Consider the following 105,262-nt stretch of genomic DNA (forward strand, 5'->3'; position numbering starts at 1 on the left):
GATACGGGGTTGGCTTGGATGATCTCTAAAGGTCCCTTGACTTGTTATTGTAAGAGACAGTTGCTGAGTTCAAAAAGTCAAACCGCAGACTTAGCTAACTTTCTCCTTCCATGTCAAAATGGGGAACTAAAAACCACATGGATCAGCATGAATCAACCTTTCTGCCCAGCAACAAGGGGCCTAGACATTAGGACTGATTTCACATATTTCCGTGTTTTGCTGCTTTAGGAGACTATAAGAATGTGTGTCTTAAACAGAACTTTGTTCAGATGTTAGATGATTATATTTCTGTCTGAACCTTTTGGCCAAAATAAAGCTTCTCTTGATTTCGAAATCCGAGTCCTTTGATTTTCTGCAACAAGGGGAAGGAAGAAGAAAGGAGGAAGAGGGAAGGAAAAAGATGAAGGAAGGGAGGAAGGAAGGAAGTCCTGTCTTAGCACTTGGCCACCAGCAGACGGCAAGGCTCCTTGGAGGACAAGGGTTTGGCATTCTCCCTGGTCTTGCCTTCCTCTGCTGGAGACAATGGATCTCCCCAGACCAGCCCGGGCCATCACAGGTGCCCCCAACACAAGTGATGTTGAGTTGGCCACTCCCACCTGGCCATGCCCGCTGCAGTCAAACATAATGTGGCTCTCATGTGACCCTCAATGAAATCAAATTTGATATCCCGGCTTAGTGAATGACCAGGCAAGGTTTTCACCAAGTTCAACAGCTGTTTTGTGTAGCCAGGACAAATGGACATTAAACCTAGCCTCCCTATTTCTTAAACACTTTATTTAACTTATTAATTTTTAAGTCAAAGAGAGTCTTCCCTCAATTATGGAACTATACAATAGTTTGGTGACTTTCAATATTTCAGAGTCATTTTGGATTAAAAAAAATTGATCTGGGACTTGAATTTAGCTTATAGAACAAGACGACAAAATTTTGAATTGTAAAACTCTTTTTTGGGGGGGGGCTAAACTGCTTTTTAAAAAAGGATTAAAACTTAGATTTGAAGAATCTGTACTTGTGATATTTGAAGCTGCATTCTTTTCCTTTCTGATATTAGAATTTTCACTTAGCTCATTGCTGATTGGTTTGGATCTATCAATGAATGTAAATTGTATCTGTCCCCTCCCCTTTTCTCTGAGAAATCATAATCTGCAATTATTCTCTTGGACACTTGAGTGTGCTATTTAATATGATGGGGAAAAAAGAAACCACACCAAATTCTTAGAGATGTTAGTTCTTAGAAGCTATGTTTGAGTGAACTCAAAAATTACTGGATAATAAATTATATGATTCTTGTGGAACATGAACAAATAAAAGATAAAATAGAAATTAAAATTAAGGAAAGACACCTTATAAATACATTTTAAGCAATTGTTGTCTACAGAAAGAAAAAAATGCAGGAACAAGTTTCTTATGATCATTTTCATTTGATTTAAGATTAAAAGCTGGAAACTTAAATATAACTATTTTGAAAGAAACTGCTACATGGAGTTTGAGAAAAAGAGGGGAGGAAACATTTTATTTTACTTGATGTATACCAAACAGACTGTATTTCATAGATCAAATGGGAACTATATTTTGTCCAAGGGTTATTGATTTTCATACTAGAAATATACTATATTTTGATGAGAATTTAACAGAAACAGAAGGAAATGCATGTTCAACAAGAGTCTGGAGATTATAGATAAGGGATTGGAGAAAATAGGAGGTATATGAAAGGGAAAATATGTTACATATAGATTATAAGGGTTTTTTTTGGTCATATTATAATGAAGGTTGATTACAGATTTGTAACAAGATGGCCTACAATTTTTATTGATTATGCTGAGTAAATTATTTTTATTTGAAATTTTAAGTTAATAAAAGAACTATAAAAGGAAAATAAGGATGTGCATATATATATTTGATAGAGTTTATATGAGAAAATAGGTATTAGCAGAGAGCTGTGTATTAATGATGGCTATTTTATACTCACGGTATATTTTTTGTTAGTTAAGATTAAACTTCTAAAACTGGGGTATAATATTAATTTTGATTGTTGATGGGTATGTGAATTTAAGATATGAAGTTTATGGTGAAGTTGTTCTTTATATAAGAATGTAAAGATGGATGTGTGAGATTAGGAACTTTTGTTATGATGAATAGAATGGAGGAACTATGGGAATTTTTAAAGGATTATATTAGGTAACAGAATGCAGAGAGATGAAACAAAGGTAAAAATTGGTAATAAAAAAGTGGATTTGTAAAAATGAATTGAGGAGCGCTGCTAAAATTGAATATTTTGTTTATTTTAAGATTTTGTTTTGGTTTATTTTTAAACTAGAAGTTATATTTAAAATCTTATTTGATAATGATGAATAAGCATTTTTGAATTAGTGATTAGATAATTGGATTGATTGTAGATTGTACATGTTATTAAACTTAGATATTGGCTATGCTATGTTTAATTTATAATAAGAGATTATCTAGTTATATATTTGTATCTGTACTGAAGAAAACTAGAAGTCTTTTTAAATATATATTGCTTATCCCTCCACCCTCTCTTCCCTCCACTTAACTTTCCCCCTTTTGAATCCCTTCTCCCATTTTTTGTTATCTTGTATTTTATTTTCTCTTGAAATGTAATAAAGTTGTTTAAAAAAAAACCCCAAACCACTAGGGTGCTGGTTGTCTCTCACACATACATGTATGCGAACATAATTCTGCTTTGGATGATTTAAAAAATCTCCACATATTACTATTGCCACCCCTACGTTTCAAAGACAGTAATGGTCTTTGTCAAAATATCTTTTTAGTTTAGAAAATATGGGAAATGATAGAGGTATAAAATTGCACACACTTTATATAAAACAAGAAGAGACATTTTTTCTCTCCCTCATTCCAGAAGAAACCAGGATCCTGCAACTGAATGAGAGGAGATTTAAAATCAAAGATCTATGTCTCCCTATCTCTATTTAGGATCTTAATCTGGCTTTGAACTTTTGACATCTTTTTGTTGCTGTTTGGTAGTTTCATTTAATCAGAAAGTTTTTGCAAACAAACAAGAAAGGAATCTGCATTTCTTAAACTATGCATAACAATATTATTAATCTTTGGATAATCAAGGGCATCTTCACATCATTACAATTTTTACTCCTTGATTCTTCAAAAGCAGTTTAAAGTTAACTAATGGACTTCACTGCCACCAACTTCAAAAAATAGACTAGCACAAGCCACTCAGGTCTTCCATCCAGCTGTTCTACAGGAGGGCATGAAAAACAGTGCAGAGTTAGTGGTCCCGAATCCATATTTTCAGTTCCTGGTAGTTGCTCAGGGCTTACAGAACAGCCATTGCTGTGAGCAGATGCAAAGTTTCCAAGGCACCAGCTGTCAATTGTTTTAAGAACATTTGCTGAAATGATACCACCACTCTACAGCAGCTGAATCTCTGCAAAGGGGAAATGGGAGAAGCTGGCTTAAATTTAGAAGGGAGAGGAAAGCCAGTTCCCCAGTAATAGGCTACTTGTTTATGGAAACTGCAAAAGAACATAATTTTCAGTGGTTCTCAAGTGCACAGTTAAAAGAAAGGTTTAATATGGATAAAAAGAGTATCTGAACTGAAAAGCAAAAAACAATTTCAAATGGAATTATGTAAAATGGTGAACATGTAATAACAAAAATGTATAAACTTTTATTAAGATTTGAAACAGAAGAACAGATTAAAGACTGCAGGACAAAATGGACTATTAGCTTTGGATATAACTGAGATTAACACTTGGGAGAAACGGTGGGTAATTTATTACATTGTATAATTTAAGAGATTTTTTTAATAAAATGAAGTATTGCTGGTATATGACACCAGATAAATTTTTTAAAATGTATAAAGACATTTCAAACCAGTGCTGGAAATGTAAAACGTATGAGGGAACATTTTATCATGGTGGACTTGTGAAAAAGCTAAGAAATTTTGGATACAAATTCACACCTGATACAAAAGATTTAAAGACTAACATTGCAAAGAAACTATACTTTTTATTGAGACTTGAGGACAATGAATGAGAAAAGATTCACGATAAACTGATTTTGTATTTCTTTTTCATTTCTTGTACTTTTTTCTTTCTGTTCCTTTGTTTCCTTTTTTCCCTTTTTGATTAGCCTTTTATTCTATGTAAAAATTTGATATAAACAAATGATTAAATCATTCTTCCCACCTGCATATTTGGTCGGTATTCAGGGTTGCAAGTGGGAAAGTTTGTTTGTGTCATTTAAGATACACTGCAGTCAGAAATAAATCAGCTCAGCTGTTGAACACAAACAATTGTGCACTTTACATGGAATGCAGAATGGTTCCCATATGGAAATTCTTAGTTCACAGATTATGCTAAGTAGTCACCGATTAACTTTACCAGACACACAAAGTTTTGTTTTGAATAAATAAAAGCCACTAGAGTAACATGTTTAACATTAATTTTATTAGCAGCTTGCCATGTACCTTTAAAGTTACAAAGCCTATTTCTCCAGCAAAAGCTAATTTGAAGATCTCTTCCACAATTCTGCCTTTGTCTGTCAGCTCTCAACATCAGAAAGATCAGTGGCTTCTCCAGGGACAGATCTAAGGCACAGGTCAAAAAACCATAATGATAAAAACTACTATTTTTACCAAGAATCCCCAAATATATTCAGTTTCTCTTAAATATCAATAAAACAGCATTTTCCTTATAAGCTCTCTAGGGTTACTTTGCCATAATACTGAGTTACTAGTTAGATCCAGATTGGAGGCACAGTACAATAGTATGGCTTTTAAGTATGTGACATATGAAAAGAATTTGGTCATCTCTTTCAAATGCACATTTATTTCTCTACTTATGATAGGGAATGTGAGCTGTAAAATTTTTTTTCTTTCCTGAAAACAAAACTATTTGAAGCAACTCAACTTGAAGGTGGGAATTGGAGACTACTACAGTAGTTGATAAATTTCTCACATTTTTCATATTTTAAAGTGCTAATTTTACATTATTTACCTAAAAGCATTTTTTAATATAACACACCCATGTTTATAGTGCGCAAATCCAAGGGTCCTCCCAAATATTACAGCTCCTCACTGTACAAATAATCTGTGTAACAGCCTTGCAAGAACCCACTGAAAACGTTTGTGATTAATTATCTCCTGTAAGGGTCTATAATTTTCTCCATATGCAAAAAATAAAAATGCAATCTAAAATATTACTACTACATAATTTTAGAGCAATGTGCACTGATACTGCAATGGCAATTTTCCTTAAATATATCAGGCATTTCCATTCAATTAATATCGAAGAACAGAATCTTTGGGAAGGGAGGTATTGACCTTTATTCCTGAGGTTTTATTGCTCCTAACTAGACATTTCTAACCGTAATAGGTATGTAATAGTCCCTCTTGGATAAAGGAAGACATGCCAACTAGGAACAGAAGTAAGACACAATATTAATTCTCTCCTTAAAAATAATGTTTCAGAACTCTCTTCCCAAACCCAGTCTAAAGGCATAACTTCCATTGTTCCCAGCCAGGGGTGGGCTGTTGGGGGTTTGGGAGAACCTCTAGCTAAGATTCTGTGCAGTTCGGAGAACCCCCAAATTCCTGGCCAGGCTCCTCTCAGAAGTCCCCATCTGGCCTGTTTTGGATGCAGGTAAGTGCAGGGCATGCATGGAGGCTCGGGGAGGGCGAAAAATGGGCCTACTGGAAGTTCAGGAAGGCCAGAAGCAGGCCCGTTTCCGGCCTTCAGAGGGCCTCCAGAGCCTGAGGAGGCCGTTTTCGCCCTCCCGGAGGCTCAAGAAAAGCCTCCGGAGCCAGGGGAGGGCAACCCCCCCCCCCATGGTGCAGGAGGCCAACTAGGCGACACCTACCATGGCCATGCCCACCCAGCAACCGGGCAGAGAACCCCTTGCTAAAATTTTTGAAGCCCACCCCTGTTCCCAGCCAACAAAGACCGTGGTCATACTGGTGGGAGATGAAGGAAACTTACACCAACACCTATCTGGGCAGATGGCAGGGTGTCCCTGAAGTACACATAGCAAATACTGACAGATGATGTAGAAGGAGAGCAGGGTTACCGAAGCAGTAATTGGGAAAGGAAATAATGTAGGAAAGCTTAAGCATCAAAATAGTTCCTGTTGCCCACATTGGAAGACCCTCTCTAAACAGCACTTAAAAAAACAAAGTGCTGCATGTGTTTAATTAGTACTGGTTGCTATGCCCTTAATTTGCTGCATTTAATTTATTATATTACCAACTCAGGGAAAATTCTATCAATACACTGCCCAGTCAACTCAGCACATTTTGTTACAGCTTATGAGCTTTAATTTTTTTAAAATTATTGCAAGGGAACACTTTTGGAATAAAAGAAACATGTCAACACCATAAAAGAACAGAAATCTAAAGAGCTTTGGCCAAAATAACCCTTCTGGGTTTCCTTTTAATTATAAATTAACTGGTCTTTCCCAAAGTACTCTCTTACACCTTACTCTCACAGCAAAGAAATCCTGACTGAGGCAAATGCATTTCGTCTATTTAAGATAGCTGCCAGTAAAATCTGTATTAAAAGACTGGAGACTCTCCAGTCACAATCATATGCCTAGCCAAATAATAAAGTTGAGTTCACTCATACTTGCTAGAAGGAGGAAAGTGGGCTGCCCTCAAAACCTGACAGCGAGATGACTTATTTTTTTTTTCCAGAAAGAGAAAATCTATTGTGCAGATAAAATCCTTAACTCTGCGGCCTCTATCTCCTCAACTGCCCTCTCCCTCCGCTTCCCCATTGCATTGTTACAAAGCGTAGCTACAGCGAAACTTGGAAGGATAGTCCTATGTCATAACCACCAAAGCGAAGCAGGGCCTTTCATGAGTCATGTTTCCGAAGTGCTCAGCTCCTGCCAGTCTGTTTCGCTTTCACACTTGTCCCGGCTTTTGAAAAATGTCTTGATCAGCCTCTGCGCTTCTTCTTTCACTGCAAACAGAAAGAGTGGCACCTGAGATAGTGACATTCTCAGTCACAGTTTATTTATCACACCTCTCATTAATTACCAAATGCAAATTGTGCCTATTGGCTCAAACAGGATTTGCAAAATATGGTTAACAGAACATGGTAGGACATGGAATGTGGTGAGAATAAGATTAAGCATAGAATTCTTTATTGGCCAAGTGTGATTGGACACATAAGGGATTTGTCTTCAGTGCATAAGCTCACAGTGTACATACAGGCAATAACTAAGCATGATTATAGTCATCATAAAAATACATTCATCATAAATCATAAGATACAACATTTACTGATAGTCATAGGATACTAAATAAGCAAACAACATAAATCATACTAGGACACTAAAACAATATAAATCGTAAAGATACAAGCAACTAAGTTATAGTCATAAGTAGAAAAGGAGATAGGTAATAGGAAAGATGAGAAGAATAATAGTAATACAGCCTTACTAATTAGTTTGACAGTGTTGTAGGAATTAGTTGTTTAGCAGAGTGATGGCATGGGGGGAAAACTGTCCTTGTATCTAGTTGTTCTGGTGTGCAATGCCCTAGCGTTGTTTTAGTCTTGTTGTCCAGGATGTGAGGGGCTAATGAATGAATGAACGAATGAATAAAAGTGAGCTAATGGTGAGAAAGAAAAATGTGCAGAAAACAATCTCCAATTACTGAAAGTCATATACATGTCTAATACCTATACCTTATCGACAACAGATTTTCAAACATTTCCATCATATCATAAATACTAATCAAGCTTAACTATACCCTATCCCCCCCAAAAAAGAATTGAAAATTAGAGATCTCTACAGGTCAACAATTTTGCAAAATAAGAGGGACAAAGCACAAGATATTCCTTCATCCTGTCCTTTATTTGGCAACTCACCTGTTTTGCGGAAACTACTTTTGTCTGCAGCCAACAAATGTGAGAGGTGTCGAGCAAATCCCTTGAACAAATCCTGCCAGGTATGAGATAAGAAAGCAGAATAAGCGTAGTGGAATGCAATTCCCTCATTAACATCTAACTCTTGTGCTTCTATGACAGACAAAGTAATTGATGCCCAGCTGGGCAGACTCATAATTAGGTGCTCTGCTTATCATACAATAGGGAACACGCTATCTGTGATTCAAATAGAAGGTGCGTGTGCAAACAATTAGACATTACAAGGCAGTCAAGGTTGTGAAACTAAAATCAAATCCAAGTTCTGTTAGATCAGGGATGGGCAATTAATTTTAAGGGCCCACATGAGAAACTGGAACTGTGGTGAAGAGCCGAACTGATTTGATGTCCTCTAACTCCATCACCTCAACGCCTCAGATTCCTTCATTTAAGGGGCGAGTGCTATGCAGGAGTAGAAAAATGCTATCTCTCTCCCCACCCCCATCCTCCCCCCCCTGTAGTTGCTAACTGACTGAAGGAGCGCACTGTGACTGCACAGAGCTGGACCTGACTTGACTTTGTCTCCTGCTCCTCTGCGGCACACTTATTTACATTTGATTTCTAAGTTCAAACTGACCTCATGCGGGCTGGACAGGGACAGCCAAAAGCTGAATGTGGTCAGGGGCCATAAAATGCCCAGGCCTGAATTAGGTGCTTATATTATAATTATCAATATATGGGTATAATAGTATTGGATCCAGGGATCTACAACGAATTTGGATTTTTTAATTTTGAGAATCTATCTTACATAATGACTCCCCTTAATGAGGTAGCCAGAAGACACATTGGGAAGTTGCTCCCTGCCAACCACTCAAAACTTTCAGTGTTTTCTACCACTTGATTTATCTTTGCCTTTTTTTCTTGAGGAGTCAGATAGGCATATCTACAAAGCACAGGGTTAAGTCACCTGCCATTTTTTATTTTATAAGAATTATACTAGACCCCAAAAGCATTACTGGAAATAAAACAGATGCTTGATGTTGGTGCTTTGCTTTGATCCATGCTAGATAAGAGTCTGGTATGTGCTAAGGGAGGTATCACTGGATACATCAGCATTTTGCACATTTTAAATGAATAAGCAAGCAATAAATAGATTGCTAAATAAATAAATAAATCCAATAGATTGTGCTAAAGTAATCTGGGACAACTTCAACTCATAGAGGCCTTTACTGGGCATACTGCAGCTCTTTATCCTTGTGGTAGAGTAGCAAGTTTAGAATTCAACATTTTTGTCCTGGTAAGAAAGCAAAGTAGTTCTAGTGAAGTTACCATTCTGATTAAATTCACAATCACCCGTAAGTGGGATCAGAAGAACAGCTGAACTGAATGTAACAGAGGCTCATGCAGACATCAATGTCTTGAAGAGGAATAAACTGCTGACTTACATGCATGTTTCTCAAGGAATGAAAATTACAACCGAGAAGGCGCTTCCAGGCAGTGGGCTTCTAAGTGATGATGCGCAAAACATTATCTGGTGAAAGACTCTGGCCTTGAAGTGCGCTGTTCAACCATGGAATGGGAGTGTTCTGACGTTGCAACAAGGACACTCAATAGGGTTCCAATTTGTTAAACTGCTTGTGGAGTATTTGGAGAAGCCCATTTTGAGGTCAGATCAGTTCTGGATCACATGAAATGTTTTGTTCGAGGGTGGAACATTTTGTGTGATGTCACAATTCGCACGTCCCTACTTACTACTGTACTACTTACCTGCCCTGAAACACTGCTGCTATTTTACATTATTCCCCTTGAATGGGTTTTGTTAAAGTTGGGGAAAGACAGAAAAATTACAAATGGAGGACAGTTCTGTCTGCTCATAAATAAAGCAAGTTAAATACACACAATTATTGTTTGAAAGTACTGTGCTTATTTCACTGGAATACAATGGCAGGGGGGAAAAAAACCCAAGCTTAGCTCTGTCCAGCACTGTCCCATCCCCACCGTAAGAAGGACTAAGATGACACGACAGTGGAACATTTTATTCCCCACGCATTTCCTTAGATATCTTCTGCAACAGCATTTAATTTCATACCTAACTTTTGTGTCACCATGGAGGCTTTAACTGATAGGGACACATAAATCAAACGGAGGTGGAGGTGGAAAAGGAAGAGGAGGGAATTAAATAGTTCAGAACCCACCTTAGATGCAAATTTCCCACTTTTGTAGAAAGGAGTCAAATATTTTACAACAATATCTGCTGTTTCCTTAAGCGACAATGTTTTTGAACGTGGCTGGATGGCTCCTGTGGTCCCTTCTTTATCATCCTGTGATAAATTTGGGTCAAAAGTGACTTTCTTTTTTGCCAGCCTACCAGCTTTCCCCTCTGACTCTGACAAAATGGAGGACTTGTTCATCATCCGTAGCCTCTTTTCAGCAGGGCTCTCCAGGTCCTGGAAAGGCAGAAACAGAAACCTTTAAAGCAACTTTACATGGCTAAACCTAAGCAACCTTCCTGAAATACAAGAAACACCTATTTTTTGTTGGGATGATTTACAATTTAAACTCTCAACACTGCATGTGTCAAGAGATGATACCGTGTTTCCCCGAAAATAAGACCCTGTCTTAAATTTTTTTTGAACCCTGAAATAAGCGCTTGGCCTTATTTTTTGGGGGTCTTATTATTTTGGGGCGCGTGGAGCAAGACAGGGCTCCTCTTGCCGTCTTAACTGATTTCCACCTCTGTCTCCCTAACCTGAGGAAATGGCGGGGACCGGCTGCTCATGGTGCTTAAATATTTTCAGGGAGGGCTTATTTTCGGGGAGGGTTTATTTTAGTGCATGTGCTCAAAAGCCCAATTGAGCTTATTATCCAGGAGGTCTTATTTTCGGGGAAACAGGGTAATGTGATCTGGTTTCTTAATTCAAGAAGCAGAAGGAAAAAGCACCTTATTCCATTTTTGTATCTTTATTAAAGTTTAAAAGAAAAAAAGATGGAAAATAGCAAGAACTAATTCAGTATTTAAAATAAAGAGAGGGGGAAAAAGATGTGAAAAAGACAAAACCAAAAGTGCAAAAAAAAAAAAAAGAGTTATAAAAATGTTAAGTAATGCCATAATCACAGAGTAAAAGCTAAATTTTCATTTGTACTTATCACAGTCGTAAAAGAAAATAGGAAGTCACTTCTTCTCAAACAACTTATTCCCACATGAAACAAGGTGTCTCTCCATAACAATTCGCAACTCTAGCATTTAATAAGTATCTTTTTGTGTGCTTGTATATATGGATGTGCAACAGCTTTTTTTAGTTCTAGTTTCTTTTGGGAATAACTCAGTAATATCTTGTTAAATAACTTTTATAAATCAAAGGTACAATGGAAACCTCTCCGAGATAGTGAACACTTCTGGAGATAGAAATTTGGCAGGCCCAGCAAAACACTGTAAAAGAATATTCCTTTGTTATCTAGATTTTTCAATGAAGATGCATCAGCATCTCAAAGATATACACTCATCAAAGGAAATTATCATGACTTTTCTGAAGCCTGGTTCTATCATTAATAGACTGAAGCAAAGGATCAAACAGATATCCAGGAACACAAATTAACAAGCACAAAATCTTCAGTGCTCTTCATACCTCTTCCTCTACTCTTTTTGATCCTTCGCATTAATTTGAGCCAAACAAAAGCAACAAGACTAACAAAGACTTTTTTGTTTACATATCTTCTAAGGCAAGGTATGTCATATTAGTCATTGCCCACTTTCTGCTATTTGCATGATCAAAAGAGGATAGTCTTTGTTCGAGAAAAATAAATGAACAGTAATTACTCATTAAAAAAAGAAACAGTCAAAAATAACCAAAAGCATGTCAATTCCCAAGTGTGATGTTAACACTGATTTTTGCATCACTAAAATGCAATGCAATGAAACCAATATACTCTAGAAGCAACCCATTCAAGATCCTGTTTGTGTTGATGGCTACTTTTATTACTTTTCTGGCTGCTGTGTTTTATTTTCTGTATACATATATGCAGTCTCTCTTCTCTCTTTCCCCGCTCACAGTTATGTACTTCAGATGCATGGCCAATTAATTTAATTAGTTAAGCCAGCCAGCCTTAATTAGTGTCACTGTCATTTGGTGGTTAGCACTAGAGACAAATTCTATAAAGAAGAAACTGACTTCTCTTGGATGAAGCATCAATTTATTAAATTGCCACCTGAATCTTAGTTGGCCTCGCTGCAAATGTCATGTGGGAATTAGTTCAGGCAAACAGAAATAATCTCACTTGCTACTTTCTATTCCTTCACTCCTATATTCCTGTCATCAAATCTCAGGCCCATCTGTGGCACGAAAGCAACACAGGCAGAGAACAGGTCCAACTCCCCTCTATTGATCCAACTTTGCCCCCAAACATCCCCATGTTTACTACAAGTCCTGGCTGCGAGTAGTCCAGTAAGCAAGGTTAGCCAAACAGTAACCAGGGCCAGCAATCCAATAAGCCAGTTTTTAGCCAAAGAGTAATCTCCAGGTGTCGGCAAGTGCACACAAGGCGCCACAGATTCAACGCTTGTTCCCGCCAAATGCCCCTCCCACCAGCACCTCCTTAAATCTCAGTCCCCATCAGGGGCCTTGTGAAGGGAGGTGGGGCACTCTTCTCCCTCTTAGCCAGCTCAGTCTGCGTTGTTCTCGCCTTCTCTCTTCTCTGCGTACTCTAGGGTCAGGAGGGGGTGGTCCTTGCTCTTCCCCTGAGCTCTGTCTCTCCTGCTCCTCCCTGTCTGCAAGCCTTTCTAATCCTGAAAAGCCTTGCCCGGACTGACTCTGCCCTTCCCCAGTTTCTTCCTCCAAGGCCAACGGAGCCACCCTCTCGCTATTGTCAGTTCTTGTTCCAGCTCATCTTCTCCCACAGATTCAGACTCTGACGGGGGCATGACACCCATCCCTCCATATGCCCCCCCTCTCTGTGAGTGTGTATGGAGGGATGGACAGACAGTCAATTTTAATAAAATATAACTCACCTCAGCTGATCCTAGTCTTTTTCCGTTATGATTTTCACAATCATTGGTTATATCTTCTTTAACCAAAGATTCAGCCCTTCAAGAAAAAAAGTATAACAAATACATCTTGTAAGAATAATGTTAACATCTTTGTGGAGACAGAGGAAATACCTGAAATTAGCCTACACTTAGATCTCCAAATCTACATACTGAGCTATTCTTCTGCTCAATTTCAGTCCAAATACTAGGCTAAGGTTTAGCTTTTTCACCTTCAGTTGTACTCTTACAACCTGTGTCAACTCTCAGGATGAGCAACATGCTTAAATTCAATTGCTTCATCCAACCGAATATACTACAATCTCAAATTTGACTTGAGAAACTATAGTTGAATCATAGCTTCTATTCAAATGCCCATTGTCTATCCTAACTTCAAAACAGGTAATAACTGAGAGGCAAAGAAAAACATATCTCACTTTAGCTTTTCAAAACTTGATCCAGAGTACGAGTACTCTCTCCCTAATCTTTGACTGCTCAAAGGCATATCTTCTACACTCTTGAATTCCTGCTCTTTTTGGGGGGATGAACTTGTTAGTTCTTCTTTAAAGACAGTATCAGTTTCCTGAGGTTCAGCTTTCTCTTCACATGCTCTTCGGGAGAGAAACTGAGGCAGTTCATTGAGACAGTTGATTTTCTTTTCTGCCAAATCAATTTCTGAAGCCTTGGCTTTACAACCTGCTTTGGGGATGGAGAAGAATTTGGAGATATTCTGAGATTCTTTCCTAGCTGCTTCTGCCAACAGCAACTGCTTCTTAGTAGGTTTTCTCTTTTCATGACTAACTGCCAAGGAGGTGACAGCCTCAGCAGTGTCATGCTGTCCTTTTTTTTCAGAGGATTCAACATCGTTTTTGCATATTTTGTTGGTTGTTTCCTCCTTATCCTCAAGAATGTCACCCATATCCAAAGGCTTGGGACCACGGCTGCTGTCTTCCTTCCAGTTTGAGCCAATTTCCTCTTTTACAACATTAATGTCATCTCCTTCCTTAGCAGATAGAACCTCTGAAGCAGACTGGAACATGTCAGACATCCTTTGAAATCCAATCCCCATTCTCTTGGGTTTGAACTTGGGGAAAGAGATAAAAAATAGTTACATTTCTAAAACATTTGAATTTGCCTATGAAATTTTGAAATCAAGAACACAATCATTTGAGATATTTTTTATTTCTAATGTATGCAGAGCTTCTAACACACTGCCTTCACAGGAAACATTTTTAAAAATTCAGGGAAATATTCAGAGATGACTCTGCCTTGAAAATAGCCATGTTAAACTGTAAAGCCCAGTCAAATATCAGGACCACAGGAAATGTTTTATATTTTGTATTAGGCCATTAAACGTTTTAGAAAATGTGCCAAATTTCAATTTCAGGGGAGTCATGGGTTTTGGATTTTGGATGCATTCTGTAAGTTATCCCATTTGGGGTACTTTGGTTCAAAAATGGTTCCATATGATGCACAATTTTGGCCAGTTAACGTTACACACAGACAAAACAGGAGAATTTTAATATTAATATACTGGACAACATGTGATACCCTTGTGTCATCCTTGCAAAGTTATTTCCTTATTAGATTTCTCTAATAACGACAGAACTAATGTATTGCCTTTACTGGAAAAGTTGGGATACATTCAGAAATATGTATCTGCCTTGAAAATAGCCCATGTTGAAGTGTAGAGCACAGTCAAACAGGAAGCCCTGGAAACGGACGTTGTCTTGTCTGAACGTCCATTTTCTGAGCGCTGCGACCACAATCCATAGATGGGTTCCATTCCACTTGTCCTGACAGATACAGAGTGAAAAAAAAAAATTCTTTCTTCGTGCTGTGGCCACGCCCATCACTCCCATGGACCTTCAGTCTTTTTGTCACGAAGACACGGCCACCTGATAAGAAACTAGAACAATACAAACCAACGGTATAACGAGGAAACTACCCCCAACATTGAGCAGGAAGCCCAGGAAATCCAAGGGGGGGAATGGATTGTGGTCGCAGCGTTCAGACAAGACAACGTCCGTTTTCCAGATGCGCTGCTCCCACAATCCATAGATGGGATATACCCAAGCTCAATCTCACTGGGTGGGAGGCTGACTGCTCCCCTCTCCTGGATCCGCCACAACTCTTTGTAACACCCTCCTGCCAAACGAAGCCTCAGCCGAGGCATATGTATCAATTTTATAATGTCTGATAAAGGGTGAAACTGAAGTCCAAGTGGCAGCTCTGCATATATCTAGGACTGATGCTTGGGAAGCCCACGCCGCCGTCGTTGCAGCACTACGCGTGGAGTGTGGCAGAATCTTCCCGGGCAAAGGTTTGGCCTTTAGCTCATATGCAAGAGAAATACAGGCCTTAATCCAACGGCCCACAGTGGGTGCAGAAATTTTCAAACCCATGTAGGTCGGATGAAAAGACACCAACAAGGCCTCCGACCTACGAAAGGAGGCAGTCCGTCCGATGTAATGCTTCAAAGCCCTCCTGACATCTAGTCTATGCCAACGACGTTCGTGGTGGTTTCGAGGAGACGGACAGAAGTCTGGTATAACCAGTTCCTGAGTCCGATGGAACTGAGAATTCACCTTAGGGGTGAAAGCTGGGTCTAGTCTCAATACCACAGTGTTACTGTGGAAAATGCAAAGGTCCTTCCTAACGGATAAGGCCGATAATTCCGACACCCTCCTCGCAGATGTAACGGCGAGGAGGAAGGCCACCTTAAAAGATAGATGCTTGAGAGAGATAGAGCTCAAAGGTTCAAATGGAGGTTCCACTAGTGCTTGTAAAACAAAGGGGAGATCCCATGTGGGATAACGATGCACTGTCGGTGGACTCAAATTAGTTGCACCATGCAGGAAACCCCTAACCCGAGGATGATGCGATAGAGACGGATAGGGAGCGCAGGAGATGACAGTAGATAACGCGGCGACCTGTCTGCGCAGCGTGGAGGGTGCCAAACCTTTTCGTAGCCCTGCTCCAAGGAATTCTAGGACTGAAGGAACATCAGCTGAAGTCGGGTCAAGATGATGCTCACCACACCACTCACAGAACGCCTTCCAAGATGCCTCATAAATCCTGGATGTTGACGGTCGACGGGAAGCTTGAATGACTCCTATTACGTCGTCCGACAGGCGATCCCTCCTCATGATGGCCCTCTCAAGTGCCAGACGGTCAACCGGAGCCACTGGGGGTCCGGATGAGAGATTGCGCCCTGGCACAGGGAGAGCCGCTGAGGAGGAATCACCCATGGGCTGGAGACTGACAGAGCCACCAGATCTGCGTACCATTGCCTCCGTGGCCAGTTGGGAGCCACCAGAAGGAGTTCTGCGTTTTCGACCAAGAGTTTTCGTACTACTTTGGCGATGAGAGGAATCGGTGGAAACGCATATAGTAGGCCCTCCGGCCACGGGCATCTGAGGGCATCGCAACTCTCCGCTCTCGGGTGTGGATACCTCGATATGAACCGTGGAAGTTGCGAGTTCCGGTGGGTCGCAAACAAGTCTATCACCGGATTTCCAAATCGAGAGACCAGTTCCAGAAATAGGGCGGGGTGCAGTTGCCACTCTGCATGATCTATTTGCTCCCTGCTGAGCCAATCCGCTTGTACATTGGCCACCCCCGAGATGTGGTCCGCTTTGATGGACAATAGATGACGTTCTGCCCACTGGAACAACCTCTCCGACTCGACCATTAGCGCCTTTGACTTTGTTCCGCCTTGCCTGTTGACATGCGCCTTGGCAGAAACGTTGTCCGTTAAGACCAACACGTGGGCTCCCTCGAGGGTGGACTGGAAGTGCAGTAGAGCCAACCGAATCGCCCGCAACTCCAGGAGATTGATGTTCTTTTGCTTCTCCTCCGGTGACCAGCGACCCTGAGTCACAAGGTGCAAGAGGTGGGCGCCCCAACCCAGGAGGCTGGCGTCCGTCGTCAGGACCAGCCGGTCCGGTTCCAGGAAACAGCGGCCGCGAACGATCGCCGGTGAGGTCCACCACCGAAGTGAGAGTCGAATCTGCGGCGGCAAATAAACTCTGCGGATTGACGTGCTGTGTCCCGACCTCTGAAATGGAAGAAGGTGCCACTGAAGAGGTCGGTAGTGACTGCGGGCCCATGGAACAATGTCGAAGGCTGACACCATTTTCCCCAAAATCTGTGACAATAGGAGTAGAGGAACGTGATGACGACTTAAAACCTGGTTGATGGAGTCCCGGATACCTTGAATTCTGTCGGGGGACAGGAAGACCTGCCCCCGTGCAGAGTCGATCACCGCCCCCAGGTGTAAAATTCGCGTGGAAGGGACCAATTGACTCTTTGGTACGTTTATCGTGAAGCCATGTTGTTGGAACGATTCGATCACACAGGAAATGTCTCTGCGGGCTAACGTCGGTGTAGTGGACAGTACCAGGATATCGTCCAGGTAGCATAGGACGCGAACGGGGACAGTTCGTAGAGAGGCAGCCACCACTGCCACTAACTTTGTGAACGTCCTGGGGGCTGAAGATAGCCCGAAGGGCATTGCACAATACTGATAGTGGAATCCCGCATATTCGAACCGGAGGAAGCGTCGATGGGCCGGGTGGACCGGGACATGGAGGTACGCTTCTCTGAGGTCTACTGACTGCAACAGGTCCCCCTTTCTGACACAGTCCAGAATAGAACGAAGCGAATGCATCTTGAATCTGCGGTAACGTACCGACAGATTCAAGGTCTTTAGGTTGAGTATGCCCCTCCAACCCCCCGAGTTTTTGGGGACCAAAAAGAGGACCGAATAGAAACCGTGTCCCTGATGTTCCAATGGGACCGGTTCTATGGCCTTGATGGACAACAAGTGCCGAATTTCGTCGTCCATCAGAGTTCTCTTGTCCAGTGAGGATGGAATAGGGCAGCGTAGAAAGCGATGCGGTGGTTGTCCGTCGAATTCGATCAGTAGACCGTGAGCAATGGTCCGAAGCACCCAAGAGTCTGAAGTTGACACCTCCCACTGACGGGCAAAGTGTCGAAGCCGACCGCCGATGGGAGCGGGCGGTTGGGCGTCACTTGCCTCGGCGGAAAGGCCTGAACCCGGATCCCCGGGCAGGCTTTCTAGCAGACGGTTGGTATCTTCCGCGATCCCTGAATTGTTGTCGTTCCTGGAAGCGGTCGGCACCAAAGTTGGATGCACGTTGAGAAGCGGGCCCCCCTGGGCCGGAGTAGGCCCGAAAGGGCTGTCGTTGAGCGTAAGGGAGGTAACGACGCTCAGATCGCCTGAACGAGGAGGGGAGGACTTTCCTTTTGTCTTTATCCTCTATTAATAAAGGATCCAGAACCGTCCCGAACAGCTTCGAACTTTCATATGGAGCCGCCGCCAACTTCCACTTAGTCTTGGTCTCCGCCTTCCAATTGCGGAGCCAAAACATCGGTCGAGACGTAACTGTAGAAGCTAGCATACGGGATGCAAATTTCGCCGAGGACAAAGAAGCGTCCGCCGAATACTCGGTTGCAGCAACGATTTTGTTGATGTCTTGGTGCCATCTGGTTTCCTCTGGAGGAAGACGCTCTTGGAGCTGCCTCAGCCATATCAATGTCGCCCTGTTAAAAAATGATGTCGCCGTGGCTGTCTTGATCGCCCAGGCGGCCGCCTGGTGCGCTTTTCTGAAAGATAACTCCGACTTACGGTCTTCCGACTTGAGACCGTCTAAGGGGTCTGTAGATATGGCAGAAGATGTCGAGAGGCTAGCCACAGGTGTGTCCACGGTTGGTAAGGCGAGAATGTTCTCAAGCTCGGGAGCTGTGCAAAATAGCTTTTTGTCCAGGTTACTCGGGGCCGTGAGGGAACCAGGTTGAGTCCAAGGAGACCGAACCACTTCAGAAAATAATTGAGGGCAAGGGATAAAGTCCTTGTCCGGGGCCGCCAGACGGAACAAAGAGTCATGTGGGCCCGTCTTAGTCTGCGTCTCAGTGGTAGTGGTACCTGATCTCTCAAAATTAGTGGCCAAATGGGCCTTGTGTAGTAATGATTTAAACATCGATGGTTTAAACAGCCCTGTAAAGGCCGGGGTCTCCGGAGGCAGATCCTCGTCCTCGGACAGTTCCACGTCCTCCGGAAACTCCTCCTCCTTGTCAGACTCAACCGGAGACACGCTCTCAGTGCGAGGAGTGAGGTGGGTCTTCGCAGGTGGTTGGATTGGAGTTGACAGTGGGACGGGAAGCTGTTGTTGGCCAGGAATCATCGCCTGCTGCATACTCGCCGCCATCCAAGATGATAGGGCCGAAGAGAAGAATGCCTGAAAATCGATCTGGCCCCCCGCCAGGCTCCCATCCGCTGTACGAAGGCCAGCCGCCGTGGGCGTAAAGGTTGCCTCGGGCTGACGGCAAGGTGTGGCTGTAGCCGCAGACGCCCCCACCGAAGACACGTCTGGAAGGGACAGGGATAGGCCCTTGGACAAACCCCACGGCGTGCCCGCCCCGATCTGCTCGCCGCAAGGCTGGGGCTGGGATGTTGCAGTGTTAGGAGCATCTTGGTTATGTGGGGCCAGGTAAGGCGATTGATGACGGGGAGATTGGACCTCCCTAACTAGAGAAGCCTGGGCTGCCCTCATTGCCATATCACATCTTTTTTCCAATGCCCTATGGCGCCGCAAAGCGTCTTTTTCCTGGGCAGATGAGGGCTTCGATGAAGAGTGGCCAGCTGATGATGCCCGCTTGCCAGTCTGCCTCTTATGGGGTTAAGGAGGTCTGGGCTGGCTAACCTCGTCGTCTGAATCAGATGATAAAAGTGCGTCTGCCATCCTTATTGACTTTATTAGGTAAAGGGGCTTCAGGCCAAAACACTAGATGGCGCTGTGTCTGCAATACGCACCACGCAGGAATACCCAGCCACCCCACGCTGCAAGAGTCAATCTTAAAGGGGGGGGGGGCCGCCACAGTTCCGACCAGGAAAAAGACCCCACTTAGCTGAGGGACGATCTTGAGTCCCGCTGTGCAGGGATCTGTGCTCCGCTATCCAATCGCCGCCCTCCCAGATGAGGAGATGTCACTGGCGGTAAACTCACGCTCGGCGCCGATGACAAATGGCGCTCGCCGCGGATTCAAAATGGCGACCGCAACTGCTGGGCGGGGAAAAACGGCGGTCGCAAAGTCTTCGGCTAATGGCAATTAGCGGCCCACAGCTGAGGCGCCTCACTCCGAAGCTGTTCAAGAGACTAGCGGAGGTGGAAACGTCGGAGCCTGCACGATCCCATGCAGCAGCTCCGAAACCGCCCGCTAAATGAGAGCAATACAAATGAGGTGCGGGAAAGCAAGCCGGCTCACCAGCCGCTTTCCCTCGACACCGGCGGCTAAATGGGCCTCTCGGGTCCGCCCCGTGGGGTCAGAACACCGAACGCTGCAACCAGGATTGTATGAGGGAAGCGAGGGGCGGTTTGGAGCCCCAAAACCGCCACGCACGCCCGGCAGCGGCCCGAATCCTTCTGCTCTCTACCGATGAGAAAAAATTACTCAAAAATAAATAAAATGTCTAAATAGCAACTAAACGATATCAATAAAAACCAGCACGAAGAAACACTGAAGTCTTGTCAGGGACAGAGTGAAAAAAAGACTGGGGGTCCATGGGAGTGATGGGCGTGGCCACAGCACGAAGAAAGAATTTTTTTTTTTCACTCTGTATCTGTCAGGACAAGTGGAATGGAACCCATCTATGGATTGTGGGAGCAGCGCATCTGGAAAATGTTTTATGACATTTTGTATTATTTCATACACAGTTTGATGTTAATTTTTATGTCATAAAATGTTGTATAAAATTTGCCAAATTTCAGTTCTATGGAAATCATGGATCCCATATTTTGGAGGCATTCTAAAAGTTAGCCCATTTGAGGTATCTTGTTTCAAAAAGTTTTGCCCTATGGTGTACCATTTTGGCCAGTTCAAGGTTACAAGAAAGAGAATTGTAGTAGTATATGGATAGATATTTTTCCTATATGGCAAATGTCTACGGAGATTTTCAGTCATCCAGGTCCTGGTTGTCTCAAAGGTGCTTTTTTAAGAGGCAACTGGACTTTCTTGTTTTTCTTTGAAGAAGTTTTGCTTCTCATCTAAGAAGCTTCAAAAGAGCTGAAGAATTTTCTTGGATGAGAAACGATACGTCTTCAAACAAAAACCAGAAAGTCCAGTTGCCTCTTGAAAAAGCACCTTTGGGACTAAATGGCAAATATGAAAGAGATTTCTGAAAGCTCAAAAAAATTATGCATGGCAAAATCTGTTGCAAAACCACCTACCGAATAATGAATTATAAACAAAAGGTTCATAGCACTTACAGTATTCACTTTGGATGCTTGACAGAAGACGTCATCATGTGTAGCAGTTGGTTCACCTTTCATCTTGGGGTAGTCACTGATTCCCAAGTCCGGGATGGCATACAATTCCCCATTTTTGGAAGCTTTGTTAATTTCTGTGACCTTTATTGAAAAAAGAGATAGAGTAAAGAGGGCTATTCAGAGGATTCTCTGTCTCTGGTACTGTACCGTGTTTGTTTCACTATACTAGTCCTCATTTAGTATAAATAGTAACCAGCATTGGAATTTCCACTGCTAACTGACAATCATAAAATGCAATGTCATGTCACTGCAACGCTTTGGGACAGAAGGTTTGGCACTTCTGATTGCCATTATTAAGCAAATCACTGTGGGTGTTAAGCAAGGACTTCACGTGGTCACTACATGTGACCTCTTGCTGGCTTCCCCATTGACTTTGCTTGTAGGAAGCCAGGAAAGAATGGCACATGGTGATCCTGTTATTGTGGGATACTGCGGCTTACCTGAGTACAAGCATCAGTCATAACTATCACTTGTTCAGCACTGTCATAAATTCAAATGGTTGCTGAATGAGTGGATATTAAGCAAGGATTATCTGTAGTTGCAACAAGCAGGAAATCCATGCAAGGAAATGTTAAGGAATTAGGCTTTTCTTATACAAAGCAATTAATGTAGCATTACCATCATTCCTGAGCAGGTTCTTAACAATCTAAAATGGATTAACCTTCAACTATTCCTCCCTTGTCTGAATTCTCATTCAAATGTCTTGAGCACAGATAACATGGATTGGACTCCCCCCCCTCCCCATTTTGTCAAAAAATAAAGTTCTTACTTTACTATGATTCATTCAAAGTAGGTGCACCCCACTTTTAAATGCATATCCTGTCCAAAGCTTAAATATAGGAATGTGAGAAATTAACAAATAAAATAACAAAATCTTAAAAACAATAGTGATCAGTGAATAATGGGATAAATTTAAGTTTAAGTTGTACTTAAGATTCCACTGTAGTGCCAAACAATCAATGCAAGAAAGGGCAATCCACAATTGGGACAGCATCACCCTCTGAGAGTGGGGTAATTTCAAGAAGGCAGCAGACCTTTAGGTGCCTGTCTTTCAAGCCACTTATTTATACTTATCCGAAATGAAGCGAGACTCTGGAAATTACAGAGGAGCACTAGAAGTTGAGTGCACAATTGTTACTAATTTTTGTTCAAGGGTGTTTCTGCTCTACCTCTGAAAGGAAGATTTTGCCACTGAAACTGACACTTATTTACACATCAGATTCTTATAAAGCTACCCAGAGGGAGAGTCGTGCAAGTCTCCATTTCAATGTTAGAGAATAGCTTCCAAAGCATACAAAAGTGAGCAACACCTTCAGCTGCTGGAGCGATGCATTTTTCTAGATATCCCAAGCCACTTGTCTACTTTCATTTGACTAGAAGGCTCTGCCAACATTTATAGAAGAAGTATGTTTTTTTCCCCTTTAATCCTTTGTGAAGTTTTATTATGTTGCTGCAACCATATAGTTTTAAAGAAGGGTTGTTCAGAAATGAATGAGAGACAGCTGTACTGCTAACACAGACATTGCAGATTATTTTAAAGCATACATTCTTGAGAAGATATTCAACTGTGATGCAATAATTGATCTAAAAACTGCTACAAATCTGATTATTACTGAATCTGCATTCTGTTGAAGATCTACATATTGATAGGAATGATAACAGCATTTTCCAGTAAGTCAAAAATACATACACCACCTTTTTTCTTTATGACTACATGTTTCAAGAAATCCAACTATCAGAGAGAACACTGGCCCACAATGTTAATTTCCACAACTGTTTATTACCTTCTTTAGAACTGATGCCTTGTATAGGTTTGCCATCTTACTGGTCCGGAAAGCTTCATATTCCATCTCTACAGCACTTGCTAAAAGACCTGAACTAAAACAGACCCATAGTTTGAGCAGCAGTGGCCGAAGGCATTTCTCCAAATACAAAGGAAATGCTCCATGTTTTCTTAGGTGTCATTGTAGAATCCACATTGCGACAGTTGGCAGTTCCAAATTATTGCCTGAGTGCAAAAATACTGGTGGCAATTGACTATTCTTCCCCAAATAAGGAGACAAAAAACAGTAACCCAAAGTTATACTTTTCCTTTCAATATTTCTAGTTTATTGCACAAGTACTTTTAACCTGCCTGTTTCTTTTTGCAGTATGATGTATTTTTATAGTACATTGCTATCCTCTGGTGGAAACAAAGGAAATTGCACTATTTAGATCACAGAAGAAAAGATGCAAATATACTTGGGTCATTCAGATAATCACATTCGTGTAAGAAAAAAGTTTACCCAGTAATATAAGAATGACCTCGTAACTGCATACTTTGATTCCAACACTGACATTTGCTGGAGAACCAATATAGTCATCCCTGTGAATGTGCATATTTAGAGCTTTAACTTGAAGCATGATGACATTTTGTGTGATTTGTGCAAATACTCTTAAATTTTTCCATGGTCCAAAATATGGCAGTGGTATTCAAGTTTACTCATTTATAGACTGTCTTTCAAGAAGAAAAAACAAATCCCAGGGCAACTTTAGAACAAAAATAGCAATAGAAATAGAACAAAAAAAAACCCATCTAAAATCCCCACAGAAGTTACCGTATTTTTTGCACTATAAGATGCACCAGACCATAAGACGCACATTAGCTTTATAGGAGGAAAACAAGGGGAAAGAAAAACCTGCCTCTGTCTCCCAGCATCCATCCAGTATTCATCTGGCTAGCGTCCTTGCAGCAAACAGCCTGGTCAGCTTCAGCACGTTATCACAGCCCCAGCAAGTGATTCATCAGGGCTCCGCTCCAATGTGGCCACCACTGGTTGACTGAGCTGAGCTGTTGCTGCCACTGGGGAACGCTGGAGCATTCGCTGCCGAGCAGCTGATTGGCGGTTGGATCAGCCTCCTGGAATACTGCCGATCAGCTGTTCTAGGTGGTGGGGATCGCTGCTGCTGCCTATCACTGCTGCCTATCGCTGCTGCCTATTGAGGCCGTTCACTGCCGCCACTCACCACCACCGACAATCGACAGAGATCAACGGCAGCAATCCCTGCCACCTAGAACAGTTGATCGACGGTATTCCGGAAGGCCGATCCAACCACCAATCAGCTGCTCAGCAGTGAAGGCTCCAGCATTCCCCTGTGATGGCAAGCGGTGGCGGCGGTGACAGATGGCGGCAAACCAATCCCCCTCCCCCCGCAATATTCGCTCTATAAGACGCACAGACATTTCCACCCACTTTCTTGGGGGGGGTAGTGTGTTTGTGTGTGTGTGTGTGTGTGTGTGTGTGTGTATAAAACAGCAAAATAAGAATTTTAGAATAAATCAAAACATTTTGCCAATGGATCATATTTAAATATCAGTTAGATTCAATTCCATCTAATCCAGTACCAGTGCAGGACATACGTAGGTGAAAGCTCAATTTGGTCTGCATCTTTGCCCTTAATTTGTCTGAGTCGGGCAGGGAGGAAAAGGATCCAAAGGGAGTTCTGGGACTCTTCCACCAAATTGGATTAGATCTACCTATCTGTAACTGCTGCTGCTTGCCGGTTGGTGACCAATGCTTCTTCCAGCATCCTAAGGCAGTGTTCTCGAGCCTAAAATAAAAAGAGGACATATGGAAGTGTGTTCCTTGTCAAATGCGTAACTTGATGTATGTGCAGCAGGATAATTTCCAGGATAATATCCTTCCTTCTACCCTAATAATTGTTCCAGGAGTTGGGGTTACAGCATTACAACCCAGATCTACTTTTTTGCTTATTAAGCTTTTTCTTTAAAAATATTAACCCAGGCCTAAAATGAAGTAAGAAAGAGCCCAATACAATTGTTTGATGTATTCATCGAAATCAGGCTACTAATGACAAATTGCAATATCATTACTAACTGGTTTTTTAAAACATGTTTTAGGGCATAAATAAAAAGGTTTCACAGAGTTGGGATGATAAGGGCTGGAGAAGTCTATTCCATGATCTAAACAGCTGAGACAAGTTTTTTAAAAAATCAGAAAAAGAAATACAAATTTATTAAAGGAACTCTGAAGATACATTTAAAGCACTCCCTGGACATTTTTTTTTTGGGGGGGGGGAATTACAGAATGGTTTCTAGATCATTCATAAAATTCAAATAAAGCACAGGTACTAATTAAAAATAACAGTGAAGACATTTTAAAGCTATAAATCAATACCTGTATGCGAATGTTACATCATATTGTAGACAAGTAGTTCAGAATGAATTAAACTGCATATGAAAGCTGGGGCTAAGAGTTACTATGGTTCTTTAGGTCTGGATGTGGAAGAAGCAGTGAAAGAAAGGTGAAAGAGTTGCACTGAAGGGGTGGCTCCACCTAAATTTTGATTGATCTTGACTTTACCTAGGAAACATATCTGTGCTATATTTTTCTTCAGTTAGTCTTCAATTTGAGTATCACAATTTAACCAGTTGACAATGAATAATAAGTAGACTGTATTAAAAATTAAAATAACCTGTCTTGAAAAAAAATCCACTTACCTTTACTGTAATTCTGGCAATTTTCCTACTGGCTGCATCCTTCAAGGGACAATCACTATCTACCAAAAGGAGCAAATACACAAGCTAAGTTAACACATTCTAATATGTTGCCAAACTTTTCACAGATGAGAAGTATAACTGTACCAGACTGCAGAACAGAACTCTTTCTGTATATGTGTTTTGTTACTTCACCAACCATATCTAGATTTTTAAAATTTCCTTTCCCAGCATATACTATCCTTACACTGGAAGAATTCATGTGACTCTCTATGGCTCTGGGTGTTTCTTGCTTACATCCTGTTGGTTGATGCATGTGATGAGGATCCATCTTATTAGCGATCTGGAAATCTGCCAGTTATTTCATCTTTGGGGTACATCATAATGAAAGTGTATCATTTTACTGACATTTACCCACTATTTATTATGCTTCATTTTGCTTACATGCTTTTGATTATCTCTGAATTTTTCAATAGGTAGCATAAAAGCCAAAAGCTGAGGTCAATTAAGGAGAGGCAGGGTTTATTTTTTTCCTCCATGTCATTAAGTGCCACCTAAGTTACACAATCAATGATCTTGTCTTGTACTTCATCTTACTCATAATAAAACATCTGTATTTATCACAAATTTCCAGAATGGTATTTGGCACTGAACAAAGCAAAGTTCTAGTGAAAGTCTGATTTAGCTATTTTTGCCAGTGTAGGGCTTAAATCCAAATGTTTTAGCAAGGAGCTCTTCATAGGCAATTATACTATTTGTAGTTCAGTCCAACATGGAATCCTGGGGTCAGTAATGTCATATACAAAGAGCAAACAGCATACTAATATCCATTAAACAATCTTCTGGTGGTAGATATTAAATCTATAAATGTTGCAGGCCTACAATAAATGGAAAAACTAGGAAGAATTCCAGCAACTACTATGAATAAAATGCAAGCTCCGTTTATAATGAAATCAAAGTTCACATTTTTACACCTTTTTCTTTTATCTGTGTGATAAAGAGGCTGGAAGCATCTCTTTTGAGCAGGATGAACAGTTCCCACCTGTTCTTCGTTAATGTAAACTACCATCTAGTTTCAGGTTATTTGTTTCTAATTCTATCAAACTAGCCCTCATACTAGGGTTTATGCAGGCTAAAGCATTGATTGACTTATTATGTATCTCCATAGACAGATTTTCTCCTGGACACACTAACCCCGCCTGATCCTTCAGATCTTCCAATATAGCACCCATTGCTGCAGTAATTGAATCCCTCTATCTTACAGGCTAAACTATATATAGGCTGTAATTACTGTCAACTCCTCAAAAACACCCATGCAAACTTTATCCAAAACTGATATGTGAAATAATATTTACCCGGAAGAACAAAGTTATCATTTTCAGGTTCTCTGCCCTAAAGATATAAAAAAGATGGAAATTAAAGAGATTAAACAGAAACAACATATTTCAAATGACCATAGGAAATGTTTTTTAAAATGTTGAATGCTAAAACTTAACTAAGAAGCTGAAATTTGAACTCAAAAAATCAATGTATTTAAATAGTTTTAAAAATATTTTAAACCAAATTTGGTTACTTAGGTTAATTAACAGGATTAGGGTTAATAACAATAGTCCCCCAATGTAGGTGGCAATTACGATAATTTATCTTTAGCTGGTTAAAGTAGAGATCTGTTAAACTTATCATATACAGTATCTTCATCCTATATTTTCTGACCCGTACAAGTAAATTTTGGATTAATATTACTAGATAATATTCTAGTCATATAGAAAACACACAAGAAAGTGCTTAGAAGAAGAAATAATTTAAAATTGCAGTCTCACGTGTGAAGAAACTCTACTCTTCCTATCCTTGAGTTGAGATCTGTATTGGACCTATGGGTTAAGGTACCAGGCTAGAAATCAGGAGACTGTGAGTTTTAGTCCCCCATTAGGCACGAAAACCAGCTGAGTGGCTTTGGGCCAGTTACTTTCTCAGCTCAACCCACTTCACAGGTGTGTTGTTATGAGAAAAATAGGAGGAGGAAGGAGTATTATGTATGTTCACTGCTTTGAGTTATTCATAAAAATAAGAAAGGCAGGATATAAATGAATAAATAAAATTAAACAATTCTCACTATGCTGTCCAAATTCAGTGGCAAGGTTTCCCACTATTTTAAAATAGGAAATGCATGAAAATGTAGTTCAAGGCTAGCAATCTAAGAATGGTGGCTCCCCTAATAGGCTCTTAATTATATATTTACCAAAATTTAATTGATTTAACTTATCTTTAATCTATAGATACAGTACATTAGAAAAAAGTAAATAAAATAAATAAAAATAAATGAAGTATTTTCAAAGTGGGCAAATTCTTGTGAAATGGTCAGTCACAAAATCTCTGTGGTTGTATGTAATATTGTCCTAAATCTTGCCCACTTTAATGACTGATTTTTAAATAGAAACTACTGTCTTTGATGCCTGCTGTTTGTACTCTTAAAAGCCATGAAACAATTCTCAGCAATTTCAATTTAAAAACAAAACAAAATAAAGACAAAATCCCACTTTTGCTCAAGTACAGTACATGGTTTTACCAATTTTGAACACATCTTCACCAACACACTATGCAGCCTCCGGTCACCCAAAGGATGCATATATCTGTGATGAAGCACTAAAGGTGATTCTCCAAAATGTGATTCTCTTAGCCACAGAGGAAAGCCAGAATTATATCCAGTTTTTAAAGCAACTGAATGTCTTTCTTCCTATTAGTATTGTTACAAGGTTTAATCTTAATATTTAGCTCAATTCTGAAGTCTTACAGGTAGTCCTTGACTTACAACTGTTCATTTAGTGACCGTTCAAAGTTACAATGGCACTGAAAAAAGTGACTTATGACAGTTTTTCAGTTACAACCTTTGCAACATCCCCATGATCATGTGATAAAAATTCAGATGCTTGGCAACTGGTTCATACTTATGACTGTAGCAACATCCCAGGGTCATGGAATCACTTTTTGCAACCTTCTGACAAGCAACTCAATGAGGAAGCCAGATTCCCTTAATAACAAGGTTACTAACTTATTAACTGCAGTGATTCACTTCACAATTGTGGCAAGGAATGTCGTAAAATGGGGCAAAGTTTACTTAACAAATTCTGACTTAACAACATAAATTTTGGGCTCAATTGTATTTTTGTGGGAGTAAGTTCAGTTTAACTCAGTGTGACTTACTTCTTAGGAAACATATCAGGATTGCATGACATACTCAATCCAAATGTTTAATGTACAGGTAATCCTTGATTTATGACAGTTCATTTAGCGACTGTTCAAAGTTACAACATAACACCCCCCCCAAGTACTTACGACACAGTCCCAAAATTATGAATGTTGCGTCACCACAGCAGTCGTTCACACTTACAAATGATCGCAGAGCGTCTGCAACATTCACCTTGCCTATTCGCTGCCCCCACCCCCACATAAGCCGGGTCTCCACAGGCACTAGGCCTGTGGATACTCGCCTTACAAAGATCTAGCGAGCCTTCGGTTTCTTGGCCTGCTTCGGTGCTTTAGGCCTTCAGTGCGTTTGCAGAGAATGGTGGCCTAAAGTTCCACAAGATCACGTGATATCAGTAACACAAGATCTCATACTACTGATCTCGCATGATCTTCCAGTACATTAGGCTTCTGTTCTCTGCAAATGGAGGCCTGGATGAGATCTGCAGTAAAAGGCTTTGCAAATGGAGGGAAGGCCTGAAGCACCTAAGCCTTCCCTCCGTTTGCAAAGCCTTTTGCCGGCTTTGCAAAAAGCCTTTGCCGTCGAGAATGGAGGCCGGGAGGAGTGCGTGTATCCCTCCGGGCCTCCGTTCTTGTCAGCAAAAGCCTTTTCCTCAAGTCCTTTGCCGACAAGAATGGAGGCCTGGAGGAACATGAGCCTTTCCCAGGCTCTTGTTCTCATTGGCAAAGGCTTTTTGCAAAAATGACCTGAGCCTATAGGAACACAATCTTTCAACCTTAGGTCTCGCCAAGCCTTTGCTCACGAAAATGTATTAGAGAGGCTGGAGAGGAGATAGCTCCATTGATCATGAGATCTATGTAAGGTAAATGACCCGGTTGGGCAGGATGGAGGCGGGGGGGGGGGGGAGCATGAGATATCTCAGTGGGTCGAGGAAAGCATTAGGCCCCTCGTGGTCTTCTGCTCCCTGAAATACCTCATGCACTTAACGACCCGCACATTCCATTAGCGAATGTGTGGACAAAAGCAAGGTTATGATCACGTTCAAATTACATGATTCACTCATACAAATCCTCGGGTTACGAATGTAATTGGCAGGCTCCATTACATTCATAACTTGAAGATTACCTATATAGGTGAGCCTCTATCTTCTATAGAAAGCTCTTCCACTTACCCTGCGCAACTTCATCTGTTTGTTATAGAAACTGTTCCATTCCTTTTTCTGGCTGTCCTCATTAACTTCACCCACACTCCTGGTATCTTCATCATATCTGAATAATAACTCAGAAAGAGTTGAAAGTTGAACAGGAGAGTCATGTAAAATTATATCAAATCTTAAATTAGCATCAAAGGCCAATATTCTAGGCATTAGGATTAAGCACAGGATTATGGACCCTTGTATAAATAAGATTGTAGTTTTACTACAGAATAAAATGCCTTTTGTTCATGTAACTCAAAGTTACTAACTGCATTTGATGAATAAACTATGGAACCATGATGGGCAATGTGTTTCAAATTCAAATTCAAATTCAAATTCAAATTTCAAGCCCACTCAGAAGTTCACTAACTTAGCTTGCATGATAGCTGACGAAGGTTGAACAATAACATCTAGAAGATCACATACTACCTGCTCCAGCACAAATACAATGTAAACAATTTTGTATAACTATGTAATGTAAGAAAATGCCCATCTAGTATGCTGCAAAGATTAAAAATAAATATTAGAATAAGCTGTTAAAATAAACACTTGGATCTTATTCTCACTCACAGGAAGAAAGTGATGCCGAATGTATGCTTAATTTTCCAACAGAAATTATGAAAAAATCTTTTTACCAACAATAGTTGGCAGATTGTTCTAAGAAAACTGTCATTTTTTTCTGAACATTTTTAAGGGTTAACCCTAACCCTAACTCTAACTTAAAAGTCAATTTGGGAAGCAAGTGCAGGAGAGTATTATCCTACCACAGACATGTTGCATCTCCCTATTTGTTTTTAAGGCCTGCAGCCTTCCCTTAAGCAAGAAAACAGAAATAAGGCAGAAAAACTGTGCAGCCCCACAAGGGAGAACAGCAGCTTTTATTTGCAACAGGTTTACACAACTCAATGCATTCTGAGATCCAGTTTTACATTTGTATTAAGAGAATTGCATAACTACATTTAAACATGTAAAAGCATTTCTGTAACAATTTAAACCCACATATACTTCTTATCCTCCTTATTCTTGATGCTTTTGACTTCCAAACTGAGCTACAAATAGTAATTGTGCAATCTATTGTGGTGGCAGATTCATGAAGAAGCTGTGGTTTTTGAGATCATCACTTCAGTTCACTTACGCAGAAAAAATTCTCAACTTTTGTCCTCCTTAGTCAGGAGAATCATCAAAATCACCCCCCCCCAAAAAAAGGGGGTGGGGGGTGGGCGGGGAAGAAGAGCAGTTCTTATTTGGCCAAAAAAAAATGCCTCTTCCGAATTAGTTAATGCAGACCTACCTTTCAAAGCCACCACAGCCTCGCTTTCCTCCTCCATAAAGCTCAGGGTCACAGGCATTCCAAGATGAAGCAGAAGGTCCAATATAGGTTCTACTCCAACTTTTGGTGCTATGCTGTAATGCTTCTACTTGCTTCTTCACTGCTGCTGGATTCTTACAGTAATCACAGCTTTTGTTACATTGGGGAACATCATCTCCAAAGTAGTTGGCTATGGCAGCATGGCGACAACTAACAGCCAAAAAAGAAGCAATGTTAGATGGGGGAAAAGGAAAGAAAACAGAGAAAACACTTTTCTTATAGTGGTTTGGAAAGTTCAGAGACCGTCTGAAGGTGGCCAAATTAAAAATACTCACAGGATAAGGACACGGGGACACAAAGAGCATTATTTGCTTACCATGCTTTCTAGACTACTGAAAAGTGCTAGCCTTCTATTTTGAGATAATTTGAGTATACAGCTTGGTAACCTTAATGATCTGTTGACAACCTTTCCTACTAATCTCTAACCAGAAGTTATAAAGGCAGTTATAACACATCAAAACCACAGGCATTTAAAATTACAATGAGGTCTTGTTTTAGGGTTGATTCATATTAACCTTTCCCTTCATACATGTTTTTATGAATGTTATTGGGCAGAGTATCAAATGGAAAAATATGCTGTATGCTGTTCATGTTAGAGCAACTACCTAACTGGCTGGATGAATGGAACTCTGTGTACAGACCATAAAAGGTCAATAAAAAGCAGTCCTTGTTGACTGGGCTAAAAGATACCTTTGGGAGAAGGATAATCTATTTCTGTTGACAACATTAAAAAAAAATAGAATGAATGCCAATGAACCAACATTCTCCTTTCCATCCTTGCCATTTAGCACAGGCTCTTCATGAGATGGAATTACTATTTAATAGAGACTTTCAAAAACTTATTTTTTCCTACTGTATTAATCTCCAAGCATGCCACAATTGCAGTTATAAATATATAAACTGAATATATATTTTGTCTCATTCCGCATTACCAAAGGAATGTAGGCTTCAGTTTATTTCCAATGATAGGTACAATATCCTAAGGAGTTCATTTTTCCTTATTCCAAATAATACGAAAACCAAAACATCTTCCATTTGAAAGCAGGCTTATGCTGGAAAGATATGAACCACAGGTAGCAGAGTATTTTTATGGCATTTTAAAAAATGCCTTTTGAGGCATTTCCCCATTAAATTCTAGGAGGAAGGAGTAAAACTTTGCAAGAGTCAGGACTATTTCAGCAAATGTACAGATAAAACAATCACCTGTTTGTGCTAACACTAGTACCCATCCGGTTGAGAAAGCTGAATCTGTGTCAGATACTCAGCTGGTGGCTTAAAATCTCTGAATACAAAAAGTTAGGATGGAGAAGAGAAAAAAAAATGCTACAAAGCTACCCTTATCAGTTCTGCAAAGTGACACTGACTCACACTGCTCTTGGGCTAAAAGAAAGCCTCTTTTCACAACCAATGAAAGATTATCCGGTTGAATTTTTTTTCTTCATGCCCTTCTAGCAATTGCTAGCATTACCCAGCTGGAAATGCCAAGGGTCTTTGGCAGTCCCATTTTTTTTTTCTCTCCAGAAAAGGAAAAGAACAAAATATAATTTGGTTACGCCAGGAAGGAGACTTTGTTTTTTAATTATTAGCACTCCCGCAGGGCTTCCAAGGTAACAGAAAAGAACTCAGTATGTACAACTAAAGCCGTATTCTCATCTTTAAAATGATACTAGTAATAAAAATGCAGGCAATGTTTTTAATTAGTGGTTGAGGCAATGGAGTTACAGGTTCAAGTCAAAAGGTCAATCTCTGGCAGAGTTACAAGAACTGGCCAAGTTGCCAGTTGGTTTCTTGGCTGGAAGGGGCTGATGGTCTTTCTTAGAATAGTCAGAGCAGCTTTCTTTGGAATACTTTATTCATGACCTTAGAGCAGCCAACTCTCTGCAAAGTGCTAAATTGAGGCAGAGGATGTGGGGGAAGGGAGGAGGAGGAGGAAGAAAAAGAAGAAAAATGGAAATCAGAGAAGCTGCTCTCTTTCTTGCAAGGAATAGCATGGAATCAGAATATCTAACTATCTATCCATCCATCCATCCATCCATGTCTGTCTGTCCATCCATCCATCCATCTTCCTCCCTACCCTACCCTACCCTACCCTACCCTACCCTACCCTGCCCTGCCCTGCCCTGGGAGTGCACATGCTTCCACTTGTATCTTCCATGTATTAACAGTTCTTCTCAAAACCTCTCTTCCCATGGGGGGGAGGGGGGCACAGCCATTGTATAAACTGGGTCTTTTGATTCTTTTTCATGGAGTATTTCAAAGGAGAAAAATAAGCCTGCAAAGATCTTCTGGTATCTGTTGAGGAAGAGCCTTTCGGTTATCTCTTCCATTCTGTTGATTTTGCTAAGAGCAAACTATTCTTTTTCTAACACCCATCACGAAATTAGCAGTCTCCAGTGATGTGGAAAAGAACTCAAGAGTTGCCCAGACAGTGTGAGAAAAGAGCTGAAGAAATTTCTCAGATGCAATCAATAGTTGCACAAAAAGTTGTAACAACTCTTGATTGCCTTGTGGCAATAGTGAGACTTCAGTTGTGTTTTTTTCCCTTCTTGGTGAGTATGTAATATGAAACTTTACATCTCCAGGATACTAACAACAAAAAGAAAGAGTGCCAGCACGCATGTACGCACGCACACGCAGGCAGGCAGAGAAAGCAGCTGGCTGTCAGTAACAAGGATAAGAGAAACAGAGGAGGGAGATATGCGTTGAGAATCAAAAATGCAACGGGAGCTGACATGAAAGGGCAGTGACAGAAAAATACAAAGGACAGAGAAAACAAAGTTCTTCAACGCCACTGGAGAAAAGCTCTTCTCAAACAGAAGCACAGAGGAAGACTGATTTGTTCAACTTACAGTTCAACGTAAGTGTTTGTAAATGGAGAGGAAAGTGTGTAAAAAGGACACACCGGGGCAGGGGAGTGCAGGGTGTGGAGATAAAGGCTTTTTGCTGGGCTGGCAAAGTTGCACTGCAGGAAAAGTGTGTTAACAGATCTGTTTCTGCATGTTCCCTTGTATTCTTATTTCTTAGAAACTCAGCACCGAGAACTTAAATTGGTAACAGGAAAAATACTTGAGCACCCATAGTTATTGATGCAAGATAAAGTAACATAGATTCCTTGCTAGTTTGAAAGGTATGCATTATCCTACACAAATTAAATGCTATTATGAACAAGAATTTAAGAATATTTTCAGGAGTTTCCCAGTCTTGATCTGTAAGGCATTTTCTGACAATCAACTATAGATGTTGAAGGAATACTTTGGAACTTGCTAATCGTTATTACTGTAGCACTTTTTTCTGAGAGGGGGAAATTTTTGTCTTCAGGAAGAGGGCTCTATTGCTGTTGCACAATCGCTGAAATTTGACTCACAGAATTGGTCATTATACCAAGTAGTGGAAAAAATATCAAAATTTGTATGCTTTCACTTCACTCTCCAGCAGTGTCTGGAGGAAACAGCTGCATAAATACCTTTTAACAAAGTCAGTTATCAAGGCATTCTATGTGAATTTATGTTGATGTGTAATTTATTATTGTTATTGTGTTGACAATGTAAAGGGAAAAGTTTCAACTGCTCTAAGAGTTGCATTAAATTTAGTAATATTCTTTAAAACAGTGACATCTTTATCTTAGGTTTGGACTGCTCGAGAGGCTGTGCTTGTTTGAGGACGGAACACTTCTTTCAAATATCTTTTGAAGCATGAATAGCCTAAGCAGAGTATAATTTCAAAATAGATTGGTATTTTATGGAAATCTGAGCTTATTTATTAAGAAGCAATGACTAGATTAGTGTGGTGTTTGAATAATGCAGGTATTTTTTAAAAAAGCAACCGGATCAATTAGTGACATGGTCACAATGAGCTACATAAGGGAGTTACAATAAGGAACAAATTCAGTTCCAAAATGAACAGTAATATTAATGTTTTGCCTATCTGCATATTCAAAAGCATGACATATCTGCTGATACTCATCTGCCAATATGCCAATACTCCTGCCTCTAACTTGTCTGGATTGGCAAATTTCTGTGTAAGAAAAAAATGAAACTTGTAGGATGACATTCCAAACATTGTAGATAATTTGTAAGATTCCTCCAAAACTCTTCAAAAGACCAGCGTAAAGCTCTGTTAAATTCCACAGTAAATTTGACCTAAAGAAATCTTGGCACAGACCACTGTACAATAAAAAGTATGGTTGTTCTCTCATTTACTTTGTGCTAATAAATGAACATGGGTACTCACCTCACATTAACTAAATGTTCATTTTACTGTTCACGAAAGATCTGTATTTGGAAGCGGCCAAACATGCATTGATTGGCTTGATCTAATATTATAAATTAATTTTTTTCTTTATCCTATTTTTAGGATTATACATATTTATACTACATTTCTTTTTTTTTTTTTATTTATACTACATTTCTTAATGTAAAATATTTTTGAAGCTGATTTCATATTTTGTTTGTAACAAGTTTTGTTAGTATATGTTACTACTGCATCCTGTAAATTGGCCAAAGACATCAATCTAGTTGGCAGCATATACATTTTCTAAATATATACATATAGAGACCTCCAACCTACAAACGCATATGTTGCAATACATTTGTTACCCTTCAAGATACAATAACATACACAATTATTTTAACTGTAACAGGCTATCATCCTTAAAAGATTTAAAGAGAGCTTTAAATCTGAAGAGTTTTTGTCCAAGAAAACAAATTGTGAGAAAATTGGGGTGACTTGTGGAAAGGAAAAATGTTTTTATAAAGGAACATTGAAGTACAATTTGATATTTTCTTTCCGTTTCTATGCAAGCCTGACTTCACCAGCACATTATATTATCAGCTTCCAGCTAATACCAACAACTAGTACATGTTTCACCTTTCAACTATAGATTTTAAGCACCTACACAGAAGTTATTGTCTAAAAATTTAATAATCAGTTGTGGCAGAGGGCTAACTGTATATAATCTGAATCCTAGTTTGAGGACTTCCAAAACTGATTTTCAAAATGTAAAAACTAATTGAGAGATAGTAATTTTCTCCAAGATCTAAAGAGTTATAGGGAGATTAATTTTAAAAAATGAGAGGCCCAAGCAGCTAAACTGCAGAAATTAAAAAACAACAGGCCTTCTTAGGAATTTGGCATCAGATGCGGCTTCAAGACAATTTGTAACAGCAGTCCCAAACAAAACAAACAGATCCAGAAGTCTATAAAAACAGAGGCAACAGTTGCCACACTACATTTAGTTAGGAAGGGGCACTTCATATCAAATACACAACAGAACAAAGCAGTTCTTTATGTTATTTCTATTATATCTCATAATATATGAGATTTTTATGTTATTTATATTATATCTCATCCTTCCATTTAAAGATGTTAATGATAAATATAATAAAAGCAAAGCTAAAACTAACACATTATAATTGGAACAAGTGAAAACTTAAATATCTGAGCAGCTTATTAGGCCTACAAAACCAGGGTTTTTTTTCTCCATCAATACAAAACATTTCAGTGGCAAGCTCTCATATGAAGAAAAGACCGTATTTGTAGTTAATATTCCTTTCACTTCCAAAGGGATAGAGATCAATGGAAAACTCTTTGAGGAATATCTTAATCTTTAAACAGATTTGTGTGAGTAAAATTTGTCCTTAGAAATCCTTTTCTGTCAGCTAAATGTTCAATGTTGTTGTGGGGAAAATATGAAAATGGTATGCTGGATATGATCACCATCTTGAATTATTTGCAAAAATATAGAGCGGGGTACAAAATAAATAATTCCATCTGCATAGGTTAGTTATTTAAGTTTCTTGCCATTATTGCTTCTACTTTTTCTGCATAAATTTTCCATTCGTTAATCGTTCTTCCATAACAATCTAGGACTAAAAATTAAAGTTTTTCTCATTTTGGGTGTTGGCAATATAGGTTTCCAAACTATCTTTTGTATTAGCTTTTTCTAAATATGCAACAACATAGAGAATAAATTGGAGGTTTAAAACTCTATGTCACCCTTGATCCTGCTTTAGAAAACTGTGTAATATGGGGTAACTCACAGTCTCAAATCTTCTGACTCTTGATCATAAGGTATGTGACAACATAAGAAATAATTGAATAATACTGTTACAGGACTCAGACATTGTGGAGAGGATCATTTTAACCATATAAGGTCTCTGTGCTTAAAAATAGACAATTTGCTCAAACACACCAGAAAGCAGGTTTGCTTCAGTAAGGATCTGTCTTACTGAAATACTTTAGTCACTTTTTGTTGGTGGAGATAAAAATTAACCAAATCCCACCCTTTTTTTTCTTTGTACATGAAGCTAATTAGATCAAACTACTGATATAATGGTTCTGCAATCACTTCTGGGTGGCAATACAGCATAAAGTTTCAAAGAAGTCTACAGTCTTGATGGAAAGAAAAGCCTCAAGCTAAATTCTCCACAATAGGAACTTTTCCAGAATTCCCTAATTCACCTTAAACTTTTGATACAAATTGAGGTTCAAAGTAGAGCCAACTGATCTTAGGTGTTTTTTTTTTTGTTTTTTTTTTGCTAATCTGTTTTGCAATGCATTTAGAACGTTCAGCAAGGAGATAATTAAATTACTATTAAATTATTAATTAAGTAGGAGAATTACTATTGTCTCTCTCTAGCTAGACCTCTTGCTATTAGCTGAAAACAGAGAATGGAAGGAAGGCTAAATAAAAAAGAAGATTCCAGAGAAGGCTAAAAGACAGGGAGGAAAAACAGTCCAACATTCTGTGGCCAAAAGAAAGAGAAAAGCATCCAACATTTGGCCACAAATGTATGCAGCAGCTAAAAGGAAACATGCAATTTAAAACACATGTCTTCCACATAAGAACCCTTGCTTGCATTGCCAGCTGTCATGTAATAAAGAGGCCTCTTGGTCTTCTAAAGCGGTATTTTTCAGGCTCAGCAACTTTTAAGACGTGTGGACTTCAACTCCCAGAATTCTGCTGCCAGCAAGCTGGAATCCCCACATTTTAAAGTTGCTGCTCTTAAACACAACTACCAAGTAGCTTTTATCAGTGCTAGGCACAACAACAGGCTAGCATAGTATGTCATTCACTTTACAAAAACTTTGAACAATACCTAGATGAAACATTAAGACAAAACAGAATTTTCCTTTATTTCTGTAAGTATTTGGACTTCATCCTTTTCATGAAAATCTTCTGGAATATCTGTATCACTGCATTCACTTTAAGAAACAGCACTTTAAAACAATGGGCTAAAGCACTCTCAGACCATTGTACAAACACCTCAATAAAGATCTGAATGTATGCACATGACCTTAACCTGCTGATTTGTTATCCAGTGCTGCTTCTTGAGGAGTCAAAAGCAAAAATAATAATCCCCTAATTCAGGTTATTAGGGCAGGACTGGCATTCTGGTATACGTGCATACAAAAACAGATACAAAAACATCTGTACAAATTTTTGCTAATCAAAAGAGCTTTCCTTATTTTCCCAAAGGGGACTCATTCTCAAACTACTCCCTACAACAGACAAGATTTGTTCAAAGGAGTACCCTTAAGAAAGGCTCTTTTAAGCTAGCTAGCCAGACTGTGTTAGGCTCTTGTACATAAGGTGAGAAAATGAACAATCCCGCATCCAATTGTTTAGTATAAGCAACTGGCAGTTTTAATAAAAGAATGTCATTCTTAGATTCCATCAGGAGCCACTAATTCTGTGGTTTAGAAAAAGACAGTCACCTTCCCCTAGGCTGTGTGATCCCTAGTAGTTTGTTTCCTCTCTCTTTAAATTTTTGGCAGCATAGAAAGGGGACCTGCATATGCATGAATGAAAAACTTGCCTTTTTTTGTGGAATAAATATCATAATAGAAAAGAAGCCATACTTCACCACACATGCAAGCTACTCAGTTCAATCAGAGGGGTTTGCAGTTCTCAGAGAGCTCAGCTAACAATCTGCATGTCATTGTACAAGTTAAAAGAAAATGGAGAGTGAAGGAGAATTTGAGAAAATCAGTTCTGTACAGGTAGTCTTCAACTTACAACCACAATTGAGCCCAAAATTTATGTTGCTAAGTGAGAAATTTGTTAAATGAGTTTTGCCCCATTTTAAGACTTTTCTTGCCATATTTGTTAAGTGAATCACTGCAGTTGTTAAATTAATAACATGGTTGTTAAGTGAATTTTGTTTCCCCATTGACTTTGCTTGACAGAAGGTCATAAAAGACAATTACATGACTCCTGGACACTGCAACTCTCATAAATGTGAGTCAGTTGTCAAGCATCCGAATGTAAATCACATGACCATGGGGATGTTACAACAATTGTAGGTGTGAAAAATGCTCATAAATCACTTTTTTCAGTGATGTTGTAACTTTGAACATCACTAAATAAATTATTGTAAGTCTAGGACTACCTGTATCATGTTCCATTGGTAGCTGTGGGAGTAGGTAAAATTATAAGCCAAAAAATTAAACATAAATATATACAGAGAGTTTGAAGTGATCATTTTCCTAGAAAAAACTATTTTTCCCCATGTAGTGGATTGACTATGCATACTTTACTGACAGAGGCAACCAAATGCCAGACTGAAGAACAACTGTCAATAAAAGCCAAATAAAATCCTGATTGGTCGGTAATGAAACCTGGTAAACTTTTGGGTGAAGAAACCACTACAATTATTCAGATCATTCAATTATTGTCTTTTGAAAAATTTCTTCTGCTCATTCTCATTTCACAGGTCACATATAGAAATTTCCATTTGGCAGGCAGGCAAAAATGCCAAAGCTAAAGCTTTAAATAATTTTTTAAAGTGTCAAATTAATCTTAATCACTTGTTCTAATCAGTGCTCTCAAAATATTGCATTCAGTGTGAAGGAGATTGTTTTACTCATGACTTGCTGATACTTGGGTAGAAGTGGGAATGCCAGCCAACCAACCATACTTTTTTTTCAACAAACACAAAAAGAGTACAAAAGTACTGGTGTCCTAATCCAGATAGCTATAAATGCACTATGCTTATCATTACAAGAACTTATTACAGCCTCCTTAACAAGTCATGTTCTTCTCATGCTGCAGGTTGAAGATTTTTCCCATAGTAATAAAATGGGAGGAGTGAAAAAATAACTACATCAGATCAGCAATCTAAGTGGAAGAACATAGGGATACAGTAGAGAGCATCTGGATAAAAATCAGTGATTGCATTAACAAAATCATATTATTATTGGTACCTCCATTGTTCGCCCTAACCAAGGAAACTGGATAATACTTTACAAAAGCAAATTGTACATCTTTCAAAAAGATACAAAACAATAGTGATGGCTGCCACAACTTCTGTTGGAAGAGCAAACCATATAAAGCATGGACCTTCCATGAAATTTATAACTTGCCATCCATTTTCTCCTTCAGAAAGTGGAGGAGAGTACAATATGTTATCCTTTACTTGATATTATCCACAAAGATATGAACAAATTGTGCAATGATGAAGTTTGGAGACAGAAAGATTTTAGGGAAGGGATCTGGTGCATGGCCATCCAATTTGATCTAGTGAGACAGGCGGACAGTCTTAGGAAAAGGCACTCCCGCAAATAACCAGGTCCCATGCCATATAAGGTTTTTAAGGGGTTAACCAGCAACTTGAACTGCACCCAAGGTTTTAATTCAGCCCCATCACTGCCACAAGTGCTATACCACAGAGTGCTATGGTAAGTCCTGAATGCTCACTGAACGAATGTCATAAAGCAAGGAGTACCTGTGCTCTCATAATAACCAACTGTATATCACCACCTCAGGTTGTGAGGGAGATGCTGTTGTCATTCTTTCCTGGTATCTGGAGGCAATCAAGGTCCGGATGGGAGTGAGCACATTGAAGCTGAATCCAAGTAAGTCAGAGTTGCTGTTATTGCCTCTTTAATGGGCAAGCAATATTTAGCAGAGAGCAGGCTCACCACTTGGGATCTTTCTGGATTTGCAGCTCTGGCTAGAACAGCAGGTGGAAGCTGTTGCCAGAAGGACATAGCTTGTGTGCCAGCTGTGACCTGACCCTGGGGTAGAAGAACCTGGCTACAGTACAGTAACTCATTATTACCTCATCACTACCCAGTTAGACTACTATGATGCACTCCAGTTGGGGCAATATTTAAAGGCTATTTAGAAATTACAATTAGTTCAAAATACAGTGACTCACATAACTTCTGGCCTCCTGAAGGTTAGAATATACAACATTTGGCTTTCCAGACCTTGTCTTGGTTGCCTATTGGTTTTCGAGTACCATTTAGGGCACTGTTTTCAACCTATAAAGCCCTTTATGATTTGGCATCTGGACACCTGCAGGACTGCCCACTCAAACCAGTAGTGCCTTTATGAAACAAAGCTGGAGCAGATGCCGACATTAAGTTGGTGAAGGGGCTCTGCACAAAACATAGTTATTTCACTTAGTAGAGTCTTAGGAACAATAATAACCTGCTACCAAGGACAGTGAACTTCTGAATATTCCTTGGAAGAATGTCTAAGAAATTCCTTCTACAGAGCATATTCTGTAGAAAGAAGTCTGCTCCATCATCAAGGTTTGGAGAAACAACCTAAAGGTTGAGGATACCTATATAACTATCTGCAATTCATTACCACCTGACAGGAAAGCATACAGGAAAAACAAGTTTAAAATCATTACTATCGCATACCCATAGGTGGTTTTTCAAGAAGCAACTGGACTTTCTAGTTTTTCTTTGAAGACGTTTCGCTTCTCATTCAAGAAGCTTCTTCAGCTCCGGCTGGATGGTGGGGAATGGAAGGATTTTATACTCCTTGCAGACAGCTGGTCATTTGCATTCTAGAGTTCTTTTGTCTTCAAAGAAAAACTAGAAAGTCCAGTTGCCTCTTGAAAAACCATATTTGGAACAACAATAACCTGGATGACTGAGAATCTCCATAAACATTTATTATAGCATACCATTATATAAACAAAATATCAAGATTGCTTCACACTGTAATGAATGTTTGCATGAGCTGAACTGCTATTGCATTTCAATTGGGAAAATAACATTCAAAGAGAAGAAAGCAAGCTTAAGGACAGTTCGTTTTTAAAGTGACTGGATTTTTCTATGAAGAATTGTTTATTAATGAAATGGTATACAATAATGCATTGCTTATTATGTATTTTGCTTGGAATAAGAAATAACTCCATAATTTTGGCTTTAAAAGCTGCATCCAAGTGGAGAGTGAGAGTAGTTCCCCAAATCCACAACCATAATTTATAAAAGGAAAAGCTAATGTAAAATATCCAACTTGTTAACAAATTATCCATTTCTGGAATATGCTTTATATTCAGTTCACTGTGTTAATCTAGTAATTTTTCATTGCTTTAATAGGTACTGCAATGGAAATCTACATCTAAAATAGACTTTGCAAAGGAAGTCTACATTTAAAAATATCAATATGTACAATTTAGGAAAAAATAAGTCTCCTTTACCTGCAATCCCACAAGCCACCATTATTTATTATCATATGCACCAAGTTTTTCCTAAGCCTTGCAATGACACACTTTTTACTTTCTCATACTAAATCCTAAACACTTAATTTTTTTGCCAATTCAAATCCTTAAGTTTGCAAAAGTATTTATACATGATTGAAGAATGGCTTAGAATTCAAGATTTGTATGAAGATAGTTAATTGCTGTTTTCAAATTTCAAATTTTCAAACCAAGTTGTTTCACAAGATCTTTGTGTCTTTGTATACTCAATGGCTTTGTCATGAAATCAGCTAAGTTGTTTTCTGATAGACAATAAATTAGATCTATCACATTTTCTTTCACTGCTTTTCTGACATATTTTATGTCAACATGCTTGCTTCTGGTTTTTACTCTCTCACCTGTTGCCATTTGTATATATATTGTGCTACTTCAAATATTGGTATAGCTCCTTTCACTTCAATATCCAAATCCTTTAACAATTGTATATACCATGTTAACTCTGAGCACAATTCTGGCAATGCTATGAACCTCCTCAGCTGTGAAAATGGCAACTGAGGTCTGTTTTCTAGATTTCCAACCAATAGTGTATTTGCAAACATTACAACAAATCTTGACATTGTCCATCTTGTACATCATTAGCCCAATCACTGGTTACAAAACATTTCAATTCCCAATTCATTTGATGGTTGAAAATGCAATCCAAAATCCATGTTTCCTTTTAAATGTAGTATTCTTTTAATTCTTAACCAGTGTTGTTATGTAGGCTTTGAGCAACTAACCTTGCTTTATATTATACTTCATCATTCATCAAAAGTTTCTTTTTGTATATCCATCTGCACCCAACAGCTTTTTCTCTCTCTGGTAACCCCATTGGAGTGAAAACTTTGTTTTTGCATAGGCAACATTTCTTTATCTATAACCTCTTTCCATTTCTTTTGTTCTGCCAGAGGTAAATTGAATACTTCCTGGTAATTTGGGGGCTCATAAAAGATGTCACATACTTTTTACCTCATCAACTGTGAATCTTTCTGGAGGGACATCTTTGTTTGCTCTCTCAGCCGTCCTTGGAATAAACTCTTCCTGTTTCACTGGAATTTCACTCTCCAAACATTCCCCTGAGCTATACACAAATCCTAAACTACTCTTGGATTCCTGTTTTACTTGCCTGTGTGAATGTTCATTCATTGGAGACCTCTGACTAACAGGCATTAAAATTTCAGTACTGGCATGAATCTTTTCCCAATTCTCATGTTCTGAAAAATTTGCAGAATGTGAGATAACAACATTTACAGATGGACACAAAAATGCCTTTGATCCTGATTGATAACCTATAAATTTCATTTAATCCCTTGCCTTTGGCTGTCCTTTCCTCCTCATTGTCTTGGGAATGTGCACCCATGCACTGTCACCAAAGATTCTTAAATGTGCCAAGGATAGTTGTCTTTTATATAACATGTAATATGGAGTTTCATTAATTGCTGAACTCCATAGTCTATTACCAAATAATTGGCAGTTAAAATTGCTTCACCAATACAGTTTACTCATTCCTGCATCTGCTAGTAATGTATCTTTCATAGTTTGTAACCCACCATTTCTGCATTCAACAATTCCATTCTTTGCCAGAGTGTAGAGATTCATTCTTCTATGGGTTATGCCTTTCTTTCTCAGCCACTGCTGAAACATGTTAGACATGAACTCTGTTCCTCTGTCTGTTTGTAGTTGACATACCCTCCTGTCTATGAACATTACCCACTGCTTAAATTGCTGAACAGTTCTGTTTTGCTTTTTAGTAAAAACAATACTCATATCTTGAGAAATCATCAACAATTACCTAAGCAAATTTGGCCTCTCCCATTGATAGAGATAGAGGGCCAATTAAATCAGTGTGTACTAACTGAAAAATGCTGTCAGATTTCCTATCACTTCTTTTGCTGACAGGGTTTATTTTCGATTTGGTCTCTTTGCACAATCCAAATAGTTGTCACAATCTTCTACATTCAAGTCAGGCATTTTCTGTAATACTTTAAAGTTTGCATGATCCAGTCTTCTGTGCAATAAATGTGCACAGCCATTATGCTTTGATTCATTAGAAATTGTTTGCATACTGCCACTAGTTTTCTTGTGGTTCAAAACATAAATTGTTCAGTTTCAAATCTTGTGCACACACTGATAGTCTTTATGACTTTGCATGTACCCTTTCTAAAAATTACCTCATATCCTTCATTCTTCAACTCCACTCTCCAAGACACACTCAGCAAATTGTGATCTAAATCTGGTACACAAAACCTTATCAAACGACTTACCAATACATGGTACATATACTGTTCCTTGCCCCTGTACAAAAGAACGATTACCATTTGCCAGGCTTACATATTTCTGGGCAGCTGGTCCCAGACTGGAAAAAGTTGTTTATAATATGCTCCTTTGCCCCACTGTCCAACAACCAAATGTCTTGAATGCCTTGGTTGTTTGCCTTCACCATAGAAATCTGTGTGTCTCCCTTCTTCTATTGTTGTGCTGTCTCTCTGTTTGTTTCTTTTAATCTTTTTACTGGGCAATTTCTCTGGATATGTTGAGTGGATCCACATGCAAAGCAGCGTTTTTAGTACACAGATTTTCTCTCCCATCTTGTTATCTCTCTGGAATGCAGATCTTTTTTGACTGAGCTGTAAATTACTATTGTTACTCTCAGGTGCAATGTTTCTCACTAATTTTTTCTGTTCTTCTTCCAAAAGCCTCCTGGTTATATAACTCAGTTAAATCATGCTTTTTCATGGACTCCAGGTTTGCTACTAACATGTCCCATGTATCATCAAGGGAACACAGCACCATACACTTTGTGCTGCTTCTGAAAACACCATTCCTTGCTCTTCTAGGAAGGTTTCCTCATGAACTGGAGGTGATTTGACAGACTTTCTCCAGACAATATAGCCTTGCTCTATAAAGTTTTCTGGTGAGAGTTACTTGCTGCTTGCCATCTTCCTTACATAAATTCTGGTTAATGCAAAGCAGTATTCCCTAGCAGTTGTGAGCCCACGCACATGTATTACCTGACTATCCTCCCAGCACAAAATTATGCTTTTGTTGTTCCTCATTAAGTTTTGCTGGAGGATTGCTTACAACAGTCTACAAATCCTCCTTTCCAGAAACATCTCCATCTTTATGCTCCATGAGAGATAATTCATCCTAAAGAAGAGCCAAAGGAAATCCTCCTCCCATTCCTATAACATAGCCTCTTGCTGTCTGTACAAGCCAATAATCCTCAACCTTTCTAGGACTCACAAAAATTTTTTTACATCAGAGAAATTTTCTACTGTCATGTCAGGGAACTTCTGGGCCCATAACCTGTTAGGGAATTGTGCAGCAGGTGTCCAAATGAAGTCAGAGATGCTTACACGAACTTGTAATTTTATATAAATAAATATATTTAACATATATTTACAACAAATAACATAACCAGGCACATCACAGGCACATCATGATGGTAAATCACAAAACAGCAAAAAGGCGGGAAAAAGGGAAAGTCCCCCTTTACATCCAGCAATCAATCATAATGTAGATTGCCTCATGCAGGAACTCATGCATTCTCCAACCAACCAACTACCACTGTGTATTTTGGCCCATTATCCACTTTACTATTCCAGCTATTAAATTAAATATCTTAGCACATTGCTTAGATAATAATTCTCTAATTCATAAGTTCTACCCTATATTTGATACTTAAGAAAAAATATCAGCTTTATTTTGACATAATGCTAGCAATTATTGATTCAAATGTGATAGATTTGAGGTATTTATAATTTTATTCCCATATTTCTGCCAACACACATAGAGTAAGACTACATACATTTACCATTTATAATTTAAAATAAAAATATATATTACAAGGTGTAAAATAATAAGAACCTCCCATAAATATAAAAGTAGGCTATGTGATGTCTATAGGCAATCTATTTTATGGACACCTGTTTTGACATTCACCAATCTTCCTTGAGTCTCATTTTAAAGCATTGGTGTTAAGCATTTTCTTTATTCAAAACTACATCTCTGTACCTCCACATAACCAACCATTTGTTTAGAAATATGCCCACATTTTCCCAGGTAAAAAACAAGTTGTTCTGAAGTGCGAGGGGAGGTAAGGATAAGCATTGTCCTTGATTTGTAAATGAACACTCTGTGAATCACCCTGCCCAAATGACAGGGTGATTTTCTCAAACAGCCTGATCCCCCCACCATCAGTAGCCAAAATCCATTTCCAAGTCCAATGCCATTAATACTATAATTGGAGCTAGTCTAATTCCTTAGGTTAAGGAGTTCCCTTGAGATTTTAACTATATTACATGCTATTACATTATCATTTTTTCAACAGCTTAAAGGCAATACAGAGCTCATAACAAATTGGTAGCTAGGTCAAAAAGAATGAACCTGTAACAGATGTTTTCTTTGTGGTTCCTTTCTTATTATTTTCTGGTATGTTATACCTTCATAATTTCTGTGCTATGTTTTAAAATATATCTAATCTGAGTTATGCTATAAAACACTGAACAGAACACTCAGAATGAAATAGTGATGCCACTCTTAGACTAGAGGTTTCAGAATGTACCATGTAGCAGATAGAACCCCAACAACTCTGGAACAGAAACAAATACTTCTTAGTAGATGGAACATAGAACTTAGAACATCATTTATTATGTGAAAGGCAAATGATGCACTTCATGTTGGATTTGCTCCAAGCCTGCTTTACTGTGAGATGGAATTATTTTCTCACTGGAAGATCAAGAAAAGCTAGCAAGTGAATTATAAACCCCCCTTAACTGTCAGTATGCTGTCAAAATAGAACAAATCATATCACCACTGATAATGTACTATGAAGATACAACACACATACTTTAAATAGATACATATACCCATGATTAATTGTTTGGGCTCTATACAAGGAGATGCTACACTCGTGCCACAACTCTAAAATGAGACAAATGCAAATTACAATTTGATTGCTTTCAATGTATTTTTATGTTTGGGCAACTTTGGAGAACCTTCATCCAAGCAGCTGTCTGAAAATCCTGGGGCACAGCCCGGATAAACTTGTTTTGTTAATGATCTTGCTTTTTGCTGGCTTCAAATAAAAGGCAGGTCTTTCTCCTAGCGCTCACAAGCTGAAACTAAAGCAAAACACATTGTCTTCTGCCTTCCTCTCTGTACCCCAGTGCTGCAAGCTGTGGACTGAGAACAGCAGAATGTCCTTCAAAGAATTTCAGAACGAGCTCAGTGCTATTGGTTACAAATTATGGCTTAAGCTCCAGAGACTACCCAAAGCTGACCCGCTGGAGATTGTCTGTTTTTTTATTATTATCTTATTCATTGGTAAGTATCCAGCTTCCTGATGCTTGCAACAGATCCAGGCTCAGCTAATATGTTTGATAGGAGCTCTAAATAGTGCTGTTTCATAAGCTTATTCTGTAATTTAAATCTTTTCTGATTTATAGAAGGCTATAAAGTTCAGAAGGAACTAAATGCTTTAATTTAGAATGGGATAGTCTGAAGTCTTTATGTATACTGCAATACACAAAGCTTTTCAATATGGTAACATATATACAATATTTAAATTAAGCTTCTCCAACTGAATGGCTTCAGATATGCAGGGCCACAATGCCTACTATTCCAAATCAGCATGGTCAATCAACAAAGTAAGAATGATGAGAATAAGGCTTTTGATTTAAGAACTGTGCTAGCATATTTTTCGTTCCAGGTTATGAACACTGTCTAAGCATAGATAGTCCTTGTTTAATGGCTATTACTAGTTACAACAGTGGCAAAAAAATAACTTTACAACCAATCATCACATCTATGATCTTTGCTGGGTTGTAAAGAAAAAGAAAGGTGAACTAACATCATAAGAATGATTTCCTTTAACAACCGCTTTGCTTAATGACCAGTTGCCAGTTCCAATTGTGGCTACTAAGCGAGGACTACCTATAATTGTAAACTCGCACATCTCAACATTATACTGAAGTATGCATGTTTTTAACTGGACATTTATCAGTGTAAAAAGAAGGGATACTTGAAGCACTAGAAAGCAGATTGTGTGGAGCAATATGAAATGTCTGTGATTATATTTCCATGGAACATATTTACTTCTGAAATATTCTAATAACATGGGCATATTTGAACCAGCTTCGAACTAGATCAGGAGTTCACAGGACGAATAAACATTTAATTAAGGCCCATTAATTTTTAGGAAGTTAACCATTGAATAAAAGCAGCTGAAGAATAAGTTAAAGTGTGAAAAGGAGAGGCTGGCAGACAAGCCTGAACAAATCTAAGCAAATTGCTGAGTCTATTCCACCCCTTCTCCTGTGTGGCCAGGAGAAGATTTATTACAGTGGCAAAAGAAAGAGAAAAAACCAGGGTTTGGGGGAGGTGAAGCTAAATCCTCTAAAATTTTCCTCATGTCTATGTAGGAGGAGACGGGTGGGATGTGCATAAACACAACACTTTGCTTATGCTTTTTCTGCACCAGGTATTCAGCTATACCTACCTTTCCCTCCACATCCCCTCACTGAGTGTGGCAGAAAGCATTACAACAATTTTAAGCCCAAGAAGCTCAACAATTAAAAACATTAAGCCACAATTTATAATTTGAATATCAAAAGTAATAATTCTTATCAGCTAGTATTTTGTTGGCATTATAAGCAATCTCAGAAATTACTTTCTAAAGCTACATCTGGACTACATCTGCTTACACTCACTGCGTAGTGGGCTGGACTGGTTCTAATTTCTGGTCCATTTCCAAAACCAATATTCTTTGTCTCCTTTCACCTTTCAGTTACGATGCTTTCAATGATGATTGTAGCTTGCAGCTTTTGCTGCAGCTGCTTCTATGATGGAAAACCAAAAGAGAAGGCCAAAAGGATTGAGGTTCAACCTGCAGATGATTTATAAAACTGAATTTAAAAAAGAATACAGAAGTTGGGGGAAGACTTGGAACGACTCCAACATGGCATACCAATCCATGGAACATAATGGTAAATGAGGAGATAAAGTAAGAGACAGACAGAGAGAGAGAAGGAAAAAAGAGATTGAACCTGAACATAGGACTCTATTTTATGACATGGCTTTTGACATGTTGAAAATGCACCGTTTGCAGTAGTTTTCTCTCCTCAACCTATCAAGACAATACAATTTTTAAAATTCCAAGTGTAAAATCTGGTCAAACATGCAGAAGAAAGTTACACCAGATTTCATTTCCACATTACAGCTGGGGAAGCCCCAGAGAGATCAAGATATGTGCAAGCATTCAGCAGAATGAAGTCTAACATAAGCATGGTTTCCCCTCTGCTCAACCATTTAAAGCTAAGTTAACCAGAGACATGATAGCTAAGCAAGTCAGGCATTCAGAAAATGATGCAGGCTTGAAGATGACAAACGAGTTCAGAGACAGCAAAGAAAAGCAGCAACAAATTCTCTAGTCTTCCTTCCCTCCTTAATAAAAGAATAAACAACTGTCAAAGAAAGTACATATGCTGTAGCTGCTGTATACCCAAGGAAAGCTGAAGGGATATGATAATGCTCACAATGCTGTATTGTTTCTCGCCTTTAAAAATTACTGCCTTTTTTTTTTAATGTTTTGATGTCTTCTGTTTAAACTTTGTATATGACAAATCCTTAACTCAAAGGAAAGGGAACAAAAGAATCACTTGACTTTATGTTGGGCTTAAGAATTATATATGTCCTCTATGAATACTCTTATGAATAATTTATAGTTGTGGTGGGTTCATGTTATATTTAAGGCAATTAAAATATACCAAAGGGAAAAAAAGGCAACAGGAGGTAACAGGAACTCTTCTAATCATTCAGTGAGGTTTACAGTTTAATCCTTTGCTCCCTTCATTAGGAGTCTGTGTTTTAAGGTGAATTTATACACAGAGAGATCAGACAGAGTACAAGCGAAAGGAGGTTTCACTCAGGAAATGAGTGCAACAGCTGGACAACAGCATTATGCTAAATGGTACAGCAAAAACATAACCAAGAATGAGCTACCCAGCTACAATTTACAACAGAGTATAAATCCCTTTCCAAAGAGACACTTTCTGCTTTAATCAATTTCAAAGAGGGTTACATGTGCACAAAAGAGAAACGATGGCACTTGACCTGTGTAAATCGAAATAGAAAAGTTGGTGGTAGATAACGGTATATCTGCTGTTCTTTAGAGGTATTGGACTATCTATATTTGTCATCACCCACAGTTAGACTGCTAAGACTCCTATTGTGGTAATAGATAACTATCTCATTTACCCCAAAGCGATTTGAATCTGAATTTAACATGAAATAGGGTTACCTTTTACCACAATACATAATCTCATAGTTACCTAGTTATATCCCATGAATCCACATTTCTGAATAATATAGATTAATAAACCCTTATTCTGGTTCAGCACTTTAAATATGCTGAATATATATGCCATACCTCAATTAAAACTGTATACCTTTTCAACTAAAACTTAGAGCAATGTACCAGTTATATATTGTGCCTGCAAATATTTAATTCTTCCAAATTTCTGCAATCCCAAATTGCAAAACCAGATTTGTCAAGCATCCAACCGAGTTGTCATGAAGTTTTGCTGCATTAAGGTACAACTGAGGTTGTTTTTCTTAGTGGAAGGATGAGAAACTTATGGCCCAGACATTTAGAACTATAATTGGGAAGAACCTCAGTCAACATAAGTAAAGATGAGAGATGCAAGGTGCTGCATTTCTGCAACATCTGCCAGCAAGTTCTATTTCTATATGCTATGAAGAGTGATGAAAAGCCTCCAGTATATTTATTCTGGGTGTGCACTGTTTCAGAAGTCACTCCCTTGTGCAAATGACAGGAATAAGAAAACAGCTTCAGCAACCACAGAGACACAGAGATTAACTTGATTTCAAACATGGCTGCTTTTTTATAATTGCACAGCTGCCAGACTGTGGAGAGAACAAGTTAGCCACACAAAATGATCCCATAGTCAAATCATTGTCCAGTATTTCCAACAATACAATGATAGTGCGCTACAGAAAAAAATTGTACAATATCCTGAATCCTGAATTTAATAAATATCCTGAATTTAATAAATTTAAACCAAGTATTACACTGGAAAAAAATGCTGGATTAAAAGAAACTGAAACTAATGGTAGGCTGAAATAATTGTTTTTAAGGTTTAGGGAGGAAGTCTTCCAGGAGAAAGTGTTCAACCTTTTATTGGACACATCTGCTTTCCTCACAAATCTGTTAAAGAGATTTTTTTGGGGGAGAAACAAAAGTATGTGTTGTATTGAGAAAGGCCTTGCAAGGAAAAAAAATAAGCACCTTTTTTGAAATATTAGTTCCACCAATCTTCAATGAAGGCATGTGAAACAATTAATTCTTTCTTTCTGAAAGAAAAGTCTAGTGTGTACTTATTTGTCATCATTCATACCTTCATTTTGGGGGGATTACTATGGCTTTAAACTTCCATAACATATTTATTGCTTTAACATGAAATTATAAAACACATTCAGCACCAAAAGCTAAATTACTGCCATATTCTTTATAGAATATAAACAACAATTACCTGCTCAAGAAGGAACCTATATATGAAAATTTATAATGATTTTAGATGAAAAATTAATAAAACAATCAACTTCTTTCTACCGTAGAAGTAAATAATATATGGGTCTCTCCATTCTCATTCAGAATCTTTACTGCAAATGCCACTTTTATTGTATGTTTATAATACATAAGAAAATAGATAGCCCAGAACCAACATTTATTTCCCAACAAATATAAAAATGGGGGTGGGGTGGGGAATTCCCAGCAAATTAGATTTTTTTCCAGAGTGCTTTTTCTTGTAATTATGACAAATTCTATTCAGTTTTGGAGGTAGATTAATCATGGCGAAAATAAGTTTACAGTAGTATTTATAACAACAGAACTGCAAATAAACCTGTCCCCTAGAAACTTCTATATTGGAGGAGAAATAATCTATTGGTGTATTAATGATTTACTAAAGAACAAATACCTATATTAGATATTCTGTATTTGCAATTCACGTAAGTGAAATAAGGTCTTTTAGCAGACAGGAGTGCATTTGGTAGACTTCCACAGAAACAAACCACATCTAGTATAGACAAAATCTATACAAAGGTAAGAAAAAAGTCATTCTTTCGCTTTTGTATTCTCCAAGTGTATTAAAATTATTACAACTAAATGGCTGTTTTATAAGGATTTGGGATTTGAAGCAATTGCTGTTGGCAAAGTTATCATCATTTTATAGAAAATGCTTCTGAGATTCCAAAAAGTCCTGAAAGCTCACAGATGAATTTTTAGAAAGGTTTTTTGTTGTTTCTATCTGTATCGGCTGAATGTAGTAATAAATAAAAAAGCCTTTTAAAATAAAATGTGTAGTACTATAAGGAAGCTTCAGGTAAATGGTGTCACTAATGTGCAGATAAATGACAACATTTCAAACATTCAAACTGAGTATGCCCCTATAATAGAGAAATTATTTACATTTTACTTAGCCCCTTCTCATTCCAAACCAGATTTAAGGCAAAATTTGGAAAGCAAGACTAGTTATAAACAGGCTGAATCCAGCTAATGTTTAATTTTCAGTCTTTAATCAGTTCACTTTACATTTGCTGATTCAATGCATAATTCATATGTTTTTTCAATGAAAACAAATCAGGGAAATTACTGTAAAAGTGAAAGTGGCTTTAAAATGTTGCCTTTTTTTTCACACTAAGATAATTAGCCATGCCCTTTCACTTAAAAATTGAAATGCTAAATATGTTTGAAAGTTAGAACATTAACATTTGTGAGACACAGGAAAAATTATGCCCAACAATATCAGCTGACAGCCTGAATTCACTATTGTTATTTGCAAGGAGGGTAAAAAAATAGCTGGATTGTTCACACATCCTAGTACACATCATAATGCCTGATTTATACTATGTCATAGTTGGTTTAAACATGTTTTTTTGAATAAACCAGAATTGGTTTATTCAAAAAACCAAAAACATTATTGCTTAGTGCAATGTGAAATACCAGTTAGCATGTGTTCACATTGTAAGTTCAAATAGTAGCAGAGTTTAGTTAGCAGCCAATCAACTTTTGGCAGTCTATATCAGACATGTCCACACTAGTAAGCAATCAGAACAGTACTTCAATTCATTTTTTCCTTAGTCTATCTTAAGTTACAAGTATGTTGTGATCACCACAATATTATGGGGCAACATGTTCTGCAGCTTAGCTCGGAATGTGACAAGTAACAAGATTAAATATCCTGGCTGTCAAAAGGAGAATGTTAGCAAAATATGACATGCCTTCAGAATGATGATATTTGCTAGCTTTCCTAGCCTGGCAAATGTGATAATTCTTGCAGTGGTTCATAAGGTCCTCCTCCAAATTATGTGATTTGCAGAAGGAGCCTTCCAAATCTTCGCGAGAATGGAGCCCACTTACAGAATGACATGAGGTGGTCCTGGTAGGGAGGTTGTGCTTTGCGTTGGCTGGGTACATCTGTCAGTAGCTGCAGAAGAATGCAAAGGTAAATGGACCCTAGTGTGGTGGGGCAGGGAGAGGACCTGGGCTTCCCAGATGTGGTGTGGTGGGAAGAAGGTGAGAGCCTCCCAGCCTGCAGCAAATTTTCATGAACTGTTAGGCAATATGGTTTCCCCACCACCTGAGGCACCACGCACTCCAGTAAACGACCCACAGAATCACTTATTGACTGCAACTGGGAGAGTCTAAAATGTGGCCATAGAGCGCGGTCGCATGGGTATCTTGCTTAATGACTGCTTGGTTCAACAAACAAAATTCCCATCCCAATCGTGGTCATAAAACAAGAATTACCTCTATTTAGTGACCTTATTCCTTTCTTTTCATACATTTTTATTAGTTTATCTAATTATAAAATACAAAAAGAAAAATTAAAAAATTCGCAAAAAACTGGGGGAAGGAGAAAGGAGAAAATATGGAGTAAAGAGGGACAAGAAAAAGGCACCAACTTCCAACTCTCTTTAGCACAGAAGATAACATTACAGCCTCAACTTTTTACTTTTACACAGCAGTATATACTCGCCGTTTCTATAGCAACAAACCTATCTAATCAGCAAAAACAAAATCAGTCCCCCCCCACCCCCCACCCCCCAATTGCAAGCACAAAATCCAGAAGCAATTTCCAAACAGAAACAAATTAAATATATTCTCTTCTTTGGATAAAATAATAAATTTAACCATCTGGGTTTCTCCTTGCTGTGGGGAATAATATCTAGAGACCTTACTCCTATAGCCATCTCTAAGCACTTCTACAGTTTGCCCTTGACACATAACCATAACAGAGCCTTACCATTATGGTTGCAAGTTGTAATGGTTGCAGTCACGTGACTGACTCAACTTTACAACATTTTTTTGCAGTGGTCGTTAAGTGAACAATGTGGCTATAAGTGCAAATTTTGCAGTCATTAAGCAAATCCATATTTTTTTTTGCTATGGCATGGTTTTGCCGAAAACTGAAAGTAAGTGCCTTTTTTTTTTTTTTTTGCAAAACTTTTGTAAAATGCAGTCATGTGACTGTGGGAACCTGTAACTTGCTGTAAATGCGGCCATGTTGCCAAGTGCCCAAAATTTGCTCGCATAACCAATGAGGGGCTTTGATTGTTGGACGTTAGAATCTGGATTATAAGTAGCCCGAAGGTAGGTTCATTGTAACTATGAACAGTCGCTAAGCAACTGGTCGTAAGTTAAGGACTACCTGTATTGTTTGAGAATTGCTAGCCTGGAAAGAACTGGAGAATTTTTTAAAACATTGTCAATTAAATAAGTGTACATATATGTTTTATTTCCTGCATTCTTCAGGGCCTGGAAACAATGCCAACTGCAAAGCAAGCAGCTTTTCAATTTCTAGAAGATATGAAAACAAGGATTCTGACGGATGATTGGGTTCTTGGGGGACTAGTGGTGATAGTTTCATTCTTCACTATCATCATTGTCCTCATTTTGTTTGCTGTGATCTTTGGCTGCTGTTCAACTGAAAGGAGAAACTAAGCTCTGGGTAAATCATGAGAGCACTTGCCTTTACGGTATTTTAACTACAGAGTGACTGAGCAGTGTAAAGAGCTGCTTCTTCTTGCTGTTTTATCTTTTGAATTTAGAAATGAATGTATCAAAGAAGAAACTGGTGTTGCTAAAGCATAACGCCAACTAGCATCTGAGGGCTGACTCCAAGTGAAGTTTGCAATAAGCCATGTTTCTGCTGTGTTTTTGATGCAAGGGTGGTGTCTAATTGCAATGGAAAACTGAACAATAAATGGCTATGGTCTCAGAAATCTTCATTCAATCTTTCAAAAGGCCTGTTTTATACTTCAGAATATGTCTAATTTTTCTGAAGATCATCTACTTAACTTTTTTCTCTAGCAAACTTTTTAAGTGTGAAAGGACCTGACAGTTGGTCTGTTTAAAACATCTGTTACATCTAAAATCAATGATATGAATAAAAAAAAAATCAAACTGTTATTTAAAATAAAGAATAGCCCTAATCTTTTATACAATCTATTTTGTTGTCCAAGTAAATAAACTGTAACATTTTTCATACAGCATATGTACAAATTCTTACATACACAAGATGGATTATCTTTCATGGGTACTTGGATGCTACATCTGAATATTACACAGGGCCGTGGTAAATGTTGATTTCATGAAAATTTTCACCAACAATTTGGAGGTATTATGGATAGTTAGGATTACTTCCATAAGAAACAATGAAAACATTCTTCTCATTCTAATGGGCCTCAATTGCCACTCATTCAATATGTAGCCAAATCTACATATTATCCCAGCCAATATGAAACCTAGAACCACTCAAGAATAGGAGGAAAGAAATGACCTAAAGCAGTCATAGAGATAAGAAAAAGCATGTTATAAGCGTAATCTCCATTCTCACCTGTACAGTATTCAGGCAACTGCCATAAAAACTAGGGTTGGGCAACAATTCAAAGGATATGCCATTTGAGCCACAGATGAACGTACCAACTGCCTGAAATACCTTAAGCCAAATGTGAATTTTCCTGGGTTTACATGCCAGCTGTAGAAGGCAGCTGGGTGGCCCCAGGAAAAGATGCAGTTGCTTCAAAGTGTTGCTAACAGGTGTGAAGTATACATACAGGAAGCTGCTGATTCAGATTTGCTCTTTAATTCAAATCACTGCCCTAATGAAAAGTACTTAGCTAAGGATCAGTCCAATTCCCTGAAGGACAATTTGCTTTATGTTGTCTTTTCTAAAGTATATGAAAAGTCTCTTTTTTTTTTTCAATTATCTTTTCTATGTGCGTATGAAAAATCTATTCCTTTCAAGCAGTGTGGCAGAGTAGGCATAACACCTGACTAAAACCGGGGACATCAAGTCTACAATTGGCCACAGAATACTGAGTAATGTTGCCCAGATATTGTATTTCCTATTTTTATTGTAACCTGCCTCAAAAAAAGGTAAGGTGAATACAGAATCATATTCTACCTTAAGCCCTGGGAAGAAAACGTACCAAATAATTGAAACACCAATAGCTTTACAAATAAACCCCTACTATTCCAAGATTTAGGTAGCAAGTCCCCCAAAATAATTGATTTCAGAATAGATCAACACATCTTACAAATCTTATTCAATCTTGGAATGGAAGTAAATCAAGTAAATATATGAAATATATTTACTTGATATATAATACTGTAGTACTTGATATATAGTACTATAGTACCAATGAGCAACAATTATTCAAGAATAATGTAAACAAAATTTTATTATCTTCTTGTAACCTTGTTCTACCACAACAGTTACCATCATGTAGGCAACTTGGGCTGACCTTGAAAAAGTTAAACAGTGTAATACTTGGTCAGCATTTGGATGGAAAGCCACCAGGAAATTAGAAGCTGTGGAGTCCTTGGTGATCTTCGAATTTGGTTCTTTGCTTGCAAACATGTCATTATCTAACTATTTGAGCACTGATTATGTTACCTATTTGGTAATGAAATATCTGCAAGCAAACAACCAAACTTACAGAGCACCTAGGACTCCATAGTTCAACTTCAAGCAACATATTCTTTTCTATTGAAATTTGAAGTTGTAGGCTAGATTGGAAAGTTGGAAAAAAATCCTGGAAGAAGCCAAAGGCAAGCTCAAACTATTGCCAAAATAACTATGCAAATACAACTATATAATCAAAAAGTCTTCAGCTTTTATTCTTATTCTCCCATAATATGGATGAAGCTAACAAATTAGTGCAATGCAATTTTGAACCTCTCAATTACAGCCCCAGTCTTCAATTATAGCCCCCAAAACTAAGTAAGAAAATATCTCTTCTCTATCCACATGTGAGCCTCAGTCCTGCCCACCATTATTGCCTGGCATCTCTGTAATACTACATTAAATGTCCTCTAGAAATCCAACAATGGCACACTAGACTACAGACAAACCTATATTTTCCTATATTTAGCACCTATACATTACTCTCTTACTGCAAAAGTAAGTTCCTCATGGCTCCAACAGCACAATCTATTTTAAATATAGAATTTATTTTTGGACAGGTTGTAATTTCTACACTAATTACTGAATATTGCAGGTTTCTCACAGATCTTCTGAAGAGAAAACTGATAGAACACAGGCCTCTTGTGCTACCAGCCCAACCTTAGTCCTGCCCATCTTATCAAATAATAAAATTACTTGATATTACATTATTATACACACACACACACACACACATACATACACACACACATATATAATATAGAAGAGAAAGCTTCCAACCCATCTGAGTATCCATCCATACTTACACAAGATTTTCAGAGAAGGCAACCATAACCTCAAAGTTTTTCATCACAGCTTTATCAGACTCCTTCAAGGAACCTCGTTTCCCCTGAGGAAACATAAAACTGAATAAACAAAGCTATGTCCCAAAGCACTGAATTCAGAAAACCATTTATTCACAACAATGTCACATTATCCTTAATTGCGTAATGATGCTACAAACAAATATGCATTTTATTTAAATCCTGTAAAAGTACTGCAGCAATTTGAAAGTATACTCTTTATGGACTCATATATTCATATATGAGTACACATTCATATACATTCATATAAGAATGTAGCAAATAAGTCTTCATTTTTTTCCTCAGTATTATTATCAATTACAACATATTACTTATGAATAAATAAGAGGAGCCAGATAAAAAGCTAGACCTACCTCCACACTGAATTTGTCTTTCTGTATATTTTCTATGTTTGTTGTGCTAAGGAACATAACGCATGTAAAAAATCAACAGAAAAAAATTTAGATGGTACCATGTAGCCATGAAACAGCAATAGCCTTCAAATATGTTTTTGGGAAATGTATAAAAAACATGAAGGAGATGGAAACAAAGCTGTATTTCAGCTGTACTATGTGGAAGTAGAACCAACAAAAAGAATGGGAAACCACAGGCAGCTTCATTATGCATGTTGCTAGAGAGGAAGTAACATAAGTTTTTAATTCATTCTAATCTGAAGATAAGCACTCTGTTAAGCAGAACATGCAAGTGTTGAGAAATCTAAAAATCACTGTGAATACTAACAAGGAAACAAAGGGGAGGCAAAGGTATTAATGCCCCCATAATAGAGATTTTTTAGGATATTCTTGCCAGATTGGGCAATTATATGACTAATTTAGTGGGAGACAAAATGTTTGTTGCCCTAGATCAAGCAATGAATTTTGCAAATTCAATTAGATTGGCTACTCTAAAAACTCGATTAAGGTAGCTGATGTTAGAAGACATGGAATTTCCCTGCATGCCAGTATATAAAATGTACTGAATAAATTGAAAGGATTATTGACAAGTGTACCTGTCCTATGACAAATGGGATGGTAGAAACAATTATACAGACTGCAAATAGAATGTTAGAGAAGCTGGATGTTTCTGATTTTTATTTGTGTCTTTGAGTTTATAGAAATAATCCTATTTGGACATAGTCACCAGCACAATTACTGATGGGAAATGTTTGCAAACTAGGTTACCGGCATCTACTATTTTGCTAAACTCACAAGATGATTGCAGAGATATGTATGAACAATTGAAGCATAGATAAGAAAAAGATTAATTTTCTTTTAAAAAGAAAAGAAAAAAGATTAAAAAGATTAATATTATAAGGGGGGTGGGATTAAGCCCTTCTCTCCTTTGAGTGTGTGAGATCATGTGAATCTTAGACATAATAAAATGTGGGGATTTGTCCAAGTTGTAAAAAAATACCAAATTCCTAGATCCTACTCTGTGCAAACAGCTGAAGAATTAGTTTATTGAAGAAATTGATAAAACTTAAAGAAAGTTGAAATATCTTATGCTGTCTCTATTCAAGTGCAGAATATGGAATAAACTGGTGAGATCATTGTTAAAAAAGGCAATCTGATTTTGGAGGAAACATGGACAATAGTGGTATTAAGGGGAGAAATGGAATGTAAGCCAGTACAGTATGGAAATTTTGTACCAAAAAAAAAAATCCATTATGAGTTTCAATGTATTACTTATGAGTAGAATAGACTACGTATATAAAAAGAGCCAACTATGTGTTGGCAAACCTGCCAGTTACTAGTAAGAAGCTGTCTGCATATTAACGAACATGACTGTTACCTTCACAAAGAGGAAGCAGTAAAATCTATATTGTATCTTGCCCGTTTTATTCAAATACAAAATTAAACTGTTTTTTGTGAGCATTGAAATGTGAGCTATAGTACACAGTACTATACATAGTAAATGAAGGATTCTTAGTTATGAGCAGTTGATTTGGCAAAGAAAGAATTCACTGAAGCCATACCACACAAGGCCCCTACCTGAAGTGTAGTAATTTCTTTCTTGATGAGAAAACAGATTTGTTCTCTGTCAGTATGAGAGTAATAAAGGCGACAATTTGATGGCTTCCCATCTCTCCCTGCCCTTCCCGATTCTTGGTAATATCCAGCCATCGATTTTGAAATATTCCAGTGTGCAACGAATCTGTGTGATGTAAACCAATAATAATTTTTACATGGGATACATCTAAAAGTTTTAAATACGTCCATATTAAAGGCCAACCTAACCACAACAATAAATGTAGGCCAGTTTATGATTCCTCCCCCCCCCCCCGCCCCTATCTTATTAAATGAAAAGGAGCAAAGACATATACTGATATTGAAAGCACAAACAGTTTGGCTACTTGGTGATCATTTTGCACACACCTGACATTGGGTTTGTCAACTCCCATTCCAAAACTGATAGTAGCAACAATAACTGGAAATTTTTCCTCCATCCATTCATTTTGAATGGAGGTTCGCTCTACCAGCTTCAGCCCTTAGGAAAAAACAAAGGACAATAGTATAATATCAGCTGACTTTGTCTTTATCCATCCATTTATCCTAAGAAACATTTTTTGGTATGCATTAAATAATTGCTTGGAGTAAAAAGAAACAGAGCTTTCATTACCTGCATGATACGCCTTGGCTTTTACTCCCCTATAGCTTAGTTCAATAGACACTTGCTCACAAGCATCTCTCATCCTGCAATAGATAATTCCACAGCCAGGATATCCCTGCATAGAGGAAAAGAGAATGAAGCTAACATTAGCATCATAAAGAAATGCAATAACACTTAAGCTAGAGATATGAGGTGCTAAAAGATAAGTTTTCATATGCTTGGCTTAGGGTTAACACTATATATATTTTATACAGAAGCCAACATATTCTCATGAACCTTTTGATTTTCCTTCATCCAAATAGAACTTGTACAAAAGTCTGAACAGTATCTGCTACACTGAACAATCAAGACAAAAAAGACTTATCAGTGGACAATATTTATGTTCTCTGACTCCAGCCATCCATATGGATCAGAGGTGGAGTATTATGGCCCCTTTATGACTTGTGGGCTTCAACTCCCAGCATGGCTGGTTCGGGAATTCTGGGAGTTGAAGTCCATAAGTCATCAAAGGGCCATAGATCCCCACCTGATTATAAAAGGTCAATTTCTCTGTGGCAATATTCTTTCGTCTCTATTACCTCACATAAGCCATTCTTCCCCCTTTCCTTCTTATGTTGACTTTAATAAAAAGCTTGGTAACCTTCAGTGATGCCAAGTGTGACAGAACAGGTTCTCGAAATAGCTAAGTTTTCTAAACTACAGATCTAAAGCGCCAAAGGAATTATTATACAAGCAGTCCTCACTTAACAATCATTCATTCAGTGACCATTCAAAGTTATAACAATGTTAAACAAATGGTACTTATCTTCAGTCCTTGGTGATAACCACTGCATACAAATATTTTAAATAAACAGACAAAAGTACTGCAGACTAAAGTGATATGTCCTTAAATTGATCTTGTAGTTTGAACTACAGATCTATAAATTTATACATATGCAGAGGAAATTGGAAATTGCAACTTCAAAATATTTTTAAATGTTTATTTCAAAAATTTATATGGCTGCCCAACTTTGGATGACTCTGAATTTTAATTTAGTATACTATAATTATTATTAATAATTATTATTATTAGATTCATATCCTGTTTTTTTTCTCGGAGCTCAAGGTAACATACATAGCATCCTTTTCTCTGATGTCTTCTGTAACAATCTGTGGGGTATACTGGGTTAAGAAACAGTGAATGGCCCAAGAATGTCTATGATTGATCCTCGATACGAACCTGGGATCAACAGCTTAACCACAATGCCTCACAGTCTCTTAAAAAATATTCAAAGCCTTCTTTTAAAAAAAATCAATGGACTATACAACTTGAATCACCTTATGGAAAAAAGAATAAAGTAATATTATATTTATTCTGTTTCCCATGAGGTGACACAGGTTATGTTTACTTCACAATAAGCTAGAATTCTGCAATACTTATATAAATTTATATAATCTTATATTCCTATACAATATTTATATAATCTGCATTTTCATGTACAGTCCTTTTGCTTCAATCTGACTCTGCTAAACTAATCAGGAATTCAAACTCCAATGTGCTGCTAAAAAGTTCATACTTGCTAAATAAAATCTGCAGAATTTGGATTCTTTCTTTTGAGCCTTTTGGATACATGTCACCTATGTACTTATTTATATCCCTCCTTTATTCCTGCAGATCTATAAATAATATTGTGAGAGTGGGATTATAGTTCTCCATATGCTGTGAAAGAAACTCTTCCAGTTGCCCAGGTTAATGTGGGCAATGGCTGAGGGCTGTTGAGATCTAGCTCTGAAGAAAATTTAGATGACCACAGGCAGTCTTTGACTTACAACCACAACTGAGCCACAATTGAACAGAAACACAAATTTCTGTTGCTAAGTGAGACAGCTGCTAAGTGAACTTTGCCCCATTTTATGATCTTTCTTGCCACTGTTAAGTTAATCACTGCAGCTGATAAGTTAGTAACTCAGCTGTTAAGTGAATCTGGCTTTGACTCTCCTTGTCAGAAGGCTGCAAAAGATGACCTTGGGACACAGCAATGGTCATAAGTATGAACCAGTTAACAAGCCACTTTTGATCACACTTTTGATCACATGAATTTTGATCACATGATCATGGGGATGCTACAAAGGTTGTAATTATGAGAAATGGTCATAAGTCACTTTTTTCAGTGCCGCTGTAAGTTTGAACGGTCACTAAATGAACTGTTGTAAGTCAATGACTATACATAATTATTCTTTCTGTAATACTACTCTTATCATTTACTTGTTTTTCTGAAAAAAGTCACTTCAACCGAATTATCCCACGCATGTCTACTCAGAAATAAATCTAGTATATAGATTTATATACTAGAACTATATACTTTTGAACCTATTACAGATTGATATTATCCATGAAGCTACAAGTATATTTCACAGCTGAGTTCCTAGTTATCTCTCAACAGATGCATGTGATGTCTTATGTATGTTATCAGGGAATTCCTCTCTCTGAACAAGTAGCAAAGGAAATATGATTCAATCCAAGTTTTGTCCTATCATGATAGTTGTAAGTTACCGAAGACCCATAAACCACAATCTTTTTTTGAGAGATTTCACTCACCCCTAATTCATTTTGCTGTCCAAGAGACTTCAGACAGAAATCCTTCAGATTTTCATAGGGATCTGCTAAAAGGTCTTTATACTGCACATCATAGTACAGATTGGGCCTGAAGCAAGGCGTCCTGAAAGTGGCAACAGGCTGCTTTAGCTTCAGCAGGGCTATAATATCTTCCTGAACTTGCTTAGTAGCTGTGGCTGTCAGGGCTATGCATGATATATTGGGCATGCGACAACGCAAGGAGCCAAGATGCAGATAGTCCGGTCGGAAGTCATGCCCCCACTGGGAAACACAGTGAGCTTCATCAACTATCAGGTAAGAGATAAGATTTTGAGATATTAGACGCTCCAAGGAGGGCTGAAAAGAAACAGAAGCTGCCATCTCTGGAGTGATGTACAGCAGCTTTATCTTAGGATGGTCACTTGTCAAGTCAGCAAGAATGGCTTTTCTCTCCTGAACGGACATCTTGGAATTGAAAGAGCTCACTCTGACTTTGAGAGAGAGCAAATGATCCACTTGGTCCTATGGGAAAAGAGAAAGATAACTTTACAAAAAGAATCTGACCAGCAAACTGCTGCAATTTGAAGACATTTATAATCATCTAACTATATTTAGAATTTTCAAACACATTTACTATACATGCAATTTTTTATTTTAGGTCCTTAAGAGTATTCTTTAAACTACAATGGTTGAAATTACCTACAGTATTTGATTTGCCTCTATTTAAACAAGTTGATTAAAGAAAGATGACAATGAGCAATATCCAATATACAGGTGAAACTCGAAAAATTAGAAGATCATGCAAAAGTTCATTTATTTCAGTAATGCAACTTAAAAGGTGAAACTAATATATGAGATAGACTCATTACATGCAAAGCGAGATAGTTCAAGCCTTGATTTGTCATAATTTTGATAATTATGGCGTACAGCTCATGAAAACCCCAAATTCACAATCTCAGAAAATTAGATTACATGAAATCAATAAAACAAGGATTGTACATAGAACAATATCGGACCTCTGAAAAGTATAAGCATGCATATGTTCTAAGTACTTGGTTTGGGCCCCTTTTGCATCAATTACTGCCTTAATGCGGTGTGGCATGGGTGCTATCAGCCTGTGGCACTGCTGAGGTGTTATGGAAGACCAGGATGCTTCAATAGCGGCCTTCAGCTCTTCTGCATTGTTCGGTCGCATACCTCTCATCTTTCTCTTGGCAGTGCCCCATAGATTCTCTATGGGTTCAGGTCAGGCGAGTTTGTTGGCCAATCAAGCACAGTAATCTCATGGTCATTGAACCAGGTTTTCGTACTTTTGGCAATGTGGACAGGTGCCAAGTCCTGCTGGAAAATGAAGTCAGAATCCCCATAAAGCTTGTCTGCAGAAGGAAGCATGAAGTGCTCCAAAATCTCCTGGTACATGGCTGCGTTGACCCTGGACTTAATGAAGCACAGTGGACCAACACCAGCAGATGACATGGCTCCCCAAATCAACACAGACTGTGGAAACTTCACACTGGACTTCAAGCATCTTGCAGTGTGTGCCTCTCCATTCTTCCTCCAGACTCTGGGTCCTTGGTTTCCAAATGAGATGCAAAAGTTGCTCTCATTAGAAAAGAGGACTTTGGACCACTGAGCAACAGACCAGTTCTTTTTTTCTTTAGCCCAGGTAAGACGCTTCTGATGTTCTTTGTTGTTCAGGAGCGGCTTGACAAGAAGAATACGACATTTGAAGCCCATGTCCAGGATCCGTCTGTGTGTGGTGGCTGTTGATGCACTGACTCCAGCCTCAGTCCACTCCTTGTGAAAGTCCCCAACACTTTTGAATGGCCTTTTCCTGACAATCGTCTCCAGGCTGCGGTCATCCCTGCTGCTTGTGTACCTTTTCCTTCCACACTTTTCCCTTCCACATAACTTTCTATTAATGTGCTTTGATACAGCACTTTGGGAACATCCAACTTCTTTTGCAATTACCTTTTGAGGCTTTCCCTCCTTATGGAGGGTGTCAATGATGGTTTTCTGCACAACTGTCAGGTCAGCAGTCTTTCCCATGATTGTGATTCCTACTGAACCAGACCGAGAGACCATTTAAAGGCTCAGGAACCCTTTGCAGGTGTTATGGCTTAATTAACTGATTAGAGTGGGACACTTTGAGCCTAGAATATGGAACCTTTTCACAATATTCTAATTTTCTGAGATTGTGAATTTGGGGTTTTCATGAGCTGTAAACCATAATCATCAAAAGTATGACAAATCAAGGCTTGAACTATCTCGCTTTGCATGTAATGAGTCTATCTCATATATTAGTTTCACCTTTTAAGTTGCATTACTGAAATAAATGAACTTTTGCACGATATCCTAATTTTTCAACTTTCACCTGTAGTACCAAAGATGAAAAACAATGGATTAATTCCTTGAATTTTTATTTACGTGAAACTTCTAAACACCTCTAAAGTTTGATACAGAAAGATAATTCAGAACAATTACATATATAATCTCACTGTGGTAATACCTGAAGGCCCCCAAAAAAATGCTAATTCCAGAACTTCCAATTACTTTCAGTTATGAAATTGAATTATACAATAACCTGTAATTATTGATCTGAATTAAGCTAACAAGCTCTTCAGAAAACGTAGATTCTAAGGCATTTTTCTATTTAAAGAAATGTATTTCTTCTTTCAAATAATTGTAGAAGATACCTGAATAAGTGAAATTAATGGTGAAATCACTATCGTGATGCCCTTTGCCAAAACTGCTGGAAGCTGGTAACACAGGGATTTCCCTGCTCCTGTTGGCATACATACAAATACATCCTTTTCCCCTGCAAAAGCAAGAACAAAATGTACAAAGATCTTTTTTTCAATTACAAGTATCTCCAGATTCTGTTTTGAAGACCAGCACAATTTTTTTTCTAGGATATGCATAGGATATCAAACCTTACATATATCCATATAAGCACAACACTACCGAGACAATATATTGTAGTAAAACATATTAGAGCTACGTACTCTATGAAAATGATTTAAAAGAAATGCTTTAGCTCAGAGTGAGCTTTCTGCTATTCAGTGACAGAACCTTTTTTTTCAGGCTGAATCCAGAAAAAAGATACCACAGATCAAGTTTAATGAGTGGATTCCGGTATCATATACCCAGATATTATTTAAATGAGGCTCTACATTGGCCATCAAAAGGCCACAAAGCCCCGTAGCAATGACCATGTCATTGATGTTGCTGAAATGTGTCCATGAGTTTCACTCTTACATGGGATGTCTATGAAATCATTCAAATGTAACTGAAACTATGAAATTTGCACTTCTGAATGCCATATAATAAATTATCTTTGTAAGAAAACAACTCCTTGTTCAAAAAGTCCTGCATGTATGCACACTATCAGCTCTCAGATTTTTGCCACAGCATGCTCTTTTGGTATAGCAACTGCAGGGCAAAGATGGAGCAGAGTGCCATGGTGAGGAGAACAAGCTCTTTGCAGCTGTTCTTTTTCTGGGTGATGGATGGGACTGGATTTCTATTTGCTTTAATTCCAGATAGGCTGGGAGAACTAGAGGTGCTGGGTTTCCCAGCTAATAGAACAGGAGTAATATTGGTTTAATGTTATGGATTAAATTAAGGTGAAATGGTTCATTTTTGTGGGTCAGAAAAATAGTCATGACTTACAGTTAGTCCTCAATTTACAACAGTTCATTTAGTGACCATTTGAAGTTACAATAGTATTTTTAAAAAGTGATTTATGACTATTTTTTACACTTATGAACATTGCAGCATCCCCAAGGTCAAGCTATTTATATTTGGATGCTTGACAGATGGTTCATATTTATGATGGTTGCAGTGTCCTGGGATCATATGCTCATCTTTTGCAACCTTCTGACAAAGACAATGGGGAAGCCAGATTCACTTAACAACCTGTTACTAATTTAACAAACTTCAATGATTAACAAATGTGGCAAGAAAAGTCGTAAAATGCGGCAAAACTCACTTAGAAAATTTCTCACTTAACAACATAAATTTGGGGCTCAATTGTGGTCATAAGTTGAGGACTACCTGACCAGTTTTATTTGAATTCCATTCTATGAATGACGAAATCTGACTCCAGTCCATAGCTCTTCAGTTTGGATGTTTTAGGAAATTACTGTTAACTGAAAACTTTCAGAATAAATTGTAGTTTCACATTTTAGTTTATGAAGCTAAACCAGCGTCATCCAAATTGATGTAAAATCCATCACCAGCCAAGTATTCTCTATATGTATTAGGATTGTAATACATTTACATGATTTCTCAGCTAACATAACCTTTGGAACTGACAATTCATTTCCTTAGAAAACAGTCTGTTTAATTGGGTTTATTTCCCAGATAAATCAATTGTTACTACAGAGTTGGCCAAGTTCAATTACTCATTTTAAGAGAGTCTAGGAAAATCTGCAATTGAAATAATGAAATAATGAATCTAAAAGAGTTTCTGTAATTTCAGCAGTAGAAAAATGGTCTTTTATAATATTCAGAGCTTTTTCACTATATGTTTTTATCTTATTGTTGCAGAGAATAGAATTTAATACTTGCCATGTTTTGGAAAGCTGGGAATCTTTGAATGACATGTTAAAAATATTTTATACTGTCATAAAAAGTACTTGCGATTTACCTTTTACCACAGTCATAGTTGCACTTCCTTGCAATGAAGTCTTGAAAGAGTTAAATCCAAAAACTTTTGTCAGAGTTTGCAGAACTCTATCTTCCAATCTTGAGGAAGAGATGTTACTCATTTTAAAAGCCAATACTAGGAATAATTCAAACTAGAGGTAAGGAGAGGGCCTTCATGCAATTATTTTCTTTTCTTGCAAACCATCACCTGTATAGGCATAACAGACGTATTTCAATAATACCATCTTCTTTAAAATGAAGTATAATTTATTTTTATACAACCATCACCATGGCAGTTATATTCTCTGATTTAGTAAAATACAAAAGGGTTCTTGCTATTTATTAGCCTATAGAAAAAGCAAAACTATTTTGGTATTATAATCCAGAGACCACAAAAAGCTAGGCACAAGAAATTTAACTATTTTCTTGCTTTTTCGGAACGCAGATTACTATTTTATATGTACTACTTTTTCTATTGCCTTGCAAGCTCCTGTGTCCCAACCTTCGTTTTCTTCAAATGGAGCTCAATTCCATGCGATTTTCTAAACAATAGGGAAGCAGCTGCCTTTTCAGGATGTTTTTCTTCTTCCCAGTTTAGGCTATAGTTTTGGGATCCTTCAAAATTGGCGTTCGCGCAAAAGTACTAAGCCAAATTTTAGCTTTTCTGAAGGTCAGCCTTCAGAAAATGCTCCACAAAATGCAGCTTTTAAATTCGCACGAAATAATATTTAACCCTTCAAGGAGGGAGGGAGTGGGCTTGGAGAACAAATCGCTATTTAACCGACCCCTAACTCTGAGACCAATTTGAATTTCCTGACCTTTTTATTATTGGTATCACTTTTCTCACATTATTTCCTAACGCAGATCCGCCAGAGAAAAACCTAGCAGGTTAAAAGAGGTACGATGAAAAATTCAGGCCTTTGTCCGGGGATTGGGATTAAAAAAAATAATCTCCAGGTATTGACCACTCCAACCTTTTCCATCTGAGGGAAGCCGAGACCGAAACTCGAGATCGAGGCCCCGCGGGGAAGCGTTTTAGTGCCTCCATAAACTAGCTGTATTAAACTCCCTTCCTTCCCAGTTCTCCGAAACTACATCCTTGCGCCATAAGGCCCCGGTGAGGGCGCAGCCGTTGCCAGAATCCCGGTTAGCAATTCAGACGGCTTCATTTTCCAGCAGCCTCTGAGACTTCGGCATCGCTTCAGCGCGCGTTGATGACGTAAGAGGCCGTTGAAGAGCCGAGACTTTGGAGACAAAATGCTCTTCTTTTCCTCTGCTTTGAACGACACCCGGCAGTACACGGATTCCTCCTTGGGAGGGAGATACTTTTGAGGTGAAAATTAGTCCGCGGCTTATCGCGGTCCCGAACAGAAAGACGGTAGTTCCGGCGATCGCTTCGCTGACGCCATTTTCCTGCGCCGGAAGAGAATTCAACGGAGTTCGGAAAGGAAGATGGCGGCGGCGGCGAAAAAAAGCGTTCTATCTTCCTTGGCGGTTTATGCCGAAGATTCCGAGCCCGAGTCTGATAGCGAGGCCGGCGGGGCCGGTAGCGATCGAGGAGGAGGGACTGGTGAGGCCTTTGGGGCGAAGGCGGCGGTTTGGTTGGGTTTAATAAGACGCCATGCCTCGTTTCTTCTTCTTTGGAAGCTGATCGGGATGGCTCGCAATCAGCTTCGGGGTCTTTGCTGGGTGTGCTGATGCATCATAGGGTTGGTTGGCTTTGGCTTCGTGTTCAGGGAGGTATGATAAATGGCTTTACTCCCCGTTGAAGCTTTCTCTCTCTCTCTCTCTCCCTCCATCCTCCCGTTTCCTGGATTCTTGGCTGATGGGTGTTGTGGCGGTATATTCCTCTCGAATGATCTTGGGCGGATAATTTGGTTATTGGAGAAGGTGCCTTTCTGAAAATATGAAGCACCTTTTTATTTGGCTACGGCTGTTAATTAATTTCAACCCCCACAGTTACTCACAGCGGCTGCTTTCTTCAAGCCTCTTCAGTGCGAGTTCTACCATACTAGTTGTTAGAGAAAATATCAGACGTTTGACTTGGTATTGTTTGGCATATACAGTGGTGCTTAAAAAAAATTATGGACTGTGCAGAAATGAATAGATCGACTTTAAGGATTAAAGATAGGGAAGAGATAAGAGTATTATAGAATATGGAACTGTTTCTATTATTGGTTGGAAAAGAGATATAAAAGATAAAAGCTTTATGATTATATATATAAAAAATTTATAGGCAGAATTTTGTTTTAGTAAGGAGATATTAAAATGGTTTGTATAAAGATCAAGATAGAAAAAAGTTCCTTTTTTGGAAGAAGAAGAATGACTGAAGATAACACCGAGATGTCACAGGGAGTGGGCGACAGATGTACTAAATGTCTGTTTTTATAAAAAATAATAAATAAAATATATATATATAAAATGTTTTTATATATATAAAAAACAGTGGTGCTTAAAATACCTAAAATGTGATCTGTTCTTCCCACCAATCCTAAAGCTAGATAAAGAGAATAATTAGATTATTATTGTAATTATAATCTGTGTGAGCCAAAACATCATATTTAATTATTTATTGGGGAAAATGATCCAGAACTGCATACCTGTGTGTGGCAAATGTATGTGAACCTTTGCTTCCAGTAACTGATACTGCCACCACCATGTCTCACAAATGGGATAAAATTCTTAGCTGAAATGCAGTGTTTGCCTTTCACCAAACATGTTTTTCATTCAAGTCAGAAATTTCTATTTTGGTCTTATCTGTGCACAGAACATTCTTCCAGTTGCCTTCTGGTTTATCTGCATGGTCTTTCGCAAATGGTAGATGGACAACAATTTTCTTCGTTTGGAGAGTAATGGCTTTCTCCTTGCAACCCTGCCAGGTACACCATTGTTGTTCAGTGTTTTTCTGATGATAGTTTCACAAACACTGATATTCACCAGTGGAAAAAAGCCTTTAGTTCCTTAGATGTTACTCTGGGCCTCTTTGACACCTCCTGAAGTATTACACACTTTGCCTTTTGTATGATCGTGGTTGGTCAACCACTTCTGCTAAGAGTAACGGTGATGTTGAATTATCTCTATTTGCACACAGTCTGCCTGAGAGTGGACTGACAGAATTCAAACTCTGGAAATAATTTTATAACATTTTCTAGCCTGGTAAGGATCAACAATGTTTTTGGGAGATGCTTAAAAACCTCCTTTGTTTGAGCCATAACACACTTCTCTTTACCTGTGTTGCAAAGATCAGACTTTGAAAGTGAATATTCAGAATTCCATTATTTAAATAAGGCAAACCTTTTACACTCACACCTGATTATCTTCAATCATTGATTGAAACCCCTGAATTTCCCCTTCAAATGAATTGATAATCTGGGTATCAAACTCACGGCATCACGTTGCCATCACGTGATGTTTCACAACATTTTTCCCATTTGTGGAGCTGGTGTGTTTGTGGCCTGCATGTGTTGCATCCAGCCCGCAGACCACCAGTTTGACACCACTGCCCTAGGAGGTCATTTATTTAGCCACTACAAGTTTGTAGCTTTCCTCAGTAAATAAATGAATTATAATGTTTTGATTCCTTTCTTTATTTGGCTTCTCTTTAACTAGTTTTAGTATCTGTATGGAGGACAGATTATGTTTTAGGTTATATTTCTGAAGAAACATTGTAAATTTAAACACGTTCACACACTTTTAAGTGCCATGGTATATGCAAAACATAGTAAGACTAATGTATTTTATTGGACAGTTAGCAAGAAAGAACTTACACTAGAGGGGCTGAAGAAAAGTTACTTAAGTAAAAGATCATAGTTCTTGTTTAGCAGGGTAATTTTATTTCAGCAGGTGTATTTATGTGATTTTGTACAATAGTATCAATCTGTGTGTATTTTCACTGGGTTGCAAAGTGACTATTAATCATTTTCTTCGTTTGGATGGTCTAGAAGAAAAAGCTGGTTTGGTGTCAGAAAGCTATGGAGAAGATGACTTCAGTAAAATGGAAGGAGAAGAGGATGGTTATGATGAAGATGATGATGAAAACAGCAGACAGTCAGTAGGTATTTTGTTATACAGCAATCAGACTTGGATTGCAGGTTTCACTAAAGCATAATAAGAATATTAACTTTTTGTATCTTCTTTGTTGCTTTTGTTTACATATATTGTATTTGAAGTTATCACAGAATTGCTAAAGGAATGCTTATATAAAATGGAAAAGTGAAAATACCTTTTTGTTTGCAAGATCAAATCTTAATGTAAAAATAAAATGATCAATTCTATGAACATTTGATTAGTCTGAGATGTGTTATTTTTATTACACTTGGGTATGGCATATTTTTGTTTTCTTGCTTTTAATCTAATGCTGAGCGCCCAGAGTTGCAATTGTGAGTTGGGTAGCTCTCTAAATTGATAATTAAAAAGAGTCTTCAAATAGTATTTTAAAATTGCCAGAGTTTCAAATGATAATTTATACCAAGATACTGTGGCATTTCCCAAACGTATTTTCCTCTTTTATCCCTTCAGTTGGGGTTGTAACTGAAAATTCCTACATATTTTACTAGTTTGAAGTAAGTAAAATTTTTCTGTAACTTTTCCATTCTTATGTGCATCTCTATTCAATTCTGTATTATCTCCAAATACCTACTATTTAGATATATAACTGTTTTTTATAAATAAGTGGCATTCTGATTCCTGCTTAAAATGAAATTTAATATGACATGTATGGATGACCTCTTGAGAAGATAAAAGGACTCTAATCTGAGTAGTAGGATAAGTATATTGCTCATATACTTTGACCAACTACTAGTTTTTATTTCAAGAACCATCCTTCCATGTGAATAAATCCCAAGGATATTTAAAGCAGGAGAAATCCATTTTTCAAAAAAAATAAATAACTTGCTTTATAGCTGATATCCAACATTCAGGCTGATGCTATTGCATGAACACCTCAGAATAAATTCATAAATGTAGCACATTTCATCTAAGTGAGATTCTATATCTCTATATTGATTGGCAGAACCTATTAGTGCTACTGAAAGCATCTGCAAATGGCAGTTTATTTGAACATCATAACACAAATATTTGAATATCACAATGCAAATCCCACTTATTATGTGCATATATCAATACACTTGCTCAAAAGCAGCAATGCCACACCTTGTCTACCATCTTGCTTATTTTGATATCCTCCACAGATGGTTATTACTGTATACTATTGTCTAAATTAAGTTTTTTTTCTATCTGTGTCAAGACATATCCGGGACACCTGTTCAGGATTCCTGCCACTTCTTTTAGATCAGTTAATAGCAGTAAGAGGAAGAACTGTGTATTAATAATATTGATACTTCATCTCAGACCTCTACCACATATGCTCACAATATTGATGTTTCATGCAGCTATAAGTTAAAATTAAATTACAGAATTACGATGTGATATTTTTTATAAATTCTTTCAAACTTAATCTTAAATAATGGTATCCATAATTCCATTCTTCATATAGAAGAAAACATTTGCAATTTTAAAAATTTCTTCATAATGTTAAATGATCCTTTTTATTGTGGACATCCCTATAACTGTGATTATTCAGTATTTAATCTTGTGTTGAGTTTGAAATAAGTACCTAAAGTAGAATCTGGGTAGCAAATCTGGATAACAACTTCAGTTTCAGAAAGACACAGTGGATGTGATAATAAATGTGGAGTCTGTAACCTACAGTATTGTTGAACCCTAAAGTAGACGTGTTACAGAATTTCAGGGCCATTGTTTAGCAATGAAAAACCTGGGGCATGGTATTGATTGATAATACAGTTCTATGGTAGTAGTTATATGCTAGTCTTAGAAAAGTGTTCTATCTCATTTTCCATTCATTCCATTGTTTAAGAAAACCTTTAAGCTCAGAGGGCACCAAGGACCCCACATTCCATTGTATCCAATATTTGCAATTGTTTTCTTACAAATGCACATTATACCATCTTGAAACTGTTTTGGAGGCTCTAGAATCAGAGATACTGTATGTTCTTAAGTGGGTACATGACTAGTTCTCCTCATGTTTGCCTAGTGGGACCTGCTTTATTTATTAGAATAAAATTGGCAAAAAAATAATTATCTACTGATAAAATTTATCCTATCTGTTGACTTGTAGTGCTTTTTTTTTTTTTTTTTTAAGAAATCCAGTATTGTGTGAGTTTCTAGTATCTACCCTACCATCTTAGAAATAAACTTAACTCATTTATACTTTTTTTCCCTTGAATGGCTGTTTGGAGTTCGGGAAAGTCGAGAGAACAGCCCAGCTGAATTAAAAAGCCAAATTAGGCTATTTAATGCAAGTCCCTAGCCAAATATGCAAGGACTTGCTGACAATTTAAAGCTTAATTCTGTACATTCTTTGTCTTATAGGAAGATGACGATTCAGAGACTGAAAAACCTGAGGCTGATGATCTGAAGGTATTTGGAGGAGTATTATGATGGGATGGGAATACACTGCAAAGCGTATAATAGTGTGATTTAGTTAGTCATCCGTATCTTCTATTCTTGGCAAGCTAACTCTTGTTTGGGGAGTGGGAGGATGTTTCCTGAGATGTATAAAAAGTCAGGAGGACTCGGATAACAACTTTTCATATTTTTATTAAAAGATACAAGTTTTTGTGAACTACAGCACAGTTCATTAGGCACAACTACGGTTAGTCAGAAAAAGTGCTACCAGACTCCTAATTTTGATCCTACTGTAGACTCATCACAGTTCTCCTTCTACAAAGTATATATGAGTTTGAGTAACTAAATTAATCTTCTGTATCAGAGATTGACTAATGATTAGGAAATGCAATATTATGCTTTATATGGGCTCTTAACACAAATGGTTAGAAATAATGCAGATGTCTAAAAAGGAGTTACATGTTTCAAGGAATTGTATTAAGAACCAGTTTCCAAATTTTCGTCTTTAGTGTGATTTGTGAAGTTCATGCAGTGCTTGAGACTGCAACCCCTTAATTTGGGGTTGTAAAAAAATAAATAAATAAGACCAGGCATGTATTCTTCAATTTACAATGACAGAATTTCGGTCAATAAAGTGATGCATGACCACATTGCAACAGCAATCTCTGCAGTCCCAATTGCCATTGTCAACTAAATATCACAGTCATTAGGTGAGACAACTTCCTATTGGCTTCCTATAACCAAAGTTAGTGGGGAGACCGGTAGGAAATTGCAACTACCAGGCCCATAGGAAGGTGGGAAAAGAAGCAAAGGGGTAATAGGGAAGACTGGAGAAGATATGTACAATGGGGGGGCGGGGGGGTTGTGAAGTTGTGAGAGAGAGCCAGGGAGAGTGTGAGGGTTGCAAGAGAAGTACCACATAGGTCAGAAGGATGCAAGAGGCGTGTGAGAGGTGCTGTGCAGGTGTTGATTTATACCAGACTGGGCAGGTGTATTTGCCCTGCTGAATAGCAAAGAACTAGAGCTGTTGTCCTAAGGACCCTTGGTTTGGCTCTCCAGGTAGAGCTCATTAATTTCCTGAGGATATTATTTCATCCATTGATCTTCAGTTTAGTGTTGGTACAGTGCTGCTTATGGTATATGTTAGAGCCCTAGCTAGCTTAGGGCTGTGGCAATGCTGCAATAATGTCCCTTTCCACATAATAGTGCATGGGGTTGTGGATTGGGTTATATGTAAGGGGGTGTTTGAGAGTATGAGGGAGGCACAGCGAGGGTTGGGGTGGATGCTTTGGTGTGCAAGTGACCATTGCAGTGTGGGCACAGAGAGGGTGGCGGAGACTTACCCCAGCAACCTGCAACCTTCCCTGCTGTCTTCCCCATTGACTTTCTGTGGAAACCACTGCAGAATATTGCTCATAAAGAATGTGATCATGGGGCGCTTGGCAACTGGTCATAAGTGCAAACGGCTTGATAAGCACCCAGATTGTGATCACGTGAACATGGGAGTGCCGAGATGTCTGGAACTCAAGAACCAGTCATAACCACCATTTGTTCACCTATTAAATGATAAATAGGATTATACATTGCTTTATATGTAAATATAAAATGTATATGTAAATTTATATGTATATGTAAAATGACAAGCAGATTTTTCTCTTGCAGTCAGAGTCTGTTAAAATAGTTTAAGAGAAGCTGAAAGGTTCATAGAGAGAGAGGGAGATTGCTAGTCCCGTGAAACTGTAGATGCTGCTATTTAGTGGCCACTTGTATTAATATATGGCCACCTCCATCAACCAAAGTAATAGGTACATAATCTTCTGCATTAAGCAGTCCCCATCTCCCTACCCCAATCCGTTTGAATAATTGGTAGAACTGATTTGAAATATAAAGCAGTGAAGCCCAACTAGGGGATGTCAGTGCTACAATGTCTGCAGACATTTCTCTTGCCAGTTTGCCACATGAAACAATTTTGGTAAGGCAAAAAGCTGCTTCTCTTTCCCATTTCCATTTGATCACTGTGTTTGTGCGTATGTTTCATACTTTCTATATTTTACAATCTTCCCAGCCCAAGATCAAGATTCAACTAGCTATTCTCCTGGGAGCTTTATATTGCTAGTTTTTGGATCAATTTTTAGTTTCTCAGCACATATATAACTTTTAAATGTATATCTACCTATCAACCCTGCTGGAGTGATCTGTAAATATACCTTCTGAAAGCGATATAAATGTGGAATATAAAGTGTTGTCCAGCCACATATATTGTATATGTTACAAATCAGAGGCATGTATAGACCTGCTGTAAGAAGGCATTGTAATCTATTTTGGACAAATTTCCTTTATTGTCTTACTACCACTTGGTTGAAGTTAAAATATTGGTTCACGTACTCAAGTATTTTAAACTGAATCCTGAACAATCACATATATCCCAAAATATGTCCATTATAATTTGATACCACAGAGAACCAGTGTGATAACAGTTGTTAAGATGTTGGACTTTGAGGCTCCAGTTTAAGTTCACTTTTAGCTTTGGAAGTTCTCTGGATGACTTGGATCAGTCACTCTTTTACACGTTTTTTTTGTTGTGGGGCAAAATGGGAGGAAGAACTACTGAGCTTCAGATTCAGGATTTAAATGTAATAAGTAAGAAATAGATGTCTTATTGTGATGTTGATTAGATGCTTTCTCTCTCTGTCTATATATGAGATATTTATTTATTTGGTTTATTTGTTTACTTAGGAAAATACTGTTGGAGTATTTTAAAGCATCCTAAAGTTATATTTCTTTCCAAATGTATGCCTCTCAATATCTAAAACATCTGAGACTTAAAAGTTAATTAAAAACTTGTGTTGTTAATTAACTGTGTTGTCCATGTAGTGGCAGTATTTCTTCACTAATTTTTCTAACCCTCTGATTTCATTATATCAAGCTGCATCAATTAGATGACTCAACTGGCAAACCCAGGTTGATAATTTGACCAGCCTGATTAATGTCCCAAATATAATAGTACAAAGAAGCCTAGTAGATGAGGGTATATAGAAGATCTGAACTGAATGTTTTGAAATATAAACTTAGCAATTATCTCTATTCAGATGGGCATACATTTCTGTTTTTCAAAAACATTTTAAAAGTTATAAAGATCCTTCTTTTTCTAATTTCTGCAATTTATATTGAATCAATTAACATCCAAACCCAGACTTTCTTTATATGGATGCTTTGTTTTTAAAACTACTTTTTCTGTTCCTGGAGACTTTTTCTTTTCTTTTCTTTTTTTTATAAAAGGCTGCTTTTTAAAGCTTTTTAGTCATGCTGAATAACAGAACAGCATGTCCAAGTCAGCTTTATAAGTTCAGACGTGGATGTCAAGTAGCAGTTTTCTCCTTAGCTCCAGGGCTAGGCTAGCTGCAACTGAGGACAGCCTTTAAAAGAAAGGCTTTTATTTTACAACACTGATATAAAAATAATCATGTAAATACAGTTGTTTTTAACAATCCCAAATCCTTGTAGCTTTGATGTTATACCAGTCTGGAAAGAATTTTGAATAGTAATCACAGATTTATGAACATAGAGTAGTACAATAGGTAATAAACACTGTATGACTAACTCTTCTGCTTAAGCTTTTCAAGGAGTGTTCTCAGGGGAATGATTAACTATATCCATGAGGACTAGTCTGATGTGACTGACATAAACACATTCATCAGTAGAGTCATGCCATGGACACATTTCAGTACCCACCTTTAACACTTAATTCATAAGAAGTGCCTGCAATAGAATCCCCGCTACTTCCCTTTTAATTTTTTTGAGAATAGTGTCAGGTTGGAAATCTGGTTTAAAAGAGCACATATTTACAGAGCAATATATGAGTCTCTAGCCATAATTTTCAGCTTTTAATCTTAGGAGTTAGATTTATTTATTATTACAACCTTGATCCAATGGTGTTAGCACTCTATGTGAATTGTAAAGATCTGCAGTGTAGATATAATATTTTTCTTACATATGATTTACAAACAATAGACATGCAAAACAGTCAACGTTTTTAGCTGCCTTGTGTCCAAAAGCAACATGGTGCTTATGACCATGTTGAATCCATATGAAAAAGTTTGGAATTACTCTAGCCATCCAGTCTAATTTAAATATAGGCTAATAGTTAAATATTTACCTGTTTGACTAATGACTGCCAAATTTTGAAGAGATGGATATAGTCTCTGACACTAAAATTCCTTGCCTCTTCCTTTTGTCATGGATTCTCAGTAATTTCATATATAAAATGTTGCAGGATGTTACATTTGTTATACAGTAGCATCTTGTTTGATGAAGCCATGTTTTCATTAGAAGTTCCTAATTCCAGCTCCAAGTACTTTCTTTAAAGTAACCATCAAATAACTCCAATAGAAATATTAGTTAAGGGAAATTGTAGGCTTCATAGAAGAGATTATAAGAGCCTTCAGTTCACAATGGAATGTGTGTGGTTCCAAGAGTGACTGTTAGCATTTCCTCTTTGTACGTGTTAATGATTGCTTTATGAGTGGCAAAGTCCAAATGTTTGATTACTAAATACCAACAATTGTATCATGAATTCTATTTTTTTTCCGGTTAGGTGATTGATTGTGAGTCTATTGAAAATCTTTGGTCTTTGAATTATGAACTAATTCTAAGGCAATCTATCCCTAACATGTATCTTGTATTTTACATAAAAAATAAGGAATCCAATTAAGGGTCTGTGCTAATTATTTGTCCTTTTTCCATTTCCATACATAGCCACACACAATTCCTTTGTCAAATTCATGAAGTATAATGTTTCATTATACAGAATCATGCCATTGGCGCATTTCATCTGGTTTGTATGAAATAATAGTGGCAGCTTTCAGGGTCCTTATTAGGACTGCTTCCTATCTTTGTCTAGAGATGCTAGGAAATAATCCAAGGACCTCTTGTATACAGAGTTTATGCTCTATCAAAGGTACAGCCTCTCTTTAATTGACATTAAATCCACAAATTTAGGATATTTAATCCAGCTTATGGTTTACAGTAGGTTTTTTTTCCATATGCAAAATCTAATTGATAGTTTTCTCCTTTTTTTATATAGCTAAACCACTCTACCCAGTGAAATTTAAGCATGAAATAATGCTTAGCATCAGAAGTAGGAAATTAAAATAAATTTGTTCTAGCTGGACAAATTTATAGAAAAGATGAACAGTGGTATATTTTAAAACTCATCCCTAAGAATTTCACTGAGAAGGAGATTGATTCAGACTTTCTGTAGGAACTGAGATATAAACATCCCCAAAATTGGTGCTCAATGAGTGTTGCTTAAGACTGGTCCTCATACTTCTGTCAGTTGCTGTGCCCCCATGGTCATGTGATCAGCATTTGCAATTTATTTATTTATTTTGTCGCATTTCTATGCCGCCCAACTCCCAAGGGACTCTGGGCGGCTTACAACAGAGAATAAAATAATGCAACAATATCCCATACAAAAGTTAAAAGAAAACATTAAAACATTAAAATGTTAAAACACATACACTCCAATTTGTGGCAATTTTCACTGCTGACAAGCAAAATCAATAGGGAGAGAGACATGGCAATAATCTTCCAACTACAGGTAATCTTTGACTTACAACAGTTCATTTAGTGACTTTCAAAGTTACAAGAGTGCTGAAAAAAGTGACTGATGACCATTTTTCACACTTACGACCATTGCAGCATTCCCATGGTCATGTGATCAAAATTTAGACATAGGGCATCTCGTTCATATTTATGACAATTGCAGTATCCTGAGGTTAAGTGATCCACCTTTTGTGACCTTCTTATAAGCAACGTCAGTGGGGAAGCCATATTCACTTAACAACCATGTTACTAACTGAACAACTGCAGTGATTCACTTAATGACTGTGGTAAGAAAAATGGGGCAAAATTAACTTAGCAACAGCAATTTTGGGCTCTGTTGTGGTTGTAAGTTAAGGACTATCTGCACCTTAGTAGGCGCGATGTAATCACCTACCACCGATAGTATAACTTCATCCAGTTTAAGGCATTAATCATAAAAAGAGGTTCTCCAGTGTCCCTTCAATATAATTGTCCTTTCTCCCTAATTCTTTCTACTATAAAAGGAAATAAGGAAATGTTTTTCCTGGGGCTTTGTAGGTTCTTTTCTTTAAACTGTTTTTTCTGTACTTTTTAGAGAATAAGGCATGTCTCTTACATGCCTGCTTGGTCCTTCCTTAGCAGCAGTACAAGCTAGAACAACCTCCTGACTCCTTCAGTTCTGAATACCACAAATTGCTGACATGGGTGTGGTGTGGCTTCCAAATGAGAAATTGTATTTTTGTTTGCATTGGCTTACATTATTACATTACATTATTATCCTCCCCATGTGCCCCTTCCTGACAAATCTAACAACTCAGATGGGCAAACTGATGCTTCATTACTGCTCCTTGACTGTTGACTATCTTTAGTAAAAATAATAATAATAAAATCTGCCTAAGTCTGTCAAACAAAACCAGAGCAAATGTGAATGGTTCCACATCTCTGGTCATTTAGACAATGTTCCAGCTAATTTTCTGAATTATTTGGAAATTATCAGACTGAGGGTATTCTCTCAATCTATTCCTTAGTAAACAGCTTTTAAGTTTACTGGTGCAAAATGAAATCTACGGTACCTACTTGGTTGACCTGAGTGTTTACAGTATTTTAAGTATTTGTGGAGGGGAGGGAATTCTCACATTCAAGCTAATAATAGACTTCCTTTCTTCCACAAGAATCTCTAGTGTTTGTTAAACTTGTTCAGAAAAGTGCCTTTTTCCTGTTTTTTTCAGTGAGAAATAGTAGTTTTAAATAAATAGTACCTATCCAAATATAGCTGCAGATTAGGGAATGGGTATTCATTCTGGAGAGTGTGTAGTGCATCCGTAGCATCTTACTAAAGCTAGCAGATGCTGGAAAACTGTAAAGAATTTTGGCCCTGTAACTAATCAGGAACAGTTGAAGTCTACCATTCTTAACTGGTTTTGTTCCTAACAGTTATTCACAAAATAGAACTAATGTGTTAATGATAGCATTCGTCCTGGGTTCAGATAAACATTATAAAATATTGAGCAATTAAACACAATATTGAGCTACTGTTGACAGCACCCTTCCCCAAATTTTATGCTCTACAAAACAAAAGGTGGGCCAAGAAGAAACCAAGGAAAAACTTTACCAAGTAAAAAAGGTATAAAAGACACCTTGCCTCGAGTATATAGCAGTCTTAAACATTCAGGACTTCTTATCACTTGTTCTGAACTATTAGTCAGGGTTAGGGGTTATCCCACAAGCTTTGCTGATTTGGCTTGTTTATGCTCGGTGCAAATATTTCAGGCTGCATACTAAAATAAAGATGCAACTCTTGTTTTGAAAAGGTAGAATGTGTGTGTAAGTAGTCCTCGACTTACAATCACAATTGAGCTCCACACCTCTATTGTTAAGCGAATCAGTTAAGTGAGTTTTGCCCTATTTTACGACTTTTCTTGCCACAGTTGTTAAGTGAAACACTGCAGTTGTAGCACAGTTGTTAAGCGAATCTGGCTTCCCCATTGACTTTGCTTATCAGAAGGTGATCACCTGACACTGCAACTGTCAGAAATATGAGTCATTTGTCAAGTGTCTGAATTTGGATCACATGACCACAAGGATGCTGCAACAGTCATAAGTATGAAAAATGGTCATAAGCCCCTTTTGTCAGTGCTGTTGTAATTTCAAACAGTCACTAAATGAACTGTTGTAAGTCAAAGACAACATGTATTTATGATGTTGGCCTATATAAAATTTGAAGATACTGCACTGAGTTGTTGAAACATTTGCCATAATCTGTGAAAAGATTTTCTATCATACCTTCTTGACTAGTGAACTTCATTGTAGTAAAATGTATTGATGACAGGACTGGATTTATCATTCATTATTGCTGACTTAGTATTAGGAATCCCTGTTTTTAAAATATTTCAATAACCAATCATTTTTTGCCAAATCTTGTTGGCTTGATTGGGAGTCTACTATTTCAGTGCTCTGGATCTGTACTGTATTGATAGTATATATTAAAAATAAAAGCTATTGTACTATGATGCTGTTAAACGTTAGCATTTAAGGAATAAAATGTTCCTTGATGGTTGCTCCTTCCCATTTGCAAATTAATTACTGCTATCTTTTGTAGAATAAACTTGATTGTCCTGCAGAAACCTAGAAAACTGGATTTCTAGATAGAGGCATATGTAAATTTCTTCACAGTATAGCCTGTTCTGTTTCCATTGAGCTATAATCTTTCAAACAAATTTTAACTATCTTTAATTTTGGCATTTGGCCTGGAGCCTTGTCACAAAGCTGGCAAACAGGAAACACCCATAGGAAATAGTTTAAGGATTCCATTTCCCTAGCATTCCACTTCCCCACCACCACCATTGTTGGGCAAGGGGGAAAAAAATACAGAATTCTCCCACTGTAGCTTCATATACACTGAAATCTATATAAAGTGTTGGAAGCTTCTGTATACCAAGAAGTTTCATAAAATGAATCTGCCATGTAACTTAAATCTCCAAAGTGATTTTCCCACCTTGAATTCAGATAGATTTTTAGGTTTGGAATGTGCAGGAAAAACTTGATTAAAAGTTCCTTTCATATTAAGTGTAATCATTGATGGGTTTGTGGACACATCAGTGTTGTTTTCTGACAACAGTATAAAACTGGTTTGCGGTTGCATTCTTCTGTAATACCTTTTGATTTCCCACACTAACCTTGGCATTTTCTAGCAGTAATTAATGCAAATCCTAATCAGGTCCAACCTGCCTTTACTTTTTAAAATCAACCATGATTGATAAGGTGCTGCCACCTAACTGGGCCATTCCTAAAATGCTTCTAGACTTTTGTAATATGCACTGTTTTTAAGATGTTTGATGACTGTGTGCCAGTATATCTTCTTTTTTAACAATCTTACTACCTGGATAGCTTTACAGATAGCTGCTTATCAGTGGCAACCAAGTGAAGAGCTGCTTAAGCATGAGGTACTACCATCAAGACCATATTGTATATGGAATTTCTTAGTCTATTTCTCCATGGTATAGGCTGTGAGTTCTTAACCTGAGTCCATGGACAAAATTTACAAAGCTGTGAACTTGCATAGGGGAAAAAATCACAACTTTATATACACTATACTAGCTTTCTGTTCAGTAAGGTAAGGTTCAATAGGCAATGAAGCACTTTTTGACTCTTAGACCTGAAAAAAAGGTTAGTTATCTTCCATTACTCTCATTGTCTGAAATTATTATACCCTAGGAAAAGATATTGTTATTGATTTAATGGATAATAAAGAAGCTTACATATTACTGAATAACATGTTATTGTTTAATATTTTGATAAATGCAGAAGAGTATAATTGATATTCTTTGTAATATAATCTATCCCAATACAAAATGTACCTAATCTGGTGGTAACATTTTTATTTAACGAGAATAATTTTTTCTCTAGTGATATAAGCATAATCATGGGGGAAAAAATCTGTCTCCCATGTCTTGCAGACTTTCTCTCCCATAATGTTGATTGTTAACAAAAAGCTACATAGAAATCGTTTTAAACCATAACCAATCTTTAGGATGGAGCCAGGTTTAGATGCAGTAGATCTGATTTTGAATTGTCAGGGCCATGGTGAGTTATATAAGTTGTGGTGCAGAGACATAAGGGGAAAAGGGGAAAGCCCCCACTACGTACCAGATTTGATAGATTTATGCATAACATGCTCTATAAGGCACTTTTTGTGATATTCATCAAAAATCGTTTCCTAAACTGGAGATAAATTTCTGGCAGCCTAATTGTCAGAAATTATTCATTTGTATTGTTTCTTCCCTTTATTTCTTCCCTCCCTCCCTAGGTAGATGGTACCACAACTGAATTTAGGATATTAAAAACCAGTATCTGTAAAATGCATTTAAAGGAAAGGAAGGAACTTAAAGGATAAAGGAAAGCTAAAAAATGTAAAAGCTATCATATTACTCACCAGGCTCCAGAAGAATAGCCAGTTTTTTTTTATTGCAGCATAAATTCTCAATCACTAATGATGTTACTAATGATGAATCACTGGATTTACTAATGATGATTCACTGGATTTATATAATTGAATCGGAAGAACGTCACTATCATATAAAGAGGGCCAAATATCTTTTTATCAGAAAGATCTGAAAGTACATAATGACTATCCTGAAAAGATTTTTCTCCCATCTAGCACCTATAAAACTATCAGAAAAGCACCTGCTCTAACAATTTCCAGATTCTGCATATGTGTAGAATATATGATTAGTGTGCCATACTGTCTGGTCCTTCACTTTTTAGCCAGAAAATATTCCTCTTGCCTAGAAACTCCTTTTTTTCAGTCTCTGTTGATTTCAAATCAGCTGTTGATTTTATCACAAGAGAGAGAGAGTGGGGGGAAAATCTAAGAGGGTCCTGTTGATTGGAAAGCTCTATATAAAATCCACATTGAAAGTGTTACTCTAGAGCACAATAGAAGAGCCAAAGCCACGTAACTTTGGTGAATCTACTTTGATTGGTTATCATATCTCTTTGTCATTGATATCTATGTGATGAATGTTTAAACCTCTGAAATGGTGAAAGCTGTGTATATTGGTTTTCCCAAAGGTGTACTTGATAGTGATAGTGATTTTAATCTTATAATAGCAGGCTGTGGACTAGTACAGTCTTGAAATCTCTGGTATTCTTCACTTTCAGTAAAATTCATATCCTCTGGGGAAGATGAGCTCTTGAAGGTTGATTTTATTTAGGAGAACCTTGTATTTTTTATATGACTAATGGTTTTGATATGTCTCAAATCTTCAAAGGCTACAATTAGTTTTAGTTCTACGTTTTGTTCCTTTTCTTTTTTTATTTGGCTGCTGCTATATTTTAATTAAAAGAGGTTACTGATCCAATTGGAGGGGGAATTGTATCTGTTTCTAGTAATTTTCTATTGGTCAAATTTAACCAAACAAGTCCAGTATATTTTTCCTTTAAAATATGAAAAGATATAGGAATCAATCTAAACACTGAAAGAAGTAATTGGTGTACAGTAGCAGTGTTTTAAAATAAATTCTTAAAAATACATTGGCATACGAAATGTTTGTACATAATGGAGTGCCACAGATATAAACTTTGCTTTCCCTGTTCCTGGATTTCCATATACTTCATACAGAACTTTGAGGAAGAGAGTAGAATAGAGTAGAACTGGAGAAGCTTCTTGAATGAGAAGCAAAATGTTTTCAAGGGGGGGAAAAAAACAAGGAAGTCCATTTGCCTTTTGAAAAAGCACCTTTGGGCCTATCATGACCTGGATGATTGAGAATCTCCATAGACAGAGTAGAAGAGGACTTGACAGCACAAGGAAACAACAGCCAATCACTGGCCATCACCACACCAATCAACTTATAAGATGGCAGTACATAAATAGGATGCATAAAATAGCCCAAAACATAGATTCCAGTAGAAAGAAGTTCCTTGAGGATGTCTGTGGAAATTCTCAGTCATCCAGGTCATGGTTGTCCCAAAGGTGCTTTTTCAAGAGGCAACTGGACTTTCTGGTTTTTCTTTGAAGACGTTTCATTTCTCGTCCAAGAAGCTTCTTTAGCTCTGATTGGATGGTGGGGAATGGAAGAATTCCTTGTGGATAGGCTTCTCCACGAATCTGAAAGCTTGGAAGACTAAATCTCTGGTCCCGGTGATTGACTAAGATTGGATCTTGTAGAGTAGAAGTTTCTTTTTTAGATTAACCGCAGGCAGGAGGAACTTCCAAATTTCAAAATGTTAATTTTAATATAATTTATTAAGGTAAGTTGTTCATATTAATTAACTTTGTAAATTATGATTTGAAGCTGGTTTATTTCTATACCTTTGTACATTGACCAAACTCTAACACTTGTACTGGAAAGAGAAGGGCATTGTGGCCAAGTAGATCTTAGGTTTGTTCTTATTTATCATTCAAATTAACTCAGTGAATGAGATGCTTCCATTTAGTTTTTTCAAAAGACTTCGGTAGTGATCTTCCAAAATCATGACTATTAAAATATTTTCAGATGAAAAGTAGGACTAAAACTGAAGCAGTTCGAAGGTCTGCTTTTGGTTAAATTGGCATGCGATCTCCAACTAGGAATTTGTGAGGGCTGTACCTGCAGTGAGTAAGAAACACAAGACACAAACTTCATGTGGCAGAGCATTGTGGTACCAACCAAATTCAAACTAGAAGAGTGCAGTTAGAACAAAATAGCCCTTTTTGTGATTGCAGTTGCCTTGTTGTTGGAGTAGCATCATAAAAAATTAGAGAAGCTGCTGCTCAGTAAGTTTACAACATCAGAGAATGCAAACCTTGCCTAAGGGAAAACAATATACATCTTGTTACTCATTCTAATATAAGGAAATGGGAGCCAGGAGGGATTTCCACACAGATAAGGTGGTGCCCAAGAAAGTTAGAGAATGATGTTGAATTTTTTTGCCAAATGATGCAAATTCCACTTGCTACGTTTATCTTGAAAGATTCTGTTCTATGTAAATTCCTGGTGAAAATATATATTCATTGGTTAGAATTTCTAACTATGTTGCTGTATTTGAGAATAGACTAGAACCTATGTTCATCGTAGTGTCCTCCTGGATTCCAACAAACGACAAACATACAGGAGGGGAAAAAAGGTTGTTATTTTCCTGCCTTGTTTGTGAGATTCCCAGAACAGTCTGTTTCTGAGGGGATCATTGGGCTTTTTAATTATTATTTTTTACTAGCCTTTGTACACAGGAATGTATACTTAGCCATGATGGAAACAATAGAGGATAATGATAACTGCATTTTAATTGTTCTTTCCCTTTGAATAGAACAGGAACAGTTTTTTATTGTGACAACCAGTTTTGTGTAGTCGTTAAGGCATTAGGCTAGAAACTTGGAGACCATGAGTTCTAGTCCTGTCTTGGGCACAAAGCCAGTTGAATAACCTTGGCCTAGTCATTTCTCTCAGCTCCAGGAAGGAGACGATGGCAAACCACTTCTAAAAAGCCTTGCCAAAAAACTGTAGGGACTTGTCCAGGCAGTCTTCAATTATAAGTACAAACAATGAATCCAAACATACTTGGTATGTTAGATCTTGTTTTAAAATATGGAGATGGATAGTCAGTTTCTAGCTGACATGATTGCAAACTCTCTATTTTTCCCCTTTTTTGAAAATGCTCAGGATCCAAAATTCATGCTTAGATAATTACAGGCATCTTCTTAAGAGGCTTCCATATCTCTATGAGCATGAAAAGGAAATGCTTCTTTTAAAATGATGTTGCCATTACTTGTTTCTTGTTTTCAAAGTTAACATTGACATTAGCTTTGTTTGATTTTGACAATTTTGTTTTTTTTTTGCCTGCTGGTTTAATATATTTTAAACATCAAATTGTAAAATTTCCCAGATTTTACGTTTTCTAGCCTTTATTATTACCCCTGCCTTTATTTTGACAATTGCCTATGCAACTAGAATCTCCGTATAGGGACAGCTTTAAATATGTAGTTTGACATTTAACATTTGACTTTAGTACAGAGTTTGAATGTGTCTCATGAATTGTACATAGTTGTACGGAGAAATAAAGCAGACAGTGTTTGCTGCAGCAAAAAGATGCTGGGAAAGAGAGAGAGGGAGGGAGGGAATTCTTCCTGTTTATGACCTAAACATTTTTTCTAACCATGCAACTTTTTTTTTAGGAAAAAAAAGCTATATAAAGCTATTTAACTGTCTTTAGTGATTGAGAAAAGGTCTTAATCCCTTAGAAGTTCTTTAGAAAAGGTTATGTTGACATCATGGATTTGGCAGAGCCAATTTCCAAAGTACCTTACAGAACGTTAGCCTTTCTAAAACATAATCTCCTGCTATGCCCACCTGAAATAGAAATAGTAGTATCTGTGGCAGTCATATGGCTAGGCAACAAATGGGCAGTGTTTCCTATTTGAATGAATAGTATTAGTGCCCTGCTAGAAAAACCCTGGAGATTAAAAGTGTTGCAAATTATAAAAGACTTGCTACTGCTCCCAGTGTCTCATTTAATAAGAATTTATGCTTTTTATGCCTGTCTTTCTTCTTCATGTCCCTTGCACCCTTCCTCCTGGCAGCCATACTTTCTCATACTTTGCACTTCATAATTCAGGAGTGTTCTGAGTAAATTCTTCCATTTGTAAACATGAAGCTAAGCTATAACAGCTATAGTGCTGTCATGCTATCAGCTGAATCTAATCAGTCGTAGGGCCGGAAGTCCTGTGTCTCTTCAAATACATTCAAGTTCATATCTGTATGGTCTTGCCTACAAAAATGTGTGAACAATTTTTTCTCAATAATGATTTCAACATTGGGTTGAAATTGGGTTCTCTGCAAGTTATTAACAAGTTATTAGTCTCGTTCATGAGTACTAATCCTGTAGCTTTATTTTAATCAGTTAATGCACCTATGGTAACACAAGCCAGACATGAACACAAAACCCTAATCTATCTCACGTTTCCCATATTATAATGAGAATATATATTGTTACTGCCAACTGTATTATACATGTCAGGGAATTCCATTATTTTGCTTGTCAGAAATAGTTTTTTTTTCCTTTTATCTGTATTCAACCGCTGCATTGATCGGTACTTGATATCTCATGAATGGTAACATTATGAGGGAGGGGAAAAAGTTTCTTTATTCATTTCTTCATAATCATGCATGACTGATATCCAGACAGTCATATCCCTTTTATTTGCCCTTTCTTTAAGCCTAAAAAACCCCCATTATCATAATCGTCCTTCAAAAGCTCTTACTTTTTGAGAATTTTATCCATTTCTGATTCTTTTTGGGGTGTGGAAAACAGAAGAGTAAAACAATATTTCTTCATGCCTGCTAGCTTTTATACTTCACTCCTAAGGATTCTCATGATGGAACTTTCCTTTGTTTTACAGCAACCAGGCCTTGGGTTATTGAACTCATTGAGCTATCCACCATAATCCCAAATCACCTTCCTGAAGTACCATCATCTTAGACCTATACGCAATTAGGTTGCTTTGCTGCGTTGTGCAGCATCTTGCCCTGCAATTTGAGTATCTCATTCTCCCAATTTGGAAAGAGATTTTTCAAAATCTTTGGTTTCCCCCTTTTATTGTTTCATTTCAAACAACCTAAATTTGGCGCTGGCCTTCTAACAGCAACATAAATTGCATTAAAGTTCAAAGACATTACTGGAATAACAGTTATTGCATTCAATATCTTCCCCGCACCCCGAGAAGGAGCATGTCAGGTAGGACCAAAGCCCCTTTCATGAGATGATACATTGGGAATATGGTTGATTCTGATTTTCTACAATTCACTTGACGTTTAACCTTTTTTGTTCTAAATTTAGGCTCTCGGTTGCACAAGCTAAGCACCTGAATTGTGAGCCTCTGAGTAGCAATTTATTGCATAGACTTGGGTAATAAACACTCTACATTCAGGCATTTACAAAGCCTGAATACTGTACCGGCTTTTTGCTAATCTTTTGTTGTTTCTTCTTCTTTGCTTGCACTTAGGACTTTTCGGAATTGGAAAAGAGGGATCCCCAGGAGTTAGTCGGTAAGTACTATAAAAATATTATTTTACCTCACCTTGTTTTTCTTGAACGATTAATGCTATTTTGAACGTTCATACAATTCCCTTCTCACTATGAAATCAGGCAAGGCCAGTGGATAGAGGTGAAAGAAGAAAGGCTCCACAATCTGGGCCTAACTTTCGCAAGATGGCCATGTACAGTAATGGACTCCTTTTTCTTCCCTGGGATCTTTTTTTCTGCCTACTCATGTTTCTTCTTCTTTGTTTGAGTCTGCTCAAGTACATGCTTATTCATAACTCTTCACAACCAGCTACTTTTCCTCCTTTGTATAAGAATTACACCTTTGGCAGCTATCGTTCTCATTTTTCTTATGCAATCGTTTCTTTTTCATGCTTGTTCTTCCCCATTCGTCCCAAATATTCCTTCTTTCCCCTCAAATGGCTACAGAGGGCAACTCTTATCCTGTCCATCTACTATAGCAGGGATACTTTTTTTTTTTTTGCTCAAAGACTATACATGAACTACATAAGAACTACCATTCCACCCGCTTTGTTTATTTTCTGTTTAATTATTAAGTGAACCCATTTTATATCCTTAAGTGACACTAAGGAGATTGCTGGGAAAAGTTGCTTGAAGAAAAAAAAAGAAATCCAAATCTCTTCAGTTGCTTTCCCACAGATTAATATTTTCTTTCTATAAATGAATTTATCCTTCTTCCTGATGCAGGAATCAAAGACCCAAACAAGTTATCTATAATTTAGGAAGAATAATGGGTACAACTCTGAGATTTTAATCAGCGCTTATAAATATTCCCCCAGTATTATTAAGGTGATATACAAGAGGTGGGAAAAGAACATTATCAAGAATTGATATTAAAATATGTTGATTTCATTGTGTATCTCTGAATCCACGAATAAGTTAGTTAACTGTATATCTGTTGCAAAATGTATGCTTGATTGGCACATTGATGCTCCTGATATGTCTGTTTTGCTGCTACCAGAAAGTAAGAAAACCTGCTCTGCTTTGCATACGATTCAAAACAGTTTTGGACTGAGGAGAATGCCAGTTTAAAATCCATTGCTCCCTATTGTTTCTGCAAAGATTTTTGTGCACATTGAATACGTAGGTGCAGTACGTCAGCCAGGCATAAGTTAGATAAGACAATTCCATTTTGTGAAAGACTGGCTGACCCCTGTTTTTTAGCACTTGTTCCTTCGTTAATGTTACTTAGTAAAAACTTAGGTATAAGCATAATTTTGCAATATAGTTAAAGCAGAAGACCATTTCAACATGAGAGATATGCACAATACTCTCGTATTTTCTCTTTTACAAGCTTGAGCATGTTTCCTTCGAAAATTAAATGTTTGGCTTTTGTTCTACCTCTGGCTTCTTACGATTTTACTACAGTCAGGTTTTGCGGTTGTTGTTTTTTATGCAGATACCCATACTGCTCGAGGCAGCTTACATGATGATTTCTACTCATTTTACACCTTACAAAGCAATCCTGTAAGGTAGATTGCTCTGAGGGAAGATGGGCATCCCAAAGCTATCCAGTGAAGTCTGTGGCTAACCCGGAGTCTTCAGTCTATATCGTACCAGTCCAGTCCAGTCCAACCCCACTTAATGAACACTAAAATGAACTAGTTTCCCCCCCTCTTAATTATTCTTCCAACCATATACATATATATGCCTACACTTTAATATACATATATGAACTGAACTTCTGGCAGTGGTGCCCAAGTTAAATGCCATCTTCCAAACACCAGAATCATTGAGATATGACAATGATGGGAGATTAGAGCCCAACACATTAGACTATAGCATGGTCAGTGGCTCAGTGAAAATATGAAAAAGTAAAAGGGATTTCAGAACTGCCACATAAATTGGGGGAAGGGGGGGAGGGGAAGGCAGAAATAGATAGGAGTGGGGCATAGCAGTGCATGAATGAATCAGTTTTCATAAGAGGATCACAAAACAGTTGAAAATGATTGATGGCCGTGGAATAAAGAGAAAAATTAAAGTTTTAGCAAGTTGCCGGAGGGGAAAAGTAGTAGATAGTATGTTAATTGAACAGGCATTTGATTTGGGCAATGAATATGTGGTTTGACTTACGAGTGACCTTGGAGAAATAACTTTGAAATCATTTATCTGAAGTTAATTTGCAGAAGGCTAATTGGCTTGCTTTCCCTTGAACATGGGCAGCTCCCATTCCATGGAGCAAAAGGCAAGTTTCAGTCTCATTGTATGCCTTCTGTAAAGTAAGAACTATATTTTTATAATATATTGCCATCATGATTTACATTAACTTTTTATGATTGATTGCACCTATATTGCCCGCGTCTTAGTTTGCAGCCATTTTATGCTAGGATGTTTAACCATTCATAAAACGGTTGGGAAGTTTTGATATAGAAGTGAAAACACACCCTGTTCTTCTGTGCTTTGTAAAGATAAGATGCAGGCAATACAATCACAGTTTAGAGCACGGACCTGAATAATGGTGCCCTTTCTGCAACTCATGTTGCAGAATTTCTTACTCTGCTATAGGGATGACATGCAAAAATAATCAACCTTATTTTGCTTTAGGAAATTATTCAAAATGGGACTATTCTCAATGTCGCTATGTACATTATTGCATATCTATTGATTGTTCCTATGATTTTTATTGAATGGTTTTAATTTTCTTATGATTGCTTACTTGGATGTGTAATTGTATTGTTGATGTTTTGTTACTGCTGTAATTGTAAGTTGCTGACAGTCCTTTGATTGAAATAAATAACTAGTGGGTTGCTACACAGAAAGGCTTTCTTTGAGGAAACAGTCGATTTCAAATGGTTGCTATAAACCTTATTCATCCATCCATAGAAGAAAAGCTTGAAAACTAATGAAAAAACTCGGTTTTCAGAAAATAAAGGCATACTATAATTTCTCTGTGAGGCACAAGGAAAGACCTGTAGTTGATTTGCGGAGAAACTGCACCCTATTAATAGGTGGCAGAAGTATAGGTAGTGCTCGACTTAAAACCATTCATTTAGGGTCTGTTCAAAGTTCAAACGGCACTGAAAAAAAGTGACTTAAGACCAGTTTTCACACTTCCGACCATTGCAGCATCTCAATGGTCACATGATCAAAATTTGAAAGGTTAGCAACTGACTCATATTTATGACAGATGCAGTGTCCCAGAGTCACGTGGTCACCTTTTGCAACCTTCTGACAAGCAAAGTCAATGGGGAAGCCAGATTCACTTTATAACCGTGTTAACAACTACAGTGATTCACTTAACATCTGTGGCAATAAAAGTCATAAAATGGGTCAAGACTTAACAAACTGCCTCTCTCGGAAACAGAAATTTTGGACTCAGTGGTGGTTGTAAGTCGAGGACTACCTATACCAATAAGATAATGAAGGCTTTTGGTTTGGAGAAATGCAAGATGATACAGCTATAGAGTTCCTTTAAGTCGAGCAGGGGAGGTTTTGTGTCTTTGAATCAGTCTTGACTCCTGGCGACTGCCTTGACAAGTTCCTGTAGTTTCCTTAGCAAGGTTGTAGCAAGGTCTTAGCAAGGTTTACCATGGCCTGCTTCCTAGGGCTGAGAGAGAGTGACTGGCCAAAGTCACTCAGCTGGTTTTGGGCTTAGATGTGGCTAAACTTCATGGTCTCCCAGCTTCTAGCCTGGTGCATTAACCCCTAGAAAAGATTCACTAATGTTAGGTAGTGTTCTACTAATAAAGCTTATCTCTGCAGTATAAGCAGATTTCCTATACTGCTGATGTTGGGATATTTAGTGATACATTTCTAACTCCAGTCAAGTCCCAGCTTATTAAAGTGGCTTGCATTGCGTTAGTCAAACCTTTTGTCAAAACCATAGCTGCAAGGTATGGATAATTATTTATTTTGCAAATGTTCTGGTTGGACTCATAGGGGTGAGTCATGTCTAGAGTCAACATCCTGGATTCCCAAGGCAGTATTCTTTAGACTGGAAAGCAGCAAGGGTACACACCCTGGCAGGGGTTGCAGCCAATGTCACTGATTGGGCTTCAACAAAAGTAAAATTTCATCTTTGCCAAAATCGCATAATGAAGAATACATAAATGTCTACCATTGCATCCTGGCATTGTGCTCCTTTTCAAAGGAAAGATACTGGAGTGAAAATACCAGATGTAATTATCCTTTGTTTTCTTCTTTTTCTATACTGTAATAATCTTAGCCTTAGGCATCCAGCTGATTTAAATACCCATATAGATGCTTTGCCTACCCCACTAATTGCTGTTTAATATATATTATAACCCTTTTCTCTCTTTGATTGCCTTTCTCTTAAAGGACTAGTATAATATATTACCTAGTGTGCTAAATTGATTCAGAAAAACTCTGCACCGATTCACCCATTGGGCCACCTAGGGTGACTTGAGGCACCTATTACAAAATGAGCATAGAATACACCATACTCAAGAACAGGGTGGATTTGATTTAAATTGAGTTGATTTAAATCACAATTTAAATCATGATTTAAATCACTAGTAAAAAGGCTTGATTTAAAGCAACTCGATTTAAATCATAATTTTTAAAGAGCAACTGTCATCTCTGCTACTCCTTTGACCCACTGTTGACTCACCGATAGTCCCAGTGTTGCAGAATATACAGCCTCATGCTACATAACTAAGCTCCATTTCATGCTGAATAAACTAAATTATTTATGTATCTTAAATAGAAAACTATCTTACGATAGATTTTTACCCCAAAAGTTTTTTATTAAAATAAATTCGATAAAAATCAAAAAAATCCGATTTAAATCAAAAAAATCCAATTTAAATTAAAAAAATCTGATTTTTTTTTATTTTTTTAAAAAAATCATTGATTTTTATCCACCCTGCTCAAGAACCTGCTGTTTAGTATTTGCTATTTGATTGTTAAGTTGCTCTCTAAGCAGCACACTGTTTCTGTGTGATTTCTCTGAACATGTCTTCTTCATTTTTTTAATGTAAAATGGTCGTAAGGAGAAGTTTTAGATAAATCTAAAGCTTTTGTTTACAGGTGGCACACAGTAAATATATACTTATGTTCTCCATTCTCCATTGATTTCAGTGTAGGCTAAGTAATACATTCAGGATTTTGCCCTTATGAAATTAAAAAAAAAAAACCCTCATCTTGTCCCAGGTGTTGAACTCTTGTCTAATCTCCAAGATCAATAGACATCATTTGTGTTTTGCTTTTTGCCTCACCAGCCCCTATTGAAGTGGAGTTCTTAATTAAAAACAATCGCCAGACTCTCACAACAGTAGCTGTAAGTCTGTAGCTTGTTGTCAGGAGGTTCTGGAACCAGTTCGCGTTTCTCTGGAGATGTTGGCAAAATTTCTTTTCGCATAAAAACACATTCTCTGGAAATGTCAAAGAACATTTCTTTGTCACTTGTGACTGCTGGAGAATTCAACCCTGCATACCATCCTAAAAGAAAATATAATTGAGGAATTGTTCCAATTATAGCATCTTCAACAAATTTCCAAAACTTGTCAGTAGAACAGAAATTCAGATGAATATATTACCTATATATCACAATGGAGGCCTGGCTGAGAGTCACTACCGTATTAGTAAGCTATATACAGAATTGTGGCTTTACCTTTACTTAGGTTTTTTTTTTTTCATAGACAGCAGATAAAGGTAATAAAGATGCAATCTATCAGGAGGCTTGGCAATTAGTACTATTAAAATGGTAAAAACGAATGAAAAGCGGTTTTGTTCTTTTCCATGAACTGCCCCACCCTATCATGTTCTTTATAGTAACAATTGAAAATTCAGCGAAAACATATTCTCACAAATGAACTTTTCAGACTACAGGCAGAGCTTCATGCCGAGGGGAGAACTGGAGTCCAGTACACAACGTTGCCTTGGAATAATATACCTAGAAAAGGAGCCATTTTTCTGTTGTCTATAGCCTATACACAACCCTGCTGAATATTTATCAGATTATGCCTTTTGCAATGTATTTTAAATGAAGAATGTCAACAAACATCTTGTAGCATCTTGAGGCTTTCGCATTTTAGTCCAACTATCACATCCTTGTTTAACAAATACTTAGGAAAAATACACAAACAGTTGCCTATATATGGAAAAACTTCTGAATTGACCATCTGTGATATTGAAGGCTGTTTAATTTATGTATTCATTAAAAAAATGTAATGGATTGGATGACTGCAGGCAGCTTACAAAATTATAGGTGATGAAATGCAAATTTTGGTTATATGACAACACCAGTAGTCCTGATCCCTACAATATTCAGTTAGTATGAACTGCAGCTTCTATCAACTCTAGCCAAAGTGTCCAATAGGAAGTGTTTGGAGATTGTGAAAATTATAGTTATATAGTTATATACAGAGAGAAGTGTATTGTATGCATGCTTATTTGTCAATTAACTTGCTTCCCAGATTTTAGGAACCACTTACCGGTACTTGTTTGGATTATCTATTGTTAATATCACAATGCAACTTTTACAAATAAACTTAATGTGCTATAATTTTTAATTCTGATGGCCTCTTTCTTTCTAGCTTCCTTCTCTGAGCGGGTAAGGAACATGTCACCTGATGAGATCAAAATCCCCCCAGAACCACAAGGCCGATGTTCCAACCACTTACAGGTAAGATTTTCCTTGAATTTTTTTTTCTTTTTTCTAATCACTAAGATCTTGTGTATTTAATCACCATCTTAATCTGAGATTCTGCAAAAAGTATCTGTTTCAGGAGTCTTGTATAAAGGTTTAACCATGCACATTTTCTTTCATATTCACTCCTATATATAATAGCTTTGTAATTGTAAAGAGGTCCTGTCTGTCAGATGCTATTAATCCAAATGATGCTGTTAGTTCAGAGGTGGTATTCAGCAGGTTTTGACCAGTTCTGGAGAACCAGTAGCGGAAATATTCTCTGCCTCCCGAGTCCCAGCTGATCGGGAGGAAATGGAGATTTTACAGTATCCTTCCCATGCCACGCCCACCAAGCCACGCCCACATAACCAGTAGTAAAAAAAATTGAATTGTACTAATTGTACACCACTGTACAATTAGTTGTCACTTGACACTCACATATTCATCCTGATTCTTTTTAACACAAAGTGGGCTGAAATCATTAACAATATCTACCGTGTTTTCCCAAAAATAAGACCCTGTCTTATATTTTTTTGAACCCTGAATTAAGTGCTTGGCCTTATTGCCATGCACTCAGAAGCCTGATTGGGCTTATTATCAAGGGATGTCTTATTTTGGGGAAAACAGAGTAAAGCAACAGCTTATTGGTATGGGATTCTGAAGAACACTCTTTGAAGAGGGAAGAATGTGTTTGTGTACCAAGGTATCTGGTTTTTTTTTTCCTTTCAAGAGAAGCTGTTGCACACTGAACTCTTAAGAGACTTTTCACATATATTAAGGAAGTGTTTGTACTTTCAGACATTCTGCACTCTAGATATATATTTTTTTACAGCCTAAGCACGCGTGTTCTTAGTTTATCAACCAATATTCCTGTTAATATCTTACCATGCATAATTACAATTATAGTTACTCTGTTTATTTTTTTAAGTTCAACAATTATCTGTACAAGAGCAGTCTAGTTCACACACAATAGATTATGAATATTATACTGTTGCAGTGTAATTAAAACGGGGTTAGGGAATCTGTGGTTCTTCAGACATTTTTGAACACAAACCCAAAGTTGCACTAGCTAATACAGCCAATAATGAGAAGATGCTAAGAACCTTAGTTCTTCTTGAGAACCATTGACCTTGTCTTCTGAGAATTACCTGGATTGCAATTCAAAACATCTGGAATGTACTAAGTTCTATATCCTTCATCTCTTGCTTTTTTGGGCGGAAAGTGTCAATTTAGCTTCTCATTCCTATATACCTAACTATTATCATTCCTTTGCTTATATTCCTATATTTTTCCTTTAGGACAAAATACAGAAGCTATATGAAAGGAAAATCAAGGAAGGAATGGATATGAACTTGATAATTCAAAGGAAAAAAGAGTTCCGAAATCCCAGGTAAGTAGTAGTCTGGGAGCACATTTGTAGGCCACCGAATTCAAAACTTGAGTGAATGCCAAATGTTCATACAAGGGCTTCACCGGGATCATAATATTGACATAGTAAGCTCCAGCTCTCACATTTATATGCAACAATGAAGGCTCGGCGTCCAGAAGTATATACTGTACTACTACTTGGAGAATATCTGTGGACTCTTCATGAGTTGGGGTTGGACTGAAGGGAGAACAGTTTTTGTTTCTGGAACTGGCTAAAGATTATCAGAATTGGTTTTCTATGTAAAATATATCTCTAAGCTTCATGAAAATATGCAAACTGGTTGATGCTTGGGTTCTCCCCCCCCCCGCCCCCCAAAATATCCTCTATAGTAGGCAGGTACCACCCGCAAGAACCGCATGTGGCCCTGGACAGCTGGTAATGCAGCCCCACGAGATCATAATAAAAAATATTTTAGAAAAAAGAAACTTGTTATTTGTACATTCATCTTCACTCAGTGCAGCCCAGACGAGCCAAAAGGTTGGACATGCGTGCTCTATAGGGAGATTAAGCAAGCCATGTAAACATTCTGTGTTCTGAAAGACCATTTCCTACAAATGATTGGGGGCTTATTCTTAATCATTCCCCCAAGTTCAGTTAAATGGTTGGCTATGCGTTTTGTAGGCAAGAGATTTGGAACATTTCATCTGTAGAAGTTGAAGGGCAATAGTAGATAGTATTGTGTAGTCATGGAAAGCTTCAGCTTTGATTTCTGCTTTCCTTCTTCCACAGACCTCTGAGAAATAAATTAGACGTTCTTTTTAGCGTGTTGTCCAAGCTTCCTGAAAACAATATAACTAATACAATGCAATATCAATTTTGAGCATAAATACCGTATTTTTCGGACTATAAGATGCACTTTTTTGTCTCCCAAAAGGGAGTGAAAATGTCTGTGCGTCTTATAGACTGAATATTGCCGAAGCCCTGCCCACCCGCTGGCTGTTTCTTGGCCTTCGCGCACCCCGTTTTCGGGGCTTTCCTCGGCCCATTTTTGGGGCTTTTTTGGCTCGTTTTCTAGGGGTTTTTTGACCCGTTTTTGAGGGTTTTTTGACCCCATTTTCAAGGCTTTTTCCGGCCCATTTTTGAGGGTTTTTTCGGCCCATTTTCTAGGGGTTTTTTTCAGCCTGTTTTTTTTTTTAAAAAAAACGGGCAAAAAAAGGCTGGAAAAGGGCCAAATAGAGGGCCGAAAATGGGGCACTTGGAGGCCAAAAACTTTTTTTTGTTTTCCTCTTCTAAATTTAGGTGCGTCTTATAGTCCGAAAAATATGGTATGTCTTAACACATACTGGTTTACTTCAAGCCAGTCAGAAACTATTCAGTGACTTGAAATGGGACATGAAATAATGGAAATAATATGTTGCAATGCTTTGTTTCAGCATCTATGAGAAGCTGATCCAGTTTTGTGCAATTGATGAACTTGGCACTAATTATCCAAAGGTAAGTAGATTTAAAAGACTGGATCACCACAACGTTTTGGAGATATTTTCTTGATTATAAAAATAAATTGTTTCCCACTTAGCTTGGAGGATTATATACTTTTCTGACTAGGAGTAGCTTCTTATTTTGTGGCATGAGGAAAAAAATGAGTATTGCCAAACTGGAGCACTTATAGTAACTGAGGAAAAGGGATTGTATTTGTGTATGATATATTGTATGATATATTGTAAACACACAAATAGGCACTATCTTCACCATTCTGCCATTATTATGAATTATTCTTCTTGTAGCTAGGACAAAATACATACATACATACATACATACATACATACATACATACATACATACATACATACAGCTGAAGCTTTAGAACCATTGCTTCTCAGAATTTGTGGTCCATTGTAATTCCCACCATCACAGCACAATTTGATATATTCACTGCCTTGAGTTATATATAAAAAAGACAAGATTTTTTTTAAAAAAGCACAATCTTTTATGACAGTGTGATTCTAGTTTTTATCTGTTTAAAAATACCCATAAATCCATAAGCTATTCTTAACTAGGATGTAAAGTCAGGGGATTTCTTTTCTTTAAATATTGCATAATTTAAAATCTACATATGTAACAGGGATTTTTTTTCTGCTTTTTTCTTTTAGGACATGTTTGATCCTCATGGGTGGGCTGAAGATTCATATTATGAGGCACTAGGTATTGAAGATTTTTCTTCCATGCTTTCTCTAGATTTCTAAGTTCTAGTAAAATGGAGAAAACGTGTGGTTAAAATAATGCATTTTCTTTGTATGCTCTCTGTTTTTCAAAGAGCTCAAAGCATTAGTTATGGCTTTTATTTCCCCTTTAGCTGAATTAGAGGAAACTTGCAGTATTCTGTAATCTGGAGAACAAATGTTTTTAATAGATAAGGTTTGATGCTGAGAATATTGAGATACTACTTCTTTTGACCCACATATTTGAATCTGTTGGGTGTATTTACTGTTATGTGGCTCTTTTTTCAGCGAAAGCACAGAAAATTGAAATGGACAAGCTAGAAAAAGCCAAGAAAGAGCGAACAAAGGTATCAGTTACATTTTGGAATGTAAAGAATTAAAGTGTTGCATTCCCCCGGTTGTACTTTGATAAATCTGCAGTTAATTAAATTAAGCAAATTAGACATTCTTTTCTCGACCAAAGATGACAGATATTTCAAGTATTCCAAAAGCATAGATAAAGATGAGAAGTAAGTATGGAGATATATAGTCATGTTTCTATTCCCAATAACCTGGCACTTTCCAACTTTATATATATTTGTGTATTGTGTACAGGTAGTCCTTGACTTACAACAGTTCGTTTAGTGACCATTTGAAGTTGCAATGGCACTAAAAATGTGACTTATGACTGTTTTTCACACTTACGATTGCAGCATCCCCAAGCTCATGTGATTAAAATTCAGATACTTGGCAACTGACTCATATTTATGACAGTTGCAGTGTCCCAAGGCCATGTGATCATTGTGCGGCCTTCTGACAGCAAAGTCAATGGGGAAACCAGATTCACTTGAAACCAGATTCACTTGAAACCTGAATTCAAGTGAATTCAGATTCACTTGAAACCACACATTCTTAACTGTGGCAAGAACAGTCATAAAATGGGGCAAAACTCATTAACAGATGTCTTGCTTAAAGACAGAAATGTTGGACTCAATTGTGGTTACAAGTTGAGGATTATCTGTATGTTTATCTATAGCTTTATAAAACGAATCCTTGTGTTAAGGAATTCCTCAGAACCAACCTGATTGTCCTCCTGTAGAACCCAGTATATTTAGCTAGTAAAGGCCTGGATTTAGTGTATATTATCCAAATAGTTAACAAGATATACATGAGGACTTCTCAGTAGCATGTTTGGACCTTGGTTCTTTTCACAGCCATTCAAATTGTTCCTTACATTGTATTGTAATTGCATAATTCTGTGATTTGCCTCCAAGTCCAATGATCTTGGACTTGTTGAAGTATGATGAGATTGTTGGGATTTTCCCAGCCACTGTTTTGCTATTGTTGATGCAAATTGTTAAGGTTATGCTTGAAGAGACATGCTTTCTAGGAGTTCTAATTTCCTTATGTTTTTATTGTTAAATAGTATGAAGTTCTAATTAATTGTTTTAAACCCCTTTTGTTCTAATTGAGAGAGCTAGTATTTAAATAAGACCAAATAAGAAAATGGAGGAGACCCCCTCTTGTCTGCTATTCATGAAGAAAAATCATTATTATTTCCTGGTAAATAGCTGAGTCTCATGCATTGAATCTCTGTGATTCTGCCAGAATTGAGAATAGGAGCAAAGATGTGTTCTTAATAATTTTGGGGGACATGTTCTTAATTCCTTTGGATAAAAATCAGAAGCACGGAGTATAATGGCTCTTCGGTTTTTTTTTTTAGATTGAATTTGTTACAGGCACTAAGAAAGGGACAACAAATGCTCCTTCTACAACCACCACAACAGCTAGCACTGCAGGTGGAGGTAAGTGAGAAGTCTAGATTTGAATTTTTGTTCTTCCTTATTTGATGAAGTCCCGCTTCTTCATTTGTCCATCACTCTTTCAACATTGTGCATCTTGACCACTGGTCAAACAAATGATGCTGTTATGTTCAGTGTCTGGAGGTTGTTTAGGTTACATAGTCCTCTTCAAGACTAGCATTCAATGTGGAGTCTTCCTGGACTTCACAGCCTTTGTTCAATTATCACATGACAACTGTGGACCGGAGGGTCTTCTATAGGTTCATGGCCTTCAGATTCATCTGGGATGCTGTAAGTTGTACCCTTTCCTGGACTCGAAGTCCCTTCTCGTGATCACTCAGGCCTGGCCATCTAAGAGATTGCCTTTGTCCTGTTATTTTTGCTTGCCTCATAAGATTTGACACAGTGGATGATGTGCTTTGTGTCCTAGCTATTAAGTACTGTCATCCGAGGAGATCCAGAAGGCACATCTTTTCTGTTGTAGTGTCTGCCTCCTGGAACCCCAGAGATTGGGCCGCCCTAACCCTACAGGCCTTTATACATTTCTCAAAAATTGCTGCAGGATATGTTGGTGATGTGCCCATTTGATATATATTGTTGCTTTGGGTTCTGATGCATATTTCCACCTCTTAATCTTCTTTACGGGTTTTTGCTGTTTTTAAAAATCAGCTTTGAGTTGGTCAGTCTTATAAATCTAAACAAATAAATAAGGTTTCCATTGGTGGAGTATCCATGAAAGTTTATAGCAATCATTTGTTAGTCTCAAATGTGATGATACTGTCGAATTGGAAAACTCATTTGAGATTAATGATTCCCCCAACAGCATTTTGAAGTGGGATGGGATGACTTTGAAAGCATTTTACTTCGGAGGGAAAGTAAATTTGTGATAAGGAGAATTTTGTCTAACGAAGCCTGTTGAAATTCATGCTTTCTTTCAATACACAGATGCACAGAAGAGGAAAAGCAAATGGGATTCTGCCATTCCTGTGACAACAATAGCACAGCCCACCATTCTCACAACCACTGCAACATTGCCGGCTGTTGTAACTGTAACCACCAGTGCAAGTGGCTCCAAAACAACAGTAATTTCAGCTGTTGGCACTATAGTGAAAAAGGCAAAACAGTGACAAGCGCAGTAAAGAAACTGATTGAGTGACTGAAGCTTTTTTTTCAGATTTGACTGACACCAAAATCACTGTCTTTGAAATACAGAGGGACACTCTTTTCCTGATGTGGAAATGAAAGACTGTTTGAAAATAGGAAAAAGACGAGTGGACCGTCCTGTGTATAATGGAATTTTTCTGTGGAAAAAAAGCTCTTAAGTTTTGCTATGACTGCTTCCTACAGTACTGTGTGCAATGCAGTGTCGCCGTGTCAATGTTATACTTCATTGAAAACTGTATTACAATTGTCACTACCTTAGGATCTTCATGGAGTGTGAAGCTCTTTAAGAAGAAAAACTACTGAGTTGGACCATTTAGTAACATTTTTTTTCTGTTTGCCTCCAAGAATTATAGGCAAGATTCAAAAATTTAAGAAGAAAAAAAGTATGTGACAATTCAGTTTCATGGAGGTCATCATATGGACTAAAATGAGTTATTGCCATGCAATCCATTTAGATTAAATGTCACAAATCAGGACCTGGAACATTTTGAAAATTGAGACTTTATATTAGTAGCCCTTCCTGTCTTTGGGGGATCTTTGTGCAGATCTGAACGCAACTGATAGGAAGGTTTATGTGAACAAGAAATCAGATTGAATCTCTGTATGGTGACATTTTTGTTAGAGTTCTACATAAACATTTTAGATGTCTTTTGTGTATGTGTGATAGTAACGAAGGTTTCAAATAGAGATGTTTATAACTTACTGATTTCAGAACAGAATTTTCCAGAGACTTCCAGAACATTCTGTTCTCTCTCTGGACAATGCTGACCCTCCTCACAAACCATGCCATTTTGGGGCAGTTAGGCAGTTTCAGAAGTAAATCCTCTGAACTACTACCTATGTTCCCTACTTTCAAACTACATAATTGTACAATAATGCCATTTTCACCACTGTAATTACAAAAATGCTATCATTCTAAATTTGTATAAGCTTTCTTACTGGTTTGACTTAAATGTTGGAATATAAAAACAACTTTTGAAAACGCGTCTCATTTTTATTGCTGTCATTTGTATTACATTGTAGCTGTCAGATATATATTACACTTCAGAGCACCCAGTGAATGTTTGGTTGGACATGAATTGGGGAATGGGGAGCAGCATAGATGAAAGTGTTCAGCCAGTTTTTCTTCATTCCAACAAGAATAGACTCGATGCTATAAATTTAAAATACTTATAGGAGAATAAAGAGCCTCCTTTAGTCCAACCATCTGTTTTTTCTTCAACCATTTGGGTCCTTGAAATCCTTCATGCAAGCTGCACATGGATAGTACCTTTCAAGTTCCTTAGCAACTACAGGTAGTCCTTGTCTTACAACAATTCATTTAGTGATCGATCGGAGTTACAGCAGCACTGAAAATAGTGACTTATGGCCATTTTTCACACGACCATTGCAGCATCCCAATGGTCATGTGATTTACATTCAGATGCTTGACAACTGACTCAT

At 37.6% G+C, this 105,262-nt stretch overlaps 3 protein-coding genes and 1 long non-coding RNA gene across 7 annotated transcripts; 3 read left to right on the plus strand and 1 right to left on the minus strand.

Moving 5' to 3' along the window:
- Positions 1–4,426: 4,426 nt before the first annotated feature.
- On the minus strand, positions 4,427–70,064 carry RECQL5 (RecQ like helicase 5). 3 transcript variants are annotated; one of them, XM_034408647.3, is made up of 20 exons: positions 69,566–70,064; positions 68,649–68,855; positions 66,694–66,815; positions 64,001–64,519; positions 61,432–61,537; positions 61,188–61,299; positions 60,804–60,966; positions 58,777–58,859; positions 31,423–31,650; positions 30,108–30,204; positions 27,087–27,123; positions 25,735–25,793; positions 24,751–24,824; positions 23,018–23,111; positions 21,174–21,314; positions 13,320–13,966; positions 12,868–12,943; positions 10,058–10,309; positions 7,869–7,941; positions 4,427–6,956 (listed from the first exon to the last, which is right to left on the minus strand). In XM_034408647.3, exons 2-20 carry the CDS (start codon positions 68,767–68,769, stop codon positions 6,856–6,858), a joined length of 3,105 nt encoding a protein of 1,034 aa, XP_034264538.2. In that variant the 5' UTR covers positions 68,770–68,855; positions 69,566–70,064; the 3' UTR covers positions 4,427–6,855. The 3 variants fall into 3 exon arrangements, with proteins under 3 accessions (XP_034264538.2, XP_034264540.2, XP_034264539.2); XM_034408649.3 differs by having other exon boundaries at positions 69,622–70,027; XM_034408648.3 differs by having other exon boundaries at positions 69,466–70,027.
- Positions 34,219–50,455, plus strand: SMIM5 (small integral membrane protein 5). Its single transcript, XM_034408653.3, has 4 exons — positions 34,219–34,357; positions 41,266–41,355; positions 48,149–48,305; positions 49,768–50,455. Exons 3-4 carry the CDS (start codon positions 48,179–48,181, stop codon positions 49,881–49,883), a joined length of 243 nt encoding a protein of 80 aa, XP_034264544.2. The 5' UTR covers positions 34,219–34,357; positions 41,266–41,355; positions 48,149–48,178; the 3' UTR covers positions 49,884–50,455.
- Positions 55,928–56,285, plus strand: LOC148115402 (uncharacterized). Its single transcript, XR_015732478.1, has 2 exons — positions 55,928–56,011; positions 56,112–56,285. It is a non-coding gene; the product is annotated as an uncharacterized LOC148115402 (long non-coding RNA).
- Positions 69,869–104,804, plus strand: SAP30BP (SAP30 binding protein). Of its 2 annotated transcripts, XM_034408652.2 has the most exons (12): positions 70,064–70,217; positions 71,415–71,526; positions 72,589–72,698; positions 75,038–75,085; positions 90,636–90,678; positions 97,192–97,280; positions 98,585–98,676; positions 100,089–100,149; positions 100,806–100,857; positions 101,163–101,221; positions 102,577–102,658; positions 103,601–104,804. In XM_034408652.2, the coding sequence occupies exons 2-12, from the start codon at positions 71,469–71,471 to the stop codon at positions 103,780–103,782; spliced, it is 876 nt and encodes a 291-aa protein (XP_034264543.1). In that variant the 5' UTR covers positions 70,064–70,217; positions 71,415–71,468; the 3' UTR covers positions 103,783–104,804. The 2 variants fall into 2 exon arrangements, with proteins under 2 accessions (XP_034264542.1, XP_034264543.1); XM_034408651.2 differs by lacking the exon at positions 71,415–71,526 and having other exon boundaries at positions 69,869–70,217.
- Positions 104,805–105,262: the final 458 nt, after the last annotated feature.

Source organism: Pantherophis guttatus, chromosome 2 (assembly GCF_059756535.1).
Source record: "Pantherophis guttatus breed Tessera chromosome 2, ASM5975653v1, whole genome shotgun sequence".
In the NCBI taxonomy this organism is placed as follows: domain Eukaryota; kingdom Metazoa; phylum Chordata; class Lepidosauria; order Squamata; family Colubridae; genus Pantherophis; species Pantherophis guttatus.

Excerpts from the sequence above, each read along its gene's own strand:
- SMIM5 (XM_034408653.3), top strand. The coding sequence starts at position 48,179 with ATGTCCTTCAAAGAATTTCAGAACGAGCTCAGTGCTATTGGTTACAAA. Across the intron at positions 48,306-49,767 it reads TATTATTATCTTATTCATTG|TTACGATGCTTTCAATGATG; the intron begins GTAAGTATCCAG and ends TTCACCTTTCAG.
- RECQL5 (XM_034408647.3), bottom strand. The coding sequence starts at position 68,769 with ATGAGTAACATCTCTTCCTCAAGATTGGAAGATAGAGTTCTGCAAACT. Across the intron at positions 66,816-68,648 it reads AACTATGACTGTGGTAAAAG|GGGAAAAGGATGTATTTGTA; the intron begins GTAAATCGCAAG and ends TTGCTTTTGCAG. Across the intron at positions 58,860-60,803 it reads AAGAAATTACTACACTTCAG|GGGAAACGAGGTTCCTTGAA; the intron begins GTAGGGGCCTTG and ends ATGTTTCCTCAG.
- SAP30BP (XM_034408651.2), top strand. The coding sequence starts at position 70,100 with ATGGCGGCGGCGGCGAAAAAAAGCGTTCTATCTTCCTTGGCGGTTTAT. Across the intron at positions 98,677-100,088 it reads AAAGAGTTCCGAAATCCCAG|CATCTATGAGAAGCTGATCC; the intron begins GTAAGTAGTAGT and ends GCTTTGTTTCAG. Across the intron at positions 101,222-102,576 it reads CCAAGAAAGAGCGAACAAAG|ATTGAATTTGTTACAGGCAC; the intron begins GTATCAGTTACA and ends TTTTTTTTTTAG.